The 136119-nt window shown below is 37.6% G+C and overlaps 3 protein-coding genes across 6 annotated transcripts; all 3 read right to left on the bottom strand.

The window, feature by feature from the left end:
- Positions 1–38371: 38371 nt before the first annotated feature.
- On the bottom strand, positions 38372–120208 carry LOC116266481 (lysine-specific demethylase JMJ17). 4 transcript variants are annotated; one of them, XM_031647734.2, is made up of 16 exons: positions 118807–120208; positions 95635–95692; positions 94647–94769; positions 94238–94295; positions 93982–94121; positions 87917–88075; positions 87743–87829; positions 87022–87219; positions 86350–86502; positions 85739–85930; positions 85574–85645; positions 63697–63792; positions 48084–48146; positions 47855–47950; positions 47505–47710; positions 38372–39272 (listed from the first exon to the last, which is right to left on the bottom strand). In XM_031647734.2, exons 1-16 carry the CDS (start codon positions 120126–120128, stop codon positions 39002–39004), a joined length of 3294 nt encoding a protein of 1097 aa, XP_031503594.1. In that variant the 5' UTR covers positions 120129–120208; the 3' UTR covers positions 38372–39001. The 4 variants fall into 4 exon arrangements, with proteins under 4 accessions (XP_031503594.1, XP_031503596.1, XP_031503595.1 ...); XM_031647736.2 differs by having other exon boundaries at positions 47505–47707; XM_031647735.2 differs by having other exon boundaries at positions 93985–94121.
- LOC126410646 (uncharacterized) lies at positions 66491–69147 on the bottom strand. Its single transcript, XM_050081019.1, has 5 exons — positions 69118–69147; positions 68160–69031; positions 67175–67904; positions 66869–67073; positions 66491–66782 (listed from the first exon to the last, which is right to left on the bottom strand). Exons 2-5 carry the CDS (start codon positions 69024–69026, stop codon positions 66509–66511), a joined length of 2076 nt encoding a protein of 691 aa, XP_049936976.1. The 5' UTR covers positions 69027–69031; positions 69118–69147; the 3' UTR covers positions 66491–66508.
- Positions 106087–109126, bottom strand: LOC126410645 (uncharacterized). Its single transcript, XM_050081018.1, has 3 exons — positions 106999–109126; positions 106693–106897; positions 106087–106606 (listed from the first exon to the last, which is right to left on the bottom strand). The coding sequence occupies exons 1-3, from the start codon at positions 108848–108850 to the stop codon at positions 106333–106335; spliced, it is 2331 nt and encodes a 776-aa protein (XP_049936975.1). The 5' UTR covers positions 108851–109126; the 3' UTR covers positions 106087–106332.
- Positions 120209–136119: the final 15911 nt, after the last annotated feature.

Raw genomic sequence — 136119 nt, 5'->3', positions numbered from 1 at the left:
ATACATTTTTATGATAGTGGGAAAAAATCAAAAAAGAAATGTTTGAAAAAAAGGCAAACAGATCGTTTTATGAAAGTCACCATTCTTTAGTCCTGTATCGTTTTTTTTTAAAGAGAAAAGAGAACATATAATATATCTATAGATGTATTAAATTAGATGCAACGGCCGAAGGAGATTTGATTTTGTGGATTTTTAATCTGGTTTCATCCCGAAATCATATCCAGATCCAAACCATACACGCAATAAACTTGGTTTGGATTTGGATTCGACTCAGAACTTGATCCAACTCCCCTGGGTGCGGTTTGGGTGCGCCTCATCATCGGGTGCGGTTTGGGTGCGCACCTGGAGCGCACCCGTACCCGCACCCGCAAAGCACCCGGTGCGGGTGCGAGCTCCTGGGAAACGCACCCAGGTGACATTGGCTAAGACTGAGAAATTGAATGGGACAAACTTCCATGCATGGAAACGTAGGATTATGTTGGCCTTGACTTTGGAGAGACTCATTTATGTGATTAACCAACCTTCTTCCACTTTAGGAGATAAACCTACAAATGAGGAAAGAAAAACATACGAGTCATTTACCACTTATGACCTAATGGCTAAAACCACTATGTTAACTTTCATGGAAAATGATCAAATCAGGGTATTTGAAGATTGTCCAATGGCTAAGGAAATGTTTGATACTATTTCTTCCAAATACAACACCACTACTGCGATGCACGTACAGTTACTGTTAGAATAATATAATTCCTATAGGATGAAAGAATCAGACAATGTAATGAACAATGTTAATAAGATGTTGGTCATGACTAAAGATTTAGCCGTAGTGAGGAATATTATATCTGACAACATGCAGATTAGCACAATCCTGAATAGTCTACCTCTTTCTTGGGATATGGTAGTTACTGCCTTGAGACTCTAATTTGATAATCTTACTTTAAAAAAGCTTCTTATACAACTAGTTTTACAACAACAACGTCTGGCTAAGAGAAAGAATGCAGAACTGATGACAGTCTAGGAAAAATATGCTAGTAGTCATGTGTTTGTAAGACCCAAACAATTTAAAAATCGAAACGATGGCAAGTTTAAGGGCAATTTTGTAGGTACTAAGAAATCTCAAGGAACTGTAGTGAAATGCTACAGATGCGAAAAACCTGGACATATCAGGAAGAACTGCAAGACAAATTTTCTGAATAAGAAAGATAACAATGGTCAGGACCACAACAACAAAAGGAAGCCGCAAGGGGGCTCTAACAAAGAAGTCATCTGTGTCGTGTCAAAATGTTTGTTTGCAGATGGAGATTTGACTGGCTGGTGGGTTGATTCAGGAGCTACTTGTCACATTGCAAAGACAACGGAAGGCGTGATTCACATGGAAGAACTGAGTCCTGGAACAAACAAGGTCTCTACATGAGAAACAACTCATATTGTGATGTCATGAGAATTGAGGCATATTGACTAAATGTTGGGGTACTAGTGTCGTACTCAATGAGGTTTTGTATGTCCCTTCCATGAGAAGGAATCTTGTGTCTGTTTCCGCACTGACTGGGAAATGTTTTTAAGTTCGGTTTATTTCAGGGAAAGTAACAGTGAGAAAACATGTAAGGTCCATGTTCCATAGAAAATTTGTAAAAGAACATGATATGTTCAAACTTAATGATATGAATGAAGCTTCCAGTTCTCCTTATTATAATTGTGTAATGAGTGTCAATGTAAACTTATGACATGAAAGATTAAGTCATATAAGCATAAAAAAGATGAAGACTCTAGCACAACAGAGTTTAATACCTGACATAAATACAAATGATTTTGCTAAATGCGAGTCGTGTGTATACAGAAAGATGGCAAGGAAATCGTTTCCATCTAAAGTAATTCAGGTAATTGAACTATTGAAAATAATCTATACTGATATATGTGGACCTTTTAGAGTTCAAACTCATAGTGGCAAGTTATACTTTATAACATTTATTGACGACTTCTCAAGATTTGGGTATATATACTTGATTAGACACAAGCCAGAAGCACTTGAAAAATTCAAGGAATACAAATATGAGAGAGACAACTTGGGAGGTATATTAAAGTTGTAAGGTCTGATCGAGGAAGAAAATACACATCTAATGAATTCTTCGAATATTGTAAAGACCTTGGTATTAATAGTTAAAAGACAATGTCTAGAACACTACAACAAAATGGTGTGGCTGAGAGGTGTAACAGAACCCTCTTGAACATGGTGAGATCCATGTTGGCAGGTGCACAATTACCAAAAGTTTTTTGGGGTGAAGCTGTGTTAACAACTATGTATACAATAAATCGAGTGCCCTGCAAAGCAGTCCCAACCGTTCCTTATGAGAGATAAACTGGTGTAAAACCAGATCGGAGATGGGGATCTGTAGCACACGTGAAAATTCTAGATCAAAAAATGGATAAACTAGATAACAGATATGTAAGATAAGATGTATATTTATTGGATATCCAAAAGGATCGAAGGGCTACAGATTGTATCATTCAACTATGTGACTTATAGAAAGCAGAGACGTAGAGTTCATAGAAGAACTCAATAACAAAATTTTTGATCTAGTTGAATATCGAAATGATACGTTGGATGATCTGATTTATTCAGAGGAACAGTCTGATAATGAACCGACTGGAGATCAGTTAGACAATGAACCAACTGAGCAGGAATCATTTGAGGAACAGTCAGGTAATGAACCGACTGAAGATCAGTTAGAAAATGAACCAACTGATCTGAGTACCTCGTTATCTCAGACGTTATTAGGTCATAAAAGACCTAGAACTCCTCCTTCATATTTAAATGATTATTATATATATCTGGCAGAGGAGCTATGCTATTCAGCAGATATTGATGAAATGTTTGACAATCTGACATATGACAAAGCCATAAGCTTGCATGAATCGTCGGATTGGATGAATGCTATGGATGAAAAAATTGAATCCATAGAGAAGAAGAAAGTCTGAGATTTAATAGATCTTCCTAATGATAGAAAACCCATTGGATGCAAATGAGTGCTAGAGAAGAAGTATAAAGCTGACAGATCAGTTGAGAAATTCAAAGTCAGACTGGTGGCGAAAGGTTTTTTCCAAAAGAAAGGAATTAACTACTCAGAAACCTATTCACTGGTTGCAAAGTTTGCGTCAATTCGAATAATTTTGGCTATCGCAGCATTCTATGACTTGAATATTTGTCAAATGGATGTGAAGACTATTTTTCTGAATTGTGAGTTGAAGGAAACCATATACATGACTCAACCACAAGGGTATGTCATCAAGGAAAAGGAAGACAAAGTGTACAAGCTGAATAAATCGTTGTACGGATTGAAACAATCACCTAGACAATGGTATTTTGCTTTTTACAAAGCAATTACAAAACTTGGGTTCGTTGCAAATCAACTAGACCACTGTGTATATGTCTGGAAAAGTGAGAGCCTTTTCTGTATCCTATCATTATATGTTGATGACATATTACTAACAGGAAATGATAACGACCTGATATTCAAAATGAAGACTTGGCTGAACAAAAACTTCCAAATGAAGGACTTGGGTGAAGCATCCCATATATTAGGAATAAAGATCAGTCGAGATAGAAACTCAAGAATCCCGAGTTTAAGCCAAGAACATTATATTGATTATATCTTAAAGAAATTCGTATGTTAGACTGCAAATCAATTGGGATTCCTATAGCTAAAGGAGCAAACTTTAGCAGGAGTGATTGTCCTAGTAAAGGACAACAAAAATTAAATGTTCCATATGCTCAAGATGTAGGCAGTCTGATGTATTTAATGCTTTGTACTAGACCAAACGTAAGCTTTCTTATCGGTCTGGTGAGTCGTTATCAAAGTAATCCTGGTTGACTTCACTAGCAAGTAGTCAAAAGGATTTTTTGGTACATCAAAAGAACGAAGAGTCTGAAATTGTCCTACCAAGCCGATGAACTAACTTTAGTTGGCTATTCCGATGCAAATTTTGCAGGATGCAAAGATGACAGTAAGTCTACTTCAGGGTATGTTTTCTTCTTTGGAGGTAGAGCGATAGCTTGGTCCTGTAAAAAACAGGGATGTGTTGCTCAGCACACTCAGGAAGCAGAGTATGTAGCTTGTAATGTTGCAACTACTTTTGCTGTCTGGATAAATCAGTTCTTGAAAGACTTGAAATTAGATCTTGCTCATGAACTAGTTCAACTGTACTGTGACAATCAGACAACGATATCTCTTATGAAGAATGAAGCTGTTAGCTCAAAGAGTAAACATATAATAGTGAAATACCATTATGTTCATGAAATGATCGAGAACAATGAAATCTCAATTGAATATTTGCCTACCAATGATATGGTGGCTGATCCATTAACTAAGGGAATATCTGAAGACTTGTTTTCAAAGCATGTAGCCCATATGGGGTTAAGATATATTTGAAAGGTTGCGAAGAAAAAACCAGTGAATGAAAAACCTCGCTGTAAATCCTGAACAAAGTTACGATGGAAAAACCGGTCATGGAAAATCATTGTGGAATATAACATTTCCCATAGGTGAATGTTGTTGAATATAACATTTCCCATAGGTGGATGTTGTTGATGAGAACCACACCTGCAAGTTGCAGTGCATTTTTGCAGTACTATCTCCCACTACCAAACCCGGTTGTCAATGAAATCTAGGAGACCAACACCCTCTGAAGCACAAGAGAACCAAATGTTACTTGTGACAGCTTGCAAGTCCCAATTGTTGAATTAATGGTGGTGCATGAGAATAATGTTGCAAATGGTGGACAAACAACTTATCAAAAATCTTATTGATGAGTCATAGATGCAGCCATATGAGTAGAGGTGCTTGTTGTCATCATTGAACCTGCCGCATTGCTGCCCTCTGAGCAAGAGAAGCAATCCTAGCTAGCAACGGTAATTAAATTCCTAGCGATTAACATAATGTTGTTATATGAGAAAAACAGTGTGATGGAGGATAAACATGTTGATAGAAATCGTCTACACAAGGTTGGGATGCTGTTGGATGAGTAGAGGTACTGAACTTTAATGCCGCTAAACCAGAGACCACCACCCTCTAGGGCAGAAGAGAACCAAATATTACTTGTGACAACTTGCAATTCCCAATTGTTGAATTAATGGTGGTGCATGAGAAATATGTTTGCAAATTGTGGACGAACAACCTATCACAAATCTTATTGATGAGTCATAGATGCAGTTATATGAGTAGAGATGCTTGTTGGCATCAATAAATCTACCGCATTGCTGCCTTTTGAGCAAGAGAAGCAATTCTAGCTAGCAACAAGTATCAATTTCCTAGAGATTAACATAATGTTGTTCTATGAAAAAATGGTCTGATGGTGGGGATAAATATGTTGCTATAAATCGTCTAGATGAAGTTGAGATGCAGTTGGATGAGTATAGGTGATCAACTTCCATAGGTGCCATGGTTGCCATCGATTGAGCAAAAGATAAAACCAGTTGAGGCTCTAACACAATTGGAAGACCAAAAGGCCTTTGAAGCTGGTAGAATGCAGCAAGCAGCCAGCCACCGAGCATGTGATGCACAGTCCAGATGATGTTGAGATGCAGTTGAAGTAGTATTGGTCCTCATTATCGCCCATGGCTAATAAGGTTCTTTTGGCAAGCATGAGATGCAGCCATATTAGCTGAGAAGAGTTGCACATCGTCTATAATGGCCAACATATCTCCAACCACAGAGTTTTAGGAGAAGGGCATGGCAAACACTACATGGATGGGAAGGATGGAGCCGCTACAAGGAGCATTTTTTTTATGAGAGAAAGTAAAGGATCATTCTGTGAAGACATTTTTGCAACAACAAAAATTCCATTCATCTATAGAACCTACAAAGAGAGCTTGAGAGCATATATATTTTAGATACGAGATCCAGGGTAAAAAAGGAAAAATGAACCTAAAAATAGAGGAAGATAAGAAGAATGAAAAGAACAATAGCATGGAAAAATATGTTATGTACAAATCTTGAGGAAAATTAGTGAAGAAGATTAAGAGGAAAATGGATATGATGAAGGTGGAAGATGTGAACATGGAGTTGGATGATGAGGACAATGATGAATTTGATGTTTTGGGTGAGAAAAAAAGGAAGAGCCATGACATCAGTAAAGGTCCTTGAAGAGGACAACAGCTGGTGCCTGATGGTGAGACATATAGACAACAAGAATTTTGACGGGGTATGAAACTGTTCTTAGTAGTAAATTGTATGTTTCTTGTGAGATGTTCTAGTATGCGTCTAATGTTGTGTTGTGTGCTCTAACATGTTAGTGGTATTAGAGTGGCATGTTGCTTGTAATGTTGTTGGTATTAGCATCAAGTAGTTGATGTTGCTAGAATGTTGCTCTTTTTCTTATTTACACAAGAAGCTCTTATCAGTGTGTAAATTATGTTTATGTAGCTACTAAAGTTTCTATTTTAGGAATTTAGATATGTTTACTAGCATAATACAATTCCTGGTGTTGTTTTTGGCACTAGCATATTTTTTTATCCTATTTACAAAAGTTATGTCACTTGTAGGTTGCTAATATAGTATCTAGCCTATGTTCTTGGAGTTTTGTTATTTTTTCCTGTTTATATAAAAATGTCTTATTAGTGGGCTACATATGTTTATTTTTGCTGCCAAAATTTCATTTGTAGGATCTTTATAATGGTCTTTCCTAACATGTTTTCTAGGTGAAAGTGCTTGTTGATCACTTTTGGGTTGTCAGCCTATAGTCCAACAATGATATTGGACTTGGAACTATTAAAATTCTAAAGAAAGTGCCTGAAGGACATGCATTTTGAGAGTGATTCTGGATAGAAAACCAATCCCTATGGATGCTCTCACATTGTTGTGCCCATACTAGAACTTAAATATCAACATGTCCATGTTCAATCACTTTGAACTGATAATCATGCTGGAGGATATGTGTTGTATCACTGTGCTAAAGTGTCATGGATTCTCAGTGGCTGCATTACGAGTATAATTCATATGCACAATACAAAAAATGTACTAAGAGTTTCATAGAAGATCTGGATGAAGGTTATAAAGTGCAATTCTATTGGCTGAATTAAGGTCAGTTTGTGAAGGAAATAACTCGAGTAATGATGTGCCATAATACCCCATGACAATCAGCCAACTAGGAGCCATGCACCTTGGCCTTGTTTCTTTTCAACCATTAGCTATTCAATGACATTTTTAGATGGGGGGATACATAAACAATATGTGCATTTCCTTGAACACCTTGATGCAATTGATAGTTTTGCTTGGCATTGAAGCTAGAAAATTATTTGGTTGAATATAAATGAGGGAAAAAGAATGCATGATATGAGCCAAACAAAGTTGGTAATTGAGCCAATAGATTGCTATCATATTCAATAATAGAAGCAAATAAATGAGAGATTGACAAGATATGATAAAATGTAGATTTTGAAGTAATTTACAAAAAAATTGAGTTGCCGAATGATAGAACTTGAAAAATCAATGTCACCTATGTAGTAAGGTTAAAACATGAGCTTATGGTGTAGTCGTGTTGAAGACTACATAAAGATGATAGAAGAAGACATTGATTTAAATGAGGAAGATGAATTGAAAAATTATTGTATTGATCAAAGAGTGTATGGAAGACACACATGCATTCATCATATGATGATACACATCCAGCACTTTCTAAAGTCACATGCATATATTTGAAAAAGGAGTATAGGACTCTAATTGAGTTTGGTTTGATCAATCATAATTATTTCATATAAGATATGTCAATCTACCTTAGCCAAGAGGCTTAGTACGAACATAAACTCCTTCATTTGGGAACTAAGGGTAAGGTTTATCCCATTTTTCTTGGACACTCATCGATATACCACAAGTTACCACTCATGGTACTAACGAGGAGGCTTTCCCTCCCAAGGTGTGGTTTAGTTGTAAGGCTTAGTCATGTGCTACCACCTAAGATTGAGCCCGACAATATGATGACCGAGACAAATAGGTGTGAGAAGCTTTTGAAATATGAGTAACCATGCAAAATCTATCGTCTCTAATGCAATATTGCCTAAGATGATGATTAAAATAAATAGAAGAGCAAACATTGTTTTCAATCAAGTCTTAAATTGGGGAGAGTTGTATTTGATCCTAGATCTAGGTGAGCATGATTGATTCTCCTCAATTACTCTTATATACGAAAGAACAAACATAACCATCAAGCAAGGTAATGAAATGCTGATAGGGTCAAGGGCAAATAAAGGAGACATGTTTTATCATTGGCCATATATGAGATGTTCAAATTAGTGAAAATGCATCAATGACAGTCATAACCAAACGATGACGGGTCTCATCTCGGTTGCGATATGTTTGCATCCCCAAAATTTTTTGGTTTTTGAAGTGCTCCAGAAAAATAAGGTTTCATTTTGAAATGAGAGAGAAAGGGACTCGCTTGTTAGTACGAGGATCGACCGTTCACGACGCTTTTACCAAGGGTAATCAATTCAAGGGTTATGCTTGTTTTTGATGATTTCATTTTTACTTAAACATTTTTTTATACTAAATGTCATACGATGTTTCAGAAAATATTGAAGATTTGATATTTCAAATTTTTGATAAAGTTTTGAAGAGAGTGAAAAACATTTTGGTTTGGAAAATCTTAAGTGAGAAATCTTTATAAGTATCATTTGGAAACCTTTTGGAAATCACTTTGGTGTTCTCTCAAAACTTTAAGTAGGTTTGAGGTTTTGCGGTTATTATCTAGTTAGAACTTCATCCCATCTTGCTTAAGTTCTTTTAAAGAGGTGCTTCTGATCATTCATGATGTTAAGTGAATGTGAATGTATGGATGCATTGATCCTACAAGTTTAGAAAGAAATCATTCATTCATACCATGACATTCATCTAAGAGCATTCCTACCACCACATACATCTAAGTTTCTCATTTTATAATTGTCATAGATATTTTTATGAAGAAAGAAAAGTGTTTAAAATGGAGTGGGGTTGTAGACCATCAAACATGAGTCCAATATGGATCATTACTTGAGTTTTGGCCTTAATGAAGTTGGCAAATAAAAAATTAAAACCTTAAATCATGGGAGAACAATATTTGAGAGAATGGAAAAATGAAAGACTTTAATACGAGAGGAATAGTGAGAAAGAGAGATGAGAGATTTTAAAAATCACAAAATCAAAGATTTAAAAGAGAGAGAGAGATATGTATTCATATATATATATATATATATATATATATATATATATATATATATATATATATATATATATATATATATATATATATATATAAAAGCTTGTGAAAAGGATGTTTAAATCAAATAGAAAGGAGAAAAGGGTTTTAAAAAGAGAGAGATTTTAGAATGGGATACATGTATATATATTCATATATACTTATACAAGATTTTGTAAAAAATGTGTTAAATCATAAAGAGAGAAGGACAAAGAGAAATACTTATGTACATGCATGCATATATAGCATGTATATATGTATACATCTTCATAAAAGTTGAAATCAAGAAATGATTTAAAAATATATGACTTTAATTTTTATGTAGGCTGGAGAAGAATTTGGGCTCATGCAAGAGTGTAAGCTAAGTCTCCAATGCCGCATTAGAGAAGACATTTGCTTTTGAAAATATTTTGAAAAACATGATTCGAAATATTTTATATGTGAACATAAAAGCGTTATTATTTTATTTGTCATAAGAGAATATATTTCTTCCACCATTGGGTATGGAAGAAAATAAAACACAGATGAAATGAAGAACAACGTGGGGTAACATTCATTAGGTCCCTAATCAGGTGTTTAAGAAATAAACTAAACGTGAGAATGACATGCAAAATGCATATTAACATGTACATATATGTGAAGGGCTTTCTCAGATTGAACAAGTCCCAACCCACAAGAATGAAGAGATCCCAACCCAAACACTCATTCTCGCCGTGCATTTGCTCATTAGTTAAGGAAAACTAATACATCATGTGTCATTTCGAGCATAAATGATGAATAAAACAATTTAACAAACATATTTTTGGAGTTAAATGAAGAAATAGAATTTGTTTCACCTTGCTCATACTCTCGGTGCACTCAAGATGTAGCTCTCGATTCCAGATAGGAAATAATTTGAGCTTTCTTGCACGGCCATGGGGATGTGGCAAGAGCAAATGAAAATAAAATGGGAGCTACATACCTTGAATATAGATTATATTATGAATGAAGCTCCAAAAGATGATCATAAGGCCGCCTTGAATGAAGCTTCAAAATGATGAAGATATCTCTTCAAGAGATTCCCTCATACTCCATTGGAAAATTTGAACTTGAAGAGGCTTGGTCCCAAGGTTGGAGAAGAAGATAAGAAGAAGAGAGAAATGGAGAGAAAAAACGTTAAAACTTCAAGTGTGAAAATACTAAAAGTTCTTCGAGAGTTAGCTCGTGCCTAAGAGGGAGAATTGTGAGAGTATTTATAGAGAGTTTCGGAGCCAAAGTTCAAAATTTGAATATTTTTGAATTTAATAAGATTTTCATGAAAATTTCAAGTATTCTTGGATAATTTTAATTTTTTAAAATAGGTTTTGACTAAGTAAATTGACCATTAGCCCTGCAAACACCCATTTGGGGCATGGGCAGGGCTAATGCCCACCCAAGATGGTCAAAACCATCCCCTAAGGGGTGGTTTAAGCTGAAAATGGGGCATGCACATGTAAGACCCCGACTCGACGCATTAGCGTGAGGCAGTGCATGACGTACTAACGCGGCGCGCATTTGTGCGACCACATGGCGCACGAGCACGCGACCGTCACATGATTGTTTTTTTTTTAATTTTTTTTAAAAATAAAATAAAATAAGATACAATAAAGCAAAAATAAAAAAAATTATTCACATAAAAAGAAAGCATAAAACCTATTTTTTTTTATAAAATTGATTTTTGTTTCAAATGGGGAGGCCGACTCCTTTTTTGAATTATTCTATACTTGTTTTAAATCCGGATTGGGTTCAATTGGTCGCCAGTGCATTATAATGAATGATTTAAGCTCAAAAACGTAATTTGGCAGAGAACGAAACATAAAACAAAGGAGAACTGGATTTTGGATTTTGACTATTGTTTTGGATCTGAGAACTGGATTTTGGATTTGAATCTCGCGTCTAAATTTGGGTTTTGAATTTAAATTTTGTGTTTGTGTTTGTGTTTGGACAAAAGTTTAGAAATTCTTTTTGGATCGAATGGTCATGAATTTGTTTTGGGTTTAGGATTGGGCTTGGGGTTTAAAAATTTAAATCCAAATAACTGAGAATTTCGTTTGGGTGAAAATAAAATACACCCCTTTTGAAAAAATTTGAGGTGATAACAATGAGGTCCAAACCCAGACCCAACTCCCACCCGCGTGAAAAGGAAGGCTCGACGCTGGGCTCTCCCTCTTCGTCTCTCTCACTGGTTTGAACTTGACGTAGAGGAACACGCGGCAGAAGAGGTGCAGCAGCGACAGAGGTGAAGGGCGGCAGAGTTGAGGTAAGCTCTCTTGATTTCTCTCTCTTCTATCTTCTCCTTCTTTCTCGCCCTCTATTGCATCTTTGTTCTCCTCCCTCTCGTCGTTCTTTGCACTTCTCCCTCTCTGTCCTGAGTCCTCTTGCCTTCATTGTCTTCCGTCATCCCTCGCCCTCTGCTCTCTCTCCTGCCAGCCTCCTCTCACCCCCACCGTTTCTCACTCTCGCATCTTTCTCTGCACTCTCCCTCAACCGAGCACTCTCAACCTCTTTCGCCCTTACTCCCTTATTCTCTATCGATCCCCCCTCTCACACTTTCGTCTATTTGTCTCTTACCCCTCCTGTATGCTGCCTCTCTTGCTCACACCCTCTCGTGTTCTCTCTCACTTTCAATCTCCCTCTCTCTTGCTTTTTCCCGTTCCCCCAAGATATGTTGCTCTTTTCTTGATTTTCTATCTCTACTTCCCTCTCGCATGCTCCCTCACTATCTCTGTGTACTCTCCCTCACTCTCGAACTTAGCCTCTCTACTCAGCTGAACCCTCTCCCTCACAAACGAGTGCTCCTTTTCTCTCGACAGATTTCTCTCTTGAACTCTCTCTTGCTCTTTCTTATGCTCATTGGGGCTGTTTTGGATTTGGTAGTTGGAGGAGTGCATCTTTCCCCTTATACCAGGGAATAGAAGATGTTGGAGGTGACAACAACATATAACCTTGATGGTTTGGGGATCAGTCAAGCATTTGGGGTGGCTGCCGAGGACACTACAATGGCTAACATGCTATAAGAGGGGTGAATACGGCTAAACAAGCCTAATTTTATTGGTTTTTTGCCCTATTGATGTATATAATTATCTCTTTAGCATGATGGGTTAATATTTAAAGCGGTTAGGGAGCATGTAAAAATTTTGATGATGTGGAGAAGGTTTAGTGAGCTAGAGTTGTCATCATCGAATTGACAAATGGAGAAACATGACTACCAAGATGATGCTTCAACTAAGAAAGGAAGTTGAGAAATATTATACTGATTGGTGGAATCGAGGTATTGGAGTTTAAATCAATCAGTCATAGCCTCGAAAAGATGAGAAAAACCTATTGAAGGGCTTTATGGGCCGATACTACTTGTCTGCATCCTCTTGAGACGATAACCTATGCCTCAATGGTCCTATTTCTTACCTATACAGATTTTAGAGCGAAATGAGTGGAAAACTTATTGCTCTGAATATTTTTGCAGGTGCATCAGGCATGTCGAGTATACCTTGGGTGACATGATTCGAAGTTCAAGGAGATTTTGAGTGTTTGCATGGGGCCAAACTTAGAGTGTGTGCATTTCAGGATCATTGGATTATGTTGTGTTTTGTCGATTGATGTGTGCTATAATGTGTTTATTGCCACATGAATGTATGTGTGTAGTTGACTGATTATGAGATTGGTTGATTGTCTTTAAACTACTATGTGGTAACATATTCCCGCTAGCAATTATAACTACTTATGACAAATTAGGCGGGGTATCAAGTCGAATATCTCCTCGACCTTGATTATGCATTAGTGAGCATCCTAGCATAATATTTGCAAATGACAACAACGAGTCAATCATGGATCAAGATCACTCTTCGTGGTTCAGCTAAGTTTTTGTATGATGTGATTGATGTGAATGCTGTAAGTTTTTTGTTTGCATTGTCATTGGGCAGTGATGCAATTGAATGAATTTGAAGGGTAGAAGTACCCATAACGTATGGGCTAGCAAAGAGTATTTATTGAATGTGTAACCCTCGTGCGGAGGCGTTTTGAGGTATCGGTGCACTCGTGAAGTAAACCAACCTCATGTGTTAGCCAGTCTTATTGTGAATATGTTTCTCATGATGATAAGTTAAGAAATAATAATTGATGAGAGACCAGTGGGTTATGAAAATATGTTTGGGATGTGTTTCGCCCTCGCCATTGGTCTCGCCCTCGCCATTGGTCTCGCCTGCTTGGAGCGCAGGTGATGCAAGGCCCTAGGATATCATTGTCATTTATCATTGTCATTTATTCTGGCTTCTAGGAAAGCTGTAGGCCCATTACCACACCTCTAAGTACATCTACTTCCTTGCATGCTTTTGAAGGACATACAATGGACAACCCTACTCTTTATCACATCACTGGGGGAGCTCCTTAGTACTTGACTTTAACACATCCTAACCTCTCCTTTGCGGTTAACCATACGTGTATGTTAGTATATGCATGGACCTATAGACCTTCATTGTCATGCTATCAAGCTGTTTGGTATGTGAAACCCTCGATTGATCACGATATGCTCATTTTGCCTTCCCAAAAAAACACATTATCTGCTTATTTTGATGTTGATTGGGCCGGTAACTCTGATGATCGCAAGTCTATTGGAGCTTATGCAGTCTTTCTTGGTCCTAACGTTCTCTCTTAGAGTTCTGGGAAACAAACATTATTGCTCGTTCGAGTACTGAAGCTGAGTACCAGGCAATTGCTATGCTACCGCCAAAGTCACCTAGCTTCTCTAATTAGTAATTACTTCAAGACCTTGCATTCCTTCTCCATCTCCTCCACTCATGTGGAGTGACAATCTTGGGCAACTTTCATGGCTATCAACCTTGTCATGCACAAAGGTCCAAACATGTTGAAATTGACGTTCACTTTGTTCATGATAAATTTTTACTAAGGATCTTATCATGTGGTACATTCCCACCAAACTCCAAACAGCTGACATTCTTACAAATCCCTTGGTTGTGGATCGTTTTAATTTTCTTAAACACAAGCTCAATGTTCTCAGTCACCCATTTAACTTGTGGGGGGATATTAGGACATATACTATGGAGAATCCACATCTGGAAGATCCCACACATCTTGGGCATTTGTTGGAGTCCAACCACCCTACCAAGACCACTCTACTACAAGAAGGACTATTGCCAATAACTACTTTAGAAGGAAAAAAAAACCAGCAGTTGGTTACCACAAGGATTGAATATAAAAATAGTCATGTATGCCTTTTTCTAGTGTGAATGAGAAACAATTTTTAGGGTGCATCTACCATGGATGTAGGTTTAATTTTATAGACCAAACCACATATTTGTCTAGTGCGATCTGAGAGTGAGTGTGAGTGAGTATTGAATGTTTTTTTCTCTGTTTTCACCAAGTTTGAATACTGCAAACCTATTTTGGGGGTGCCACTATTTATGGGATAATTAACTAAAGGATTATCGGAATTTAAGAATAAAATAGCTCAATGGAAGCTGACCTACTTTATTGTGTATGCTTCCATGTCCAGTAAAGCATAACATTAGTACCATTGGGACCTATTGGATGATGATTTGCAAGCTTCCAGGGAGTGTGGTTGTTAAGTTGGAGAAGTGTATGGTGTGGTTCCTATGGGGCATCTGTAGAAACCAAAGAGGGCTGCATTTAATATCTTGGAACGCTATATGTAAGCCTAGAGTGGAGGAAGGAATGGGCCTCCGACCTCTGCTGGAAACTAATCAATTTCTTTTGACCAGTCATATAGTTTGCACTTTCAACAAAGATTCATTCATAACCAAACGGCTATGACCAAGATATTTGGACCCTCTACTAAGACTATGGTTACTCAGGAAACCATGGCAAGGCTCAAGGTGTTGGTAGAGCTTGGCTGGGCATTAGTTGAGAACCATGAGAAATGGAAAGTTGGGAATGGATAGAACATCAAATTTTGGACTGATAAATGGTCAAACTGCATTCTTGTTAATGGTGCCTCTATAAGGAGACTTAACTGGTTGCCGTTTGAGAAAGAGTTAATCGCCTATGAAGTAGTATGCAGGTATAGCACTCAATTGTAGGAATCAGATCAGGTCATTAAGATGTGATATTTTGGGGAGAGAGAGAGAGCGAGAGAGAGATCACATGCAATGGTTATGTGGTTCAGCTCTTTTGGCCTATGTCCACAGTAAATGGCACCACCAATTCTCTTTTTCACTTTACATTTACGTACAAAATACATTGCCTTTATACTTGAGTTTTAGAAGGCAATACAAAGGGACATACTCAAGATAGCTTTAACATCTAATGAATTTCAACATTCTTTTCTTCAAAAGGTTTACATGATCTCCATTTCTCCCAAATAAGCAACAACCATGACTAATTAACGGTGCACCATATTGACGTTGCTACTCTAACACTCCCCCTCAAGTGGGTTGAACATAATGAAGCAACCCCACTTGCACATAGCTTGTTGCAATTTTGAATTGGCAATCCTTTCATTAAGGCATCAACAACTTGATCAATGATATTTATATGAGGAGTTATAATATCTCCAGATAAATTCTTCACCTTGATGTAATGACGGTCAATTTTAATGTGTTTGGCCCTTTCATGGAAAATGAGTTTTGCTGATATGTATCTAGCTGCCATATTATCATAGAGAAAATCCATTGGCCTTGGGATTTTAAATCCAAGTTCTTCAGTCAAGTTCATTGTCTATATGAGTTTCCTAGTTGTAGATGCCATCACACCATATTCTACTTGTAAACTGAATCTGGCCACAACCCTATATTTTTTGCTTTTCCAAGCAACAACGTTTTTTTTGCCAACAAACACAGTATCCAGTTGTGGACTTCCTATCATTTATGTCACCTATGCAGTCTACACCTGTAAAACCTACAACATCAATATGTCCGTTCATTTTATGCCAAATTACTTGTCATGGAATACCTTTAATTTATCTCAAGATGTGATCGGATGCTTTCATGTAAGATTCTCTCAAACTCTGCACATATTTTTTGATGACATTTACGACATAGAATATGTTTAGACGTGATGATAAGGCATATGAGCTTCCCCACAAGACGTTAAAATCATTATTTGTCAATCTTAGGTTCATTTCATATGCACCAAATTTATAATTCGGGTCCACAGGCATATCTACATGATGTGCATCAAACTTGCATGTCTCCTTTATAATTTTAAGTCCATATTTTCTCTATTAAGTCCATATTTTCTCTAACACATAAATATACATTTATGAGATTGTGCACTTTTGATGCTCGGAAAGTACTTTAATCTCCATAGATCATTAATGTCACAGAAATTTCCCAAGTATTTTTTTTAGACTCAAAATATTGTCTGAATCATTGTTAGTAACTACTATGTCGTCAACATAGATTAAGACTGTAGTATTCTTTTTTTCCCTCTTGATAAACAATGTATTTTCAGAATGATATTTTTGATATCTAATATTTTCTAAGGCAAAACTAAGCTTCTTATATCAGGCTCTTGGAGACTGTTTTAAGCCATATATGCTTTGTTAAGCTTGCAAACAAGACCTTTGTTTTCATCTGGATGTACTGGAGGAAAAAACATGTATATTTCATCTTCTAATTTTCCTTGTAGAAAGGTGTTTTCAATGTCTATGTAGACTCCAATTTAAGTTGCAGGTTGTGGAAAGCAAGATTCTCAATGTATTCATCTTTGGCACTTGGGCAAAGGTTTTGCCATAGTTGAGTCCTTTAGTTTGTGTAAATCCCTTAGTTACGAGCATTGTTTTATACCTTTTCTCCATCGCTTTTATACTTGACTTTATAATGCCATTTAGATCCAACTATATTGACTCCTCTAGGAGCTGCGACCACAGTCCAAGTATTGTTTTTGTTGAGAGCTTCAAGCTCTTCATTCATTGAGGCTCTCCAATTGGGGCTGTTTTTAGCCTCATGATATGTCTTGGGCTCATGGATCATGTCATGGCTATTAAAAAAGAGTGCATGATCATGTGATATCCGACTATGCCTGAAATAGTTGCTAGTCAGATAGGTAGAACAGGTCTCATAGTCAGCAAGACACCTTGGTGCATATCAAGTTCTTTTGGATCTCCGAGGCTCTTGTGTCTCAACCAACAGCTCATTTTCATTTTGGATTTCTAGCTAATATGTAATCCGCTCATCAACAATAGTGATAAATAAGTCACCATAATCATTTAAAATAAGCAATCTATGCTCTCTCTGACCCTCATTGCGGGTACTTTTATCGAAGAAAGGTTGATTTTCATAGAAATGAACTTCACAAGAAATAAAGGTTTTCTTAGTAGTTGGATTGGAGCATTCATGCCATTTACTTCTGAATGGTGCCCAACAAAAATACACTTACTTGACCAAGGACTCAATTTATCTCTCTTCAATTGGTGCCAAACATGAGCAACACACCCAAACACATGGAGATAGTCGAGTTTAGGTTGTGATCTAGTGAGAGCTTTGATTGGAATCCTGTAATTTAGTCACTTGCTTGGACTCCTATTAATCACAACATAAAATAGAAATGGCAAATTTCCAACATTTCTTAGGCACATTTGTTTGGAATAAAAGGCTACTAGCCACTGCCAGTAAATGTCAATTTTTCCTCTTTGACACACCATTTGTCGTGGTGTGTCAACACATGAAGTTTAGTGACCAATACAACACTCGGTAAGAAAAGTTTCAAAAGCCATGTTTTTATATTCAGTTCCATAATCAAATTAAAGACACTTGATTTTTGAGTTATATTGCACTTCAATCATTTTGTAAAAATTCTTAAAAGGAGACAAGACTTTGAATTTATTATTTATGAAATAAATCCAAGTGTTTTCAGAGGAATCATCAATGAATAAGGCATAATAATGATACCCATCTAAAGAGTTCAAGGGTGTTGGTCCCCAGATGTCTGAGTGTATAATATAAAACAAATTTTACTAGAGAAATAAGTTAAAAAAATCTAGGTCTAGGCACCTTTGCATCTTTGCAAATGTGCAAACATCACATCCATTGTCTTTAAAATAATATAGGGAATAAACAGCCTAATTTTCTGGTTGAAGGATGACGCATCCTGCAATGAATCAGGTCTCCATCATCCTTGGAGTGAAGAGACATAGTGTGACTTAGTGTGATTGACATAGTGTGATTGAGGAGACCATCACCAATCGTCACCCAAGTCTTCCAGACCTGAAAAATCACTTTAGTGGCAGAAAAAAAGACAAACACAATCTAATTCTTTTGTAATTTTAGTGATTGATAATAAGTTGAAAGTTAGATTGGGCAGGTATAAAACGTTACTACTGCAGCATTTTTCAAAGAAATAAGTAGACCATTTCTCTTTAATTGAGATTAGAGTCCCGTTGGCAGTGACAACAGGCCCCAGACTTGCATCATTGGGTTGGTGGGTTGACTTGTTGACCATATGATCTATGGCCCACGAATCTACCACCCATTGCATACTAGAATTAGTAATGGAAGTATAAGACGTACCTGAATTACTCTTATTGTCGGTGGTATTGACAGAGATATCTGCTACCTTTCGAGTATGGATCTCTTTTATCAACTAGGCAAGCTTCTTTAGATTTACCGAACCTTCAATGGAAGACACTTTGTTGGTCTGGTTGCTCTCCTTTTCATCCTTGATTAAAGCTCTTAGGCCAGTAGTTGGAGCTCCTTTCATGTTTACCATGGATAAACCGGCAACAATCCTTTATGTGTCCATTTCTTCTACAATGAGAACACCTTTTCCTGATATCTTCACGTTTAGACTTCACATTTTTACTATTGTAGGTACCTCAGGGAGAGTTGTTGGTGACGAATGTGATCTTCTCTTAAACATTTAAATCTGGACTGTTTTCATTGAGGGTTCCCATTGATTTTCTCTTAGACTCTTCTCTTATTAGAAGGGAGCAAACAAATCTAAGAGAATGCAGTTCATGAGCCATTAATATTTTGCTTATAATATGCTCATAATCATTCCCTAGGCCAGCCAGGATCTCAAATATACGTTCATTCTCTCTCATTTTTTATTTAGGTTGGTGGTGAGAGGAGCATGTATATCCATCTCATCCTACATTCCTTTAAAAGCTCCTAGATATTTGCTTTTGGGCGTCGATCCTTTTTGGAGGCTTCCATTCTTTTGGGCTAGTTGGTACATATGAGCAGCATTAAACTGCTCACTATAGAGCTCCTTGGCCGAGGTCCAAATCTCTTTAGCTGGTTCTAGAAATTGAAAACTAGAGAAGATTTGAGCTTCCATGGAATGTATTAGCCATGATGCAACTATATCATTCGTAGATGGACTCCACTCTTCATGCTTAGGATCATTCAAGGCAGGCTAATGGTACCATCAATATATCCGAACTTACATTTTCCACTCAAGAATCGAGTGACAGCTATAGACCAAACTAAATAATTGAATCCATCAAGCAAAGTGCTGATGATTTTCATATTAGGGTTCCCTTGTTCATGGACCACTATTTTGTGCATCGAACTACCTTTAGTTTGGATAGTGGTTTGAGATTCGTCGCCAGCCCTATTTTCACCGTTTTTCTCCACGATAGACAAAAGACATAAACCACTTGAATCAGCCACCTAAATGCAAGATGCCTGCTTTGATACCATGATATTTTGGGGAGAGAGAGAGAGAGAGAGAGAGAGAGAGAGATCACACAATGGTTATGTGGTTCAGCTCTCTTGGCCTACATCCACGGTAAATGGCATCACTGATTCTCTTATTCACTTAAAATTTAGGTACAAAATACATTACCTTTATACTTGAGATTTAGAAGGCAATATAAGGAGAGATACTCAAAATAGTTTTATGTCTGACGAGTTTCAATGTTAAGGTAACAGTACACCATGTTGACGTTGGTGCTCTAACATAATGTAAAAGGGGTTCAAATTCATATGTGAGATCATCCCTCACAGCCCAGAAAGCAAGTTAACTGCTTCAAAAGTAGAGAGATTTGGAGTGCAGTCAGATGCAAAGGTTAGAGATCTCATATGTATAAGAAAATCTGGAAAAGACAAGTCTGCCGGAGATCATCTCATTTTTTGTTAGTAGCACACCAAGGTAGGCTCCTCACCCTTGACTGAATCCAGAAGTGGGCAGTACATCTAACTGTTCTAATAGATGCTCTCTATGTTATGGAGAAGGAATAGAATCACCATGTCATAATTGGGTGTGATGTTGTACAAGAAGTGTGACCTTGCTTGTAAAGAAATCTGGGAGGAAGCATGTTCCCTGCTAAGTCACACGGGTGTGACAACTATGGTGGCGCACCCGCACCCGCATCGGTGGGTGCTGGTGCAGCCTGACAAGGTGACAAATGAGTTTTGGCTATTCTAAAAAAAGGATTTGGAGGAGTTTTCATTGATACATCGATTCAAGGTAACCTTGATGAAAGTTTATGTATATATATATATATATATATATATATATATATATATATATATATATATATATATATATATATATATATATATATATATATATATATATATGCTCATGTTCTCACTACACCTGCATCCTTTTTTTTTTTTGAAACTTGCCGCATCCCATACCAGCACCAACATCCGCACCCCGCACCCATGTGACATAGGTTCCCTGGGTTCAGCAGGAATTCCAGTTGTGGTGCAACTTAAGCAAGGTGAAGCCTGAATAGCTGCTGAGATGCTAGCTCAAATGCTTCCATATTGTATGTGGAGATCTTGATGGTATAGGGACAGAGTCATGGGCATATGCAAGAGGCTACAACTGATGGTGTCTGGAAAGTTGTTTAGCTATCTTGTATGGACTCTTTCAGTAGCTTACTATGGAAGGAGGAATGGTCCCTTCAAAACATGGCTAAGTTTAAACCCAATATAAATGAAAAGGTCATTTCCTACAAATTTTAACTTCCCACATAAAGAGTGTTTGCATCCCCAAAATTTTTGGTATTTGGTTTTTGAAATGCTCAAGAAAAATGAGTTTCGTATTGAAAATGAGAGAGAGGGACTTGCCCATTAGTACAAGGATCGACCGTTCCCTGTGTCTTTACCAGGGATAATCAATCCAAGGGCTATGTTTATTATTGATGCATTTTATTTTGGCTTAAACATCTCTTTCATTCTATATGCAGTGTAGAAAAATATTGAAAGTTTGATGTTTCAAGCTTTTGAAAAGATAGTTCTTGAAGAATCATTTGAGAGTGGAAAATATTGTGATTTGGAAAATCATGGATGAGAAAATATCATTTAAAGATCACTTTTGGAAATCATTTTGGTGTTCTCTTAATACTTTAAGTAGGTTTGAGATTTTGCTCTAATTCGGTTACTACTTAGTTAGAGCTCCATCTCATCTTGCTTAAGTTCTTTGGAGAAGTGTTTGTGATCATAAGTGATATTAAGTGAATGTGAATGCATGAATGCATTGATCCTATATGATTGAAAAGAAAAATCATTCATTCTTACTATAACATTCATCTAAAAGCATTCCTACCATAACATACATATAAGATTTTTGTTTTCATAATTATCGTATATAATAAGAAAAATTTTTCGAAAATAAATTAGGGTTGTAGACCATCAAGCATGAATCCAATATTGGGTCATTACTTGATTTTTTGTCTTAGTGAAGTCAATAAATAAAAAGATCATGAGAGGAAAATGTCAAAAGGAATGGAAAGATGAAATACTCTCATGAAAAGAAAGAGAGAGGGAAAGAGATAAAAAAAGATATGCATATACTCATGAAAAGAAAAGGAGAGGGAAAGAGATAGAAAAAGACATGCATATACGTGTACATACCATTGTATATACACATATATTAAATTTTAGAAGAAAAAAGGTATTGATTTGAAAAGGGAGATTTTAGAGGAAAAGAGATATATATATATATATATATATATATATATATATATATATATATATATATATATATATATATATATATATATACACACACACACATATATATATGTGTATGTATAAAAAAATTTGTAAGGGAAGATGTTTAACTTGAAGAGAGAAATAAAAGTTTCAAGAAAGAGAAAATAGAAAACATGTATATTCGCATTCATGTGTATATGAAAATTTGTAAAATATAATGTGGAAACATAGAGAAAGAAAGATGAAGAGAATCATCATGTACACAAATATGTATATAACATGTATATATGTATGTGTCTTCATGAGATTAGAAATCAAGAAATTACTTAAAATAACCAACTTCAAGTTTGATGTAGGTCGGAGGGGAGCTTGGACTCATGCAAGATCGTAAACTAAGTCTTCAAAGCCACATGAAGAAGGGTTCTTTCGAAAATATTTTGGAAAACATGATTTCAAATACTTTTTTATATATGAATGTAAAACATAGTTACTTCGTTTGTTACAAGGAAAAATGTTTCTTTCACCGTTAGATATGGAAGAAAATTGAACCACATGATAAGGTGCTCATTAGGGTTCATAGTTGGATGATTAGAAAGGAAACTAATGCAAAATGATGTGAAAATGCATATTAACATGTACATATTCGTGAGGGTTTTCTCTAGGTTGAACAAGTCTCAACCTAAAAAATTAGCATAAGAATAAGGAGAAAATCTCAAACCACACTCTCATTCTCGCCGTGCATTCACATATAAATGGAAAATCAAACAACTATGCATGGATAACATCAAAGCAATATTCAAGAAAAGAGAGAGAGAGAACATGATTCAATCATAAAATGAAATATCATCTCATCTTCTCATGCTTCCGGTGCACTCGAGCATAACTTCTTAACTCTAAAATAGAGATTGAGAACTATCTCATATGGCCATGGGGAGATGAAGAGGAGAGAAAATAAGGGGTATTTTTGATAACTTAGATGGCTACTTGAAATAGTATAAGCATTCCAAGATGATTCGCCTATCTCCATGTTTTGCATCCATTCTTCCAAAGCTCTGTCCTTCGCTATACTTATGTTGGGTACATCCACTGAATCAATTGACCTAGGGAGCATTGGTTGCACCAACCTTTCGACTGGATCCTCAGCACGTATGGGCCAAAATTCCATTTGAGGCACTGATAAAGAGTAGATGAGATTTCTAAGGTCGTCTCAGAAGTAAGTTATATGATGGTGGTACATCCACCACATGGAATACAATGCAATAACTGGTATTTTCAATGATCACGTTCATGTCGATGGTACATTTGCTATTCCTACCTCGGTCATCGTATACGTAGATCTTGATACTATCGGAGTGATATTTGTCTGCACGAAATCCTAAAGCTTTGGCCGTGAGATCAGGACAAATATTTAAGCCACAACTTCTATCAATCAATACATGTGGCACAGTCATCCCATTGACTTGGACAATGATAGAGCATCTTCATAGTAATATCCCCATTTTGAGAGGTTCTTTTCTGAAAAGGTAATTGATTGGTCCTTAGAGGGTCGAACCCATTCCCTCAACCATACGCTCTTCAAAGGGGAGAACCTCATCTAAGTAGCGTGGATTTTCGTCTGAAGAGTCATCTAATGATTCATCATCACCGCCTCGTAGGATAAAAGTCTTTGAGATTATGGAAAGTTTTTTGGATGAGCTTTCTGTCTTGCCGTTCATCATAACAATAAAATCCAGAGGTTTCTTTCCTTGATTTGTCATCATGACTTTGTGTGAACTGCTTTCCATCATAAGGTCAGATGTACTCCTGTAGATGATATGGGAGTGGTGTGCCTATGGTGATCATGGCTACTACTGCCTTCCCATGATCAGAAAATTAATTTCTTAATACCTTAGGGATGCTATGATCACCAATCTTGAGATCCTTGTTGATGAAATCTTGGATAATGTTTTTGAGGACAAAACAATCCTCAGTGCCATGACCAGGGGTACGATGAAACTTACACAGTTTTTTTTTTTTAATTTCCTTCCATCATTTTCGGAGGCTCCGATACTTTTGGCAAGATGATAGTTCCTTTGGCATGGAGGTATTTCAGGATCTTCTCGCGAGACTGACTGAGAAGAGTAAATTTTTTGTCATAACCCTAACCTGGGTGTTTGTTTTTCCTTTCATCATTGCCTCTGGGAAACTGCGTGTGCTTCTTGTGACTGATTTCTTTGTCATGCTTCTAACTATTGCTGTTGTCCTTTCGAATGCTGGCATTAGCTATAAAGTCTGCAGGCAACTGTATCATTCCTCATTTCTTTCTATCTTCCTTGTACTTAAGAGCTATGGTTCCAACAAAATCGCCTTCCTCAATTCATTTCTCTATTGAATTTGCTTGTTCAATTAACTCGGCAAAAGTCTTGATCACGGCATTGCGGATGAAACTTTTTAAGGGCTGGAAAAAATTCTTCCTGATGAGTGACAAAGCTTGTGTTTCAGAAATGAACTCCTTCATCTTGTTGCATTGAATTCTCCATTTTTGGATGAATTCTCAAGCCTTTTTTCCTTGTTTCTGACAAAGACTGCAAAATGGTACTGAGGGTTGGAGCCATGGGAACATTTTGCTCAAATCTTTCAACAAACATGTATCAATTTGTCAAATTCCTTAGTTCGATTGGATTGACATTTTCTTTGTATCATTGTGCGGCGATGCCTTCAAGACTTCTTGGAAAATAGCAAAACAAAGTTTTGTTATTTGTTCGAATTTTGTAGTGATCATTGAAGAAGATTGAAAGATGAACGTGTGGGCACGTGGTTCCATCATATCTGACGAACTCCTTGGGCAAGCCTTTCACGTTTTCGTCCCATTCAATACCAAGGTAGTAATCCTCACATGAGTATAAGCGTTTTTCTTTTTTCCTAAGTTCAAAATTGTTCATTCTTTTCTCCATTTCATCCTGCGTTTAGTCGGACTTTCATCATCACTTGATTCGACTAATTCTGGCTTTGTCTTTTTCTTCTTGCCCTTGATCTCCTTTACTTTCTTTGCATAGCTCTCACTATTCGAGCTACTGATGGGGATGTACTTCTTTGTCTTTTTGCCTTTTTTGGTAGGCTTTCTCTTTTTTTTTGTGTTTCTTTTCCGAACTTCCAATGGTGATTGGGTTAGGTGAGCTGCTTTCCTCTGTAATTTCTTTTCCCTTCTTACTTCTCTTTGTTGTCTTTTTCTTCTTGAGAGAAAGCAGTTTAAGTTTTTCCTCCTTACTGGTTGCTGAATCTGAACCCAGATGATCTTCGTCTCGATCTGTAGGAGACGATTTGTTGTTTTTCTTCTTTCTCATCTGCTTGGTAGCTTTTTCAATTTCTGATTCTGGCATAAACGTTAGAGCCTTTTGTTCTTCTTGTTCCCTTAGGAATCACTCCATGAACAATCAGAACATATGGTAACCTTCTGGCTCAATTGCTAGGAAGCCATGTGTTTCTGGCATATGCTCGGAAGATGAAGTCTCGTTCTGAGTAGCCTGCTTAGTTTATGATCTGGTCTCAACCGTTTTGTTGGCTTTCAAGTATTCACCTTGCGGGACAGGAAAATGAAGATTCATTGGAGGGAAATGATGATAAAATGAAGGTTCATGTTGCATTAAGAGTTTTTAAAAGTTACATCCAAAGAAAACACGCTAAAAAAGATAACAACAACTGAAGATGACTAAGGCTGCACACGAGCCGAACCGAGCCCGAGCTTGGCCAGCTCGAGCTTGACTCGGCTAAAATTACTCGAGCTCGAACTCGACTCGAGCTCGAGTCGAGCTTCTTATAGCAAGCTTGAGCACGACTCGGCTACACAAAGTCGAGCTCGAGCTCGACTCGATTAATCCATTTAACTCATTAACTTGTTACTCGTTTAGCTCATTTAGGCACTGACTCATTTAGCTTGTTTAGATGTTAACTTGTTCAGCTTAATAAGGCACTAACTCGTTTAGCTGCTCGTTTAGGCATTTAAATCCTTTAGATTGTTTAGGCAATTCACTTGTATCAATTAATGGAAATTAAATGAGAACTAATAGGTCTCCTTAATGAATCTGGTATATTTAGGACTCTGGCTATGGCAGTTTGAATGCTATCTCTGCCTTCTCTAAGAGATAATGCTGAAGCATGTCTTCTTCATCATCATCTACATATATAACAATGCTGTTAAAATTCACATATAGCTATAAAGTAGATAGACAGTCCAACAACAGGAAATTGAGTTGTAGGAGAAACAAGAAGTCCACCTTCAAAATCATCATCATTAAATTTAATATCTTCTTCTTCTTCTTCCTCCGAGTCTTCAGCAGATGCAGCTGCTTTCTATATTCAATCATAAATGTGGATCATATATTATCTAATTACAGCTAACTACTTGAAATTTTGAGCCCATTTGTCATGGAATCTTAGACTCGTTTGAGCAACAAAAGATTAGATTCAACAGATTTTCCAGCATTTATTGCTAATATTGACCGTTTTCTCAGTAAGCATAACTATAATTAGCAAAATGCAGAACAACAAAAATCCTAAATTTTCAGCAACGAAAAATGTCTATAGAGAAAAATACAGACAGAAATTCTCATGTCTTAACTAAAAATCGAGCAAGGACATAAACTAAGATTGGAATAAACCGTGATTACTGTCATTTAATCCAAAATTAATCGACTTTATTTAAGTTATTAAGACCAGAATTTTGATGTTCTAAAAGTTCTTTCTGATGTTAAACGCATTGTTGGAAAAAGTAAATAATTAAATGAATATATTTATGACTCATTAGTAATGTTTTTCTCTTGAATCTCAATGCAGAATCTGGAAGAGAAAAGCTCACCACGTTTATCCTCCATTATTGTCTTCTCATAATGGAGAACGTGACGGATCTTTTCAAGAGAAAATTAGAAACAGACTCTGATGGAAATTAAATGAGGAAGTTCACAATGGGTATCAATATCGTACATCTCATTCAAGAGACTCCCGGTCAAATAAGCCTACATATATTTTTTTCCCTTTTGGTCTTTAGAAAATGTAAAATGTTTAAATTTATGTAAAAAAAATCGAACATGTGAATGAAAAAAAAAATAGTGAAGCTAATGCTTGACATGATGATTGATGAGCATTATGTGTTGAAAAAGGACAGTTCTTTATATATAATATATCAGATCGTATTAAAACAATGCAAATTATATTTACATGATTACTGATGCGAGAAGAAGTCAACAAAATGAGTCCTTTGTGTTAAAACTTCCAAAGTACGACACAAAACAACTTGAGCAAGTGTTTCAGCACAATAAATCCAACCTTCTATATTTTGCAATCATGTGTTTGAGCACACACATCAGCATATATGTACGTAGGTGTGCATGCAGTACCAATACAAATATACAACAATGTGAACAAGAGAAACAAAAACAAAAATCAAGGCATTCAAAAATGTAGAACAGATTGAGAAGAGATTGAATATTTAAGTGAATATAGTGGCACTCCATGACTTGGGTGAAACAAAGATGATTCCACGAAAAATGAAACAGGAAAAGGAGCTCAGAGTGTAGCTGCAGAAATACCTGCGCAGTCTTCCTCTTCCTTTTTGCACTGAGGCCTTTTGATGGTGGTTGGTTTACAGCATTTTCCCTTTTTATTCAATGTAACCTGTTATAAGCTGCACATGCAGCCCAAAACCCTTAACTTGCTATCCTTAATCATCAGCCTTAATAAGCAGAATATTGTGATATGAAAAACATAATATTATGACATGAAAAACAGAATATTAAGCCTAGTACAGTTGTTAACTTGTTATCCTTAATCATCAGCCTTAATAAGCAGAATATTATGACATGAAAAACAGAATATTAAGTCTAGTAACAGTTGTTAACTTGTTATCCTTAATCGTCAGCTTTAATAAGCAGAATATTCTGGCATGAAAAACATGGGCTTAGAATGTTTAGCCTGATTTACTAGCCCCTATCTACAAGATATATATATATATATATATATATATATATATATAGATGCTAGATATGTAGTTCAATAGTGCACATCAAGCTAAACAGAAATCATTACCTGTCTTCGTCTGATAGTCTACCTTGTAAACTATCTGTTTGCTTGAATCCTCCTCAGCCTTCTTTCCTCTTTCTCGGCCTATAGAAAGTTTCAAATATAAACAAACTTCTTCTAAAGCATCAAAAAGAGAAAGTGTTGCTAACCTCACTCAATTGTTGCTTTGGCTTCCCTCTGGTAAGGGCAGCCTGCCTTGCAGTTTTGCAGACTTCATAAGGCTCGATAGATTCCTACAATATACAAGTATGGAAACTGATAATGTTATCAGCAAATGTCTAGCAGGTTTCAGCTTAGGTTTCACACAGGAGAAACATAGGAAATAGACATATATCTATCAACAACAAAGACGAAACAGTCATATTAATCTACCCATTTTCAAACTGTATATGCACCAGAGGTAAAGAGTAGCAGCGGGATGGGAGTAGAAACTAATGACATTCATAAATTCCATTAATATTGTTTCGGAAAGGACAAACAACTTTCTTGATTAAGAAGAACACATATCGAAGCAAAACCACATTGGTGACTAATTGACAACTACAACTTTCCGATAATCATGTAATATGTGAAATAATATCTAAATAACTACTATACATGCAATACGAAATCCAGAAATTACTTTTTGGTGTAGTCACACATACAAAACTAACGAACCCAACATGCAAGAATGTGCAATGCACAACAAGAAAGCTCAGCATAAAAACAAAAATAAAAAACCAGAACCGCTGAGATGTTTAGACATTTTCTTGCTGCTTGCCAAACAAACTCTCAGATAAAGAGAAAGAGACTCCGGAAAAGGGAGAGTATGCCCAGAAAATATGATTGATTTGCAAAACCTGAATAAATTAACTTGGAGAAAGGGTAGGGAGAAAGGTTAGGAAGAAGAGAGAGGGTAAGCGACCGAGGAGAGAACGTACCTGGTTCACGAGATGAATGGAGCTTGCTGGACTAAGAAGTTAGCCGGAGAGAAGCTGACAGCCTGGCTAAAGACCACGAACCGGTTTTGGCTTCCCTCTGGTAAAGGCAGCCTGCCTTGCAGTCTTGCGGACTTCTGAAGGCTTGATAGATTCCTACAATATACAAGCATGGAAACTGATAATGTTATCAATAAATGTCTAGCAGGTATCAGTTTAGGTTGCACACAGGAGAAACAGAGGAAATAGACATACATCTATCAATAGCAAAGACAAAACAGTCAAAACATGAAAGATCGTCATCAACAAATTGAGAAAAAAAAATCCAATTCTGCATATCACTAAGTCAGTGGCAAAGCCAGAATTATAACACAAAGATCACAACCCAGACCCTAGAGGAACAAGATGGATGAGAATCGCAAAAATACCAACTTTGTCAAAACCTTCACTCAAGAAAGGAACGACAACACTAAGAGAGAGAGAGAGAGTGGAAAAGTTACATACCACTGATAAGAAAAGATAGATGAGATGCCGGTGGGCTGTCGGCCGGATGCCGGATGCTACTGTGCTTGTGCAGGCCGTGCAGTGGTGAGCCAGTGAGGAGTGTAGAAGGGTGGTCGTCTGGTCGATGAAAGAGGGAAGACAGGAAGAGAGAGAGAGAGCAGACGGGAAGAGGGATAGTAGTTGGAAAGACAGAAGGCCGAAGGTGAAGGGTGGTCTCAGGTCTGGTCGTTGTGGTCGCTGGAAGAGGGAAGACAACAAGAGAGAGAGAGAGCAGACAGGAAGAAAGAGAGGCAGTAGGAAAGATGGAAGAGTGAAGACTAAATGCGGAGACGCCGAAGAGAAAAAAGTTTTTATCCTAAACCAGAGAACCGGTTATGCGAACCAGTTTATCCAATTCAATTGATTATATAACAAGTCGAGTCAAGTTCTTGCAACTCGAACTCGACTCGTTTATCGTTTCGAGTTTAATTTTCAACTCGAACTAAAGTATGTATGCATAACTTGACATTGTGCAGCCCTAAAGATGACACATCGAGTACAAGGTTGACAACACAAACTTTTAAGGAAGGATGGATGATAGTTGTTTGGCATCTCACCACTCGACATATTCCTTCTTTACCACTGGGCCTATGAACCAAGTGTATGATATTTATGCCTTCCATTCTTGTCGAGCTACTACAAATAATGCCGCCCATTGAGGAGAGCTGAGGTCGAATTTAGGAATGGCTCCGATTGGTGTATGCAAAGAAACCGTCTTCTACCTCTGTGAGAATTGTCTCATGCATCTATCAACACAATAATCAACTATGAAATAAGGGCCCAAGAGTGTGGTACACCCATGATGATGGCAAGTGTATCGAGGCAGGCCTTGACGACGATCACAATAGTCCCAAATGATCTCATCTTCATCCAATTGTTCGATCAAACGACAGTATTGTTATAAGATTGTTAATGCTCCATCAATGTTTATGAATAAACTAGCTTGGGGTCCCACGTGCTTGAGGAACCACAATTGCAAAACATATGTGCATCCATCTATGAAATCAGTATCTCCAATGGTAATGCAGGTGAGTCCTTGGTAAAGAAAAGCCAATGTTGTCATTGCTACTAACAAGTGTCGGGTCTATGCCCCCATATTCGAAAAAGTTGGGCAATACGAACATCTAAGAGGTCACTTCCATCGGTGAAAAGGGTTACTTCCACTGTGCAGGACATTATATAATGTTTAATTCTTCCTACGGCTTTTCGAGGTACAGTGGAAGGTTCAACATAGACTCCAAATTCTTCATACAAGTTTTTTAGGTTGATGCTTTGGCTCTTGTGGTTTTCTATTAAGGGCCAAGTTTTTCGTCTAGTAAACTGAGCTATAGGATCATTTGCATTAACCTTGGTCGGGTTCATGAAGAAATGTTTCTCTAATGGTTTATTTGGGTCATATGTTGGGGTGGGGAGATCTAGTATTTGAGCAAATTCATCTAATAACACTGTCATTTCTCCCCATGTAAACAAAAAAGAAGAGGTCCTTAAGTTCCATCGCTCGACAATTGCATGCACGAAATTTTCATCCACTGTTTGCATTCCTCCGGCTGCCACTGTCTCTAGCCCACATTCTTCAAAATAGGAAGGAAACATCCAAGAGAAGGTGGGATGCCAGGACCGATACCATTCAGGAGCCAAAGGTTTAGACTCAAGAGAGATGTAAGTAGACCGTTTGGGTCCTTCTCCAAAAAGAATGTGATCATAAGGGAACGTGACACCACGTCTGAAGGGTAGAGATTAGATTAGTGAAAAAGATTGACTAGGTTGACAAAGACATTATGGAGTAGAGGTATATAATGAAGTTGTAAAACATCACACAAGGTTTTATGCACATCCATATGTCATTTGAAATAATTTTGGATAAAATGGATATAGGGACTTAATTGAGATAATTTTGTTTCACAATAATCCAATGTCAAGTTATGCTTATATACTTTAGCTGAATGACTTAGTACTAGCATAGATTCTTTTTTAGGCAACTAAAGGTAGAGTTCATCAACTTCATCATGATCACTCGTCGATATACTACAAATTACCACTCATGGTACTAACAAGGGGGCTTTTCCGCCCAAAGTGTGGTCCAGTTGTAAGGCTTAGTCTTATGTTACCGTCAAGACCAGACCCGACAACATGATGACCGGGACTAATATGTATGAAAAATTTTGAAATATGAGAAATCATGCAAAATCAGTTGTCACTAATGCAATGTTGCCTAAGATGATGATTAAAATAAATAGAAGAACAAACATTGTTCTCAAACAACTCTTAAATTGAGGAAGATGTATTTGATACTAAATCTAAGTGAACATGATTGATCATCCTCAATTAGTCTTATATGCATGAAAGCGAGCATAATCACCAAGAAATGTAATGAAATGCTGATGAGATCAAGGCAAAAATAGGGGACATGCTTTATTATCGACAATATGTGAGATGTCCAAGTTTGTGGAAATGCATCAATTATAATCATAGCCAAACAATGACGGGTCCCATCACGGTCGTCATCTTTTCACATCTCCAAAATTTTTGGTATTTGGTTTTTGGAGTGCCCTACAAAAATGAGTTTTGTTTTGAAAATAAGAGAGAAAGGGACTCACCCGTCGGTACAAGGATCGACCGTTCTCGGTGCCTTTACCGGAGGTAATCAATCCAATGGCTATGTTTATTATTGATGTATTTCATTTTGACTTAAACATCTCTTCCATTCTATATGCAGTGTAGAAAAATATTGAAAGTTTGATGTTTCAAACTTTTGAAAATAAAGTTCTTGAAGAATCATTTGAGAATGGAAAATATTGTGATTTGAAAAATCGTGAATGAGAAAATATCATTTGAAGATCGCTTTTGGAAAACATTTTGGTGTTCTCTTAAGACTTTAAGTAGGTTTGAGATTTTGCACTAATTCGGTTACTACATAGTTAGAGCTCCATCTCATCTTGCTTAAGTTCTTTGGATAAGTGTTTGTGATCATAAGTGATATTAAGTAAATGTGAATGCATGAATGCATTGATCCTATATGATTAGAAAGGAAAATCATTCATTCTTACCATAACATTCATCTAAAAGCATTCCTACCATAACATTCATCTAATGTTTTCATAATTATCGTATATAAGAAGGGAAAATTTTTGAAAATAGATTGGAGTTATAGGCCATAAAATATGAATCCAATATTGGGTCATTACTTGATTTTTAATCTTAGTGAAGTCAGTAGATAAAACGATCATCAGAGGAAAATGTCAAAAGGAATGAAAAGGTGAAATACTTTCATAAAAAGAAAGAGAGAGGGAAAGACATAGAAAGAGATATGTATATACGTGTACATTCCATCATACATACACATATGAAATTTTAAAAGAAAAAGGGTATTGATTTGAAAAAAGAGATTTTAGAGGAAAAGATATATATATACACGCACACACACATATATATGTGTATGTATAAGAAAATTTGTAAGGAAAGATGTTTAATTTGAAAAGATAAATAAAAGATTTAAGAGAGAGAAAATATAACACATGTATATACACATTCATGTGTATATGAAAATTTGTAAAATAGAATGTGAGAACATATGAAGAGAAGGATGAAGAGAATCATCATGTGCACATATATGTATACAACATGTATATACATATGTGTCTTCATGAGATTAGAAATCAAGAAATGACTTAAAATAACCGACTTAAAGTTTCATGTAGGTCGGAGGGGAGCTTGGACTACTGCAAGAGCGTAAGCTAAGTCTCCAAAGCCACATTAAAAAGGGTTATTTCGAAAATATTTTGGAAAACATGATTTCAAATATTTTTTATATATGAACATAAAACATAGTTACTTCGTTTGTTACAAGGGAAAATGTTTCTTCCACCGTTGGATATGGAAGAAAATTGAACTACATGATAAGGTGCTCATTGGGGTTCATAATCAGATTATTAGAAAGGAAACTAATGCAAAATGACGTGAAAATGCATATTAACATGTACATATTTATGAGAGTTTTTTCAAGGTTGGACAAGTCTCAACCTAAAAAATTAGCATAAGAATAAGGAGAAAATCTCAAACCGCACTCTCATTCTTGCCGTGCATTCACATATAAATGGAAAATCAAACAACTATGCATGGATAACATCAAAGCAATATTCAAGAAAAGAGAGAGAGAACATGATTCAATTATAAAATGAATATTATCTCATTTTTTCATGCTTCCGGTGTACTCGAGCATAACTTATTGACTCTAAAATAGAGATTAAGAGCTATCTCATATGACCATGGGAAGATGAAGAAGAGAGAAAATAAGAAAACCAAGGCAAGGCTATATTGAAGAAAAGAGATAGTATGATTCAATCTTAAAATGAAATAATACTTCACCTTTTCATGCTTCCCGGTGTACCCGAACATAGCTTCTTGACTCTGAAGTAGATATTTGAGAGCTATCTCATATAACAATGGAGAGATGAAGAAAGAAAGAAACAATAAAAAGAATAGAGTGGGATGTTGATTACATACCTCTAATGAGAATGATTTTAAGGAAAAATAATCACCTTTGCTTCGAGTGATCCTAGATTCATCTTGAATAAGCCTCTAAGATGATGAAGAGGAGGCCCCCAAGAGATCTTTTGTGATCCCTTGAAGAGTTATAACTTGATGAAGCTTGCTACCAAAGTTAGAGAAGAAGAAGAATGAAAATGAAAGAAGAAGGAAATGAAGGAAGAGAGCTAAAAACTCAAAGTCCTCAAGTAAGAACGCACTAGAGCTACTCCAAGGGCTAGCTCATGCCTAAGAGGGAAGATAATGAAGGTTTTTATAAAGAGTTTTGGAGTCAAAACTCAAAATTCAATTTTTTTTTAATTTCATAACATTTTCATACGAATTTCAAATAATTTTGAATTATTTTCAATTTTTCTAAAAAGAAATAGGTTTTACCTAAGTATGATTTGCTATTAGGCCTGAAAATTCATTTTTGATGTGTAGGTAGGGCTAATGCCCACTTAAAATACTCAAAATGGCCCTCTAAAGGTCAATTTTTGATGAAAAAAATGGGGTTTCGGCAATGCATGCACGGTCGTGCTATCGCGCGTTGTGGGAGCGCAAAAACATACTTTTTTTTTAAAATTAATCTTAATAAAGAGTTGTTTGTAAAATAATAGAACTATTATTATTATTATCATTTCCTTTAAAAAAAAAGATTTCTTGTTACAAATGGGTGGTTGACTTCATTTTGAGCGGCTCTGAACTTGCTCCAAATCCTATTTTGGTTCAGTCGGTTGTCGATTCATTCTAGCATGCTTAAAAACGTGTTTTGACATGAGAATGATACCTTAAAACAAAAGGAGGGACTGTGCATGCGCGACACTCAAATTTTGTCGTTTCGAACTCGATTCGAATTTTGGGTTTGAAATGCTTGATTTGGATTTAAACTTGGGTTTTGGATATAATTTGGATCCAATAAATTGGGTTTTGTGTTTTGGTAAAAGAGGGTAACATTTTTGAAAAATTTGGGGAGATTACAAAGGAAGACCTCTCTATGGCTGTTTGTATGATGAAAGTGAGGAGAATGTAAGATGGGGAGTGATTGGGCCAGGTGGAAGGCAACATGCAAGAAAAGTGTACCTTTTAAACCAGTGGCTGGAGGAAGTTTAGTACCTGCAAGGGGGAAAGGGGGCATCACAAACAATGTCAACTGGAAGAGAAGACATTCAAGCACTATTCAAGAAGAAAGAAACCTATACGTGCAGTGGTGGGGTAATGCAGACAACATCAGCATATTGGTGGTGATTATTGCTAAACCAACTCCAGGGTTATTTAGTGAATGCAAATGGCAAACTAGACAGTGGGATGACGCTGGCTAATTTGAGCAGGAACGGACAGGAGGCCTTTGTCTTTTGCTGATGTGAAATGGTTTCATTAGTGGGCTTCTTGTACCATAGTTTGAGTTGCTATGGTTAACAACTTGTCTTTTATATAGTGCATTATATCCCCTTTTTGTTTCTTGTATGTATATGTCTACTTGTAGTAAAGGAAGGGACTCTACCTCCTAGCTTACTTCCTATTGGAACTACCGAGGATAATTTTGCCATCCACTTGATTCTCCTTGTCTCTGCCATCAAAAGCAACCTGAAATATCAACAAAAAGTCAACAAATACAGTGAAAATCACCCCATGCTCTCACCAGGCTTCCCTTGTCTCTAATTGATGTCAACTTTGTACTGAGCCGAGGGTCTAACAGCAGCAAATATGAGAGTGAGTTGTGTGCATCGACATGCATGACAATTTCATGCAATGCTTTTGATGTTACCGCATGGCATTAGAGGTTTCAAGATTCGATATTAGAATCATGCATAGGTGGGGCCCAAAAACATGTCTTTGCATCTCAGTTAGGCTGACGCACACATTCTACAACAATAGTGCATCCACATCCTCCATGACAACATTTTTTTCATTCAATAACTTTTGAGACTTGCTAGAGCTCTATATTTTCCACCAAGCGCCCAGATAGGCATCATCCTTGACTAGAGCGTAGGTGCGTGCATTCCTCTTGTTCGAAAGAGCAGTTGGGAGTAAACTTTGAACAGAAAACAGAAATTATCGTATCAAATAATATACACGATTCCATATACAACAATGTGTGCGATGTTGTGCGTCATGGGCGACAGTGTCACGTATTCCATGCAATCGCCTAAAACTCCATTGAAAACCCGTAATGTTGAATACTTGTGTTGCCTGGGAGATATAGTTTGCAAATGGTGCATGAGTCGCTGGACAAGACAATACCCAATCTGCGAATAGCACCCAAATGCACTCATCGTCCAAGTATCGTAGGGTTTGAGCGACTACGTGCAATGATTTAGGCAAGGGAAGCAGATGTTTCTTGTGGTGATAAACTTTAAGCATTAGTCCAATGGCGACGATGATGATCAAACAGATCTTCAGGGCTTCAGGAGGTGTCTGTGCTCTTCTTAGGTCAATGGGATCGTGCATGCATTTGCTGTCTCTCAGCTAAAACGATAATATGCTTGAACGGTATGAAAGAAGACCAATGTTGGGTAAACCCGCCATATATGAATGGAGGAGAGTTTCAAAATTTTCCTAAAGCACAATATTCTCTATCATTTTTCTGTGCATTCAAGACAGTGAGACAGTTTCGTCTTTCAAGCTTTGAGCTGGTTCATCAGCTGATTTGGTATCATTGCTGGCACATTAAAGACTGTGGGCAGTAGAGGCTTTTAAAGTATAAGCCGATTCGAAAGACAGTGGGGCAGTAACGACTTTTAAGGTACAAACCAATTTGTTGCTTGTTGATTTCGATTACATTGTCGAATCCCGAAACTTCCCGTCACCAATCATCTGTCCATTTGGATCATTGGGATGCATATGTGAGAGATCTGCATGGACGGATAATATTAGCTCTCTCTCTCTCCATATATATATATATATATATATATATAATTGAATGGTCACCCAACTCACCCATAAGGCATATTTGATCTATTATGATGAATGGTTAAAAGACAAATATATATGTAATAACCATTTTTATCATTTAATATTATTAGTTCAAACTTTTTTTTTTCTCATCCGTCTATTATGACAAATCAGATGATTCTCATGAGTGAGTTGAGTGACTCTACATAGCCAGTCACCTCTCTCTCTTATATATATATATATATATATATATATATATATATATATATATATATATATATATATATATAAAAGCTGAAATCTTCTGACCATCTTCAATTCCAACCAATTATGACACACCCAATGCATTATTCGGGGCAGTGTGCTGAGTGTCAAAGAATTTCTCCATCCAAACCCAAATGGGGAAATTTCCAAATCAATATATATATATATATATTGAAATCAACCAGCTGCCTCTACTTCTGAATAGTCATTTTTGTTCTTTTGTGTTGTTAGAAACCATTGCAAAAAAATACATTTTAAACGACGACTTGGTTGGCAATGATTTACAATGATGAAAGACACATTTTGTGACAGTTTTTAGCAGGTTAGGCTAATTTCAATTTTCACACACACACACATAATCATTTAACCATATAAATGGATAATATTCAAAGCTGTATTAAAAAAAAAAAACAAGAAAATTTGATAAGGACATTAACATTCTTTGCTTCACTGATGCACGGCGTCGTGGGGTTACTTTTTTCTTGAAAAGGAAGCCACATTTTTTCATGTGCTTGATAAAACGACACTTTATTTGAATTGTCAAAGAAAGTATTCTCAGTAAGCTGAGGAGAAAAAGTGTTAGATACAACTTTTTCTCAATGTTGTCATCCACTAGATTTTATTCCTTACTCTTTCACTCTTATAAATTTTTAATGCCATATGAAAGGATAAAAATGTCATTTTGTACTAGAAGCTAATAGTGAAAAAATTTGCAGCGAATATTTCCTGTTCGTCAAGTTAACAGAAATTCACTTGGACATTCAGTTTGACAGTCTCTATAGAAACCATAGCGCTTACTAAGAAAATCATTAAAAAAATATTTTTATTGAAATTGTGGGTCAAAGGTAGATCTAGTAATGAAAATTTCAATTTTTATTTTTGCATTTGCCAGTGAGGCTAGTTTTTTTAAGGACATGCTTACGAATATCCGAAGTTTGAACTTGAGAATCCTAACCCTATAAAAGAAAACAAAATAGTGCTCTCAAAATTGTACCAACCATGCTCGCTAATCACTTTTTTAGCAGAAGGTAATTTGTCTTCTACAAAAGAAAAGAGAGTACAGTATCATTTCATGCGCATTACATATAATTCAATTAACCCCATTATGAACACAATCATGGTACAAATGAGAAACGGGTCACAAAAGGTCTGAGTAAACAAAAGAAAATTTGAAAATGATGCAATACCATAGACTTGAGATTGCGGATCGTTTATGAGCAGAAGCAAATGAATTGAAGTGTTTATCATCTCTTTGCCAAGACACTAAAGTTGTGCCCGGTAGAGACCAATGTAGAGAAATAATGGTGGGTGCAGTTGAATGCACTTGACTTCGCTGGCCATTGATGACTTGCAGCTGTATACAGTATACACGGCCACACCAGAGCCCAATACTCGTGCAATATGAGTCTGTGACCTCCTTAACGAATCCATACGACTCAGCTTTCAGACTATGAGAGGCATAGAAGATCATGCCAATGGATAACCTGCTTTCATCCTCTCCATGTGTTGCCGCTAGTGAAGGGTGACAATTGCTGTCGTACGTCCAACAGGAAAAATGCACCAGAATTGGCTTCAGTGAAGGGATGCTTGACCTACATTGGATTTATTTTTTGTCCCAATCTGCACATCATTGGCAAACATGTTTCTCCTGCAGATCTTGCTAAAGATAAATTGGTAGAAAGAATCTGATTCATAGTTTTATTGCATATGCACAAACAAAGAGAGAGTTTCAAATTTTATTCGTCGCCTAGCTGTTCTTCTACAAAGCTTGCGATTTTTCCTCCACTGCTTATCCAGTTCACTACATGAAGTCGATGCCCCTATTTCACTAGAATCAGTCTTCAATGCCAATCTCAATTGCAAAGTCGATCGAGCTTTTCTAGGTCTTCGCCTCCCCTTCAACCGAACATGTAGCAGTGTGGGAGTAAGTTTGGTAGAATAACAAACATCATCTGCATGCTCCAATGCCCTGGCAAACTTATTGGGTAAATAACCAGAAAAAAAAAACCACAGAAAGGTCATAAAGATGACAGGTGTCCATTCAGTGCACAGATAATCAGTGGGTGCAGATGAACAGAACCACGAGGGTCCGCCAACAACATTGAACAGAAAAACAGAAAGAGGTTAAAGATAATAAAGACAAATACAGGAGGAAAAGATCCCTCCAAACCAGCTTTTGCCTTCTTCAACACATGAAGGTAATTGCACTAATGGATAAAAAACACAAATTTGAAATTACTAATGGAAATCAAACAGAACATTTTTCAAATTTTCTAGTAAGGATCGAAGGTATCAGAAGACCAGAGAAACTAAGTGTTTCTCAAAACTCAACTTACAGATCCTTTCCACTTGGAGGAAAGCAAACATATTTACCAACTTTGTACCTCATGGAGAGGCAAAACCTTGCTTTCAAATATGTTTCCCGCGAAAGAATTGCAAGTATCTTAGCCATACTAGAATGGAAATTTTGACTTATCAAGATGTCATGTTGCATGAAGAAATACCAAAATAAGAACCATCAATCACTTTCAAATTTAATTCGTTACGCATAAGAGGGCAACAACAAGGAGATATTTTGATGTAAAGAATTACTTTTTATTCAAGCAAAGTGAACTTCCCACATGTCGAATAGTATCCAAACGACCAACCCAAAACATGTTAACAAAGCTGTACTAACCTTATTTGCAGTTTCATCATCTTCAAGCAGCTTCAGAAACACAGCTGCAGCCTCCCATTGGCTGCTCCTTTAGAGAAACTATCGTAACTCACTAAAGGGCCTAATGCCCTAGTTTAAGGCTGTTAGAAGTATAGTAAAAGACTATCATGTCCTTTACTTATCCATGTTATAACAATTAGACCTTAAAACACAAGTTGGACACACAAGGGCTTTGACCAACTTAAGGGACTAAAGAAACCATATACTTTAACACTCCCCCTCAAACTTGGCAAGATTAAGAGATACCATTCCAAGTTTGTCAACAAGTATTCTGAATTTGGAAGGTGGCAAGCTTTTTGTAAATATGTCAACAACTTGGTCTTCACTCTTCAGTCTTTACATGTTCAAGAGATATTAATCCTTCTTCATATGCCCTCCTTGTAAAATGACAATCAATCTCAATATGTTTTGTTCTTTCATGAAATTCTGAATTTTTAGCAACGTGAATTGTACTCATATTATCACAAATCAATCTCGTTCAGTTGTGGACTGGAATTCCAACTTCTTCTAGAAGCCACCTTATCCAGATTATTTCAGCTGTAGCTTGAGCCATAGCTCTATATTTAGCTTCAATTGTAGACAATGCTACCTTTTGTTGCTTCTTACTTTTCCAAGAAACCATAGACTTGCCAAAGAAGATGCAAAATCTAATTGTAGAGAGTCAATCTCGAGTGAATCCTCCAAAATCAGCGTCACAATAAGCAACAAGTTCCTCATAAATGTGTAACTAGAAAAACATGCCATAATCTATTGTATCTCCTCATAAATGTGTAACTAGAAAAACATGCCATAATCTATTGTATCTCACACATATCTAACAATTCTTAATGCAGTTGCAAGATGTGTTGATCTAGGTGCATTCGTAAATTGAATTACCACATGAACTGCATGAGTTATGTCTGGTTTGGAGATAATAAGGTAAATCAAGCTTCCAACAAGTTGTCTATAAATCATAGGATCTTCTAATTCTTTTCCTTCAAGAGGCCTCAATTTAGCATTTGCTTCCATAGGAGTCCTTACCTTTTTCTTGTCATCACATAATCTACCTTTAGTAAAAAATTCAGTTCCATACTTGTGCTGAGAGTGGAAAAGACCTTCTTTTGAGTATGCCACTTCCAAACCCAGGAAATACTTCAAAAACCCAAGGTCCTTCATTTCAAACATTTTGTCAGTTTTCTTTTTGTTTCTTCAATAACATCAAGATTGTTCCTGGTGATGATCATATAATCAACATACAAAAGCAATAAGCATTCTCCTTTCTCTGTAGTGCATACAAATAGTGCCGGATCATGATAGCTTTGGTTAACTCAAATTTCTTTAACTGCTGTGCTAAACTTTTCAAACCATGCTTTTGGTGCTTGTTTCAGCCCATATAGTATTCTTTGCACACCTTGCCTTTTGGATAAGAAACCCCCTTGTGGAAGCTGAACATAGACTACTTCTTTTAAATCTCCATTCGAAAAGGCATTTTTCACATCAAGTTGCCAGAGATTCCAATGTTTTCCAGAGGCAACCGCAAGAAGAGTCCTAATAGTGGTCATATGGGCAACTGGTGCAAAAATCTCTTAGTAATCTATTCCAAATTGTCGATTATATCCTTTTGCAACCAATCTGGCCTGATAATGTTCTATTGATCCATCTGTTTTGGTCTTGATCTTAAAAACCCACTTACAGCCCACAACATTTTTTCCTTGAGGAAATTTCACCAAGACTCATGCCTTCATTCTTTTTAGAGCATTCGGTTCCTCACTCATAGCAAGCTGCCATTCCTCCTTAGATGCAGCTTCCTCATAGGTCTTGGGCTCATCATAAGAGTGAACTAAAGTAAGACAGGCACAATGTTTAGAAGAAAAAGAGTTGTAAGAAACAAAACAAGAAAGAGGAATCGAGACTTTGGAACTATGGCATACCTAAGTTCGTAAGGAGGCTGTGATAGGCACAGATGGAGAGGAATTGTCTCCCTGAGTTGTATATTTTGGATCTGCAGAAGGAATCATATCAGAATTGGCCACTTCTAGTTCACCTTCCAATGACTCCGACTGTTCTAGAATGGTACATGGATAACTCCTTTTTCCTTCCTTTAATACATTTGACTTGTATCCTTTTCTTTCACAGTATTGGAAAAATTATTTTCTTCTCTACTTTCAAGCGGCTTTCCTTCACTGCACTAATTTTTTTGAATGGATCTGTCATTAAGAAAGAAATCCATACAACTGTCCCTTGCATTTTCTTCTGTCTGAACAGAGTATGGTCCACATTCCTTTTCCAATTGGATCATAACACTTGTATCCTTTCTTGTCTTCTGAGATGCCCAAATAACAACATTTCACAGCTCTAGGTGAAAGTTCATCTCTCAATTGTTTTGGTATAAGTACAAAACAAGTACATCCAAACACCTTGATCATGTTGTAGTTTGGTTTCAACCCATATAACTTTTCATAGGGGGTCATTTTACTCAAAACATCAGATGGCATATTATTTATTGATATACATCCATGCATATTGCATCTGACCAAGATACCTTTGAAACATTGGTAGCAAAAAGAAGAGACCTCGTGGTTTCAAGTATGTGTCTGTTTTACCTTTCAACCACTTTGTTTTGTTCAGGATTGTAAGAACATGATTTATGGTGTAGTATGCCTTTCATTGTAACCTGTCTTTGAACATTTGACTAATATATTCTCCCCCTGAATCAAAACGCAGAATTTTGATTTTTGTTGAAAATTGAGTTTCAACAATAACATAAAATCTCTCAAATATATCAAAAAGTTCATTTCTATTTCTCATAAAGTATATCCAGGTAAATCAAGCACAATCATCTATAAAAGTTACAAAATAGGCTGACCCCCGCCCCCTTCCATGACAAAGTATGGGATGGACTCCAAACATCTAAATAAACTATATCAAATGGCCTTTCTAATTCAATCTCCCTATGACAAAAAGGTAAGGCATGGATCTTTGCTATTCTACGACTTTCACAATTTTTTACATCATCAAATACTACAACCTTAGATTCATCAAGAAGTTTCAAAATGTCTTTAATCTAGAAGACGAAACATGTCCCAATTTCTGGTGCCACAACATGGATTCATCATTCACTAACACATAGGCTCCACACTTTTCTCTCCTTATGTAGCTCATGTCTAGCTAGTCGAGGTAATATAAATCTCCTTTTTTATGGCAAATTCCAATCCTCCTCCCTAACAGCAGATCCTGCACAACACAATCCATAGGAGAAAAGACAACAGAACAATTTGCAATTTGACCAACAGAAATGAAATTTATAGTACGAGGCGGGACATGATAAACCTCATCAATATGTTACTTACTTGCAGGATAGGAATTGAGAATAATAGTACCAGATTTGGTCACAGACATTGAAGAGCCATTTGCAGTTTAGAATCCAGAACAAGAATGACAATCTGTTAAGATAGCCTCATTTTCTGTCATATGACAAGGCAACTAGAGTTTACACAAGATATACCTGCAAAAGAACCTCCTGACAGGGATATAGAGGAAGTAGAGGATGCCAATATGAGAAAGAAGTTTTTGAATACTTTCGATGATGTTGGCATGGGATTAATGATCCTTGACTCCAACCGATGCAGACTCCTTTAATTGCAGTCCCGTCACAAGTTTCCCATCTTTCTTTTCTTCATCTCTAGAAGTGCCAACAACATAAACTCCTTTCTTTTTCTTTAGAACCAAACTATATTTCATGTGCCCTGGTTCCTTGCAATAGTTACATAGAACCTATGTCACACGGGTACGCCTCTTAAGGAGGAGTACCCACACGGTATGGGTACGGTACCGGTACACCCGTGGGTGCGGCAGGGGTGCTGCGTTGACCGTACCAGGTACGGTCAACGCACCTAAGGTCATTTTCGACATTTTCTAGACTCTGTCAAAGTTGACCGAGTCCAATTCTGTCCGATTTTAATGTTAACATTTTTTTACATTTTCACGTTTTAAACCATTTTAACGTTTTTAACATTAAATATATCCATACCCTAAAACCCTTTTTCGTTTCGTTTCATCTTGTGCGTTTCTTCTTCTCTCACCGACGACCACTCACGGCGACCGGCGAAGAAAGGGGCGGAGACCGTCGACGGCAGACGATCTCTTCAGCCTCTGAGGTTCCGAACTCTCTCTTGGCCGGTCGGCCGACGGTGGGGCTGGTACACTCCCTTCCCCACTGGAACCGGCTCACCGAAGTCTCTCGTCCAGTTCGACCTCTTCTAACTTCGTGAACTTGTCCGCCCTTATCGGGATTCTAAACCTCTCATTCAATGTGTTCTCTCTCGCTCCCTATCTTTCTCTGTCTCTTAATCTAAATACAGTATGCGTATTTGTGTTTTATGCATTCGTTTTGAGCTACTTTGATTTCCCATTTGTGTTTGTCTGTTGCAGTTTAGTTTCTGATGAAAATCTAGTACATATATTTTAGTTTTATGCATTAGTTTAAGGTAGTTTGGTTTCCCGTTCATGTTTGTCCATTGCAGTTTAGTTTCTGATTAATAGCAATGTTTGATTTGTGTTTCTACTTAGTGTTTTTAGTTTGAGGATTGTTCGAGACTATGGTTTTGTTGTGGATTTCCCATTTGTTTGTGATTTCTCAGATTTATGTCTGGTTTTCTCATTTTGTTGGTGGTTTAAACTTGTGTGCTGCTTGGTTTTGTGCTTTTTTAGGAACCCATTAGCAGTCGTTTAAACTTCTGTCCTGCTTATTGTTATGTGTTTTTCTTGCGAGCAGTCGAATAGGGTCTGTATGCTATCAACATTGTTGCATTAGGTCTGTGGTTTTTTTTTCCCTTTTTTTTTTTCATTCACCAAAACTTGATTTTTCCTGTCTATCGTTTTGGTTTTATTTAGGATCGGGCAAGGAGCCAAGTATTTTTTTGGCAGTTCATTATATGTTTGCAATTTTTTGATATATATATGTGTGAATATATATATATATGTCCGCGTGTATATACGGGCCGTACCCCCGCACCCAAATTTTTTGAAAATGGTCCATGCCCGTACCTATGTGACATAGCATAGAACATTGTTCATATCTCTTCTCCTTTCAAAAAATTTTCTACTGCCTCCTTTTCCACCAAACTGTTTAGTCACTGAAAGAACTGACTCTTCTATACTCTTTCCTCCTAGAGACTTATTTTTAGTCTCTTCTGCCATAAGTTCTGAAATAAATTGAACTAAAGAAGGTAAGGTTTGACGATGAAGAATTCCACTTCTTACATTTCAAATTTAGATCTTAAAGCCACTAAAAAAATCTATGACATTATTGCTGGTCCCTTGCATCCGTTCCATCTTCCTACATTCTCAACACTGCTTACACTTTGCACATCTCATATTTGGAAGCATCATAACAAGATCGTCTGTCATTTGCTTAAATTCCACCAAAAAAGACTTGAATAGATTCATCTCCATGCCTCAAACTTTTCAAATCTTGGGCTAATTGGTATCTTCTTGCCTATTTGACTGAACATACACATCAATCTAAGTTATTCCCAAATATCTTAGGCATTTTCAAACATAATTATACTTACACATTCCAAACACTGCTTACACTTTGCACATCTCATATTTGGAAGCATCATAGCAAGGTCGTCTATCATTTGCTTATGTATAATGATTTTTGTTTATATTGAATACATTTTTCTTGATTTTGTTCTGATTTTCCGTTTATTTTTTTCGGATTTTTTATGATTTCCTTATTTTTTCTAATTTTTAATAGTTTTTTAAATTAAAGAAATTAATTTTACGATATGCTATGCTACGTATGAGATACGTCAATACCGTGTATAGGTAGGCCCAACCGATACGCGTTACGCAACACCTTTTACAACATTGATTTCATCATATTCAAGCAGCTCCAGATACACAGCTACAGCCAATGCCCTAGGCTCACTTAGAAGTACAGTAAAGACTATCATGTCCTTCACTTATACAGGTTATACCGATTAGACCTTAAAACATAAGTTGGACAGGTAAGGGCTTTGCAAAACATAAGTTGGACACGTAAGGGCTTTGCAAAACTGAAGGGACTAAAGAAACCATATACTTTAACACCACATATGATGAAAATGACTTGCACCATATGTACAGTGGTGTCGTTATACTCAAATCTTCTGACAATGCTCTGTAGTCTATACCCGTATCCATACCGACACCCATACCCTTACCCATGTGACATAGGTAGAGACTCCTACGGAAGGAAACTATAAAATTAAGACCTTTTGAAAGAAAATAATTACAAGATACTATGGTTCATAGACAACTTCTTGAGAGCTTGATTTACCTGATCATATCTAGACCTAATATAACATATTCAGTTCATGTAGCGAGTCAATTTATGAATGCACCTAGATCAACACATCTTCTTGTTAAGTTCAGAATTTTCAGTTATGTAAGAGATAAAATGGATTACATAATGTTCTACTCTTCATCAAATTTTTTGAGAACTTATTGCCTACTATGATGCTAACTATGGGGGATCAATTTGTGATAGACTTTCTACAATTAGATTCTGTGTGTTTTCTTCGGCAAGTGTATGATTCATTGGAAGAGTAAGAAGCAACAAAGTAGAATTATTTACAGCTGAAATTGAGTATGGAAGCTACAACTCAAACTAGAGTTGAAATAATTCGGAACAGGTGGCCACAAAAACAGGTTGGACTTCTAACTAACAACAAAATTAAATTGATTTGTGACCACATCAGTGCAATCGATATTGTTAAAAATCCAGAATTTCATGAAATGAAAAACATATTGAGATCGACTGTCATTTTACAAGAAGGCATATGAAGAAGGATTGACATCCCTTGTGCATATAAAGACTGAAGACCAAGCTGCTGATATATTTGCAAAAGGTTTATCACCATCCAAATCTAGAATGTTTGTTGACAAGCTTTGAATGATATCTCTTAATCAAGCCCAGTTTGAGAGGCAAGTTAAAATATATGGGTCCTAAAGTCTTTTAAGTTGGTCAAAGGTCATATTTGTTAGGTTTATTATAATCGGTCATAAGTACCCTACTGTTATAACTCGTAAGGGGCAATTTAGTCTTTTACTGCTTCAAGTGGACTTTAAACTAGGGTTTCGAGTCATTGACCCCTTCTTTTGGTAGTTATTGTTATTCTTATATTGTGGCCAAGGTATACTGCTGCTACTACACTAGCAGGTTGGAGACAATGAAGACTGGTCACTTTGATTTGTGTTCTTTGCTTGTCTCTAGCTTTGGGTTAGATATTTGAAATTTGTGTTGGGCATTATCAAAATTTTACTTCACTATGGCAGCAGACCGGAACTGTGGCAGAACTAAGTGCAGCTAGGTGACCTGATCCTAACATATGTCAATGAATGATAAAATTAGTGTCTATCAAATTCAGCAGAGAAGAGGCCATATGAAAGAATGACAACCAACATTGAAACTCCAGATAAAATGCTGCTGTCCTAAGGAAAATATAATGATTCATCTACCTTTCTTCATCAGGTGATAGAGAAGTACACATGAGATCCATCACTACTGGTTCACAGGCACGACAAAAAAATTTATCTGGTGGTGGCCCTTGTAGATTAATACAGTCAAAGTGATACCACTCATCACATTGATCACAAGCAATCATTGGTCTCTCATCATAAGGCTTTCGACAAATGCAATAAAGAATGCTGCTGGAATCGAGCTGCTGCAAGTGAGAAGTAAAGTCAATTGCAAAAACAGATGAAGATTTATTCTACCAGCAACAAAATGTTATGAGTACATTCTTTCGACAGAAACTCAATCCAAGAAACAGATGAATATAAATGCACAAGCAGAAAAGTGAAGTTACCGAGAGCTCCTTATCACAGTTAACGGGTAAATTTTCACCATCCTTTATAAGTTTGAGGACATCATCCCCTGCAACAGCACCAGAATCACAGGCAATCTGCATACAAGTTCAAAAAGATTGATATAACTCAAAAGATACATGAAATTGGCTCAGAATATGATTTTTTTCACGACATGCAGACTATGCAGATGAATATATTCTTGGCATGGTTAGTCCACTGCACACTTACAGTATCCGTTTCCTTTGGCATCTGCACAAAATGGTCTTCCAGAGATACATTTACTTCGAAATCCTAGAAGAATGCAACAACACATTACTTATTATTAATATGGTGACTATACAAAATACTGTTCATAGTACACAACTCAAAATAAGGAAGAGACAAACTGTTCAGCCTAAAATTGCATCACTTCACGGATTTAGTTTAGAGACAGCTTAAGAGCATACACATTAAAACTTTGACCCACTGTTGAACCTTTCCACATTATCAGCAAAAAATTGGGTATTTTAACTTACAGACAATTCAGAAGATCAGTTCATTTTGCCTAATGAGTTATGAGAAAATGATAACTGAAAAGCATTTTGCACCTATGTCACATCTATGAAGAATCCATGAAAAATCATGCATAACCCCAGATTTGAAAGCCCACAATTTGCCATGCAGATGTTTATTGTTAACCTAGGGTTGCACATTTTAAGACGCTGGGGAGAATGAATTTTAAGGCAGCCAATGACGTAGCAGTCTAGCACCTGAGGATAACACAGTAACATGTTCACCAGAATAGGGGTGCATCTCCCTCCGGATTTCATACAGATTCTATGTTTCTTCACATATACCAATCCCTTCTGTTATCTCAATCTTAATACTATTTTCAGTGTTTTTGTCTAATGTTTGCTTTAAGGGGCCATTCGATAACCTTGAAAAAGATTTCAAGGTGTACTGAGCATTTGTAGGAAAACAAGCCAGCTCTAGTGGGGCAAGACTGTTTTTCATGAACAATTTTACCTGCCATATGCAGGAAATATTTTCTGTTAAAATAATTTTCTGACATTGTCCCATTGAGGGTCAAATCTTGAAGATTTCAAACTACATGCATTTTCCCTCTTTTCTCCTTTAGACAGTGTTGTTGTGAGAGATAAAGAGAGAAAGAAACACAAAAAACTTATTGATGACTTGCCCTAACCCCTTGGGAGAATTAGGGTGGAAAACATAATTACATTGTAAACCAGGAAGTCATAGAAAATAATTAAAAAACTGTCAGGTTCTTTAATATTCAAAAACCTGCCTCATCGTCAACACTTCCCCTCAAGCTGGAGCATAAATATCTACCATGCTGAGCTTGTTACAACACTTTGAAAATTCACTAATTGCAATAGCTTTAGTAAGGATATCAACAGTTTGTTTTTTATAGACTACATGAGTTGTAAAGATCACTCCTCCTTGAACTAAATCACGAATGTAATGCCAGTTTACTTCATTGTGTTTAGTTCTTTCATGAAAGACCAGGTTGTTTGCAATATAGGTGGCTGCCCTGTTACCACAAAACATTGTCATAGGTAGTTGAACTGGAATGTCAAGGCTTTCACGCATGGATTTGACCCACGTCAATTCTGCTCTTGTTTGAGCCATGATCCTATATTTTGACTCAGCGCTAGACCGTGAGACCACATTCTGTTTCTTGCTCCTCTAAGATATAAGATTCCCTCCTACAAAAACACAAAACCCAGTAGTAGATTTTCTATCTTCAACAGATCCTGCGTAGTCTGTATCACTCTAGGCTTGGACATCTACGATTTTCCCTTTCTTAAATAGTAATCTTTACCAGGAGAAGGTTTAAGTATTTGAGCATCATCAAAGCAGCTTCCCAATGGATCTTCCTTGGTTTCTCCATAAACTGACTCAACTTTCTCATTGCAAAACTAATATCTGATCTTGTAACTGTAACATAAAAAAGCTTTCCAATTAAAGATCTATACGTCTTAGATTTTACAGGTTCTGACTCATCATGTAAGTGCAATCGTGCATTCATGGGAATGGTGGCAGGTTTTGCCTCCAACATTCCTGTTTCTTGCAATAAGTCCAAAATGTACTTCTTTAAGAGAGAACTATTCCTTCTTTACTACGAGCCACCTCTATCCCAAGAAAACATCTCAAGTGTCCAAGATCTTTTGTGACAAAGTACTTCTGAAGAACATTCTTGGTCTCAGATATACCTCGTTTATAGTTGCCGGTCAAGATAATATCATCAACATATATTGCCAAAATAACCATTCCCAATGCTCCCTTCTTAACAAACATTGAATGATCAAGAGGTGACCTCTGGAATCCACTCGGTGAGGCAATATCAGATAGTTTATGAAACCATGCATGGGGACTCTATTTCAGTCCGTATATGGCTTTCCGCAATTTCGCACACCTTCCCACACACCCCCTGAACCTCGAAGGCAGGTGATTGTTGCATATAAACTGTCTCCTCAAGATCGCCATATAAGAATGCATTTTTGACATCCAATTGATGCATCTGCCAGTCATAGTGAACTGCAAGAGAAATCAAGAGGCGAATGGTGCCTCACCGGGCAACTGGTGAGAAGGTGTCAAAGAAATCAATGCCATAGGTCTGAGTATACCCTTTTGCGACCAGCCGAGCTTTATAGCGTTCAAAGGTCCCATCTGCATGGTATTTGACAGTAAATACCTATTTGGAGCCAACAATATCACAACTAGAAGGAGGAACAACAAGGTCCCATGTGTGGCATTCCTGTAAAGTATGTATCTCCTCTTCCATAGCCTGGCACCAATTGGGGTCTAGTAATGCTTGTTGATGACATGTCGGAACAGTGTCAGTAGACATAACACGAATGAATTGTCGCACCTTGTCACTTACATAACCAAAAGTCACAAACTGTGAAATGGGATGGATGGTGCATTGACGTTTACCCTTCCGCAAGGCAATAGGGAGATCCTGCGAGTCAGAGATAACCAGAGGTGAGGAATCAGGTACACTTACCTTAGGAGAGGATGATGGAGGAGAGCCATGTGAGAGACCCTGTCGGCAAGAGTAGACTAAAGGAGGATCCAAAGAATGATTCCAAGGTGGTGATGACGGCCTCAGAATGGACATAAGCGGGAAAGGTGGTACTGGCAAAGGGCATTGAGGGAGACTCTTAGAGCAGGAGGTAGATGGGCATGGGAAATATGAACGAGATTCAAAGAATGTGACGTCCGCACTGACAGACTCTTTTTGGGTGATAGGGTCAAAGCACTTGTAGCCTCTTTGGTTCTTGGGATAACCAATGAAGATACATTTCAGGCTTGGGCAGCAAGTTTATCTCGCTTTGGTCCAAGGATATAAACAAAGCATATGCATCCAAAAACACGAGGTGGAGTTTGAAACAATGGACGATCAGGGTAAAGCATTTGAATTGGAATTTTGTTAAGTATAGATGAGGATGGTAAGCGATTAATAAGATAACACATAGTTAGGATCGCATCCCCCCAAAATAAGATGGTACATGGCTTTGTATCATGAGAGTACGAGCAACTTCCAACAAATGTTGGTGCTTTCTCTCTGCAACACCATTCTGTTGCGAGGTATGTGGACAGGTGAATTGAGGAACAATTCCATGTTTTGAGTAAAATTGTAAAAGATTGGATGATTTGAATTCCAGAGCATGTCAGTGCAAACAGACTTAACAGAAACTCCAAATTGAGTCTTTATTTCGATAATAAGATTTTGAAGGATACATATAGCTGCAGAACTCAAACATACTATGACGTGAAAGACTTAAGACTCAACGGAAAACTACTCCTAGTGTGCTTCCCAAGTTAACAGGCTTCGCACTGGAGTAACTCTGACATAGAAAGCTGAGGAAACAAGCAACGAAGCTTTAACACCCACTGAAGACTAGTAGGTTTGGATGGGACTGAGGTAGCATCTGCACTCACGGGCTCAGATAGAAAATAGACTCTCCCTCGTTCATGGCCTCCACCAATCATCCTCTCAGTCTGCAAGTCCTAAAACCAACACGAACCAGGATAAAAAATGACTCTACAGTTCAAATCATGGGTCAACTCTTTAATTGAGACAAGGTGAGTGGGAAAGCCAAGAGCAAACAACACGTTATTCACAATTAAACAATAAAAAATTTTCACACTGCCCCAACCGATAATAGGTGAGAATCGCCCATCTGCAAGCTTCACCTGTCTAGGTTGAGGAAAATGGTGAAGTACAGTGAATAAATTTGGTTGACTGCAAAAGCGTTTGGAGGCTCTAGAATCAATAATCCATGAGATACCTAGATTTTGGGTCTGCATAGTGATGGAAAAGGCAGAATTACCCACAATTGTAGAAGCCAAGGTGGAAGAGGAGACTTTCTGAGCCAGAAGTTGTTCATACTCAGATTTACCGATACTAACTGTGACCTTTTCTACATTTGATTCTGTATTGTTATCTTCAACATGTGAAGCCTTTGGGATATGAGCAGAACCCTTGACCTGTGATGACTCAGAGTCTCAATTCATTGGGTGACCATGTTTATTTCAGCATCTATCTTCTAGATGCCCAAGTCTTCCACAGAAAGTGCATTGAACTACCACATCCACCTCCTGACCCACGGCCACCTCTCCCTCTACTAAAGGCCTGTCCATAACTTCTTGAGATGGCTAAGGTCTGCCCATAGCCTCCTGAGACAGCTAATGGGTGCATCTGTTCAGGATGGAGAGAGAGTCACCGCCATACGACGACTTAGCCTACTATAGGTCTCAACAAGGTCTGGAATTTCAGCCCCAGTCAACATTTTGGGCTTTGGCAGCTACAAAATCAAGAGATACCACAGCTAAATATTTTGCTACCATGTGCTGCTCAAAGTGAGTTTTGTAGCATGACTGACAAAGGGGACGTAGCACTTTGAGTCTTTCATAGGCTGGTTTTACTGACGCAAAGTACTGGGCCAGATCTGAGTCACCTTGTTGGAGATTAAGAAGTTCTTCTTCAACCTGCAAAATTTTGCTCATATTCTTATCGCGAGAGTAAGTTTGCTTCAGAAATTCCCACATATGTTTGGCAGAAGTATAATATGCAATCGTAGGAGTGATGTGTGTCTGCACGCTATTTATAATCCATGACATAACAATATTGTTATCTTCCTCCCATGTCGAATATTTTCTTGACTTAGTTAAGGGTTCCTCCTCCTCAATAATATGTTTCTTTCAGTGTCCCTTAATGGACATCATAAATACACGGGATCAGATTTCATAGTTTGAGACGTCTAACTTCACAGTAGACCCAAATGAAAGAAGATTCCTTGATATTTTATATTCTCCTTGCATATCAATTGTAGTATCCCTCTACTCCATTGTATAGATCAAAACAAAATATCTGCACACTTTACGTAGACTGCAAATTGTGGAACTAGGAACAATATAAACATGTAGGCAGCCAAGTCAAGTGATAGATTTTAGCTTCCAAAATGTATTAACGTGCAGCAGGTTGAACACAAACAAAAAAATAGCAAACTATTTTCAGACGTAGACAGCAGGTAACTATTTTCAGATGCAGATAGCAGGCAGCAAACATGCACAGGTTTGACAGCATACTTCAACACGAACCTACCTGCTCCACTCAACTTCAATGATGCTGCCAAAAAAAAGGAAGGATTGAAACCTGCCTACTCCACTTGACTTCAACGATGCTGCCCTTCCATATGATTTCAAACCTGCCAATACGACATACCTTTAACTGTGAGGATCCACCAGGCACCACACGACCAAGCAAATCAAAATGCCCTAGCAGATCAGAAGTTCTCTCGCCTGAACTTTTTCAATGTCAGCAACTAAGCCAGATCTGATCTTGCAGCGAGTTCTGATCTGATGCACCACTCAGCGACGTGATCTGGCCTGAACTTCTTCAACGACAGCAATTAAGTCAGATCTGATACACCCCAACATTTAGATCTGAACGATGACATCAGATTTGGTTTTTCAGCAACTTAACGACTTCAACAACAACACAAGGGTGCTAATCACATTTCTACATGTTAAACGTGATTAGCCCTTTTCCACCAAACAATCTAATTGCTTCTTTTGTAAACAGCAGGAACTTTAGACGTGAAACCCTAGCATGGAGGAAGAGATGAGAAATGAGAGAAGGAGGGAAGTAGCGTGAAACCCTAGATGGCACAGTCGTAGGTCTGTGGGTCTGATACCATGTTATTGTGAGAGAAAGAGAGAGAAAGAAACACATAAAATCTTATTGATGACTTACCCTAACCCCTTACTTAAGGGAGAATTAGGGTACAAAACATAATTACATTGTAAACCAGAAAGTTATAGAAAATAATTAAAGAACTGTCAGGTTCTTTAATATTCAAAAACCTGCCTCATCGTCAACAGATAGAAAACTAGCTTACCTCTCTCATGCTATGTCACACAGGTAACAGTCAATGAGGATATATATTTCTTAGGTATTCGATGACAAGGTTTCTCTTTGGCCTTTCAACAAAGTTGTTTTTCTCAAGAAAGTCGCACAAAATTATTAAAAATGAGAAAAATTTCTAAAAATTAAGTAAAAATAAAATAAAATGAGAAACTAATAAGCTGTCACATGTGTGTGGGGTGCGGGTCCAACATTTTTCAGAAAAAGGCAGGTGGGGGTGTAGCAAGGATATATATATATATATATATATATACATACATATAGATAGTTTTGAGTTTTACACTTCATCATTCTTTTGTTCCATCAGTACCTTGATTATCTTCAATGCTTTCATCGAGATCATCACAAATATCATTAGAAAAAGGAAAAACAACATCAACTAAACCCATGTTAGCAGTGCATAAGTCATGCACCCTTTTTAAATTGAATTCTTTTGGGTCCATGTCACAATATTTAGAATGATCCACATTTGCATTTTATTATAATGTGAAAATCAAAAGCTGAAAATAGTAACTGCGAAGATATAATCAATGAATCTAATACAACATAAGAATGCTTGAGTCAACAAATTAACACAAAGACATCAAATATAGAATATCTATATTTTTCTTTTCTGAAGGAAGATGCAAATTGGAGTGCAGAAAACCAATTCCTCTGCATGGTTGCTAGGAGTTTATTGTTTTTAATATTGTATGTATGAGAATACATGCTCCAATTTCTTTTGCAATATGATGATGTAATTGTGATAGTAGACTATGACAGTAATTTCAGCATCAGCATTTTTTGATCCATAAATCTACCATCAATCAAAAGGATCTATATCTTCATCTTCTCTTACTACATTTGCATCTTCAGCATCAAATTTACCTATACAAAACCTTGAATATTCACAAGTGGCCTGTTTTCTGACATAAGAACCTATATAAAGTCTCTCCATGCACGATATTTTATTCCTAGATATCTCATGATCTTGATTTGGAGGGACACATCCAAGAGCTACTTCTAGCCACTTTTTAGTATAATGTATAAGATTTAAAGAATAGCTATGTTGTGTAGGGGAATATTGCTCTCATCCCATTTACAATTAATATTGAAAGTATGTGATAAAAAAACTCTTAATTATTGTTTTCTTCCCATGCTTAAAAACTACGGATTGAATTTCTTCAATCATACTATCCTACATTTAATAAACTTTATGAGACAAGCTTATCTTTATCAGCTTACCTCAACATCTACCAAATTGACTGCATAGAATCCAAAAAGTATGCAATTTTGTCTCACCATATATCATCCACAATAATGTTTTTCATTACTTGAACTTTAACCTCATTTTCAACATAATACAAGCGCCACGCTTTATTACCCACCATATGAACTAATGCATTTGTTGCAGCGGTGAAATAAGAAGGTTTGTCGTGAGATGTGGAGAGAGCGAGAGAGAGGGAGATAGAGAGAGAGGCAGCCGTATGGCTAACCCAAAACGTTGTTATTACGTTAACCCTAATCTCCCTTATAAAAGAGATTAGGGTAGAAAAGAGATTTACAAAATCAATCAATGAGAAACAACGAAAATATTAAAGAGGTCTTATAACTCTTTAATATTACGAAGAGCCTCCTAAAACATAAAACTTTTCTAATTCAACACTCCCCCTCAAGCTGGAGCATACATATTAAACATGCTCAGCTTGTCACAACATCTAGAGAAATCACCAATAGGAAGAGCTTTGGTGAAGATATCTGCAGCTTGATCTTTTGAAGGAACATGAATAGTGGCAATGGTTCCTGCATGAACGAGATCCCGAATGTAATGGCAATCTACTTCAATATGTTTAGTTCTTTCATGGAAAACTGGATTGTTTGCAATGTGTGTGGCTGCTTGATTATCACAATACATCTTCATGGGAAGTGGAATCGACACACTTAGGCTGGATAGCATAGATCTAGCCCAAGTCATTTCTGCTGCTGTTTGAGCCATAGCTCTGTATTCAGATTCTGCACTAGATCTTGACACCACACCTTGTTTTTTGCTTCTCCACGATATAAGATTGCCTCCCACAAATACACAAAATCCTGTGGTAGATTTTCTGTCCTCTACTGAGCCAGCATAGTCAGCATCACTATAGGCTTCCACTTCCAGAGTCTTGCATTTCGTGAACAAAAGGCCTTTGCCAGGAGACGATTTCAGATATTTAACCACCATCAAGGCAGCATCCCAATGAACTTTATTTGGTTTTTCCATAAATTGACTTAGTTTTCCCACTGCAAAACTAATGTCTGGTCTTGTCACAGTAACATAGAGTAGTTTTCCAATAAGGGATCTGTAAGATCGAGAATCCACTAATTCTGTTTGGTCATCATGAAGATGTATACGTGGATTCATAGGTAAATTAGCCGGTTTAGCTCCTAGCATCCCTGTGTCCTGCAATAAATCAAGAACATACTTCTGTTGAGAGAGAACAACACCCTCCCTATTGCGAGCAACTTCTATTCCCAAGAAGTATCGTAGAGGACCAAGATCTTTCGTCACAAAGTGTTTTTGAAGAAACAACTTTACATCAGAAATTTCTTGATCAGAGTCACCTGTCAGGATAATATCATCAACATAAACCACGAGAACGGTTATACCTCTGGAAGCCTTCTTGATAAACAAAGAATGATCAAGAGGAGATCTCACAAAGCCACACTTTGAGACTACCTCAGAAAACTTGTGAAACCATGCACGAGGACTCTGTTTGAGTCCATAAATAGCTTTCTTCAGCTTGCATACTTTGCCACACTCCCCCTGTCGTTCAAATCCCGGTGGTTGTTGCATACAGACAGTCTCATCGAGATCACCATACAAAAAGGCGTTTTTGACATCCAGTTGATACATGTGCCAGTCATGGTGGACAGTCACGGAAATGATAAGACGAATGGTTCCCAACCGAGCAACTGGAGAGAAGGTCTCAAAGAAATCCACACCGTAGGTCTGCGTGTAGCCCTTAGCAACCAACCGAGCTTTGTATCGTTCCATAGAACCATCAGAATTATATTTCACTGTGAATACCCACTTTGAGCAAACAATATCACAACGAGGAGGAGGATCAACAAGTTCCCAAGTGCCTCTCTGCACTAAGGCATCCATCTCATCTTGCATAGCCCGTCTCCATTGGGTGTCTAATAAAGCCTGTTGGTGACACGTAGGAACTGTATGAGCAGCCAGAGCTTGAATGAACTGTTGCATATTTTTACCAACACCATCAGTAGACACAAAATGAGATATAGGATGTAAAGTACATTGTCGCTTGCCTTTGCGAAGAGCAATAGGTAAGTCTTGACAGGGATCAGAATGAGTAGGGCTATGCACTTCAGATGTACTTACCTCCTGAGAAATGGTTGGCAAAGGATGATGAGAAGGGTCCTGTCGACGTGTGTAGACCAGCGGAGGATCACGAAACTTGGACACAACAGAAGAGGGAGATTCAAAAGGGAACGACTCCAAAGGAATAGGAGGAATAGGCAGTGGGTCTGGTGACCATGGCATCCCAGTAGATATAGGAGTGAGGCTATAATAAGGTTGAGACTCAAAGAATGTGACATCCGCACTGATATACTCTTTTTGAGTCAAGGGATCAAAACATTTGTAGCCTTTATGGTTTCTGGAGTAGCCAATGAAAATACATTTAATGGCTTGGGCCCCCAATTTGTCACGTGTGGGTCCAAGAATGTGAACAAAGCATGTGCAACCAAATACTTTGGGAGCTACTGGAAACAAGGGTCTTTGTGGGTGCACAAGTTTAATGGGGACCTGGTTATCAATTGAAGATGAGGGTAAACGATTGGTCAAGTAGCAAGCAGTAAGAATAGCATCTCCCCAAAAGTATGCAGGTAGATTAGTATGAAGCATAAGGGAACGAGCCACATTTAAAAGTTGGCGATGTTTTCGCTCAACTATTCCATTTTGTTGGGAGGTATGGGGACATGTAAACTGAGGAGAAATGCCATTATCTGAGTAAAACTTCATTAAGGTAGATGCCTTGAACTCAAGAGCATTATCAATGCGAATGTTTTTAACAAGAATACCAAACTGGGTCTTTATTTCAATAATAAGGTTTTTGAGAGTACATACGACTTCAGACCTTTCCTTCAAAAGGAATACCCAAGTGACTCGAGAATAATCATCTACAATAACAAGGAAATAACGAAATCTTGACCTACTAGCAACTCTGCTAGGACCCCACACATCAACATGAAGAAGATCAAATAGTCCACAACTAGACGGACTAAGACTCGATGAATAACTACTACGAGTGTGTTTGCCAAGTTGACAGGCTTCACACTGGAACGACTCTGGTAATGAAAGATGTGGAAGAAGATGACGGAGCTTGGAGACAGATGGATGACCAAGTCTGAGATGCCACTAGAAAGAGGAGGACAACGATGTGATCGATGATGCTGCAATACCCACGGGATCCGACAGGAAGTAGATGCCCCCTTTCTCATAGCCTCCACCAATCGTCTTCCCAGTTTGTAAGTCCTGAAATGAACATAAACCAGAGTCAAACGTAACACGACAATGTAAATCATTAATCAATTGTCCAACAGATAACAAATTTGTGGGAAACTTAGGAGCATATAACACATTTGGAATAGTCATAGACTGAGAAATCTTGATATCTCCATAACCCATAATAGGTGACCATCTACCATCTGCAAGTCTCACATGACGTATCTGAGGTAATGAGTGTAGCACAGTAAACATAGAAGGTTTACTACAAAAGTGCCTCGATGCCCCTGAATCAATAACCCAAGTAGTACCTATATCATATGAGATAGTGTCAACAGGCATAGCGCTGTCACTCATAACTGTGGAGGCCGACGGCTGAGTAGATCTGTGTGCTAGAAAGTCCTCATACTCTGACTTATTGATACTCACAGTCACTGTCTCAGGCTGAGAAGAAGATAAAGACCCATCTACCACTGATGACGCTGCTTGGGCCGATCCAATAGAAGACTGTAAAGAGTTAGTCCCCAGCTTCGATGTAACATTTCTTCCTAAGGGTGGCGCTGCGGTAGGACGACCATGTTTATCCCAACATCTGTCTTCCAAATGACCTATTTTCCCACAATAGGTGCACTGAAATCTCCCCCGACCTCCTCCTGACCCACGGCCCATGCCTCTTCCCCTAAATAAACCACGTCCACGACCTCCTGAGGCTGCCAGGGCAGAGGCATGGATATCACTAGAGGGTGAAGAGAGGGTCACAGCAAGACGACTGAGTCTATTGTAGGCTTCAGCTAGGTCAGGGATTTCTGCTCCAGTCAACATCTGAGCCTTTGCTACTGCATATTCAGAGGAGAGACCCTGTAGGAACTTCGCAACCATAGACTGTTCACCATGGGTCTTATAGCATGTTGGACATGGAGGACGTAATGCTTTAAGTCGTTCAGAGAACGACTTAAGGGAAGCGAAGTACTGAGCAAGACTTTGGTTACCCTGTTGCAGATTAAGTAGTTCCTCCTCTACCTGCAATATCTTGCTAACATTCTTGTCATTTGAGTAAGTTTGTTTCAAGAAATCCCACATTTGCTTGGCCGAGGTGTAGTATGCAATAGTTGATGCAATTTGAGGTTGCACACTATTCATGATCCATGACATGACAATATTATTATCTCCCTTCCATGAACCATATTTTCCATTATTTTCAACAGGTTCGTTTTCTTCTATAACATGCTCCTTCTGATGTCCAATCACAGACATCATAAACACACGAGACCAAATCTCATAGTTAGATCCATCTAACTTTACAGTAGAACCATAAGAAAATGGATTTCCTCCACTTTTAACCTCATGAGAAAAATCAGATCTATTAATTTCAGCCATTGCAAGTCTGCCCACAAATGATCACCCACCAAGCAAGCGGAAAAAAAATGTATATATAAATCAATAGCGACTGCAACTGATCAACAATAGCATAAGTCCAATCACCACACGGCAACGTTAGATGCAAACCACTATTCCACACGATAGACTGCTGTCCAACAGTCCCACAATAAATACGTTTCAGCAATACAAATAGAAGACTGCTGTCCAAGAACCCCACGATGGAGAAAAATCCAGAAATCCGACGCCAAAAAAAACCACACTGCTTGCAATGGCTTTAGCAACCAACAACGTATCTACTTGCATCTAACGTTGCTGTACCACAGTTTTATTTTCTACGAATCATGAATAGCAACGAAAGCATTCAACATAAACTATCGCAGACTCCCACCCAGCTGCAAAAAAATATATATATGTAGATACCCATAGCTGGAGTCTATTCACGCAGATTTCATAGCGTCAATAGACTCCTCCACATGGGTCAGCTGCTGGAAAACAGTCAGCTCAACCCAGTCGTGTCGTGTGTAGTAGGAGAAGGAGACGGAAGAGGGAGAAGGGAAGGAGACGGTGGAAGAGATAGCCTGAAGAGGAGAAGTCGACAGCCTGAAGAGGAGAAGTCGACAGCCTGATTCACGTCGCCAGCCTGATTTACGCCTCAGAAACGTCGACAACAGATTTTTTTTTTTGTTTCTCACGTCGCCAGCCTGATTCACGCCTGCTCTGATACCATGTTGCAGTGGTGAAATAAGAAGGTTTGTCGTGAGATGTGGAGAGAGCGAGAGAGAGGGAGATAGAGAGAGAGGCAGCCGTATGGCTAACCCAAAAAGTTGTTATTACGTTAACCCTAATCTCCCTTATAAAAGAGATTAGGGTAGAAAAGAGATTTACAAAATAAATCAATGAGAAACAACGAAAATATTAAAGAGGTCTTATAACTCTTTAATATTACGAAGAGCCTCCTAAAACATAAAACTTTTCTAATTCAACAGCATTCTTTACTCGTTGAAATCTTTTCAACATGACAATGATGGAAGCAAACTGCATCTCAACAACTTTTAACAATTCCAACCCAGAATAGCTACCAAAAAGAGTCAGTGCATGTTGGTCATTAATGTTGAAATTTCTAATATTCTTTGCATATTTTTCTATTTCTTGTGAAAATAGTTCACATGGTCGAGGATCTTCTTCACCACTTGGTGGATTGTATATGTCCGACAATGCTAAATATAAAGTATATGCAATACATAGAGTCCAGAAGACACGAGGTAAATCACTTTTCTAACTTACCAACACTCTTGCACATGGCAACATTATCTATAATGATCTGCGCTACCTTAGTAGAACCAACCTCTTACTTCTATGAATAATCACTTCAAATATTCAACATCTTTATATTCTCCAGATGTATCAACTGTCCTCAAAAACAATTATCTCAACATATGCTATGGCATTGCAATTAATTTGTGGATGCCTTTAAAATGTTTGTCCATCCATCAAAGGTAATTGATACACCAGCTATATTCCATTCAAACTTTTTCCTCTATAAACTTTGCTTGACATCATCCTTCTCATCCCTAAGAATTGATGTTCTTAGTGTTTCTAAACTTGGAGGCACAAATCTTGACAACAGTGCTCATGTTCCACTAGGAATAGTGCTTCATGTGTCGGCATCTCATGTATAGTTGAAGTTTATCTTTTTGGGTTTTTGTAAACTTGTACAAAGAAAATCCAAACAGGGTGTGGTGACTATTTTGTATACATGCATCCGTACATATTTTTTGTATATAATAAAAATGAGTGGCCCAATTTGTGGTTTAGACTTTATGTGATTTGGACAGTGTTGTCAACTCTTGTCAGATTACCAAAAGTTTGTGTCTGCTATGCATTTAAAGGAAAATATTTGAGTGAAAATTTAGGGTGTGACAGTGTTGGAATCAGAGTGAAAACCCATTTGAATGTCACGAACTGCCTGCTTGATCAGCTTTACCTGCCCACATACTTATAACATGACTCAACCATATTTTATGTTATTATACTTAATTGTTTTCCATTTCAGGAATATGTATCTACATTGACTTTGATGGAAATACTAAGTTCTATATTGTTGTTTTAGGAAATGTGGGGACCTAGTATGTGACTAGCTCTTCATGAGGCTGAGATGCAAAGGAAAGTGAGTTTCCAATAAATTCTTGTGACATCATCTCACCAGCATCGGAAAAATTACTACAAGCACCAACTATTGGTGAGTACTCTGACAATTTTGGAACCCTTCTATATGCAGGACTCTTTTTGAGTGTGATTACTCTAACCTATCCGGACCCAACTTACTAATCTACTCACATATCCTTACATCATATTTTTTCTGATCGCCCTTAGGCAACTATCGATACTCTCCTCTTTAGCTATCACCTTGTCCTCAAGGTGCCAATGTTGGGAATCGTTGTTAGCTTACTAGAATCTCCCACGTTGGTGTTGGTGTTGGTGTGTCATTGCTCAGCTCAATTAGCCACAGTGTGAGTGAATTTCCATGCCACTTCACAGCCCTCTGTCAGAGAATCCGAATTGGGAAGAGTTCATTGTTAGGTGTGAAAGGAAGGGCTGTAAGAGGAATTGCAGTGGAATGATCTTGGTAATGTTGCTTAATCATCAGACATAGAAAGCTGGTGAATGAGTCCTCAGGGAGTTCGATTTTATAAGTAACTACTTCGATATGGTTCAGAATTTGAAAGCGACCTGAATACTGTAGGGGGAGCTTATGTACCCTTGTTGATCGCTGTTGCACCTTGCCCGTTAGGAAATCTTTTAAGTAGGCCCAAACTCCTTCTTTATGTTCCTTGTAGCGTCTATGGATATAATATGGCTGAATAAAATCACATTACAAATAAAACACTAAGAACCTGCTAACAAGAGGGATCCTTGTCCTTTATATATAAATTCTCAAAAATAAATAATGAAATGGAACTAGCTGTTGGGGCTGCTCCCACTAGGAAAGCTAGCCAGTGGGATATCAGACAATAGCTAGTAACAACAAGACAATAAAAAAAACACACACACACAAAACAAAGGAAAACAAAAATAGAAACTTGTGTATAAGATACACATACATACATATATGTATATACACATACATACATACATACGTATATACATCCACACACACACATATATATACACACACACACACATATAAACCATATATATACCAATTACTGAGCAAATCTACAAATGCATAGAAATTGTGATATATGATAGGATATATATAGATATATACACAAGTACTTACATATAATCTAACAGCATAACCATCAATATTCATGCAAAGTCAGCACTGAGTTAACAGGGAAACAAACTTTAGCAGTGATACTTTCCATAAAGCAGTGTCTTACATGCATAAAAATAAGATTAGTTTATACTTAATTGCAAAAATAACTCCTAAAACTAAAGGCAAATTACGTCAATATAACATCATCATCAAACCCATCGTCCAGGAAAATAACTAGTGCCAAATATTAGCAATGGAACTCCCGAACATGAAATCCATCTACCTTGGCAGAAGAAATTTCTTTTCCTATAATATTGCTCTCTTCCACTTCAATAGGAGATGCTAAAACTTTGGCCAGTAGGCACTCTAGCTCTGCAATCTGGACAATAAACATAAACTTGAACAATCAGGTAAACGTTAGCAAATTTTGAAAATTCACTAGAAAGATATCATTTGGCTTGCGTAGAAACGATTGATATGAATGCCAAAACAAAGCAAGAACAAGAAGGAATATGAAATGAAGGAAAGAGGAAAGAAGTTTCATGCAGTGTCAAATGGATGCCTCATACCTGCACAAAATAGTTCATGAGTGGAAAAAAGGAACATAATGACGCAAAACACACACACACACACACACACACACACACACACATAGACACATGCATCTTATTGTACATAATTATGTATCTTTGTATAGGTTTATATATGTGTAGGCATATACTTTTGTGTATTTGGGTTATGTATCTTGTTGTTTAGAGAGGTAGGTAAGAAGGAGAAGAAGAGAACGTGAGGAAAAAAGAGAGAGTAGGTAGCAGTCCAGAATGTGCCGGCTGCTCCTTTGCCTTTAGACTAAATAATGACTAGGGTTATGTAACCCTTTGTCCAACAAAACTTTAAAATTCAAAAAGCTACCTAATACTAAAATCCCAAAATACAGAGAACTTCAAATCCCAAACAAGTACGATTCCTCAACACTCCTCCTCAAGCTGGAGCATAGGTGTCTATTGTTGACATATGTTGTATTTGGGTCACCTTTTCGGGTCTGGATCTGGACCTGATCCAGTGTGTTACTGATATGGCCCTACTTAGCCTATGTAAACCCTAATTTCAGTGTGTGAATGAAATTCTAAGAGAGAGAGTCTGGTTGCTAGTGGGCACCAGTCCTCTTCACCTGCGGTTTTTTCCCTCTTGTATAGGGGTTTTCTACGTTAAATCCGTCTTCGTTCACTGTTCTACTTGTTTTTACTGTTTCAACATGGTATCAGAGCCAAGTTGGTTCTGTTTTTTTCTATTGTGCTCGTGTTGGAAGAAGGATAGTGTCGTCACTGTTCAGTTTGGACGGAAAATCCCTTGTCACCATTTCAGTGGAGATCTTCTGTCACCGTGAAGTTCTGGTGAGGTTCTGCTCGCCGATTGCTGCACCTCTCTCCCTGCCGCTGTTCCTCGTGTGCGGCAGCTTCCTCTGTCCTTGCCGTGGAGTTCCTGTGTTCGTAGGGTTCTGGTTGTCGTCGCCTGTGGTCTCTGTCTGCCGTTGCCTGCTTCTATAGACTCGAGCGCCTGTGAGGTTCTGGTCGTCGTCGCCCAGTCCATCAACGCTGAGAGCTCTGTTTGCCTGTCGCCCGATGGTGCTCCTTCACTCGCCGCTGCCCTGCCTTTGTTTGGCTGTCGCTCGACAACTCCCAACACTGTCGCCCGATGGTGTCCTTCTCTCTATCGCTCGATGGTGCCCTCTTTGTCGCCGGTGCTCTGACATCGCCGCTCAGTCCACAGTGTCACTGCTTGCACCACTGCGTCTACTCTGCTGCTGCTCCCAGCTGTCTCAAGCGTAGATACAACAGTTTCCTTTTGTTCAGTGCCTCCCTGTGTCGCTTGTTCTGTTTTGACGTCAAGGTCCGCCCAACGTCATTGCCAACGTTCTTTTGTCCATCGCCTGGTCTGTCCAGTGCCGCTCCGTGCGCTGCTTGAGTCTTCTTCCTCACGACATCAGCTGGTCGCCTGCTGCCACCGTGTTTGCTACTGCGCTGAATCTTGGTCATGGCAGAATCGTCTTCTTCTACGGTCAATACAGACCAGGCTAACATTGGGGCCTCTAGAACTGAAAATATTCCAGTTCAAGTTACTACTATTCGTCTTACCAAAGAGAACTACCTTCAATGGTCTGCTGCTATCACCATGGGGATTGCAAGTCGAGGCCGAATTGCTTATATAAACAGGAGGAAGATTGAACCGGCTGAGACTAATGTTGCTTGAGACACATGGTTTCTTGAGGACAACCAAGTTAAAGACTTGCATTGTCAACTCTGTGCCCCCCCGAGATTTAACCCCTCATTCTTCGCAAGAGGACTGCGAGAGATATGTGGGTTATACTTGAGCAGATGTATGGCCAGAAGAAGAAAGATGTTCGAGTGTATCAGTAGATGAATGATGTCTATTCTCTATGGCAAGATGAACACTTTGTGGCAGATTTCTATGCAGCCTTGAAATCTAAGTGGGAGGAACTTGACTACTATTCAGATGACACTTGGGATTGTCCCCAAGATCAGGTGCGTCGTTTAGCCAAGGAATGGAAGAATAGGGTGTTCCTATTTTTAGCAGGGTTGAATGATGACTTTGAAGGTATAAGAAGTCAAATCCTTAATTCTGAAGAACTGCTTAGTATTGAAGATGTTTACTCCTGTGTAGAGGCCAATGTTATCACTGCCGTATCGTATCGTGTATCGATCGGGCCGACCTATACGCCGTATCGTAACGTATCATAAAATTAATTTTTTAATTTGTAAAAAATATTAAAAATTTATAAAAAATAGAAAAAAATCAGAAAAATTCTAAAAAAATCCGAAAAAACTAGTAAAAATCAGAAAAATTCAAGAAAAATGTATTTAAAGGAACATTCATCATTCATGTATATGAAGTATGACCTGTGAAGTATGCATATGAACAAAACATTCAAAAAACAAAATAACATACTAAACAACCTAAGAGTATTCAATTACATCACAATTCATAAGTTCAGAAGTCAAAACTCAGAACATATTGACATAGTTTTCAAAACTCAAAACAAAAAGCATCATCAATCGTCATTTGCATCATCATCTTCATTCTTCATCATCATCTTCATTTTCTTCATTAACTTCTTCTTCTAACCCCTCTGTTGCAAATGGAATGTCACCAACATTCCATTGCTCCCCCCCAGCCTCTCCTTCTTCAACAATCTCTGCTGCTCCTTCAACATTCAAAAAATCAAGATCGTCCTCATCAAGTATTGCAGCTGGTTCTTCTTCAACCCAAGAATCTAATATATCAAAATGGTCAATGAAGATAGGATCATATTGATTGTGATGCTTCCTCGTAGATGTTGTTTCTAGTTGCCTAACAAGAGAAAAAATTAACAAATTGTTAGAGATTAAAATATATATTAGAATTTGATATTCTTGTATAACAAAACAAATGTTTACCTTTGTCTCAACTTCATATTATAACGAACGTAAACAAGGTCATTCAACCTTTTATGTTCCAGCCTATTCCTCTTCTTACTATGGATGTGCTGAAATACACTCCAATTTCTTTCACATCCAGTTGCACTACATGTTTGACTGAGGATTCTAATTGCAAGCTTCCTTAATTCTGGGCAATCAGGCCCAAACCTTTCCCACCACAAATCTAATAACAGATGGAAAGTAAAAATGTTGTCAGAAATAAATATATGAGAAGGTAGAATAAAAGCTAAACAACAAAAAGTATAAAGTTTCTTTTTCTAATACCTGGACGCATAGTTGTCCTGCATCGAACTGCTGTGTCTCTCGCCATGGTACCAAAAGCCGTATCATATTTGTTGATCGACATATGGATAGCGTCTTGTTCTTTACTATCACTTACTAATACATCAATGCAATCCAACATGCCATACTCGACCTCTCTGTCCTTCTTAAAAGTGGGAAGAAATCTAATAGCAGGATTTAGGTAGTAGGCTGCTGCATGAAGTGGGCGATGAAGTTGTCCAGACCAACTTCCATCTATAATTTTCCATATAGGCATGTACAACTTCTTTTTTCCCTTCATATTATCTCTAATGGCCTCCTTGGCTCTATCCATAGACTCGTATAAATATCCAATAGAAGGTCTATCTTCACTATCAACTAATATGAGGACTTTCACTAGAGGTACACAAATCTTCAATAAGTGCACACATGATTCCCAAAAGTCAGCATCGAAGATGGTATCCACAACTGTCGTAGCCTTTCTTTTATAGGCATGTGGATATGCAGCCCAATCATCACTTGAAAACATTTGCCTGAGAGAAGATCTTTGCTTGACTATACCCTGCACAGTCAAAACATTTGTAGCAAACCATGTTTGTGCAGGTCGAATTAATTCAGCCCCATTTGTGAATTTCCTCATCAAATTCAAGACATAAGCATGATTGTAAATAAACTTCGTGATTTCTTGGCATCTATGAACTGTCAACTTCATATCATCTCTTTCACCAAGATCCTGAAGCATAAGATTTACACAGTGAGCAGCACATGGACTCCAATAAAATGTCCCATATCGTGCTGCTAACATTTCACCTACAGCTTTATAATTTGCTGCATTATCAGTGATCAATTGTACGACATTTTCAGGCCCAACTTCTTCTATAACTTTATCAAAAATCCCAAACAACACATCAGCAGTCTTAGGAGTATCAGACAAATCAACAGATTTTAAGAACATAGTACCAAGGGGGCAATATACAAAGAAGTTTACCAATGTTCTGTTCTTGATGTTTGTCCACCCATCTGCCATTACACTGCATCCTGTAGCTTTCCAGCTCAATTTTAGTTCATCACAATATGTCTTCACATCTCTAACTATATTGTTGAGAATTTTACCTCGCAATTTATGAAAAGAGGGCATTTTATACCCTCGCCCTACACTAGCAATCGCATCTGCTATAGGCTGATAATGATAAGAGTTTGCTCCATTGAAGGGAATGGATGCATCATAGAACCACCTTCCTATGGTTTCATCTGCTGCTTCAATAATATCCTTTGATTGCATGGCTATACGAATCTCAGGCTGAGCACCAGCAGCAGTATAATTGGGAAAAAAATTCTTGATCGAACCAGACATATTGCTCGACTTCATAGTAGGTACTCTACCACCACCAGTACGACCCTGACTTCTGCCACGTCCTCGTGAAACTGAACTTATACTTGCACCTCTTCTTTTTCTGGTTGCAGTTGCAGAAGAACCACCTCCATGCATGATGCCTTTCCCTTTAGTTGTTCCCAAACTGACACCAACATCTTCTTGTTCAAGTTGAACATCTTCACCTTCACTTTCTTCCCCTTCATGTGGGTCCCCATATCCTTCCTCCGCATCTTCCATGTCCTTTTCAATCCTACTTGCTTTCACTGCTTCAAGAAGCTGCTGACACTGGTGCTTTACATACGCTGGCAATGGGATCTCTTGGGAGCCATTGCAAGCAGCCACATCGCTGTGTGTACCAGCTATATGGTGTTTAAAGCGAGAAATCCCTCCTGATATGATTTGCTTACAATAATTGCACTTAACTCTTAATCTATCTTTGGGATTCACCCTTGTACACCACTGCCATGCAGGATCCGACATTATATCTTCACAAAACAAGTACAAACATACAAATAAATATAGGAAATAAGAGAAATGAACGATTCAACGGCAAAAATGAGTTATTTCTTACCTTCTTGGTGTTAAAAACCAAAAAACCCTCTTTCTCCAAGCTTCCCACCGTCCCAACACTCCCCACAACGAGAAATGAAGCTTCTTCACCGGCAAATCTTGATGCAATGGAGAAAATCTCTCCCTCCCACGTCTCTGGCAGCGTTGAGAAACAAGAAGAGAGAGAGAGAGGAGCATCGGTTTCAAAATAAGAAGCAAAAAGGGGCCCGACGGCCCCTTTTTTAATTTTACTCCCGTATCGTGCGATACGGGGGTGTATCGCACGTATCGTGCGATACGCCCACCGTATCGCACGATACGTGTGATCGTATTTAATAGGTGTAACGTATCGAAAACGTTGATACGGACGATACGTATCGTACGATATGCGTCCGTATCGTACGATACGGATAACATTGGTAGAGGCTGAAGAGCAAAGACGCCTTGTTATTGCTGGGAAAAAGGGGGATCACATCTCGTATAATGAGAGTCTGCCCTTGTTAGTCGTGGCCCTGTAGGAGTTGTCAAACCTCCTCGCAAGTGCACTCACTGCAAGAAGACTAGTCATACCATGGATTTTTGTTGGGACCTCCATTCAGAAAAGAAGAATAGTCGAGGGAAATCTTCTAGTGGGAAGAAATCTATTTTTGATGCTACCAACTCTAGTGGAGGGAAAGCCTCTATCTCTGCTGAACAGATTCATGAGCTTTGTTGCAAGAGAGAGAGAGGAGAAGAAGTCGAGAGAGAGAGAAAACTGTACGAACTATTCCATTAGGCTGCACTCTTCACACGTTAAATGAGAATTAGGGTAAAAAAAAGAAATTACAAAATCAGTCCAAGACTGAAACAACTATTAATAAAAGCTGTTAATACAACTTTTAAATATTCAAAAGACCACCTATTATAAATGTTATTCAACACTCCCCATCAAGCTGGAGTGTAGATGTTAATCATGCTCAGTTTGTCACAACATCTAGAGAACTCAGCAATAGGCAAGGCTTTAGTAAAGATATCAGCTGTTTGATCAGTGGAGATGATTCCTCCTTGAACCATATCACGAATATAATGACAATCTACTTCAATGTGCTTTGTCCTCTCATGAAATACAAGATTATTAGCAATGTAGGTGGCAGCTCTGTTATCACAAAACATTTTCATAGGTAAAAAAGTTGGAATACCAAGACTCTCAAGTGGGGATCTAGACCAAGACATTTCGGCAGCAGTTTGAGCCATCGCACGATATTCTGACTCCGCACTAGACCTAGAAATAACACTTCGTTTCTTAATTCTCCAGGAAATGAGATTTCCTCCCACAAACACACAAAACCCTATGGTAGACTTCCTGTCATCAATTGAGCCTGCATAATCTGCATCACTGTAAGCTTCAACATCAAGAGATGTACCTTTTTTGAAGAAAAGACCTTTGCTAGGGGAGGACTTCAAATATTTGACAATCAACATAGCTGCATCCCAATGTGATTGTTTTGGTTTTTCCATGAACTGGCTTAATTTTCCCACAGCAAAGCTAATATCTGGTCGAGTCACTGTCACATAAAGAAGCTTACCAATCAACGATCTGTAGGCTTGTGAAGCTACCTCTTTAGAGTCATCCTCATATAGATGTACCCGTGGATTCATAGGAAGAGTTGCTGGTTTAGCTCCTAGCATCCCTGTGTCTTGTAAAAGATCAAGAACATACTTCATTTGCGACAACACAACTCCTTCTTTGCTACGAGCAACTTCGATGCCAAGAAAATACCGTAGCTGACCAAGATCTTTGGTAACAACGTGTTTTTGCAAAAACTTCTTTGTTAGAGCTACCTCCTGCTCACATTCACCTGTCAAAACTGTTGTCGTGAGAGAAGAAAAAACGTAATTTCTATATTCAATCTCTTACCCTAACCCTTACTTAAGGGAGAATTAGGGTAAACAACATAATTACAATGAAAACCAGAAAGTTATCTAAAATTATTAAAGAGGGGTTAGGTTCTTTAATATTCAAAGTCTGCCTCATTGTCAACACTCCCCCTCAAGCTGGAGCATAGATATCTACCATGCTTAGCTTGCTACAACACTTTGAAAACTCACTAATTGCAAGAGTTTTAGTAAAGATATCAGCAGTTTGTTCCTCAGAGACCACATGAGTGGTAGAGATCACTCCTCTTTGAACTAAATCACGAATGCAATGACAGTCTACTTCAATGTGCTTAGTTCTTTCATTGAAGACTGGGTTGTTTGCAATATAGGTGGCTGCCCTGTTATCACAAAACATTGTCATAGGTAGTTGAACTGGAATGTCTAGGCTTTCGAGCATGGATTTAACCCATGTTAATTCTGCTGCTGTTTGGGCCATAGCCCTATATTCTGACTCTGCACTAGACCGTGAGACCACATTTTGTTTCTTGCTCCTCCAAGATATAAGATTTCCTCCTACAAAAATGCAAAACCCAGTAGTGGATTTTCTATCTTCAATAGATTCTGCGTAGTCTGCATCACTGTAGCCTTGGACATCTAATGTTTTCCCTTTCTTGAATAGTAGTCCTTTGCCAGGAGAAGATTTTAAGTATTTGAGTATCATCAATGCAGCTTCCCAATGAACCTTCCTTGGTTTCTCCATAAACTGACTCAGCTTTCCCACAACAAAGCTAATATCCGGTCTTCTAACTGTCACATAAAGAAGCTTTCCAATCAAAGATCTGTACGTCTTAGAATCTACATGCTCTGCCTGCTCATCATGTAAATGCAATCATGGATGCATGGGAATGGTGGCAGGTTTTGTCCCCAACATTTCTGTTTCTGGTAATAAGTCTAAAATGTATTTTCTTTGAGAGAGGACCATTCCTTCCTTACCACGAGCCACTTCTATCCCAAGAAAATATCTCAACTGTCCAAGGTCTTTTGTGACAAAATGCTTTTGAAGAAATGCTTTGGTCTCAGATATACCTTTTTATAGTTGCCCATCAATATAATATCCTCAACATATATTGCCAAGATAACCATTCCCAATCCCATTTCTTAACAAACACTGAATGATCAAGAGGTGACCTCTGGAATCCACTCTGTGAGACAATATCAGATAGTTTATAAAACCACGCACGGGGACTTTGTTTCAGTCCATATATGGCCTTTCTCAATTTGTACACCTTCCCCCACTCCCCCTGAATCTCGAAGCCAGGTGGTTGTTGCATATAAACTGTTTCCTCAAGATCGCCATACAAGAACACATTTTTAACATCTAATTGATGCATATGCCAGTCATAGTGAACTGCAAGAGAAATCAAGAGACGAATGGCCCCTAACAGAGCAACTGGTGAGAAGGTGTCAAAGAAATCAATACCATATGTCTGAGTATATCCTTTTGCAACCAGCCGAGCTTTATAGCATTCAAGGGTTCCATCTGCATGGTATTTTACAGTAAATACCCATTTAGAGCCCACAATATCACAACCTGAAGGTGGATCAACCAGGTCCCACGTGTGGCGTTCCTGTAAAGTATGTATTTCCTCTTCCATAGCCCGACGTCAATTAGGGTCTAGTAATGCTTGCTGATGACAAGTCGGAGTAGTATAAGTAGATAGAGCATGAATGAATTGTTGCACCTTGTCACTTACGTATGCAGAAGTCACGTACTGTGAAATGGGATGAATGGTGCACTGACGTTTACCCTTCCTCAAGGCAATAGGGAGATCCTGCGAGTCAGAGATAACCATAGGTGAGGAATTAGGTACACTTACCTCAGGAGAGGATGATGGAGGAGAGCCATGTGAGAGTCCCTGTCGACGAGGGTAGACTAAAGGAGGATTTGAAAAACGACTCCGGGTGGGAGATGGACTCGGAAGGGACATAAGTGGGAAAGGTGGGATTGGCAAAGGACATTGAGGGAGATTTTCAGAGCAAGAAGTAGGTGGTTGTGGGTAATATGAACGAGACTCAAAGAATGTGATGCCCGCACTGACATACTCTTTCTGGGTGAGGGGGTCAAAACATTTGTAGCCTCGTTGGTTTTTGGGATAACCAATGAAGATACATTTTTGGGCTTGGGCAGCAAGTTTATCTCGCTTTGGTCCAAGAATATGGACAAAGCATGTGCATCCAAATACACAAGGTGGAGTTTGAAATAATGGACGATCAGGATAAAACATTTGAATTGAAATTTTGTTACGTATAGATGAGGATGGCAGGCGATTAATGAGGTAACACGCAATTAATATTGCATCCCCCCAAAAATAAGATGGTACATGGCTCTGTATCATGAGTGTACGAGCAACTTCCAACAAATGTCTGTGCTTTCTCTCTACAACACCATTCTGTTGCGAGGTATGTGGACAAGTAAATTGAGGAACAATTCTATGGTTTGAGTAAAATTGTAAAAGGTTGGACGATTTGAATTCCAGAGCATTGTCACGAGAAAAATCATCCACTACTACCAGATAATACCAAAATTTAGACCGGCTAGCAGTACGGCTAGGCCCCCACACATCGACATGAAGTAAATCAAACAGACTATGATTTGCAGGACTTAGACTCGACGGAAAACTATTCCTAGTGTGTTTCCCAAGTTGACAGGCTTCACATTGGAGTGACTCTGAAAAGCTGAGGAAACAAGCAACAAAGTTTTGACACTGATGGATGCCCAAGTCTGAGATGCCACTGAAGGTAGGTAGGTTTGGATGGAAATGATGTAGCAGCTGTGTCCACGGCCTCAGACAGGAAGTAAACTCCCCCTCATTCATGGCCTCCACCAATCATTCTCCCAGTCTGCAAGTCTTGAAACCAACACGAACCAGGGTAAAAAATGACTCTACAATTCAAATCATGAGTCAGCCCTTTAACTGAGAGAAGGTGAGTACGAAAATCAGGAGCAAACAATACATTATTCACAGTTAAACATTCTGAAATTTTCACACTGCCCCAACCGACAATGGGAGAGAATCTCCCATCTGCAAGCTTCACCTGTCTAGGTTGAGGAAAATGGTGAAGCATAGTGAATAAATTTGGTTAACTGCAGAAGTGCTTGGAGGCTCCAAAATCAATAATCCATGACATACCTGGATCTTGGTTCTGCATAGTGGTGGAAAAAGCAGAATCACCCACAAGCGTAGACGCTAAGGTGGAAGAGGAGCCTTTCTGAGAAAAAAATTGTTCATACTCAGATTTGCTAATACTAACAGTGACATTCTCAGTAGTTGGTTCTGTAGTATCATCTTCAACATGTGAGGCTTTTGGGAAATGAGAAGAACCCTTGATTTGTGATGACTCAGAGCCTCGCATCATTGGCCGACCATGGCTATTCCAACATCTATCTTCTAGATGTCCAAGTCTTCCACAGAATGTGCACAGAAATCTACCACGTCCACCTCCTGGACCTCGACCACCTCTCCCTCTATAGAAGCCTTGTCCTCGAGTTCCTGAGATCAATGTTATCCGTATCGTACGATACGGATGCGTATCGTACGATACGTATCGTATAGGTCAAGAAAACCTATACGATACGCTGTTTAAAGACGATACGCGTCCGTATCGTACACGTATCGCACGATACGTGCGATACGGGGGCCGTATCGTACGATACGGGTTAAAACACAAAATTTTTTATTTTTTAAAGTTTAAACACTCCTCCCTCTCTCTCTTCTTATATTTAAAGACTCCAAGAGACGTAGGAGGGAGAGATTTTGCACATTTTCATCAAAAATAACCAAGGATTCATCGATTTGGAAAATATTATCGTTAAATCATGAAAGATGATAAGTTGATAACTATATGTTTTGAACTTATAAAATTGTGATGTAATATAAGTCCTAAAACTCAAAGTCCTAAGACTCTAAGTCTTAAGATTCTATAAAATTTTCAAGTTTAAAATTGTGATGGATGCTTATTATGTTATTTTGAATATCTAATTTCTAATTTTTGAATGCGTTGTTGACACACATGAATGTTCCTTATGTATGATGATCTTTTTCATATTTGAATATATTTTTCTTGATTTCTGATTTTTTGTTTATTTTTTCAGATTTTTAATACTTTTTCTCTATTTTTTCTGATTTTTAAATATTTTTTAAAATTAAAAAATTAATTTTACGCTATGCTACGTTTACGATACGTTACGATACAGCGTATAGGTCAGCCCGACCGATACGCGATACGCTACGCCTTTTATAACATTGCCTGAGATGGCTAAGGCCTGCCCACGGCCTCTTGGAACAACTAATGCTGAAGAGGGTGCATCAGCTGAGGATGGAGTAAGTGTCACCGCCAGACGACTAAGCCTATTATAGGCTTCAGCAAGGTCTGGAATTTCGACCCCAGTCAACATTTGGGTTTTTGCCACTGCAAACTCAGGATATAACCCAGCTAAAAATTTGGCCACCATGTGCTGCTCAAAGTGAGTTTTGTAGCATGATTGACAAGGGTGACGTAGAGCTTTTAGTCTCCCATAGGCTGATTTGACTGACGCAAAGTATTGGGCCAGATCTGAATCACCTTGTTGCAGCTTGAGAAGATCTTCTTCAACCTGTAAAATTTTGCTCATATTCTTATCATGGGAGTAAGTTTGCTTCAGAAATTCCCACATCTGTTTGGCAGAGGTATAATATACAATTGTAGGAGTGATGTGTGCCTGCACGCTATTCATAATCCACTCCATAACAATATTGTTATCTTCCTCCCATGTAGAATATTTTTCAGACGTAGTTAGAGGTTCCTCTTCTTCAATAACATGTTTTTTTCTGTGCCCCTTAACAGACATCATAAAGACCCGAGACCAAATTTCATAATTTGTGCCATCCAACTTCACCGTCGACCCAAATGAAAGAAGACTCCCAGAACTTTTATGGTCTCTTTGCATATCAGTAATAGTATTTCTCTGCTCCATATTTAAGATCAAAACAGAATATATAAACTCACTTTATATGGACAGAAAATGATATGTGCGTGCAGGCAAGGAAGAAAAAATCACAGAATTTCCCTTGGTTCCCTAGATGTTATTAACATAGACAGCAGTCACCCTTTCCACACGACCCTTAACTGACAAAAGAGATTTTGCTGACAAGGGAGTCTTTCTTTCTTAAACAAATTTTTAGTGCATGGTGCCTTACATGTTTCTCATCTTCCCTTGAATCTTTTGTCTGTCGGCAAGATTACAAAGGACTTGAATTGTGAACTCATATTCTCTGCAAATCATTGTGTTTTGCAGGGTTTGGTGACAGGGAAAAGGATTGGGATTGGTTTGGTGTTTGAAGGCTTATATCGACTTCCCATCCATGTGGCCACAGCGTTTATGACAGCAGTTAGCAGGACAGAGAAGAAGAGAGAAGATTGTCTTCAGTTATTTTTGGAGTTTTGAAACAATTATTTCTTGATTTATGTTCTAGTTTGGACATATCTATGATATCTTGTGATGTATGTCAGTTTGCTAAACACGTTAGGGTTTCATACCCTATTTCCAACAGTCGCACTAATGAAATTTTTTCCTTGATCCATTCTGATGTGTGGGGGCCTTCGAAAATTCATACCCGTTGTGGTTTTCAGTATTTTATAACCTTCATAGATGATTACTCAATGAGTACCTTTGTTTACCTGTTGAAAGATTGTAGCGAAGTACCACATGTCATAGAGACCTTCATTCTTCTTGTAGAGACCCAATATGGTGGTTCTGTTAAGAATTTTCGGTCTGAAAATGCTCGTGAGTATGTGTGTCAAGCTGTTGAGGATTTCCTTCAAAAAAGGGAGATTGTTCATGAGACATCTTGCAGTTGTACCCCTCCTCAAAATGGGGTCGTTGAGAGGAAAAATCGTCAGCTGCTTAATGTTACCAAGGCCCTCTTGTTTCAAAGGAATCTTCTAAAACATTATTGGAGAGATGTTGTTTTCACTAGTGCATATTTGATTAACCGTATGCCTAGTCGTGTGCTAAATGGGTGGACCCTCCACTCTATGCTTCAAGGGAATCATACACCCTTTCATCTCCCTCCTCGTGTCTTTGGATGTGTTTGCTTTATTCATGATCACAATCCTAATGTTAAAAAACTCGATCCAAGGTCGATTAAGGGAATATTTGTTGGGTATTTTCCTACTCAAAAGGGGTATAAGTGTTTTGATCCTACAACTGGTCGTGTTTATGTTACCAAGGATGTCACCTTCTTCGAACATGTCTCTTATTTTGGTAAGAATCCTCTTCAGGGAGAGAAGTCTATGTCAGAAGAAAAGTATTATCCAAGTCAGGAAATCCAATTTACAGATTTTTTAGAGTACAAGCGGGAAGAGAGTCCTCCGGTTGTAGATGTGCTTGAACATGAGAGGAATGAAGGGTGTTCCACTGGGACGGAAGAGGGAAGCAAGGCTGTAAGGCGGAGCGAATCCGAAAACTTTCTTGAAAGGTTAGGACTAATGACAATTGTATATCATTAGTACTTTGGAAGGTCACGAGATTTGCAAAGCCCACAAAGCACTCGCAAAGAATGCAAGTGTATATGTGTATGCCCCCAGGATATGAGAAACCGGGAAAATGCTGCAAACTGAAGAAAGCTTTATATGGGCTCAAGCAATCTCCCCGAACATGGTTTGAACGTCTTACATTAGTGATGAGACAAGATGACTACAATCAAGGAAACAAAGATCATACTCTGTTTGTAAAAAGGAAGGATGATAAGGTTACTCTTTTGTTAGTCTATGTTGATGATATGATTGTTACAAGTGATGATGAAGATAAAATAACAAGATTAAAGGGTTTACTGGCTACCGAATTTGATCTCAAGGACCTTGGCAAACTGAGATATTTTCTGGGTATTGAAATTGCTAGGTCAGGTACGACCCTTGTGCTGAATCAAATGAAGTATACATTGGATTTACTGAAGGAGACAAGAAAACTAGGGTGTAGACCGGCTTCTACTCCTCTGGATGCTGGGCACAAACTCAGTATTAAGGATGGTGAACCTCTTTGTGAAGAGGCTAAGGGGAGGTATCAACGTCTGGTTGGAAGATTGATCTACCTCACTCTGACTAGACCTGATATCACCTTTGCTGTTAATGTGATAGTCAGTTCATGCATGCACCTACGGATGCTCACTTGAAGGTTGTCGACAGAATCTTATGTTACTTGAAGAGGAATTCTGGTAAGGGGCTTCTATATGTGAAGCAAGGGTCTATTGAGATTGAAGGGTACTTGGATGCAGACTGGGAAGACTGTGTTGATACTAGAAGATCTACTTCAGGGTACTGCGTCTACTTGGGGGGGATTTCTTGTTGTTTGGAGGAGAAAAAGACAAGATGTTTGTTCCCGCTCAAGTGCAGAGGCTGAATATAGGCCTGTTTCTATGGAAGTGTCAGAATTACAGTAGTTGATATTGTTGGCTGATATTGAAATAGAGACTGAAGGACCTATGAAGATGTACTGTGATAACAAGTCTGCAATCAATCTGGCCAACAATCCTGTGTTATATGACCGAACAAAACATGTCGAGATTGACCGCCACTTCATCCGGGAGAGGATTGATGCCAAAGAGTTGATTCTACCATATATGAAGTATGAAGACCAAACTGCTGATGTTCTGACTAGCCTTACCTTTGACTCAGTTTGAGAGAAATGGACGGCGGTTGCTGCATATAAACTACTTCAGATAAATCCCCATACAGAAAGACATTTTAATATCGAGTTGGTACATGTTCCATCATAATAAACTGCAATAGATATAATGAGTCATATAGTACCCATACGTGCCACAGGAGAGAAAGTTTCAAAGAAGTCAATACCATATGTCTGAGTGTACCCTTTTGCTACCTAGCATGCATTGTAGCGCTCAACGGTACCATCTGAGTTATACTTGATAGTGAATAACCATTTCGAGCCGACAATATCTGCCCCAGAAGGAGGTTCAACAAGAACCCAAGTGTGGCGAGATATTAGAGAATCCATCTCCTCCTTCATTGCTTGGCACTACTTAGAGTCCAAAATAGCTTGTTCATGTGAAATAGGAATGGATGTAGGCATGTAGCTGACAATGCATCAATAAATTTGCACATATGATCTCCCAAATGAGCTGTATTAACAAATTTAGAAAGAGGATGAATTGTGCATTGTCTGATCCCTTTACGCAGTGCAATAGGTAGATCATCAGGAAGAGAAGCATCAAGGGAACACTCAGACATGTTATGTAATTCAGAACTACTTACCTCCCAAGAGCAAGAGGGTGCAGGGTCATTAGATGATGGATTCCTTCTTGAATATGTGAGAGGAGAATCTTTAAACCGTGGAATAGAAGGATTGGAACAGGTGGGTGATGATGAAAAAGAAAGGGACTCAAGTGAAATAGGAGGAATTGGAAGTGGAACAGAAGGGGCATCTCGGACTTTGGATAGGAAAGACTTGCAGGAAAGAATGGAGACGACTCGAGAAAGGTTACATCGGCACTGACAAACTCCCAATTAGATATAGGATCTAGGCATCGATACCCTTTTTGATTTCTAGAGTATCTTACAAATACACATTTATTGGCTTGCACAGCTAGTTTATCTCGATTAGGTCCAAGTTTATGTACAAAGCATGTGCATCCAAATATATGTGGAGGTAAAGAGAACAAAGTCATGTTTGGGTAGAGAATTTGAATTGAAATCTTATTGTCTATGGAAGAGGATGACATTCTATTTATTAGTAACATGCGGTCAAAATTGCATCTCCCTAAAATTTGGAAGGCATATGTTAATGAATCATGACGGTGCGGGCTACATCCAACAAATGGCGATATTTTATTTCAACTACACCATTTTGTTGAGATGTGTGAGGGCAGGTAAAATGTGACACAATACTATGAGATTTATAAAATTCAAGTAGAAAAGTAGATTTAAACTCGAGAGCATTGTCAGTGCGAACAATCTTGACACAAGAATTAAATTGAGTTTTTATTTCCAATATAAAAGATTTTAAGATACAAGGAGCTTCAGTTCTGTCTTTCATCAAAAACACCCAAGTGACACGAGAGAAATCGTCAACAATGGACAGATAATAACAAAACGACAACCGACTTGAAACCCGACCAGACCCCCAAACATCAACATGAACTAAATCAAAAAGATTTTGGCTAGACTGACTTGACTCGATGGAAAGAAAGTACGACTATGCCTGCCCAGTTGACAAGCTTCACACTCGATAGAAGTTGTGGAAGAAATCTGAGGACATAGCAACCGAAGTTTAGGGAAAGATAGATGACCCAATCTGAGATGCCATTGGAAAGCACTTGAAGATGAATCAACTAAGAATGACGCCTCCTTATCAGATGTATCCAAGAAGTAGATTTCATCTCTCTCATGGCCTCCACCAATCTTCCTCCCAGTCGACAGATCCTGAAATACACAAGTACCCGGGTCAAAAATAACTTGGCAATTCATCTCTTTAGTTAGTTTGCTTCAGATAACAAATTCTTTGAGAATTCAGGAGTATATAGCACATCATGAACATGCAAAGATGGAGAGAGATAAGTATCTTCATTCCCTTCTACCAGAGAAAGCCATCCATTTGCCAATCGAACATGCTGAGGGGAATTAAATTTGTACAGGTTTGAAATACTAGTATCTCCACAAAATTGTTTAGATGCTTCAAAATCAATTATCCAACAACCATTAGAAGTTCTACCTGCAGAATATGTTGAATTGGTGATAGTTGTAGATGCCGATGAGGTAGAAGGTGTAGTATTTGATCGATGTTCCATAATTAAATCAAGTTCAGCCAGACTTAAATTAAGAGATGTAGCATCTACTGAAGCAGCAGTAGCATTCGCCATAGGAACTATACTGATAGACTGTGTATTTGGAGTAGAATTAGATGAAAATGTCACAGTCGAAGATGCGGGTGAGTTAGGTTTACCACTTTGTTCCAGCACCTATCCTCTAAGTGGCCAAGACGACCACAATATGTGCATTGAAGTCTTCTACGTCCTCTGGGACCCGGCCTCTTCCTCTACCACGAGAAGAGTATAGTCCACTTCTTCCTCCTCCAAATGAAGCAAGGGCAGATGACAGTGAGTTGTTTGAGGATGGAGGAAGAGTAACAGCCAATCTATTTAGCCTATTGAAGGCCTCATCAATATCAGGAAAATCAAAACCTATAAGCATTTGAGCCTTGGTTGTAGAATAATCAGAAGATAGTCCAACAAGAAATTTAACAATAATCATTTGCTCCATGTGAGATTTGAGACAATGCTTACAGGGTGGTTTTAAGGAGTTCATCTTTTCATAAGTGAACTTCAACTTAGTAAAGTATTCAGTTAAATCCATGTCACCTTGCTGCATTTGTAACAATTCTTGCTGAACCTGTAAAATTTTGTGGCCGGAGAGAATTCCACATATCTTTGGCTTATTATAATAACAAAGCCCTATTGCAATGTGGGGCTGAGTGCTATTCATAAGTCAAACACTGATTATGTTGTTTTCTTCCTCCCACCGTGCGTATTTACCAATCTTTTCAACTGGTTCATCTTCTTCCAATATATATTTCATCCCATATCCAACGACTGCCAACATGAAGGTTCTAGCCCATACATCATAGTTGGCTCCATCAAATTTGATAGTAGATCCAAAAGAAAATGGATTTGAGAAAACTTTGTACTCAACACTAGCCTCTGCTTGTTGATTTTCATATTCAGTTCTATCATGTTGTATAGATTTATTGGCAGTCATGCTAGAACCTTGAAAATAGGAGAATATAAAAGCCCAGGGCAGACTGAATAATGACTAACATGCACAGATTTACTGCAGCCAGATTTGAACACAAGCCTACGGCAGACTGAATATAGACTAACATGCACTGATTTACTACAGCCAGATTTCAACACAAACTTGCCTGCTCCAGTCAACTTCGATGATGATTTAACTGTGAGAATCAACCAGGTACCCCACGGCCAAGCAGATCAGAATATCTCTGGTTTGAATTTCTTCAACGGCATCAACTGAGTCAGATCTGATATACTATGACATTCAGATCTGAACGACAACAACAGCTTGCCAACAACATCAACTGAGTCAGATCTGATACACTGCAACATTCAGATATGAACCAATGTTGTAAAAAGCGTATCGTAAGGCGTATCGGTCGGGCTTTAAGATACGCCGTATCGTTACGTATCGTAACCGTATCGTAAATTTTTTAAAAAAAAATAATAAATCAGAAAAAATTTAAAAAAAATCAAAAAATTCGTAAAAAATCAGAAAAAATTAAAAATAATAAATTCTTCATAGAAAACATGGTTTAGTCTTTTAGATAATGATAGACTTATTATTTTGCTAAATGCTATAAACTTACGCGTTCACGGTTCATCATTCATACTTCATAGACATCAAAATTCACAACAATATCATTCTTTTTCATCTTTATCTTCATGGTTTAAAAAAAAACCATTTCCTCTCAATGGGAATCAGCCACCCATGCACAAATCCATGGTTTAATAGATGATTTCACGGTGACAATCGATGATTTCACAATGGAAATCGATGATTTCACAATGCAAATCAATGGTTTCCCTCTAAAACGGTACAATCTATAGATTAGAAATGAGGAAGGGGTGGGTTTTTATAAGAAAAACTTGAAAAAATGGGGTTCAAGTCTCCTTTTTAGAAATCAGCCCGTATCGTACGATACGGGCCGTATCGCACCGTATCGTACGATACAGGTACGATACACCCCCATTTGCGATACAGGGGGTGTATCGTATCGTATTTTGCAAACGATACGATACGTATCGTACGATACGGCCCCGTATCGTACAATACGTACAACACTGATATGAACGACGACAACAACTTGTCAACGGCATCAGATTTGGTTCTTCAGCAACATCACGAGTTCGACAGCAACATAAGGGTGCAAATCACGTCTCTACATGTTGAACGTGATTAGCTCCTTTCCACCAAACAATCTGATTGTTTCTTTTGTAAGCAGCAGAAACTTGAGACGTGTAACCTTAGCTTGAATGAAGAGCGGAGAAACCCTAGATGGCACAACCCTAGGTTCAGTGCTCTGATACCATGTTGTTTAGAGAGGTAGGTAAGAAGGAGAAGAAGAGAACGTGAGGAAGAAAGAGAGAGCAGGTAGCAGTCCAGAATGTGTCGACTGCTCCTTTTCCTTTACACTAAATAATGATTAAGGTTATGTTTAACCCTTTACATAAACAGTCCAACAAAACTTTAAAATTCATAAAGCTACCTAATACTAAAATCCCAAAATACAGAGAACATCAAATCCCAAACAAGTACGTTTCCTCAACATAACTTTTGTTGGTGTTCTTTTATTTTTGATAAAATCCTTTTACATTTTTGTTCTAGCCATTGGCCAGTCCCAACCAGATTTACCAAGAGGATGCTAAAATTGTGATTTTTTTATTAATCAATATGGCTCATGATTAATTAACTACACCATAAAGCTTACAGCTTGGATAATCATTTCTAGCCACCTTTCATGATGTAGAGAATCAACTAATAAGACACTTTTTGTATAATCATTCAGAAATGAACTAAAAAGTCATATTCATCATGAACCAATAAGACAACAGGTATGTTCAAGAATTTGCTAATTATAATATTGTACTAACAAGTATGATCAAGTATAACGTGTAAAGTAAGACAACAAGTATGAACCACTATAAAGGATAAACCAATGCCTTTAATCAATATACTTAACAAAAGGTCAGTGTTTAGATTGTAGCTTGGCCAGCAAGAGAAAAAGTCCCTAGGCCAGCCAGCCAGAAAAAGACTCCGACCTCTCCTTCTGGGTCTCTTGTGAAGTTAACACATCTTTTTCACCCTTCATGCTTTAATGTCATTGATCCATAATCTTCTTTCATAAATTATTCATTCTGTTTGGATATACTTAGAACTTAAAGCTTTTTATGAAACAAGTGAATAATAATATGTGGCTATCAAGCAACATCCTTGAATGAGTAAGAATGCAAATTCACAATAAAAAAAAGTCAATGATAATCATGTCATAAAGGAGATGGAGGGGCTGGAGCCCGAATCCGTCCCTGAAAATCACAGAAGGACAACGTCCCTACTCTCGGATCACTTACGCTGATCTGACTCCACGTTCCATAAAAACCAACTGTGGCATTTTGCTGATGAGTTTACTAGATATTGCAGGATCTACTTCTTCAAAAATAAATACAAGGATTTTGAATATTTCAAGATTTGGAACTCTTAGCAACAATCCTGAAGCAGAATATTTATCAAAGGAATTAAAAAGTGGTTAGAAGTACCAGGAAATTTTAAAGATTGTGTCTCAAAAAAATCGTTTTTCCAAAGTTCCAAAAAAAAACATGAGTAGAAACCACTAAAAATGTATAGATACAAAACATGCTCCAATAAAACCTAGAAAAGTTTAATTTTTTTTACTACATTATTTTATTGATTGAAGTGATGCAAATTACATTGAATTTAGTATTTTCCTGGCCAAAACCAAACAGGTTTCTCTTATGAACCCTTTTCCTCTAGAATTAGAGCTTAGTTTCTTGCTATTAATTTCTATTTTGAACTCATTATATAAAATGAAGCTAAGGACTTCAGTAAATGGGTAGAAGAAGCGGAAGAAGACCAAATATCCTCAAGAAAGCAATAGCATGGGAAAGACAAGATCCATCAAAAATAAAAAGTGATGAAACATTCAAAAGATACAAGGCTAGACTTGTTGCAAAAGAGTCTTTGCAAGAACATAGGACTGTTTATGAAGAAACTTTGACACCTATGTATAGGATAACTACCATTAGAACCCTTGTCATTATTGTCTTGGTTAAAGGACACAATGTACATCAAATAGATGTTAAATTTTAAAGCATTCCCACAGACATTGGTGATATTTTCGAATATTGTGATAATATCACCAAAAACAAGTGAAGCAGAAAAGAAGTGAGAATGTATTGTGAGTTGCAATATTTTGAAAATATTTCCAAATGATAATATCTGATATTTTTGCGAGATTTTAAAAAACCATTTTTAATATGTTTTAACCCTGGTCGCTTTTGACATTTTAATAACTATTTGTCGATTTTATCAGTCTTTTAGGAATGCCAACAAAAAGCTAAAAAACTACCAACTAGATGCACCCACAAGTAGACACAAACATAGGGTTCTCACAGGCTCTCATATTTCAAAATCCCTACATGGTTTATTGGAAATGAAAAACTCAGAAGCATATTCACTATAAAAAGAAATACAGAAGATATAACAATCTTTTTAACAAGCGAAAAGGAGCTAAGCATGTGACACATTTTCATCTCTGCTATTGCAACATTTAATGGGTTCCCAAGCATTTGCTTGCATAGCTGAACTTCTAAGGATTAGCGATAAACAAAGTGAAGGAACATCATGGCCCATTTCTTACATCTACCAAGAGAAAACTACCAAACAAAGGACAGGTGCAGGGCAGAGGACTGTTCAATGAACATTGGCCAAATATAACATGGATTCAAACAAAGTAATTTGAAACTAGTTTGGTCTGTTACCATAGTATGAGGATCTGCGGCCAGAGCAGCTACAATTTCATCTCTTAAAGTTTTTGCATCTTCTGCATAACCCTAACAAAAAGGAAACAGAAGAGTGACGACAGGCTTAGTTTCAAAAAGGAAACTAAGCAACATCAGCGAATAAAAAGAATGTAGGTTTTACACCTTCAATTTGTGGTAACTAGGCTCATTACATGGCAGAGGATCCAAATCCAGCAAGTCCTCAACATGTTTCAATGGAACTTTTTCTGCAGAGCAATCATGAAGAGGCACACAATTTTCAACTTTACCAAGACAAGTCCTCAAACTTTGCGACCAGCTTCTAGCATGAAGCAGGCTCTTCACCATGTCTCTTACCTACATATATACAAGCAACTATCAAGACCCAGATACTACCAACAAATTCCTCAACAACTCAATGCATTCTAAAGCTAAGGACAGCAGTCCAAGGCTCCAAATGCCATTTTCTCATGAATTAGATGACAAGGCACTTACAGACTATAAGGAATTTATGAAATAAAAAATATGGATGGAAATTGATGCTAATATTGTTGAATATATCAGATGGGTGGAGCTACCAAACAAACATCTAAGAATTAATTTGAAGCCACGAGGAACTAACTAAGAATTTGATTTCCAATACTTAAGAAAAGGAAAAAGTACAATTCATTCTACAAACTACAAGAATCATGGTTCTTAAGACTGCATGCTATATAACAGAAAAAGAAAAAATTTTGGAATTAAGGAATGAAGGTACCAAAAAATGGAAACCTTACTGGGTCAACTTCATGGCCAGACCATAAGAATTGTTCGGCTTCACTTAGTGCTCTCTCAGCAGCAGCCTCTGAAAATGGATTACTGTGAATACTAAGAGCCACAGTTAGCCAGTCTTTAGCCAGCTGTGAGAAATAAGCATTGTGACCCTTTATCTGCATATCAGAAGAAAAAGGAAAGTTTATGGACCAATTAATATATAGAAGTCCAGCATTAACCATAAACCATGCTAAATAACAAATATATACATTGTCACATCTCATACACACACGCACATACATGCACATATATCCAAACATTCTTGAACTGGATATGGCAGAAAAAATAACTATAACACAAGGAGGAACAAGACCAGAATACACACAATAGTTTACATATACATAGTGTTGACATGATATGTATGTTTGGGTCCAGGTCTGGACCCTATCCGACCCGTTGTCTTGTTGTATTCTATTTAAGTATCATGTAACCCTAAATTTTTCAGTTAATGAAAATTAAGCGAGATAGAGAGACCGTTTGCACAGCCCAGATAAGGAGTATTTATCGCAGAAGATCCAAAAATTACTGAAATATAAGGACTATTTATTGCAGAAGATCCAAAAAGTAGTGAAATATCTATAACATTCTGAATGCAATAGAAAAACATCTATCCATTCCACTAACTCAAGAAGTACCTTTTTCATTAACCTGGAGGTATCCTCGTATGTGAAACTATCACAAGATATCTTGTTTTTTTGGTGCGGCTCGGAATCTAAACAACATGCAATCCCAAGCTCCTTTCCCATAGAAAGAAAATCATTAAGCTCTGCAAGAGTGTAGCGGTAGAGAAGACAACGTTTATTCGGACTACACTCACAAAGCTGATCAAAATGCTGCATGAAGAGCACAAATAATGATTATTTCCTTGTAACTTGAGACTTGTAGGGCATATTGTGACGAATAGAAGAGAACCATGTCGAAAATATTACAAGAGAATCAGGAGATGAATCTAATCTACAAAACCCAAATGATTTTCTTATAGGTTAACTGACCGAACAATTAATGTGACAACAAAGAACCATGATTGTCCCGCTAACTCAAGAGGCTAAATCGGAAACTAAATGCAGTGACATAAGAAACCAAATAAGTCTAAAACTCATGCAGATCATTTTCGAGCCTTCCTATACTTCAAACATGAACACATTGATTAAGGATTCAATTGCCAGCTAGATGATTTGTCAAATGGTGTAAATAACAATAATAATACTATTTTAGAGTAAGATGCAAATGAAAGAGCAGAACTGCATAAAAATTTGAGCTCAAAATTGAACACAAGTTGAATGACAAGAAATAAGCAACCCAAAGAATTAATAGTTGTCAAATACTTCACTTGGAGAATTAGCTTATTCTACATACCTCTAGACAAACAAAAGCACATGGAGAACAGCCACAGACAACAGCTGAAATAAACAAATATTGCTGACATATGATGCATGATGGGTTCTGCAAAAAAGACAGAGCAAGTATGAAAGAGTTACATGTTGAAAATATAAAGCAGGGTTACTTATCTGGAAGCTGGGAAAAGTCAACCTCTTCAGTGCCAACAAATTCAGGCTGATTTCTTGCACACATAGGGCTTGACTTAACCAGACCTTTTTTCCACAACGCCTCTCTGTTGGACTTTTCTTTTACAAATATACGGAGCATTTCTTCCTTCAAGTATGGAGCAGTTTTCTTTGAGTAATTATTCTAGAAAATTCAATAGAAGGACAAACAATAAGCTGCAAGTACTTGTGAAACTATGCTACTTAGACCAGGAAATGCGAAAAACATAATGCAAATATCAGTGAACGGCCAGAAATAATCAAGAAGATCCTCATTCTTATTTTCACAACATCAAGTTTATAGCAGTATCAGCATATGCTACCTTGTATAGTCTATCTTGTAAAGCTTGTTTCCAAGGCTATGGTATACATACATATGTATGTTTTGTGTGCTCGTGTGTGTGATAAGTGCAAATGTGCATGGATATATATAACACTACAGCCATTATACAATTCCATTTCAAATATTTTGACAAAATGACAAATACAGTAACTTGAGCCAATACAGATGTGCTGTTTTGCTTTGAGAAACATGTACCCCTGTGGTGTGAATGTGTGTATTGAGGTATATATACACATGCACACACACACACACACACATAAACACATACATACATACATACATATTTATACACACACAGTCACACACACACACACACACACATAACATGGCTACTCAGTGCACGCACCCCATTCATTTGCACAGGGGCATGTGCAATGTGGCCACCTGCCCCATTTATGAATAACTAGGCTTCATCCGAACTTCCTCTTCAACAATCAAAATTGGTGTTATTGAAAACGCAAAGGTTTCTGTTATGCCGAATGGAGGGTTAAACCCTAGATTAGCCAGAGGTCAATTGTTGCCAGGCAAACTGCCAACAAGCAAATTGTTGGTGCAAATGGTATTTAACAATTCTGGGCGGAATGCAGATGATGATGGAGATCTAGAGATTTGAATGATTCAGGGAAAACCCAGAATCTTGGTCCCAAGAGAAGATGCAAACAGAATGAAGATGTTGTTCCGCTGGAAGATGATCGGATACTTTATAGGAGATGCAAGATTAAAGAGCATGGATTTTAGCTTCACTGTTAGCAACCTTAGATCGGTGTGAAAAGAGATCAAGAACCCAAGATTCTCATTCTTGGGCAAGGGTATCTTTATGGTTAGGGTCGAGACAGAAGACAAACTGAGGATTGCCTTGACGAAGGGGGGGGGGGCTAGAGAACCGGAGGCAGAGTTCCAATAATGAGAAGATGGTTTCCAGGACGCTCACTTAAGATTGAGGCTAACCTGCGAGTCCCCCTATGGATCCGTATTTCTGGAATCACAAAATTTTCAGTAGTGTTATTGATGCTCTTGGAGGGGATCTGGTGGTCAGTTGTTGTTCACACCCGAAATCTAAACTAGCTGGGTTTTGCTAGACTCTGTATTGAGGGAATTTTGATCCACGATCAGAAGTAGAGGTGGAAGAAGATGGAGTGGTCAAAACGATAGAAGTTTCACATGAATCGAAAGTATTAATCCCAATGTTGAGAGGCTACCCACTTAACGGAAAATTATGCATTCTTGAAATCGTGTTGAAGCTTTAGATGCATCCCAGCAAGATCGTGGCATTTGGTCTGAGGTCAAGGTTTCCAAAAGATAACCAAAGAAAGAACCTAAAGGAGGGGGTTGTTCTAAAGGTAATTTTGAAAAAGGAGGGTCCTCTAAAATGGGTGCAGACATAACTCAAAGAAATAACAGATTTAAGTTCTGGGAGAAGTGGATGGAGATGACATGCCGATCCCACCTGAGGAGCAAATGGTGATTGAATCTCCCACTAACACGAATGAAGTTGGTAATCTTGTTGATGATAAAAAAGAGGACTGTGACATGGAGCAACTGAACGAAGATGATTGTGCAACGAAGATGCATCCTCTTCTTCAAATCTGAAGGAGGTGGTGAAATCTCATGTTCCAGCAGGTACGCAGCCTATTTCGGAAATTTTAGCTCACCTTAAAAAACAATTTAGTAATGAGAATTTCATGAGAATATTATGAATATGGTTGTGAATGACGAGGAGAAATTGCATCTGGTTTTTCACGAGAGACAAATAATCAGGAAAATGAGGGTCAGGCGAAGGGCGCATCCTTACTCCAAGAGTAGAGATGAGCTGGCCTGGAATCACCACTTTACAGATAGAGCATGAAAAAAAAATCAGGGAACTGGCAAGCTATGTGAGAATCAGAAGGAAAAAGAAAGGTAACCCTTTAGGGGATATTACCAATTCAAATGTTCATGATGACTCGCCTGATAGAGGGAAATTTGAAACTCACGAAGAATAGGAAGCTGCAGGATGTATGGAGAGCGGTGGTATCCTAAATGATTTACAGCAGATTGATTGCCAATTGAGTATTACTACAAATGAAGTAATGCTTGATAGGTTAGCTGATATAGAAGTAATTCTGCTTCCTTCCTTTGGTAAGTGATTTCATGGTTAAGATCATGGCTTGGAACATTCGGGGCCTGGTGAGGAAGGCTGACTGAATAGAGCAGGATTTGATGTTGAAAATGTATGTCCCTGATCTATTTTTTGTATTTGATTCAATGTTATCTCCTCACAAACTTGATCAATGGTGTACCCTGAATAAGAACTGTGCTCAGATTTCTAATATCTCAGCTCAATTATCAGATGATCGAATTGTATGTGGATGGCACCCTGCAGTGGTTTCTGTTAAAGTAGACTGTGTGACTCAGTTCTGGATTCAAGTATCTTGTGAAATGAAGGTTACTGGATTTCAATTTGCTGCAATTGGTGTATACCAACATAATTTCTGGTTTCTAGGGCATCAGAAGAGCTTCTTTTGATGAGATAAGAGATCAGATTTGACATCTAAAGGTACCAATTGCTCTGGTGAGAGACTTCAACTGCATGAGAGGTGCCTGTAATAAATCAGGCAAACCTCCAAACAACATCTCCTGCTGGGATTTTAGCAGGTTTATTAATGATGCAGACAATTCCTTTACCAAGTGTAATAACCAATGGGGTGACAGAACAATTGAATGCAAAATCGACTGGATGCTAGTCAGTTGTGACTGGTGTCAGGATCAGAATTAGGGACTTGAATTAAAAATTAAAAATTCTTCCCGAATAGCTTCAGATCATAATATTTTAATCCACAATGCAGTGGCTAGATATGTTATTCCCATGAGAAAGGATTATTCAGACATTTTTCATACTGGGGATTGAGAGCAAGGTGTGATAAGGTGATAAAGAAGAGTTGGTCTGTGTACACCAGAGGCTGCCCAATGACAAAGCTACTACAGAAGTTAGAGATTACAAGAAAAATTTATTTAGATGGAATAAGCTCCATTTTGGAGCTATTGGGCAAAGAGGTTCATCTATTCGAGATCAGCTTGAACTGCAGCAAAAGCATAACAGGTGTTCGACTATTGCTGATCATCAATTGGAATGGATTTTAAGGGATGAACTGAACAAAGCTATTCTTGAGGAAGAAAGCTTTCGGCATAAAAAATGTAGAGTGAAATGGCTCAGCTTGGGAGGAAAAAATCAGGGGATTGAATATAGAAAAAATCAGGAGAAAAATTTCAGTGCATGCAGGGAGTCTTTCATTGAATTTTTTGCCGATGACAGTTATGAAGAGCATATTCTAGATAATCTCGTTGCGGGCCCTGCAATTACTGAATAGGAAAATGAGTTTCAGAACTGCCCCAGCCAGTGACAATGAAGTGCATAGTGCAGTCTTTGGAATGAAGTCTGATAAGGCCCTTGGCCCAGATGGATTTTCTGTTTACAAGAAAAATTGGTCGTTGGTGGGAACTGATGTGGTTAGTGCAGTGTAGAGTGCAGACTTGTCAAAAGTAATAATAAATCTCATTTCATGTTAATTCCAAAGAGGCAAGGAGCAATTGATGCAACTCATTTCCGTCCAATAGCTTTGTGTAATGTAATATACAAAGTGATTACAAAGATTCAAGTTAGCCGAATGAAGCACATAATTGCCAGACTAGTCGGTTTTCATCAAGGTGCTTTTGCAGTGAACAGATTTATGCAAGATCAACTTTTGTTAGTGCATGAAGAACAAAGAAAACAACACTAGAAACATACCCCCTTGCAACAATCGCTGTCAATGGGTATTCTATGTATGAAAGTGCAACCTGCAATCCTTCACCGACTTTCTCCATTGAACCATCACACAGAAAGGGGGAATGCAAGCTTCAAGAAGATGCTGAAGACGTATTTTTTTTTCTTCGTGCTCCTTGTGCCTTGTGTTTTGGCATGTTACCTTGATTATCATCAAGGTGGGTCCATACATCTGTGTCTCATGTCCTGACATTGAACATTGCCCAGAACATGGCATCACCTAGCCTAAGTCACACGGGTGTTTTAAAATGCACCCAGAACCTGTGTCGACACAATGCGGGTGCGGGTGCAGACATAGCTGCAGGTCGGACATGCACCCAAGCCGCACCTGATTTGTTACTTTTTTTTCTATATTTTTTCTCACCCTTTTTTCCCTTTTCATCTCCCTTCTTTTGTTTCCCTCACATTTTTCCCTTCCCCCTCTTCTTTCTCAAACTTTCAGCTTTCTCCCTCTCTTTTTAAAAAGAAAGACACCCAAAGGTGCCACAGTCGTCCTTTCTAAAGGACGACCAGTCTGCTGTCCTTCAGAAAGGACGACTAGACTATGTATATTTAAAAGAAAAACTTTATTTTTATTTCCTCACTCTTTCTTTTTCAAACTTTCAGCTTTCTCTTTCTCTTTAAAAACAGCAAAAGACTGCCGTTCAAAAGGCTCAGTAGCCAGTCTGCTGTCCTTCGACCAGAGAGATTACACTTAAAAATATATATATATATTATATTCAATTTTAAATTTTAAAATTAACTGCCCTTAAGATGCCTGTCCTTTAAAAAAACAGCCAGACGATCTATATTTTAAAAGAGATTTATTTTATTCAATTTAAAATTTTAAAAATAAATTACATTCTATTTTTGTGTGCCCTTAAAATGCACCCAATACTAACATTTAATTTAAAATGTACCCAGCAAGCAAAATGACCTTTAGAAAAACACTTAATTTTCAGTAGAAAAACATAAACATATAGCATTATTATTATTATTATTATTATTATTATTATTATTATTATTATAATATAGCCGCACCCCCGCACCCAAATTTTCTGAGATGTGCTGCACCTATGTGACATAGCACCTAGCAACTGAGTGAAGAAATCAATCCAGTCCCAATCAACTTTTCAATTGAAGTTGGATACAAAATGAAAACGTCTAATACATAATTAGATAGAGACAAACATGTCACTCAAGCTGCTTTCTTTCCTTAGTCAACAAAAGATTATATCATTCCAAACACTTTCTTATATTCTTAGGAATGAGACATGAATGGCAAGATGAAATACCAAGAATTCACAGTAGCTGCAAAGGTAAATAATTTAAAAAATGAAGAATCTAAACAATAAGCACCTCAAGACCATTAATAAAACAAATGTAGTTCTGAAAGAAAACCCGCCCATTTTAGAGTAGTAACACAGAAAAACTGAAATAGACCACCGACAGCATCATCATACCACAATCTAGCAGAAAAGCTTATGGAAATAATCAGCACTGTAAGCGTGGAATGCAGCAGCTTAACACCTAGACAGCCACAATGACGGAAAAGAAATATCCTAAAGGTTTTGCATGGACTCAATTTTACATTATTGAATTCTAAGTATTTAAGGCACAAAGCATTAAAGGCTAAGCTGACTCCTAAAAGCAACAGAAGTAAGACCTAATGTGAACTCAGTCATCATCACAGTTAACACGGTATAGAAGAATAAACTGTCAGCACCAAGCTTGAAGGTCATTCACTCTTCCAAGTGAATAAAAAAAATCACAGTTCAAACACATAAAAACCCCTTCAAGAAAACACAAAGCCTATTTTTCAGGATTATATGAACAAGCTTGTATGTGCCAAATTAGCCAACTTGGTAAAAGCATAAAATGAAACAGCAAAATTAATGTTTAGGTATATTTTGGGCTAAAACAATACCACCTTTGCAGCTACATAGACAAGCTCTTCATGAGATAAAACAGCAGTTTTATGATATAAACGATATAATTCAGCTCCAATACCACCATGAGGTAGCCAGTCAGCAGGAGCAAAGTTGACTGCCTCAGCACAATTCAAACCTAAAACCACAGAAGGTAAAGAGGAAAGTATCATATTGCCAAACCATATTTATTAAAAGAAACCATGACATTACAATCAAGACGAAGGCTATTTGTTCTAAACACTCTAGCCCTACCACAGTTAAATCCAGCATGAAATGCCTTGGGGAAGGTGATGACAAAATTCCCAGGTTCCTGCATCAAATACACAAATTGGGATGTCAAATTTTTCATACCATGGCATACAAGAAAGGAACTTATCAACGTGCAGCACTGTGACATGCAATTTTAGAATATTCATCCCTCTGACTAGGAAAAATCAGACAAACATGAAGATAGCAAATTTCAGAGACCAAAATACGCTGCACAATGCACACAGAAGATTCTGGCATACTTTAAGATGCAAAAAGGAAACAAGACGATCAGATACAATTTTAATCAACACGTCCTACACTCCATTGTTGAGCTTTCCAGTAAAGAGAGTAAAAGAATGAAGCAGCACCAATTCATGATGGTGTTACAGCACTTCACGTATTGTAATCATACCTGCACTAGCTTATACACATTTACACCATTTTCTTGCAAGACAGATGGATTTAGCATTGTAACAAGTTGAAATAGTAAGTCTGGCTGAGCTTCAAACAGGTCAGGAAGCACCTTTCGCATAACCTGCATAACAAAAACAGCATGACTTGCAATGGCACATCAACAAGACACATAAATCAAATCTTCCAAAAATTCAATTACAACCAATTGTGCAAAGACAAAAGGCACTTGAGCACCATGACACAAATGAAAAAGAACAAAGCCAGAATAAATCTCATGTCAATTAAGTTCCTGTGTAACTATGAACAATGTCACAAATACTGTTCTGAGATTTTTGTCGGGTATTTTTCGGCAAAAGTTGTTCTTCTCGGGAAAATCACGCGAAAAACTCGGAAAGCTTTAAAAATGAAAAATTTCAAAAAATTATGTAAAAATAAAATAATTAAAAAACTAATAAGAAAACAATAAAACTAGATAAAAGCGATAAAAAGAATTTTAATGATGATAACAATGATGAAAAAAATAATTTAGTTAAATTTGAAAACATGATGACATTAACGTTAAAAAAGAGAAAAATGAAATAACCAGAAAAAATGTGAAATAACGTGATAAATATAATTTCCCTTTCTGTTTTCAAAGTATAACAATTTTTTTGCATTGTTTTCATTATTCTTGTTTTTCTCCTTAATATCGCGATATTTTCGAAAATATCATGATATTTGCCATGAACTAACTGTCTGAAACTTAGAACATAAACTTGACACTGGAACAAGATATAGAATTATGTATTGGAGCAGAAATGCTCATCCACGATGCCAATACAAAAATGCACAAACGTGCTTGCATGTATGTTTGCTTGCATCATGTGTGTGAATGTGCACACACACACATGTATGCAAGCACCATAGACGTGAATGTGTATCTTTATATGTGGCACAACACAAACATACACCAAAATGTCAGAAATTATATAGATTTTGCAGGTGACCTTCTCAAAGGCATGTGCTTCACTACCAGGAACACTGTACCAACACTTTGGGTCGCCCCTGAAACATCAAAAATATAAAAGTGCTGGTGAACATGGCCGTCATGGAAGTTACTAATCAAATGAAAAGAGCTACTAATAGAAAAATACACTCCACAGTCCACATAAAAGTTGAAGAGGAGTGAGCATACATATTCCTACAAGTGACCAGCTAGCATCCTGCGGAAATCCAACAGAATGGAAACAGAAAATGTAACAAAATCATGAAATATTTCAAGGTGAAGGGAAGTGAATGACAGTAAATTTTGCTGATCACAGAAAGTGGAAGCTATAGTATTAGCTGAGAAAGAAATCAAACTAATCGTCCTAAGCATCTGAACCACCATATTATATTATAAAGCTAGTTCAAATGATAAAGAAGATAAAAGAGAGGTACGTGGCTGACAAAAGTTTCAGCCAATGTTATTCTTAATGTATCCACAAGAATAATTCATGCATTTGTAGCTGCATCGTTTAAGGGTTACTGACCAATCAATTTCATGTACATCTTGCATTGCCTAATGGCATAAGATAATGTGATTAAATATAAGAAGCTTTATCACTTAGAGCTTTTTTCTCTATACAGTAATTCCTAAACCTCTAAGGTTGTGTTTGATGCCCTAGATCTTGGATCCAAGGGTTGATTTTGAATCTTCCGATCTTAGATCCGAGGTTTTCAAAATCAGACCATTAAAATGCCATGTTTGATGCCTTTTTCATTTTATTGGCTTTCATTTTCATTTCATCGGTTTTCTCTCTCTCTTTATATATATATATATATATATATATATATATATATATATATATATATATATATATATATATATATATAGATGAGCTTCAGGGCATCTGACCAGCCTGGCGGTCAAGGGCATCTGATGGCCAGACAACCGACAAATCTCTGGTGGGTGACGTCTGTGTATGTGTGTGTGCATGTTGTAAATCAGGCCACCAACTAAACAAAGTAATACTCAAAAGACCTCAAACAAGAGGAGAATAAAACATATATTGATCTCAACAAATAATACAAAAGGTGGCTAAAAAGCCATAACTAAACAATAGGAGAGTTGCCCTATTTATAGAGGAGAGGACCAAACAAGACAAATGCTTCAAGAAATTCACCCTTGAAGCTTCCACCAACTAAACAAAGTAATACTCAAAAGACCTCAAACAAGAGGAGAATAAAACATATATTGATCTCAACAAATAATACAAAAGGTGGCTAAAAAGCCATAACTAAACAATAGGAGAGTTGCCCTATTTACAGAGGAGAGGGCCAAAAGGAAGAAGGAGGAGGCAGTCCCAACGGCTAGAAATCTAGCCGTTGGGACTACTCTCCATCTAGATAAAAGAGAAAAAGGAGAGGGATAAAAGGGAAAAACAGAAAATACAGCAAGAGAAAAAATACATAAAGAAAGTAAAAATTACATAACTGTCCTAAGTACCCAAAATATACGATATTGTTAGAATGTATGTATTCCTATATATATATATATATATATATCTATGTGCATGTACATTACATATATTAGTGTGCTAATATATGTCTTACATAGATAGATATGTGTATATTTTAGGGTACCTAGGTCATACTTGTAATTTTTCATTTTCTTTTATGTATTTTTCTATTTCCTTTTTACACCTTTATTTTTAGTTAAGAGAGGAAATAGCTGTTGGGCCTCTCTCCAACGGCTAGAATTCTAGCCGTTGGAAATGGCCCAACAGCCATTTCCTCTCCTCCTCTCTTCTTCCCTTGTATTATAAATAAGGGACTGTTGTCCCCTTTTAATGTAATGGCTTGTTAAGCCACATCTTGTAGTTTTTGCCTTGTTTGGCTGAAGATCAATATATTTTCTTTATCCTCTTGTTAGAGGACTCTTGTGTATTGCCTTGTTGAGCTAGTGAGAGATTCAAGAGTGATATTCTTGAAGTATTTGCCTAATTTGGGCCTGATTTACAGATATATATATATACATATATATATATTAGATGACTAATATATGTAATATATATATATATATATATATATATATTAGGATACATACATTCTAACACCCCCCCTCAAACTTACGGTGTGATAACCAAAAGTTTGCTTAGGAGAAATTGAAACCTGGCAGCAGCAAGAGCCTTAGTGAAGAAATCGCCTAGTTGATATTCAGATGGAACATAGGAAAGATCAATGTTTTTCTGAAGAAACTCTTCACGAACATAATGGCAATCCATCTCTGTATGTTTTGTCCTTTCATGAAATGTGTGGTTGCTAGCAATATAAATGACACTCTTGTTGTCACAACAAAGTTTGACAGGATCCACAAGATGAATGCCCATATCTTTCAATAAACTTTTGAGCCACACAATCTCTATTGTCGTAGATGTCATGGCTCGATATTCAGCTTCAGTTGATGATAGAGACACCTTGTTCTGTTTCTTGCATCACCAAGAAATTAACGAATCACTTAAAAACACACAAAAACCAGTGGTGGAGTGCCTATTATTGGGATCTCCACCCCAATCAGCATCAGTATAAGCAACTAGTTCTAATATAAAAGAGGAAGATAAAAAAAGTCCTTTGTTGATTGTGTTTTTCACATAACACACAATCTGCATAGCCGCACCATGTGCACTGAGGTGGGTCTTTGTTGAAATTGACTTATAACATGAACGGCATGAGCAATATCTGGTCTGGTGATGGAGATATAAGAGAGGGCACCAACAACTTGTCGAAAAGGAGTAGGATTCTCTAAAATCTCTCTATCATCGATCTTCATTTTTACTCCTAGTGTTTTCTCCCTTGAGCAAAGGTTGAAAGGCTTCAATAAAGTTAGGTTGAAGAGCACTTATGAGTTGATCGAGTTGAAAGGTGTTTGCTTCTTTCCTTTCTTCTTGGATGGGAGCCGCCACATTACTTCTCTTGTCATAAATTCTTAGTTTTGGACATTTGGGTTTTGTATGTCCTTCTTCTTGGCAATGATAACAAATAATTCTTCTTCTTGCTCCTTCGTTTGTTCGGTTGAAGTGTGGAGGCCTATAAGTTCTCGTATGAGCACCGGGTCTTGAGGTAGCAAGAACGCTTTCATTCTTTTTTTTAGAAAAATTAAGTCTATTCTCTTTCATTTGAAGCTCCGCTATGGCCTCATTCATAAATGGCACTTTATGTCTATGAAGCAAAGAAGTTTTGACCCCATCATATTCCGATCTAAGACCAAGAATGAATTTATAAAAAAAATTTCTTTGATTTTTTTTTTCTCTTACTACAATGTCTCTTGAATCATACCATTCGGGTTTAAATAAAGCAAGTTCATCCCATAATTGTTTTATTTTCCCAACATACTCCTTAATAGACTTATCCCCTTGTTGGAGACTTGCAATCTTCATTTGAAGATTGCACATGTAGGCCACATTCTTCATAGTATGGGTTTTCTTGAGGAATTCCCAAGCTTCATGAGCAAAATTATGCTTTGCTATTTGATCCATGGTTGTAGTATCGACACAAGCAATAATCCATGTAATTATTTTGTAGTGTCCTATCTTCCATTCTTCCCATTTTTTCGCATATTCATTCACAACCTTATCCTTTTCAACTCAATCTAGTTCATAGGCTTTTCCATCTATGGTTTTGGTTAGGACTAATTGTGGTTCATTTTTTGACCCATCAACAAGTCCCCATAAACCTTTACTTCTAATGAAATGTTCTACAGTTTTTGCCCATGAAACATAATTTGATGAAGTAAGTTTAGGGAGAGGAGTAGAAGAAATTCTCTCATCCATGATGTGTACCTTGTATGGATGAAGTTGAGGTAGCCACAAGGATAGTGCCAAAACAGCTCTCAATGTTGGGGAAAAATCCATGAAGCAAGAAGGCAGCTCCAAATATATAAAGAAGCTTGCTGCCATGTAAGGAAGATACCAATAGAAAAACAGTCACAACTTTAGCAGCCATGGAAGCTTCATAAGATGTGCACAATCCCGTCACGAAGATCACTTTGAAGCCTCAAGAAGTAATTGCCAAGAACCAGCAAAAAGAGAAAAACAGCACCTTCTTGAGTCAAATCACGGCCAGCAATATATCAAACACTTGGAGTGCTTCACAGCTTCAAAGGAAGAGTATGGACTGAATCTTCAAACTTTAAAAGACAGCAAGACGAAGAGCCAAAACGAGGCTCTGATACCATGTAAATCAGGCCCAAACAAGACAAATGCTTCAAGAAATTCACCCTTGAAGCTTCCACCAACTAAAGAAAGTAATACTCAAAAGACCTCAAACAAGAGGAGAATAAAACATATATTGATCTCAACGAAGAATACAAAAGGTGGCTAAAAAGCCATAACTAAACAATAGGAGAGTTGCCCTATTTATAGAGGAGAGGGCCAAAAGGAAGAAGGAGGAGGCAGTCCCAACGGCTAGAAATCTAGCCATTGGGACTAGTCTCCATCTAGATAAAAGAGAAAAAGGAGAGGATAAAAAGGGAAAAACAGAAAATACAGCAAGAGAAAAAATACATAAAGAAAGTAAAAATTACATAAGTGTCCTAAATAACCAAAATATATGATAATATATATATATATATAAAACATACATTAGATGACTAATATATGTAATATACATACATATAGATATATAGATATATATATATATATATGTATATGTATATATATATATATATAGATTGGGATACATACATTCTAACAAGTGTGTGTGAGAGAGAGAGAGCTGGAAAAAAGAGGCTTCAATCCCTCTTATTCTAGCCAGAAAGGAGGGCATCCATGCCCTCTTGCCAGCCTTCCAGCCAGAATAAGAGGGATTCAAACCCTCGGCCCTCATTTTCTTTTTCCAGCAAGCCTTTTGCCGGAAGGTCACAGAAGAGAGAGAGAGAGAGAGAGATGATAGCAGAGGGAGGTGGGCAGGGGTTATGGCACATTCTTCCTACCATGACCTCTCCTGTAGAGCTGAGATCAGCTAGAGAGGTAAGACCCTCCGCACCACCCCACCCCCCTGACCTGAAATCCATGGATTTCATGCCCTTCATGGATCTGAAATCCATGGATTTCAAAATCGGCATTTGTCAACACCATTGGAATCTCTCAGGTAGATCCAAGGTTGGATCTGAGATCCACAACTATCAAATGTGCTCTAATGGTTTATGTTGTTTGTCATAACAAGAGAGGAATCATATAGTTGACATAAAAATTGCAAGTAACACATAAAAATTGTGGTCTTAAATTTCTCCTTGAAAATTGGAAAGCTTTAAATTGAGATTCTTGGTCGCAAATGTGAATATTCAACCAAAAATAATTAGCAAGCAAATCACCATTGCACGTCTTCAACCTATGACCATCATAAATGTACTCTAGGGGGTATTATAGTAATACCTAATCTCAGCATTATCTATATCGTACGATACAACTCGTCTGGGTGAAGAAAACCCAAATGGTACGAGCTCAATATGTGATATGCCTGCATACCGTGCCCATATCAGGTGCATCGTACGATACAGGGAGGTGTATCGTACGTATCCCCATATCATACGATACACGTTAAAGTTTTTAAAAGGAGCCCAAGGCCCCGTTTTGCATGTTCTTTTAAAACTGTGACCCTCTCCCCCTCTCTCTAAACTTCTCTAAAAGTTGTGAGGGAGAAATTTTTCTGGTTTCTCCATAAAATCACTCATTTGGGGAAGAAACCATCGATTTGGGCCTAAAGATTTGCTTGTGTAAATGGTGGGAGCTTGATTCTTGCTTGAAGAAAGAAGGCTTCCAACATTTTAGGGCTATTAACACAAAAGAGGTATAAAATTTCTCATTACCGTTGATTTCTCTTGTTTTTTATGGCTACCCGCTTCCAACTACTGTAGGTTTTAAATTTTTGTTTCTTGTTTTGTGAAGATATGACGGATCTTGCATGGGAATGGTGTGAAAGGGTGAATCTAAATAACAGGTTAAAGATTAACTGTAATTTTTGTGAGCAAATCATATCAGGAGGGATATCTCATTTTAAACATCGTATAGTTGGGACACACAACAATGTGGCTGAATGTGATGGTTCCATAGAAAAGCCGGTGCCCCTATTTGTTAGACATCAATGTATGGAAATGCTTAATGCAGCTAAAGCTATTACAATTGAGAAAGAAATGAATGATGCTGAGGTAGAATACGGGGATTCCATTGAACTTGAAAAGGAAGGAAGCAAAGATTAAAACATTGAACTTGAAGAAGATGATGTTGGTGCCAGCTTGGTAGCAAGTAAAAGGAAAGGTGTCATGCACAAAGGCAGTTGTTCAAGTTATGGTAAAAGGAGAAGAGGTAGTGCAATTACAAGTTCAAGAGGACATGGTATGAGTCAAAGTGACAGTCGTAGTGGTGGAACCCTACAGTACTTACTGGAACGTTGAGTGCTGCAGGTGTAGTGGTTTGATCCACATATCATACGATACATGTTAATGCATGGCTGTACGAAGGTTCGATCCACAATTTTTTTCCATCTTATACTGCTGCAGATGCTCAGCCTGAAATTCGTACAGCCATGTATTCAAAAGACATTGTGCAGCAAGTAGATGATACATTAGATAGGTGGTTTTATTATGCATTTGTTCATTTTAATGCAAATAATTGTTTTCACTTTCAAGCTATAGAAGATGCCATTGCTAATGTGGGCCGAAGGTACAAAATGTCCTCTTATCATAAATTGCAAGGTAAAATTCTTAACAATGTAGTTAGAGATCTTAAAAAAAGTTGTGATGATTTGAAAATGACCTGAAAACGAACATGATGTACTGTGACGGTAGATGGCTGCACAGACAAAAGGAATATTTCCCTTTAGGCACAGTGTTCTTGTATATCGCCCTTTAGGTACAGTGTTCTTGAAATCCATTGACATGTTTGATACTCCAAAGACTTCTGAAGCTTTATTAACAGTTTTTAATGAAGTTGTCCAAAGCAGTTGGGCCTGAAAACGTTGTGCAATTTATTATAGACAATGCAGCAAATTACAAACATGCAGGTGAGATGTTAGAAACATAATATGGGACATTCTATCGGAGTCTATGTACTGCTCATTGCTTAAATTTAATTTTTCAAGAACTTGGTGAAAGAAATGATTTGAAGTTCTCAGTTCAACAATGCCAAGTGTTGAAACATATTAGATGGGTCTTGAGACCGGGTCTGGATCCATACCCGATCCATCGTGTAGCTCTTGTTGGGCCTTACTTAAAGATTGTAACCCTCATTTTGAGAATGTTAATGAAATCTTAAGAGAGAGAGAGTCTGGCGGCTAGTGGGCACCAACTCCTCCTCATCCATGGTTTTTTCCCTCTTGTTGAGGGTTTTTCCACGTTACATCGTGTTCCTCGTTTTTCTTTTCACAATCCGACGTCGCCTACCTTTGCTCCCCCCGACGTCGCCTGACGTTCCCGTGCCCTCTATTGCTGTCCAGGCCGACGCTATTCTTGTCTGCTCCGTCTGATGCCACTCCCTGCTCCGCCTGACGCTACTCAGTCCTGTCTGCTCCGCCTATCTGCTCCGTCCGACTTGCCACCGACGCCAGGCATCGCCTTCCAAGTCTGTCGTGCCCCTTGCTGCCGCCGGTGACTCTTTGTTGTCGCCCGGTGCCCCTCTGTCTCCACACCGCCCAACGGTTCCTATTCGTTCGATACCCAGCGTCTGCTGTGTGGGTCAAGCAACTGTCTCCTGCTGTGTTGTTTGTATCGTCCAGCGTCGCCGTCCTGTGACGTCGAGTGTTACAGCCCCTAAGACTCTTGTTGGGCTTTGGTACTATTTCCCTTGGCATTGTTATCAGCTTTGATTTGGGTGTTTTATCGACGTGATGGCAGATTCCCGTATGGGAGAGTGGATCATCGACAGTGGCGCTACTCACCACATGACCGGCGATCCTAAAGTCTTTCATGGGTATAAGCTTTCATCAGGAAAGGAACGTGTTTCTCTTGCTGATGGTTCATCTATCTCTGTGGCTGGGAAAGGGAGTCTCCCACTTTTGAACAAGTTCTTAGTCCACAATGCTCTACATGTTCCCCATTTTCCCTTGAACCTCTTGTCAGTTAGCCAGATCACGAAAGAGTTGAATTGCGAACTTATTTTTTCTGTTGATCGCTGTGTTATGCAAGACTTGGTGACAGGGAAGAGGATTGGGATTGGTCTGCCTTCTGACGGGCTATATCGTTTACCTATGCGTACTGCTCAGGCTCTCATGACGGCAGTCAGTCAAGCAACGAAGAACAGAGAGGACTCCCTTCAGTTGATTCTACGTTGGCATGAGCGACTTGGACACCTGCCTTTTGGACTTCTTAGACAATTGTTTCCTGATTTATGTTTCAGGTTAGATATGACTATGGTGTCCTGTGATGTCTGTCACCTGGCCAAACATGTTAGGGCTTCATACCCTTTGTCTAGCCATCGGTCTAATGAGGTATTTGCTATGATTCATTCTGATGTGTGGGGGCCTTCAGGGATTCCTTCTTATCATGGTTTTCAGTATTTTATCACCTTTATAGATGATTGTTCTCGTAACAGTGGAAACTCAATATGGAGCATCTGTTAAGACCTTTCGATCTGACAATGCTCGTCTGTTGATAGCTTCTTTTGAAGAAAGGGAATTGTTCATGAGACTTCCTGTAGTTATACTCCTCCTCAAAATGGAGTTGCTGAACGAAAGAATCGTCAGTTATTGAATATGACTCGAGCTCTTCTTTTTCAACGTCATGTTCCAAAAAGGTATTGGGGGGATGCTGTGTTGACCAGTGCGTATCTTATAAACTGTTTGCCTAGTCGTGTGTTGAATGGGCAGACGCCTCACTCTATGTTACCGGGGAGTCGTGAACCTTTTTCTCTTCCACCAAGAGTCTTTGGTTGTGTTTGCTTTATTCACAATCATAGTCCTTACATTAAAAAGCTTGATCCAAGGTCTATTAAGGGCATATTTCTAGGTTATTCTCCCACTCAAAAAGGGTATAAGTGTCGGGACCCTTCCACTGGTCATGCCTATGTTACCAAAGATGTCACTTTCCTTGAACATGCTTCCTATTTTGGTGAGAATCCTCTTCAGGAGGAGAATTCTATGTCAAAGGAAGAGTATTCTCTGAGTCAGGAAATTCAGTTTACAGATTTTTTGGACTACAGGCGTGAATCTGTTGGTCCTTCTATTGAGGTGCTTGAACAAGAGAAAAATGGAGAGTGTTCTACTGGGGCAGAAGAGGAATGCAATCGTCTGTTTGGGCAAATTTACTCTAGGCGAAGAGTCTGTACAGATGAGATGACAGGTGGTGAGAATTCTACTCCCAATCCAATTAGTCCTTCCCTGGATGACCCAAGTCGTGCTCAGAAGCAGCCTGTTGAAGAAGAGATTCAGACTGTTGCTGCAAGTGAAGAGCTTCCTATCGCCCTGCGAAAGGGTGTCTGGTCATGTACTCAACATCCTATTGGTAACTTTGTTTCATATTCTAGACTGAGCAAAGACTACAAATGTTTTGTATCTTCTCTTTCTTTGGCTATGATTCACAAGAATGTTGCTGAGGCTCAGAGTGATCCCAAGTGGACTTATGCAATGCAAGAAGAGATGGAAGCCCTGAGAAGAAACATGACATGGGAAGTTGTAAAGATTCCTGAGGCGACTCACTTGGTTGGATCTAAGTGGGTCTACACCATCAAGTACAACCAGATGGAAATATTGAAAGATACAAAGCTCGTCTTGTGGCCAAGGGGTTTAGTCAGAAATATGGGATTGATTACTTGGAGACATTTGCTCCTGTTGCGAAGATGAAGACTGTCAGAGTCATTATCTCCTTAGCTGTGATGAAGGAGTGGAAGATGTACCAACTTGATGTCAAGAACGCTTTTTTCTCAGTGGAGACCTTGAAGAGGAAGTATATATGTGTATCCCTCCAGGATATGAGGAACGTGGAAAATGTTGCAAGCTAAGTAAAGCTTTATATGGGCTCAAGCAATCTCCTCGAGCATGATTTGAACGACTTAGACTTGTCATGAGACAATGTGGATACCATCAAGGGAATGGAGATCATACACTCTTTGTGAAGAGAAATGAGAAAAATGTTACTATTTTGTTGGTATATGTTGATGATATGATTGTCACAGGTGATGATGAAGATGGAATAATTAAGTTAAAGAAACTGTTGTCGATCGAGTTTGATCTCAAGGACCTTGGTAAGTTGAAATATTTCCTTGGCATTGAAATTGCTAGGTCCAATGTTATCACTGCCGTATCGTATCGTGTATCGGTCGGGCCGACCTATACGCCGTATCGTAACGTATCGTAAATGTATCGTAACGTATCGTAAAATTAATTTTTTCATTTGTAAAAAATATTAAAAATTTATAAAAAATAGAAAAAAATCAGAAAAATTCTAAAAAAATCCGAAAAAACTAGTAAAAATCAGAAAAATTCAAGAAAAATGTATTTAAAGGAACATTCATCATTCATGTATATGAAGTATGACCTGTGAGCTATGCATATGAACAAGACATTCCAAAATAAGAAATCAAACATTCAAAAAACAAAATAACATACTAAACAACCTAAGAGTATTCAATTACATCACAATTCATAAGTTCAGAAGTCAAAACTCAGAACATATTGACATAGTTTTCAAAACTCAAAACAAAAAGCATCGTCAATCGTCATTTGCATCATCATCTTCATTCTTCATCATCATCTTCATTTTCTTCATTAACTTCTTCTTCTAACCCCTCTGTTGCAAATGGAATGTCACCAACATTCCATTGCTCCCCCCCAGCCTCTCCTTCTTCAACAATCTCTGCTGCTCCTTCAACATTCAAAAAATCAAGATCGTCCTCATCAAGTATTGCAGCTGGTTCTTCTTCAACCCAAGAATCTAATATATCAAAATGGTCAATGAAGATAGGATCATATTGATTGTGATGCTTCCTCGTAGATGTTGTTTCTAGTTGCCTAACAAGAGAAAAAATTAACAAATTGTTAGAGATTAAAATATATATTAGAATTTGATATTCTTGTATAACAAAACAAATGTTTACCTTTGTCTCAACTTCATATTATAACGAACGTAAACAAGGTCATTCAACCTTTTATGTTCCAGCCTATTCCTCTTCTTACTATGGATGTGCTGAAATACACTCCAATTTCTTTCACATCCAGTTGCACTACATGTTTGACTGAGGATTCTAATTGCAAGCTTCCTTAATTCTGGGCAATCAGGCCCAAACCTTTCCCACCACAAATCTAATAACAGATGGAAAGTAAAAATGTTGTCAGAAATAAATATATGAGAAGGTAGAATAAAAGCTAAACAACAAAAAGTATAAAGTTTCTTTTTCTAATACCTGGACGCATAGTTGTCCTGCATCGAACTGCTGTGTCTCTCGCCATGGTACCAGAAGCTGTATCATATTTGTTGATCGACATATGGATAGCGTCTTGTTCTTTACTATCACTTACTAATACATCAATGCAATCCAACATGCCATACTCGACCTCTCTGTCCTTCTTAAAAGTGGGAAGATATCTAATAGCAGGATTTAGGTAGTAGGCTGCTGCATGAAGTAGGCGATGAAGTTGTCCAGACCACCTTTCATCTATAATCTTCCATATAGGCATGTACAACTTCTTTTTTCCCTTCATATTATCTCTAATGGCCTCCTTGGCTCTATCCATAGACTCGTATAAATATCCAATAGAAGGTCTATCTTCACTATCAACTAATCTGAGGACTTTCACTAGAGGTACACAAATCTTCAATAAGTGCACACATGATTCCCAAAAGTCAACATCGAAGATGGTATCCACAACTGTCGTAGCCTTTCTTTTATAGGCATGTGGATATGCAGCCCAATCATCACTTGAAAACATCTGCCTGAGAGAAGATCTTTGCTTGACTATACCCTGCACAGTCAAAACATTTGTAGCAAACCGTGTTTGTGCAGGTCGAATCAATTCAACCCCATTTGTGAATTTCCTCATCAAATTCAAGACATAAGCATGATTGTAAATAAACTTCGTGATTTCTTGGCATCTGTGAACTGTCAACTTCATATCATCCCTTTCACCAAGATCCTGAAGCATAAGATTTACACAGTGAGCAGCACATGGACTCCAATAAAATGTCCCATATCGTGCTGCTAACATTTCATCTGCAGCTTTATAATTTGCTGCATTATCAGTGATAAATTGTACGACATTTTCAGGCCCAACTTCTTCTATAACTTTATCAAAAATCTCAAACAACACATCAGCAGTCTTCGGAGTATCAGACGAATCAACAGATTTTAAGAACATAGTACCAAGAGGGCAATATACAAGGAAGTTTACCAATGTTCTGTTCTTGATGTCTGTCCACCCATCTGCCATTACACTGCATCCTGTAGCTTTCCAACTCAATTTTAGTTCATCACAATATGTCTTCACATCTCTAACTATATTGTTGAGAATTTTACCTCGCAATTTATGAAAAGAGGGCATTTTATACCCTCGCCCTACACAAGCAATCGCATATGCTATAGGCTGATAATGATAAGAGTTTGCTGCATTGAAGGGAATGGATGCATCATAGAACCACCTTCCTATGGTTTCATCTGCTGCTTCAATAATATCCTTTGATTGCATGGCTATACGAATCTCAGGCTGAGCACCAGTAGCAGTATAATTGGGAAAAAAATTCTTGATCGAACCAGACATATTGCACGACTTCATAGTAGGTACTCTACCACCACCAGTACGACCCTGACTTCTGCCACGTCCTCGTGAAACTGAACTTATACTTGCACCTCTTCTTTTTCTGGTTGCAGTTGCAGAAGAACCACCTCCATGCATGATGCCTTTCCCTTTAGTTGTTCCCAAACTGACACCAACATTTTCTTGTTCAAGTTGAACATCTTCACCTTCACTTTCTTCTCCTTCATGTGGGTCCCCATATCCTTCCTCCGCATCTTCCATGTCCTTTTCAATCCTACTTGCTTTCACTGCATCAAGAAGCTGCTGACACTGGTGCTTTACATACGCTGGCAATGGGATCACTTGGGAGCCATTGCAAGCAGCCACATCGCTGTGTGTACCAGCTATATGGTGTTTAAAGCGAGAAATCCCTCCTGATATGATTTGCTTACAATAATTGCACTTAACTCTTAATCTATCTTTGGGATTCACCCTTGTACACCACTGCCATGCAGGATCTGACATTATATCTTCACAAAACAAGTAAAAACATACAAATAAATGTAGGAAATAAGAGAAATGAACGATTCAACGGCAAAAATGAGTTATTTCTTACCTTCTTGGTGTTAAAAACCAAAAAACCCTCTTTCTCCAAGCTTCCCACCGTCCCAAGACTCCCCACAACGAGAAATGAAGCTTCTTCACCGGCAAATCTTGATGCAATGGAGAAAATCTCTCCCTCCCACGTCTCTCGCAGCGTTGAGAAACAAGAAGAGAGAGAGAGAGGAGCGTCGGTTTGAGAATAAGAAGCAAAAAGGGGCCCGACGGCCCCTTTTTTAATTTTACTCCCGTATCGTGCGATACGCGTACGATACGTACGCGTATCGTATTTATTAAGTGTATCGTATCGAAAACTATGATACGGACGATACGTATCGTACGATACGCGTCCGTATCGTACGATACGGATAACATTGGCTAGGTCTGGGACTAGCCTCGTGCTAAATCAACGGAAGTATACTCTAGATTTGTTAAAGGAGACCGGGAAACTGGGGTGTAGACCAGCATCTACTCCTCTAGATGCTGGTCATAAGCTAAGTCTTAGAGATGGGGAGCCTCTCTGTGAAGAGGCCAAAAGAAAATATCAATGTCTTGTAGGGAAGTTGATTTATCTTACTCTCACTAGACCTGATATTACCTTTGTTGTGAATGTGATGAGTCAGTTCATGCATGCTCCCACGGATGCCCACTTGAAGGCTGTTGACAGGATCTTGTGCTACTTGAAGAGAAATCCTGGCAAAGGTCTTTTGTATGTCAAGCAAGACACTCTCGGGATTGAAGGTTATTCAGATGCAGACTAGGCAGGCTGTATTGACACTAGGAGGTCCACTTCTGGCTATTGTATTTATTTGGGAGGGAATCTCATAGTGTGGAGAAGTAAAAGGCAAGATGTTTGTTCTCGTTCCAGTGCTGAAGCAGAATACAGAGCAGTGGCTATGGGATTTTCAGAGCTTTTGTGGCTAAAAGTATTGTTGATTGATATTGGTATAAAGGTTGAAGAACCAATGAAGATGTATTGCGATAACAAGTCTGCAATCAACTTGGCCAACAACCCTTTGCTTCATGACCGAACAAAGCATGTTGAGATTGACCGGCATTTCATTCGAGAGAGAATTGATGCTAAAGAACTTGTACAGTTGTACTTCCTTACATGTGATCTGAAGACCAAACAGCTGATGTTCTGACGAAAGCTCTATCTTCGACTTCGTTCGAGAAAAATATATCCAAGTTGGGCATGTTTGATATGTATGCCCAATTTGAGGGAGAGTGTTGAAACATATTAGATGGGTCTCGGGACCGGGTCTGGATCCATACCCGATCCATCGTGTAGCTCTTGTTGGGCCTTACTTAAAGATTGTAACCCTCATTTTGAGAATGTTAATGAAATCTTAAGAGAGAGAGAGTCTGGCGGCTAGTGGGCACCAGCTCCTCCTCATCTATGGTTTTTTCCCTCTTGTTGAGGGTTTTTCCACGTTACATCGTGTTCCTTGTTTTTCTTTTCACAGTGTTCGTGTTTCTACACCAAGAAATCACTAAGTACATTTACAATCATGTTTATGTTTTGAATTAAAAGGAAAAAATTCACAAATGGGGCAGAATTGATTTGACCTGCACAAACAAGGTTTGCCACAAATGTTTTGATTGTGCAGGGTATGGTAAAGTAGAAAAGTCCTCTAAGGTAGATGTTTTCAAGTAATAATTCGGCTGCATATCCACAAGCCTATAAAATGCAAGCTACTGCAATTGTGGATATTATATCCAGTAATGAATTTTAGGAATCATGCACAATGTCGTTGAAGATTTGTATACCTCTATTGAAAGTCCTTAGATTGGTTGATAGTGCACAAAGACCTTTTATAGGATATTTGTATGAGGCTATGGACAAAGTGAAGGAGAACAGTAGAGATAATCTAAAGGGAAAAAAGAAGTTGTATATGCCTATACAAAAGAGTATAGATCAAAGGTGGTCTGAATAACTTTGTCGCCACTTCATGCAGCAACCTACTACCTAAATCCTTCTATTAGATAACTTCCTACTTTTAAAAATGATAGAGAGATCGAGTATGGCATATTGGACTGCATTGATGTATTAGCCAATGATCATACAAAATGAGATGTTATCCATTCAAAGATCTACCAAGTACGATACTTGTTTTGGTATCATGGAGAGAGATACTACAGTTCAATGTAGAACATCCTTGCGTCCTGGTATTCGAAACATGAACTTTATGTCATTAGTAGTTGCTTTTTGAGTTTTTGTTTGTTATTTAAATTTGTTTGGTGTTTTACTCTTCCATAGCATTACTTTTCATTTTGTTGTTTAGATATGTAGTGGACTAGGTTTGGGCTTGAATGCTCACATCTAAAGAAGTTGGCAATTAGAATCCCCAACCAAACATGCATTGCCACTAGATGTGAAAGAAATTACAGTGTATTTGAACAAATTCACACTCGGGAAAGAAATAGGCTGGAACGTAAAAGGTTGAATGACCTTGTTTTTGTCAAATACAATATGAAATTGAGAGAAAGGCAAATTCAACATATTTTTTATGCATTTTAAGCTTTTATAATTGGTTAAGTGTTTTCTCTTGTAAAACTTTGTAGGAAATTAGATGGAACATCAATGGGGAGGCATGATCATACTCAATTTGATCCTATCAGCTTAGATATTTTAGATGTATTGGATTCTTAGGTTGAACCTAAAGAAGAACCCATGATTGATGAGGATGATCTTGATTTTTTTTTAATAACCTTGAAGGAGTTGAAGAGTTTGTTGAAGGAGAGCCATGGAATGTGGATATTGATATTCCATTTGAAGGCATTGGAGCAATTCTTGAAGACAATAATAAGGAAGATGAAGACGAAAATGAAGATGAAGATGATGATTTGGTTAATACGTTGATCGCTGATAATCATGTGAATTTGTGATGACTGATAATTGATTATAACTGATATGTGATGAATTGTGTGATGAGTTTTTTTCTATGAAATATATTTTTCTTGAATTTTTCTGATTTTTTTGCTTTCCTATTTTTAGAGTTTTTTGTAGTAAAAAATTAAGTTTATGATCATTACGGTACATTTACAATATGTTACAAGACGGCATATAGGTCGACCCAACTGATATGCGATACGATACGCCAATCACAACATCACCTAAACTACAATACCACGACATTGTTATCAAATAATCAGTTACCTTCTGTTGTTACAATAAATGATAAAAGCAAATTCATCCATAGCCAAGAACGTCTATAAAGCAATCCACATGAATTCTTAGTATCCACCACACTATTAAGCTTGCAAAACTTTTACGACAGAGACTGTCATTATTTTAAATAGCTAGTAAACTAATGGATATTTTTCGACATTATGAAACTCCTTACAACAATTCTTTACCCTTCTAAACATTTTAAGATTTTGAAACTAAGTTCTTAGAATTTTTCTTATTTATATCTTTTGAGTAAAACGAAGCAATTTCTTAGATCTGCCAAACAAAACCCCATTGGCCACTCAGGGTGAACAAAGCTTCTTTCATCTTTCAATCAATTGGTCTCTCAGTGTATAACAAAGCTTCTTGCACCTGCCAACAAAATGAATCAGTATTATAATTGATTCCATCTGTCAACCAAACATCCAGTTGGTCTATTGTGTTTTCCTTTGATTCTCCATAAAGCATCATTGTGAAAAGTTCAGATGGCATCATTGCCAGTTACACAGCAAACTTATGGAGAACACTAATCGCATGGCAACAATCTCTGCCTCAAAGGATAATTCTTTCCGTATATATTACTGATTACATCAGTCATGATTTGGTCGGCCAGCCATCACAATTCACATTTCATTTTATATACCCATTTCAACAAGTTTAGTCATTTGGTGTTTGTATTACACGTCACTTCCATAAGCATGACGGTAGTGTGTCTGACACTTCTTACACACTGACACTCCTTGGACAGTTACTGGTTGTGCATTCTTTTTTTTCTTTAGTTGACAGAAAGGAAGAACTCTTTTCAGATTAGTCAAAACAAAAAACAAAATTGTGCTGCCCAGCAATGCTCTTTATCATTAGATAATAAATGGAAGAAGGAAGAGTAGACCAATGCCAAAAAATGTATAACCACTTTGGATGAGTCCAAATAATGTAACGTAAAAAAATCCAAAATTCCAAATTTATTTTTTAATATTAAAATTCAAAAATTTAAAAGTTAAAAAATATGAATAAGAGAACAATTGGAAAAATGAGGATAAATTTCTCTCCATGAAAAAGATGAATTCCATAAACATATCAAGGTAACACGTATTATGCTACCTACAACGTGCACAATTTCATTAGAAACAATAAAAACTGAACTTATAGTCTTAATACTTAAATGGGCATCAAGATAAGTTTTTGTTATGACTTAATCTTTGGAGTCTGGTAAGCAACGTAATGGTTATAAAGTTTGAAATCATTTTATTTGTGAGAACAAACATAGGCACTTACAAGAAAATCCATGAACTCTACTCTTATTGCAAAAGATCATCTCTGAATTTTATTCTTTTACTTTAAATTTGTTAGAATACCATGCATGTCAAACACAACATATATTCAGCCTTAAGAAACGTATGTCACTTTATGTCAAAAAAATATTGATGTCTTTCATCCTTTCAAGTTGTAATATAAGTGTCACACACCTTATCAGACACTAGCAATGATACAGAAGGTGTCACAAGTTGCACCGAATATCAACAGTGAGCATTGAATGTAGAGAGAAAGTTGTCAGAATTGTTTGGATTGAAGTTTAAAAGATCAATCTCCCAGTTAGCAAAGAGCACATGGTTTTGGATATATTCACTAATAATATATATGAACATAGAGAGCTTACCAATTGGCACTCCATACAGTATTTACATGCTTCTTTCAAGTTGTCTCACTTTTCTCTATGTGATGACAAGAAACACGTGTTTAGATCCATGGCTTTTTATATCAGTTCTCTCCCTTCAATCACTATAAAAAATTTGGAACTCTTAGTTCCACAAAATTTCTAACAACTTCAGGCACCTCAAATTCTTGCTTCCAGAAGAATATCCACATTGTGAGAAGTCACCCACAAACATATGTAGTATGTGTCCAAATAACTGATTCGGCAGCGCAAGGTGCCTAAACAAATGAGAATGGCTATAGCTTTCTATTCCAGAAAATGTATGAAGGTAAACAAACACTTGCTTACAACCAAAAAGAAAAAGAAAGATTGTTCATTAAATTAGACATAACCAAGGATAAGCACTTGCCTCAAGACTCAAGACAAGTACTTCAATGAAGATCTCAAATATTGACATATTTATTCAACTACATGGAGACATATAGTAGTTATCGACCTCTCATTGGAAAGTGAGCAGCATTTACATGCCCTGCCGGCAAATGCAATCCACATTCAACAATCTTCTAAGTAAGACAGTGAAGAATGAAAAGGAGGCCTCTTATATTCTCTGGGTTACCAGGAAGAAGATCAAGTTTATTATGAAAACAGGATCAAAAAAGAAACTTTGCTGAGTTGCACTTGCCAAGTTTTCAAACCAATAAAGCTGCAACTCCACATTATCAGCAACATAATGATGCTGAACATGGCATTTATATATTCCGGAATGTTATAAGATATCTCAGTTTTATAGTATATTCTAGCACTGTTCTGCCTTTTTCTCCATGAAGTTATGACACCATTTCTTCCATGTACTTAAGACACCATATTTTCCAAATGAAAATTTTCTGAAGGTGAGAATGGGATTATGTCTACATTGACACATACAAATAAACACACAAAACACATGAGGCGGTGCCTGGGCTATAAATTGTGGGCTAGACTAAAACATGTGAAGGACATACGATTAATTAACAGATAAAAATGAAAACTTATACAGTTGATAGATGTGTTAGCAAGGCATTTACCAGAAGTTGACTAGACAATACTGTAACAGATACAAAAATTATGAAACAAAGATTCATCGAATTCATGCCCGAAGTATGCAATTACAGATACTGATAACACATATAGCTTGTTAAAAGATTCCTAGTATTCTCATTTCATGTGATGAGAAAGTATTTTTCACCAAAGAAAATTCATTGTCCAACTTTTCTAAAACGACAGCATTGAACAAGCAATTAGACTTTTCAAAGAGATTGATAAGAAAATCTTAAAAGTAGCCTTTCTAAGCATAGTCACAAACATTTGTTATGGGTTTTAAATGGTTCGCAGGTATAATGTGGGAAAGTTGTTTTATTGGGAAAACCTTTTAAAAAGTTTTAAAAAAAAACTCCTAAAAATAAAATGCAAAATAAAAGATGCAGTAATAGTAAATGTGAAAAAAAAATATCAAAAAACACGAAAAAAAAATGTGCTTTTGTCGTGCTTATTGGAGCTTTTATGTTTTCTTGTCTTTTTCAGGAAGACGGGTCTTTTGCAGTTTTATGTAGCTGACCTGTTTTTGAAGTATAAAACAGGTTCTTTTCAAAAAAAGTGGGGTATCTGCGACTATGTTTCCACGTAATGATGTTCACACAAGCCTTTAACAGACAAATTCAAGATGACCCTATAAGGAAGTTGAGAAGAATAAAAAAGTTCCAGCATTTCTAAATGTCGATGGCTACTATCATTTACATTTTTTTTTGTCTTCAATTGTTAGATGAGTAAAATCCAATTATCTAATGCAAGGCCAGCAATTTTTCCCTGGTAACCTGGGAAGCTTTTGCTGTTGATTATCTATAGAAGATGGCCCAGGTTTACTACAGTGTCATGGCAAGCAGAATACTATCTGAATCAAGTCTGAATATATTGGTAGGAGGATGCAAACAAGTCAAAGTCATTTCATAGTGCAGGTGCTACTATCCAATTTTAAAAGCATATAACACATTCACAAATTGTATACACATACTCAACCACAAAATATAGTAATTTGTCAAAATGTCGAAACTAGTGCGTCGACTGTCCAAGTACAATGGATTATGTCCTAAGTAGATGTAACACCCCAAAAATTTAGTCCTGTATTGAAGATTGTGAGGGATCTTCAGGGGCTTATAAAGGGGGTTATTAAATAAATGGTTGTCTTGGTTCCTAGCGTTTTGGGGTGTTGAAGCCGAAAATGCTAAGGGGTGGGTTGGGATCCGCCGAACCAAGTACCGAGCCTAGAAGTGGGTTGGGTTGTTACAGTGGTATCAGAGTTGGTTCAACACTCGCACCTGGGGTCCCACACGCGCGGACGCGTGTTCCTTAAAGGGGATGGATTGTAACACCCCAAAAATAGTCTCATATTGAAGATTGTGAGAGATCTTCAAAGGCTTATAAAGGAGGTTACTAAATAGATGGTTATCCTGGTTCCTAGTCTTTTTGGGTGTTGGAGCCAAAAATGCTAGGGGGGGGGTTGGGATCCACCGAACCAAGGGTCCGAGCTTAAAAGTGGGTTGGGTTGTTACAGTAGGAATTCTGCTTTCAAGTACAATTATGAGGAATCTTCTCATGATAACTTTGAGGTAGAAGAAAGAGTGACAAAATAAATTGTTCTAAATTATTAAGATAGGGATATGGCAGTGCAGCAACATACATACATATATATATATATATATATATATATATATATATATATATATATATAGGAAATGTCTTTTCTCACGTCAAACCCCAGCCGAGCAAAACGCTCAGCTGGTTTGGGCCGTACACATAGACGGCCCACATTTTTTTATTAAAAAATGAAAAAAAAAAAATCCAGCATTGGAGGGGGAGGCGACATCTCCTCCGCCTGTTTGAGAAGGGGGAGGCTACGGCCTCCTCCCCTTTCGTTTTTTTCTTTTTCTTTTTATGTTCTTAAAAAAAAAAAGGCCTCCCCGGCCTCCATTTCTTTTAAACATGAATAAAGAGAAAGGGAGTCTGGCTGCTTTCCCCTCACTGCTGGTGGCCTGCTGCCGCCTTGCCGTCGCAGGCAGGTCCGCTGGCCACAGCAAGGTGGCAAGCTGCCTGCGGCGAAGGGGTAGGCAACCGACCACCCCTTCTCATTGATGGAGATGGAAGCATCACCTCCCCACCCGACGCTTGATGAAACGTCGAACATCCTTTTTTCCTTTTTTTTTTTAAAGCAAAAATGTGGGCTGTCCATCCACGTGGACGGCCCACACCAGCTGAGTATACATGCTCGGCTGGAAGTTGCACGTGTGGCTACTCATGCTTATTGTTAGATTATGCATATCTTACACATTATATAAATTTGAATGCCAATTACAAACTATTTGGTTATTTTATTTAGAGAACTGTTTCTTCATTACATATTTTATCTATATAATTGTCACTTAACTCATCGCCAAATATGATTTTATGAGTTTTATAAATTATATGGTCATTTTAACTATACTGGTGCCTAGTACATACTTGTTATAGTCTTTATTATTTGGTTATGAGGCTTACATTTTAACACCTCGATATGTATGCCTCACTTCACAAAAAAGCTCAGCACTTTGTGGTGTTTCAATCCCTTTAACAACATGGTCATCACTAACTCACAATAAGCTGTCACGGATTTCCATGAAACTTAAATCTAGTTTCAGCTGGCAATTTTTTGCAAAAGAAAGTTACATAGATGGTGCTGGCCTGTTTAATCTTGGCTTCAAATTCAGGATGGAGAAGACAAAAGAACTTTCATATTTATAAAGAAAATCAAATGAATAAGGACTTTGAATAGCATGTTGTTGTAGTATCAATTATTGGGACGAGAGTTGCTAACATTTGTATTGAAGTCATACTGTTTTGTGAAATGATAAGGCAAATCAAGCCAGGTCTGCCAATGTAAATCACCCTGGATTATCACTTCCAATATAACCTTTCACTTTTCAAAGATAACTTTTTAATTAAAAAATTAAGCCTTTTGATCTCACAAGATAACCTTTTACTCAAAAAGGTTCAACTGTTCAAGTTAATGTGATAATTTGTGTGATCTAACTTTTTAAATATGATGATAAACTTGATTTAGTAGGAAATACATATATTCAGTCATCTGTTTCTTGGGTTTAGATGTGTTTTTGAGTCCTAAAAAGTAAGCAGGTCTCATGACACCAAAATTTTGATAATAAAAAATACAAAATTTCTATAGTAGTGATAAACACATTTGTGCCATTCAAACTAGGCTAAAAATATATTTAAGCATGTAACTCGAGCTGTCTGGTTTGTCCCTGACCTAAGTTGTGTAGAATACATCTATTCCTATATGTACATGCATAGAGAAGGCCGATACACCCAGAATCAACCCATGCAAGCCAATTATGCCAATTTACTCAGCACATCTACCAAATATTTCTCGGTAATTTGTTGTCCCTGACATTGTTTTGAAGAGAAGTTGATAGCATGATAGAATGATGTTGTCATACGAACAGTAACAATTTTGATGGTTGATTGGGATCCTAAAAGAGTCCTTTTTGCTTATTCTCCTAAACGTTCTTCTCAGCTGCTACTCTTTATCAACTACAACCACATTCTTGCTGAAACTCTGTTTCACTGATTTCCAAAGACATACAAACTGATGGTTCTCAAAATGTACCTAGAGTTTTGTATTTTCAAATTTGGGATGCAGCATGCCAGCATACAGCTAAAACAATAGATAATATACCTAAGCAATAGTTGAAATTCATGCTGATTATATGCAGTCACGTAGTTATATATGGAACAGATTACTGGCCACGTTAGCCAAAAGTGAAATGACGATGGACATCATCTTCCCAAAGAGAGCATTCAGATATAAAGGCACCTTCAACTAACATCATACAAGGAAAACCACGTTATCTCAATCCACTGTCTTTACAACGCATTAGCGGGTTGTGTTAGATTCGTTTATGCACCATATACGTTGTAAAAAAGTGAGCAAGACGAGGCAAAGAAGAAAAAGGAGTAAAAAAAAGCTACCAGTGCAAATAATTCATTGAATAGAAGCAATGATCCTCAACATGCCAACAGAAGGATGAGAACAGCATCCCTACATAGAGCCAAGGCACTGTAACGCCCGTTATGCTATCGCGAACAGCTCTAAGCATCGACCCTTTTAACTTTGGCAAGTTATTGAGATTCCATGGACTTTCAGAGTACGCTTTCCATTCATCCCTTTTCGCCGATGGAGGCACAGAATCTCCGGCCCGCGGAAAGCCGCTCCCATACAACGAAGTATCCAAATCATTTCCATATATGACCTGAACTTCACCCGCTAGACCTTCCAATATCTCCCAGTACCGCTTCTCTACCTGTGGGTGCGTCGGGCTAGTTGATCCAAACCATTTCCTCTTCACTCGTTCCGCCCGCCGCCTGAATGCATCTAACGTGTATTTCTCTCCGGGAACGAAACCGAAGCTGTCCTTGTCGGAGTTGACGCACTCTAAGCAATACCAATTTCCTGCCGGAACACATTCTAACGGCGGAGACAGGCAATAGAGGTGCCATCCTCGGTCGCATCGATCACACAGAAGCATCACTTCGCCATGAAGCCCGCTACCACACTGCTCGCAGATTTGATCCGCAGAGCCTTGTCCATCCGGTTCCCTGATTCCTACTTCCGTATCATCCTCGCCATCTGACGCACGCTTCCGCTTCTTCGTCCCATCCGAAGTACCGCCAGCGTATTTTTCCTTCCTGGATTTCCGCGCACCTGTGCGCCATTTCCTGACCTTCTCACCGCCGCGGCTCAAGGAACGCCGGTACCTCTCGTAATCAAGCAAATGCTCGCGGTACGATTGGCTCAGCACGTGCATCGAGCACGGCGATACCTTCGCCACGGGAAACACGATCCGGAGGACATCCGCCCACTTCTTCTCGTGAACGACCCTGTCATATCCGCCATATCTCTTTACTGCGTTGTAGAGCCTGCATAGGTCGAGATCCTTATCGCGGAAGACCAGCCGGGGCCTCCGCCTGTTGCCACCATGCTCCTCCAGGAACCTGCCATACTCCAGCTCGAACGTGTCGGGGTCGCAGGCTGCGGGGCGAGCCTGGAGGTGGTGGATGGCCTGGGACTTGGTGGGGAAGGCGAAGGAGGAGGTTTCGATGGCGAACGGCGGCTTCCAGCTGGCTGGTGGGACGATGCGGCAGATGCCGAACGGCTCAGCCTCGGGCCTGATCCGGTCGATGTACTGGAGAGGGTTCTGGAATTCATCCTCGTTAGGGTAGAAGGCCGGGGCAGCGGGGAGGTTCAGGCAAAGAGAGGCGGCGTTTGCCCTCCTCGGCCTCGATCTTCTCATGATGAACGGGTGGTCACAGAGAGGACGCCACGGGATGGAGAAGCTCAAAAGTCTTGTCCTCGACCTCGTGAAGGGAAGATGAAAAATGTCCAGGAGACCAAAGTTCCTCCCTCTAAAAAGTCATTTTCTTTATTAATTGTAATAATTTGATTTTTATGTACTTCGCACAAATCTCTCTCTCTCTCTCTCTCTCTCTCTCTCTAATTTCTTGGTCAGTTTTAAACGAAAATTAACTATATATATATATATATATATATATAAATCTCTCTCTGTCTCTATCATATAATTTTGTTATTAATTGTAATAAATAAAGTCTTATTTTTCCATTTTTAGGAGGACAATAAGATTACAAAAGGAAAGATATATAAGAATAATATATGAAATCATAAGTTAACAATACATGCAATTCTAAGTGAAGATTAGAAAAGAGCGAAATACATAAGAAAAATAAGGAGATCAATTAAAGTAACGAAGGCAACATGAAATTGGTCATCAAGTGTTCTAGTTAGAAACATAACAGCATAGTGAAGAATAATTAATATAATATGGTACGGGATAGACCCGATTTCACTTCTTAATGTACTTTTGGGGCTAATAATTTCCATGCAAAACTAAGGTTTGCATCTTCCATCTTAAAAAATGTCACAAAATTGATGAGTTCTCGCATATGATTTCGGCTGAGAGGATGTAAGTTATCAACTTATCATGTTTCTCAATGATGAATGAGTTGTTTATTCTATTGATATTAACATTTCAATTTACTTTATTGCTTCGATGGCTTTGAACGATTTGTTTGATTCTGAATAAGTGACCTTCAGTACCATTGAATGAAAATGAAATTCATCCATCAAACGACTTGCTCGGACTGGCCTAATAAGTTATTGGGCTGACCTGATGCCCAATTTTTGGGCCCAGGCCCGAGAAGGGTACCCAGTACCCGGCCTGGTGCCCAAACTCATCGAGCATTCTCCCTTGGCATAAATCTAGATGATGAGACGCTAGGAGGAGACTTCCATCTATGCCTTCATGAATACATGCGCGATGAAGAAATTAGAAATATGAGGGTATGTTGGTCAATTTAATAGAGATTCATTGCTTTCCATCCAAATCTCTCCATTTTTGAAAGGATTGCAAATGAACTCATGTTTATTTTTCTTTCCCTCCTCTTCTTTTCCAATCCTATCCAAACACACCTTTTAAATATTCCTTTCCTTTTCTAAGTATTCTCTCTTTCATTTCCCTCCATCCAAACACCCTCATCTCCGTCCTTGCCTTTTTTTTTCCATCTCTTTCCATCCATCCAGACTAGCTGTAAGTATGAAACCTATGGACAATTCCACTCCCAATCAAAACCACCTAGTTATGTCAAATATTGAAGGATGATTCTGCCCCCAACCATTTGAATTTGAATGATCGCACATTCAAATAATGGCCTCTTTCTTCATATTCATTTTCTATTGCTTGCTTGAAGCTTTTTTCCTTGTAACCATCAATAGTGAGAGGAACATACCATCAACACAGTTAAAGAAGAGCTTCTAGTGAATGCTATAAAGAAGTGTTTTAGGCAAATTCTGTGAGAAAGTTTTTGACGAATCATCGCAACCTTTTATTGAGTTCCTTGTTCTATGTAACCATCAACAGACGATCACCAGAGAAGAAGAGCTTCTAGTGAATGCTGTAAAGAAAAGTTTCGGAAAGAATTTAGTGGAGAAGAGTTTTTGACGAATGTTGTTGAAACGTTTTTGTTGGTAAGTTGGTGAGATATTTCTGTCGTATGCTCACGTATATTCTCGATCAAGTGGACCATGGTTTCAGCATGAAGATTAAGAAGATGATGAACGAACCCAATTGATCAAAAGGAAGAACAATCCTCTAAAACCAAAGCCACCAAAGAAGGAAAATGTTGGCACCATTGACAAATACAATAGTTGCACCTTTGATGTTATGTAACAAACAACTAATGCCTGCCAAGTACTATCAACTGTATCCAAAAGTCATGGGTCTGTTGTTGACGACCAACACAGCCTCAACCAGGCAAGCAGTAAGTGTCCTGGGAGACGAAGATAATGTTGCTAGACATATTGTTATTGAGGCTCAAAAACAACTTTTGGATGTTCTTTATTACCATGAGGACAAGGCTCATTGCCAAATCAAACTGTGACATGCATTGGTGGTCCGTGCAGCATTTGTTATACGTACGGGTTGCAAATGTAGTGTGGACTCAAAACACATTATTTGACCCAAGTACTTATAGTAATAAACTTCATGGATGCTGAAGTTCCCCACCCATTGCCCATGGCTCGCCTGTCTTTTTTGTTGGTTTGTACGTTTGCACCTTATCTTTACTGTTCATCACCAACAAGGTCTTTTCATCTATTTTTTAATTGCCATGTGGCCTATACAATTGATAATGTGGTTGTATGATAGAGTCGTCCAACCAGGTCTTGTCATATGGGAAACATCATTAAATATGAAACTTTGTACATGATGGTTCATGCCCACAAATTATGCAAAATATTCATATGTGAGTGTTGATCTTTATTTTGGTATTGAAGACTAGAACATCATTGAAACAATTGTAGTGTAGTTTGTGAATGAGTGTTTGCCTAGAATATGTTTGTTACAGATCCATCCTCATTCAATTGAAGGGCATTATAATAGCTAATTCTGCTCGACTTCTTTAATAGACAGTCTATATGAGCATGTATTTCACCACCATTTTTGGCACTCTCTGTCATTCATTAAAGGTGTTTTTTTAGGCTATGACATGAAGTGTACATTTTCACATCCACCATCCAACTCACTATTGTAGTTGTATGTCTGCATTAGAGTGATACCGGCATCAAACACTAACTCTAATTATTGCATGTGCATGTGTTACCATTTAATGAGACCTCAACATTGGGTTGGGGGTGGGGTGGATTGGAAGAGTTTCCAAGGGGTGGCTGCCATTAGCAATGAAAGTTCTAACATAAAATTTGTCATTTGATATTCGGCAAGATATAACATGTCTTTGGCCCTACTATACTTTAATATACATTCTTTTGAACATACACATGTTTTTCTTACAATAATCTAAATATATTTCTTTTAGGCTTGTCTTTGTAATGCTAAACCTATGAATGAGTGCACAGTTATTGCATAATATAAATGCATCTTCATTGTTACGAACTTCATTCTCACTTGTGGACCATAAAACTCATCATTGTGTTATTATTGTAGGAATACATCTATTGGAACACTCTTCTAAAGGTCATGCTCATCAGGAAGATCTTCGCACATGTGCTTGCCATTATTAAGATCTTTGTGTGCATTAAACTCACCTATATGTTTTTTGTGCATGTACTGATCCACTAAAGCACATTTTCTCTGGTTCATGCACATCGATATCATCTTGTCATGCATAAGAATGTTCACCATTGTTCTTCTTATGCTTGTACATAAATACGAAAACATTTTCATTTTCTCCATACGCATCAGACATATAGCTCTCCTATTAGAACTTATGTTCGACCACAAATGTGTCACTTGCAGCTTTTCTATCCACCATGTGATTTGTGACATTATTATCATTGTCAACATTTGCAATTGCATTTTCATGTCATAATTTAGCTAGACGTCATATATCCTATCAATAATAACAATGTCCACATAAGATGCAATAACTTTTCCATGAACACTAGCATTTCTATGTTGAAGCTGCAACAACAAAAAATGTAATTTGATATCAAGTCGCTCAATATGCTTCAAGCAGAGCCACTTCATGCATTAAGAGAAAATTGATAGTGTTTATTTTACAATGGTAACAATGACAACAGTTTTTGATATAACATGCCTTGTGATGCTTTCACTTACAATTACTAAGTAAGCTTAAACAGTGTAATGATAATAAAATTACAATAAACATGCATTTGATATTTAATAATACAGTAGATACGATCTATTTTAACGGGGTACAACATTATACACATATAGGATAATGACAAAAAAGCCTATAAATGAAAACATTTTTGCATGTTGCTTGAGTTTAATATGACAAAGAGGATTACAAACACACTCAATATGTTAGATGTTACAACCTATTGTGCTTTCTATTGGATGCAGTCATGACCAATTAACATATGCTTTGGTTAACTTTGAGAGGATCCCCTCAACTATCTACACTCCCTAAAACATGTATTAAGTGATGTAAATTCTCCCTGTCATGCATAGAGTGAATAACTTTTTATCCAATTGTCTTTAGTACCTTGCATCATTGTATAAGGAAGTGTGTTGTATAAGCAGATGGTTAAATGCTTTAATGGCAACGAAGTCAATTTCATTTCTCTTGATTGAATGGAGAGAGTAAAGTTACCATTTTTATTATAGGAACATATTCAAAGTGCATTTTTGTTACAAAAATAAGTGAATGGATTTTCTAGAATGTTTGTTTCTTATTAGCCACATCATCACTTGAACTTAAGGGCACTTATGGAATGTTGTCTTCTTATGTTAAATGACATTTGCAGAATGCCACCTTGTTATTTGTTGGCATCACCTCATTCAAATTCAGTTAAATCCACATTATAAAAACCATTCAAATAAGTCAATATTTCTATGATAAGTCCAACCTTTCTCACTACACTCAAGTCTCATGGTGGAAACTTGATTTTCTTCAATAAAACATGTTAAAACACTTGAAAATGCAGCCAAATATAGCATTTCTATATTGTTTACCTAAGATTTTAGCCACATGCAAATTGAGTGATTTTCCCCAAAAAACACCATGTAGTTGAATGTAGATGCTCAAAAGCTACAAAATCCTTTCTATCAGCTTAGTTCTCTGGCCATATGTTTGGTTTTGCTGTTCAACACACTTTTTCAAGGAAAAAATTTGGTCACATATCTATTATGTATAAAATCTCTCCCCCAGTGGTCCAAGACATCTATGGCCTTACTAAAAAGCTAGAAGCAATAAAGACACCTTAGACATTCTCTGTAGCAAACAATGATTTGGATATCAAAGGCCTCTTTGGTCAAAATTTGTTTGGCGTTTAAGTCTCTCACAGACTAGGTTTTGTAATCTCAGTTAGTAAGTTGACTCTAGTCGGACTAGTGATGAGTCATCTTTCTCTAGCCTAGGGCTTTTTGAGCCTAAGCTGGGGTGCAAACTATACTAGTAGCATCCCAAGTATTTTTTTTTCTTTTCTTTCTTTGTTTTGATGTCATAGCATTCATGTGCAAAATTTCTTGGAATGCATATGCTCCTAAAGTTTGAAATGGAATTGATTTTAGAAAGCTGAACCAAAGGGCATCAGTCAAAATATACCCAAAATGCCATTATCATCATTGAGTCATAACATGCAACCTATGCCTATATGATGCATGCATTTTAGAAATTGAGTTCAAACATGAGATTAAATTTGAAATGAATGTTAGAGTCCTAATAGAAAGTTGATTATGGATAACAAACTTGGAACACATATTCTAAACTGATTTGGAACATGGTTTAGAAAACGGGGTTTTGAAAAATGGCAATGGAAGACAAGTTGAAAATGACAATTGAACTCAAGTTCAAAACTTGAATTTTGGAAATGATATTGATAGAATACGTTGGAAGGCATGAGCTTACTTGAAATAGTATTCTAGAAGATGTCAAAACATTCAACCTTCCCAAGATGGAAATCTCCTGATAACAACGTGGATGGTTCTGAACCTACATGAGTATCTAAGAGGATATTGCACGTGTGATGACATTTGTATATCACTAACATATGAAGAAATTGAAGATTATAGGGTGTATATGCATGAGAAAGCATTCTACACAATTATAATGTGAAAACAAACTATGTGTCATCCAATGTAGTCTATAACAATAATGTAGCAAAACAAGAAAATTGAACGTGTACAATACATGATTACTTGATGACATGGGAAAGTCATAAGTTCCCCTTTGTTACACATTCATTTACCTCAAAGAAGTATTAGAAAGCTACATGTATGCATCGATTCATGGTACTAAGTAACGTAGCATAACATTATGCAACATGATGCAAAAGAACCACGAGATGTTATTAACTTATCATGGTTTGCAAGTAGACTGTAAAGGACACCCTCCTTACACATTATGAGTTCCTAAACGAGTGTTATCATGCCATGATCATGCATAAAAACTACTAATATAGGTAAATGAAGTGACTAGAGCTAGACTTATTATGGGTTCAACTAAAACGAAACATAACGTATTGGTCATCTTGGCTACATAACTCACCAAATGCTTTAGTACCACATGAAACTCAATGGGACCTAATTATGCATGTTGGGAATGCTCACCTTAAGGATGACATGCAAAATTCCAACCTAGAACAAAAAGGAGAAACAGGATGATGCACGAAGACCTTGTTCCAAAATGTAAAATAGCAACATCTAGGATTGGGAAATGACTTAGGATTTAGAAGAAATGCACCTAATTGTGACTCCCCAAATTTCACTGAAATTTTTTAACAAAAACTTAAGAATGATTGACTGTTTTGGCTGTCCAATTTCCTTGTAACCATCAAAACATATCAAATCATTTTTGCTGTCCAATTTCATTATCTACAGAGCATATATGTACCAAAAATATTTAAGCAAAAGAGCCATGACAGCCCAATTACATTTTATTTCAAACCCAAAATCCAAAAGACCAAAAGCAACTAAATAAACAAAAGCGATGACCCGCTAGCACACACAAAAACAACCCTCGTTGGTAAGATGTTAGCTATGCCCTCCAATCTGCCTGCTGCTTGGGGTTATTGGGATGTGAAAACAAAAAATAACAATAAAAGGCCGACTGCTCCCAATATGACAAATAATCAGCCAAATTATAAGCCTCTGAGGGTATGTGTATTAAGCTATATTTCATAACATTGCACTATCCAGCACAATGAAACCTTTTTTTCAGAGAAGTATACCATACTAGAAACTTCATATAACATAACCTACATTCCAAAACTTGGATAAATTTCACTATGATGATATAGTTTCATGTGATTGTATGCGATGAAGCACCTGATCTATTGTCATTTATTTGAGTGATCATATCATTCACAATACATTCAGTTGCAATAGAAATGATCAATCACCCATCAAACCTTTTAATTACCTAGTTAGGACAGTAGTGTATCACAAAATCACTAAAGGGTTCAATGTAACTACTCTTTAAGTCAAAACCCCAAGATGTGGTTAACTACATTTTAGCTTTATGGCTCTAAATTGTTAATATAAGCACTCTTGTCAATCTTTTATCTGTCCACATTACAATCTTTTCAGAATTCCACTTTCCAAGTTCTAGTTACCGGGGGTACAAATACATGCACATCCACAGCATGGGCAACCTCATGGAGAAGAGGAACCCCATTATAGCCCGAAACATTAGGATCCATAATCACTGCAATATCAAAACAACCTACTAAGAACTCATTTACAAATAAATTTGCTCAGCTTTCCTTAGGACACCTGGATTATGAAGGCATGCCCAACAAGCAGGCTAGCTAGTAGAACAAATTGGTCACACCCACACAGAGAACCCCACCAACTGGCCAACATACATGTAATATTTTATTAATTTTAGGTGTTGGGAAGAAGCATTCAAATATTTACTAAGTCATTATATTGACATCACATTCCAAAAGCCCCCTATACTATTAGTTCCAAATCACACTCACAATAGCTCGAAAAGTCAGTTCTTATCAATTAGGAGCCTGTAGTTGCCAATGGAGACATTATCGAACCTCTATTTGCTTTGACATAAAGATAGTATCCCGTTAACCAATCGTTTGGGTGACTAATTCTATTTACAAACTCAAACATCCATTTTCGCTGAATTTTAGACTTAGAAAGTGATCCAAGATTATTGTATGTACGCTAAGAGATCGTTTGAATGCAGCAGGATAGCATGGAATAGACAAACACGTTCCATTTTCATGCAGCCGACACAAACAGTGGACATATAAGACGTGGAACGAACAAATGAGCGGTATAAAAGGCCAGCCCATTCGGAACCCGTTTCGTGATGTTCTATGATTAACCACAGGACATGGATGCAAACCACAGGAAATGGACGTTGAAAGTCGAACCTTTGGCTTAGATTCTCTTGTAGTCTCTCCCTCTCTCCCCCACAGTCTAAAACAAGATTTCATATCCAAACTAGACCAAAACATACTTTCATAAAACTATATTCAAATACCTAGTGTGGACCAATTTGATCCAAATACGATCCTTGGATCCAATTTAGATCCGATCCAAATGAAGGATAAAAAATAAAGATCCACACCCTTGTCTGAATCCAAATCCTCAATCTAGATCCAACTTCATGTTTCTAGATCAATCCAGATCCAAATATGAGATCCAGACCCAAATATGAGATCCAGATTCCAATCTGAGATTCAAATCCAAATCTGCAATTCTCGAACCATTCTAAGCTTTTGGTCATGATCCATTTCTAGATCCATTTTAAGATATAAGTCCATATTCAAGATCCATATCTTGAATCCACTTTCGGACCCAAAATTTTAAATTTGGTTTGGCCCAGTATTTGGACATGGTTTCAGATCCAAATCCAAGTCACAGCTTCTTCTCAAGCCCTTTGATTTCTTATTCAAAATTTCAAAAATACCCTTAAAATTTGCAAGATATCCTTGAATTTTCCCAAAATGCTATTGATTTTTTTGAAATATGATTTATCTATTCAAAAATAACCTCATTTGTTTCAAATATTACCAAAATGCTATTTTCCTCTGTCTATGTGGTCCACCCTATGGCCACAATTGGTGCGGCCAGGCCTAAGCAGGCCATGGACTAACCAGCCAAGTTAGGCCTCCGGCTGACCAAAACAGGTCAGAGGGTGGCCTTTTAAAGCCTGTGACTTGGTCTGGCCAGGGTTAAGCGGGCCTGGGGACAGCCTAAGCCTGGGCATTGGGCTGGTCCAGCCCGATAATGAGTCGGGCCCGGGTTAGCCCGACATCCTAAACTCAAGCCCGGGCCCGGTCCAATTCGAAAAACCTGAGTTCAAGCCCGGTCCGATTAAATTTAAAAATATATTTTTTAATAAAAAATTATATTAATATAATTAATCATAATAAAATATTATTAGTATATATAAAATTAATAAAAATTTAAGAAACTCATTATGGGGCCGACTCGGGTTAACCCAATAAATTTATCAGGCCGACCCAATTTCCTTTTTTTCAGGCCCGAGTCAGGCCGGGTACCGAGTACTCGGTGGCGGCCCGGCCCCATGCTCAGGCTTAGGACAGCCTGCTTCTGGCATAGTCAACCCCTTGTCAACTCTATTTTTGGACATATTTGAACTTATTAGTGTAATGAAGCTATTTTAAGCTAAAAATGACTAGATAATAGATAATTGTACTTAGAAAAAACGATAATGCACTTGGGCCTCTTCCATTTATAAATTGAGGGCCTTCCATTTATAAATACCTCTCAGTTTCTCTCTTCTAACACATCAACAACCCCTTTGAGACCTCTTTCTCCTCCTCTAACCTTATTCCTCTCTGCTTTCAACTTCTATCTCTCCCTTTTCGTCACGTCCACATTTTCAACCTTGAAGTTATTTTTCTTCTTCAATTTCCATCATTGAGGGGCGCAAGAGGAGCACATGAAAGTTGCTTGGAGACTTTCTTCAACTCCTTAGACTCCTTACTTGGTGACCTTATTTTCTCGTGGAAGTGAATAAGTCATCTCTTCTCTAATTATACCATCATAAGATATGTAGATCTCTTCTAATTTAAGCTTTTTCTTTTTTATTTCTCTCTCCCTCTATGCGAAGCAAATGAAGGTCTAAAGATCTGTCTGGAGCTGAAGATCCTAAAGTTCTAGGAGCAAAACCAAGGCAATTATGACTTTCTAATCTCTCTTTCTCTAACAGTTTAATATGGCTCTACCTTTGTTTTTAGTCTTTTTTTCCTCTCCTCTTAAACCTTCTTCTTTTTTTTTTCTTTCTCTCTCACTTCTCTCTTTTCATCTCTCTTTCTCTCTTGTACCTCTTTCTGTCTCTTCATTTCTCTTTTTCTCTCTCTTTCTCTCTCTTCACTTCTCTCTATATTTTGGTCTCTTTTTTCTTTCTTTCTATTTCTCTCACTCTTTTTAGTTTCTTTTCCCTCTTTTTAATTTCTCTCTCTTATATTTTTTTATTTTTTCATTTTTAATTTCTCTCTTTTTTTTTGCTCTCAAAATTTCTCTTTTATTAATCTATCTCTCACTCTTTCTTCAATTTCTCTTCTTTATGTATCTTTTTCTTTGTCTGTCCCTATTTAACTCTCTCATATATCTTGTCTCTATTTCCTTCGTATCTCTTTCTCTCTTCTCTCTCTCTCTTTCTTCTTAATCTTTCTCTCTCTTCTCTCTTCTCTCTTAATCTTCTCTCTTCTCTCTTCCTCTCTCTCTCTCTCTCTCTCTCTCTCTCTCTCTCTCTTCTTCGTCTCAATCTCTCTTTCTCTCTCTTTTTCTCCTTCTCTTTCCCTCCTTCTCATCATACTTTTCTTCCTTCTTCTCTTAGTTTATTTCATGACATGAAAATTACAATGGTGAAAACTTTGGACATGATATTTTTGATTGCTATTATTTTTGAGGTTGGGACAGTCCAACCTGGGAATATGTACATGTTAACTTTGCATGAACATGTTAGTTTCAATTTTTAAAATACAAAACTATCTCTAGCCTTTTCCACTTCTTGATTCATTTCTAGTTTTTCCATGTCTAACTAAAACTTAACACACCTTTGAGATGAGAGTTTATTCCTCAATATGGATCGAGATCAAACTTTGAATAATTTGTATGTCTTCCAACATTTTTTATCCATTTCTTATAGACATGTATGAGCATGCATAACCACACACACCATCACATCATAAAAAACGAATGAAATGGTGGATGCACCTTCATTGAATATTACAGAAGCCAAGACCAAACTTATTTAGATGGTAATCAAAATCAGGTAAAGTCTTAATCCTTTATTATAATTAAAGGGAAACAACCTTATCAAATCAAGATGTTTTTTCATCTTTTCAAAATATTTGATCTTGAAAGTGAAGCTTTTTTCAAATATTTGTAATATTGAAAACATTTTTTTTGGGCCTTGTGGTGAATACGAACTATGGTCTATCTCTATAATTTAAGATGTTATGTTCTAAAAGAAAGCTTGAAAATCTTACTTTTACAAAGCATGACAAGTTGAAACCATGATTTGCAAAACAGGAAATTTACAAATATGTTTTCCAATCATATTTTCTCAAATAAGTTGAAAATTTTGATTTTTAAAAGTATTTTCAAGTACAAATCCTCTTTTACACTTGTGTTATAAGGACAAAATTAGAAGAACTCAAATGATACCCATCTATTGATTTCTCGAAACACTACTATGCATGCATAGAGACCCCAGAAGTAGGAGTTTTAGACATGAAGTAATGGTCTCTGATATTTGATATTGGATCTAGAATTAGAATTTGGTCCACCTGACCCCGTCCTAGAAGTCGGAATTGGATCTGGGTCAAGCACTCTTGTCTCATCCGGGTTTAGGATGCTAGGTTGGAGTTCAGGATTTAAATCAGCAGTTTGATTTGATGCAGGTCTAGGAAGTTGAATCTGGGTTAGCAGTCTGATTTGATCCAAATGTAGGACATTGTTAATAGTCTAATCCATAAAGCTATTGGATTTGGACATGAGATTTCAATTTGGAATTTTATTGGACCTTATTAGAGCAATTTTTTTGGACTTTGCATGAACTTAATGCCAAACTAAAGTTTTACAAGACAAAATCTGTTTTGAGATAAACAGAAAAAAGAAGAGAAAGAGAAGAACAAAAAGAAAAAGATATTCTAAGATGGATTTGGGATTGTGGATGTGGCGGGTTGGGCATAGGTTAGAGAGCAACAAACATCATTCCCACATAAAATCCCCGACTCATTAAAGAAGAATTGAGAATAAGAAAGGCAGTTTTAGAGATATTTTAAAAGGGATCATCATCTCTACACACCTCAGGAGACTTTTTTAAAGTCAAAGAAGGGGAAAATATTCAACAATGAGGTTTTCCAATCGCTGGTTTTGTAAATTGATTTAGGTTATTTAAAACGAGATATATTTGAAATTTGACCTTAGTCAATCTAGATCCAAATTAAGGATCCATAAGCAGATATGTGGTTAAAAGGTAGACATATTTTGAAAAGTTAAAATGCTTAATGATACAGTCGGTTACTGCCCTACTTTTTAGAAAGCCTTTCGAAATCAATTGTTTAAGGGAATCTTTCTTCACAAGATTTCAAAGGACAAGTGGATGTATTTTGAAGAAACTTTCTTTAAAAGAAAAAGTATTTAAACAAATAATAGTTTTAAAAGGAGATGCTTTAAAGAAGTTCCTCAAACTTGACGAGTGCCACTAACAACAAAAAGGGTTATTAGCCACAGTGAAAATTGTGGCCAAAGAAACCCAAAAATGGTTGTCAATTAAAGTAACCGTGGCAATAGCCCTTGTGTTGACCTTTTATCATGTTTTCATTGTGGCTATAGCATCTACCGGCCATACTTTACCTAGACTACTAGCCATGGAAAAAATGTAATGCACTAGAGCATACTGTGGAAAACGTTAATATTTCTGATATTTTTTGCAGTGGAGAGTATCATACAAAATCTCAGTTGAGAATGCAAATGAACCAAGACCAAAATAAGTTATCATTGATTAAGGAGAAAGGGAAGGGGGAAACCAGGAAACAAAGAAGAAGGCACCCAAGTCACCTGAACAAAATCAGCATGTGAAATGATGGTGAAGACTCCCTTATTGGTTCCAAGAGCTTGACTACAATGTTAAGCCCGACATTAGCCGCTTGCTTGGGCATCAAATACATGTCCTTTGCGTCCAAATTGAAGGCCTTCAGCTGCTAGTAAGGACAATCAATTCATGGCACATCAAGACAAGATATACATGTAGTATAATATTTTCTATTCAACTAGTTCTAAATGTAACGAATGTAGAAATCACATATGATGTAAAAAACAGCTCGCCCATCTTTGTCAGATAACCTAATCTTCTCATATAGATAAGTAATCTGCAGCAAATGGGCAGATTACTAGATAAATTAGGCTTATTTTATTAATGTTCAACTCTACTGATGCTTACATTAATGATTAAAGAGGGATCCTGACCTCATGGAGTATGAGATTCTTCTTTGCCTTGGTCATCGCCAAGCACAAACATGAAGCAAGCAGCTATAAGTTTCTCCACTTCAGCTACAACCAAATGGAAAAACAACAGAAAAATAAAAGTTTAGCAAACAACACAAGGGACCAATCTCTTTCCAATAAGAACAGACAATCTGAGAATTTCCTACCTTAAAATAAACATACTGAAAAACTAGAAATAAAACAAGCTACAGGGTATTATTTTCCAAGAACTACTAACCCACACATACTCAGGGTATCAAAATCTCTCCATCGTGGCATCTGGAAGACGTTAAATAGTGGCGTAGCCACATTGTGGCTGGTGTGGGCAGTTGCCCACACCAGCCACTTAAAAGTTTTTTATTTTAAAATAGAAATCTTAAATATTTATTCTTGTATATATATATATATATATATATATATATATATATATATATATATATATATATATATATATATATATATATATATATATATATATATATATATATATATATATATAAAGTGCCCCTCCATATTTGAGTTTGTTTAAACAGGTGCCCCTCCAGCCAAATTTTCTAGCTCCGCCACTAACGTTAATAGTAGGAAAAACCATCCAGAATCTATAAGGCTACTGATTTAACTCCCTCTATATACAACTAAGAAATAACTAATCTCCCGTAGCAACTCAAAGAGAGCCACAACCTTCCTCCATCAAAACTTGGAAACACACATCCAAGCAGACTTCTACAGAACAACTGCATATTGGAAAATGTCAGTAAACCAATCAGCTACATTTTAAATTGGTTTGGAAAACTTTGCAAATTAAGTTTAGCTACTTACACAAACTCCAAGCTTCCTACCAGAATTACCCATTTCACTCTCAAAAGTTCCACAAGAGTTCATTGAAGTATTCCAGAAAATATATCCTCTATCTCTTGATTTTCTTCACATCCTAAGCATAAAGGACATATAATCTTGAGATTTTCACATAAACTATATACGGATCCACATCCAATGACATAAAACTTCCCGTTTTCTTCGTAAACTGACACTAACTTTCCATCACTAAACAACAACTGTCTTAAAGTCTTCAAGTGACATTTTTATACAACTCTCTGGGTCTCATCCAGCTCACATGTGCTAGTTGGGAAAATATCAGCACGAATCAGATTTTTTTTGAGGAATGTATTGAGAGGGAATTTGATTTGGTTCGATAATATGTGGTTGGTAAACAAGGATCAGATTTTGATTAAGTGTTTGACGTTTATTTAGACTAAATTAATATTAACCAGTATGCAATTCATCATATCTATTGGGGGATGGACAGAGTGTTGTACACGAGATGGGATACTGACTCGCCGAATTGGACATGATTTGATGGTTTTGGATATGGTCATACTGGTTCGGCCACTATATCAACTACTCGTCATTAATTCATCAGATTTAGGGACAGATACAATCAATTCAATGCCGGCACAGCCTATTCAGTGCCAATTCAGTCTATTTATGATCAATTTTGTTGATTCGACCAATTCAGCCATTGGTTTGTCTATTGGTGACCAATTTGGCCATTTTTCATGTCGATTTGATTGATCTGAGCATTGATTTAGATGAAATAGGGCTGATTCAGTTGAATTGGGTGTTGATACAAGCCATATAGGAATTAATCCATCCATTCTTATCAAACATAGAGAGAGAGCCTCCAATTTGACAAAAGAGAGAGAGAGAGAGAGTCTGAGACAGTGAGACTGCTGGAAGTCTGACATATGAACTGAGAAACGAGGAGACACCGACCAGAATCAGCACATGAAAGTCTAGATTTACCTTTTTAATTTGGTTTCACAATAGTGTTTGGAAAATCATTTCAAAACAAAATTTTTAAATGCCTTCCAAAGATACACAATTGTTAACTCCCTAAATTTTTCAATCTCAGTTGATGGATATAATTTCAAAATCTTACAAAAGAATTTCATAAAAAAATTGTGAAAAGTTAACTTCAATTTCAAAGCCAATTTCAAATCTAAACACAACTTAGGTCAAATCATGAATTTAACTCATAGTACAAATCCCAAGGTAGGATTACGAGTCCAAATCCTAATCCAGTACTCAAAACTGGATCCAAATTAGGGTTTCAAATCCAAATTTGATTGCAATGGTTATTTGGAATCCCTATCCATTTATAAAATTCAAATCTGGATTTAAATAAAAAAATTGGATCCAATTTAGGATCCAAATTGCCAGGTGGGCCCCACCTAGCTCTCATGATCTTGGGCCCACCCAAGGCCACACACCTCATTCCCTTTCAAAATTCCTACTTTAATTTAAAATCAATTACGATTAATGAAAGTAGATGCGATCATAATTAAATTCATAGGAAATGAGAGATATTTATATATCTCTTCCATTAATTAAAAAAAGATTCTCTAATTGAAGAAAAGAGTCTAGTTCCATGGAAGCCTTGATGGCTTCTAACTAACTTAAACCAAGTAGGTTCATCTTAAGTGGGCCCAAAAGTGGCATCACACCCTCACTAAGCTCAGTCAACAAGAGCTTAGCCTAGTCAAACCTAGTCCGATCCAGCTAGTAGGCAGGGATAGACCTTGAATAGATCAGGTCTACTTCGACTAAACCTAATTAAAGTGAAAATTTAAAATTGAGCTCAATTAAGTGCTTCCTAAACTCAAAATTCAACGAATTTACTCAAACCAAGTCAACATCAGCTCACAAAATGAGCTTTGTTTGGTCAATTGGTCAAATTTGACCAAATTTGGACAGTTTTATCCTTTCAGATCAAATTAAATTCATATAATCCACATTTGAT

This window comes from Nymphaea colorata, chromosome 12, assembly GCF_008831285.2.
Source record: "Nymphaea colorata isolate Beijing-Zhang1983 chromosome 12, ASM883128v2, whole genome shotgun sequence".
NCBI lineage: Eukaryota > Viridiplantae > Streptophyta > Magnoliopsida > Nymphaeales > Nymphaeaceae > Nymphaea > Nymphaea colorata.
The sequence above is the reverse complement of the archived record's forward strand: the minus strand, read 5'-3'. Positions and strand labels throughout refer to the sequence as shown.

Excerpts from the sequence above, each read along its gene's own strand:
- LOC126410646 (XM_050081019.1), bottom strand. The coding sequence starts at position 69,026 with ATGTCGGATCCTGCATGGCAGTGGTGTACAAGGGTGAATCCCAAAGAT. Across the intron at positions 67,905-68,159 it reads ACATCAAGAACAGAACATTG|GATCTTGGTGAAAGAGATGA; the intron begins GTAAACTTCTTT and ends CTTATGCTTCAG. Across the intron at positions 66,783-66,868 it reads AATATGAAGTTGAGACAAAG|GCAACTAGAAACAACATCTA; the intron begins GTAAACATTTGT and ends TTCTCTTGTTAG.
- LOC126410645 (XM_050081018.1), bottom strand. The coding sequence starts at position 108,850 with ATGTCAGATCCTGCATGGCAGTGGTGTACAAGGGTGAATCCCAAAGAT. Across the intron at positions 106,898-106,998 it reads CAGGACAACTATGCGTCCAG|ATTTGTGGTGGGAAAGGTTT; the intron begins GTATTAGAAAAA and ends ATCTGTTATTAG. Across the intron at positions 106,607-106,692 it reads AATATGAAGTTGAGACAAAG|GCAACTAGAAACAACATCTA; the intron begins GTAAACATTTGT and ends TTCTCTTGTTAG.
- LOC116266481 (XM_031647734.2), bottom strand. The coding sequence starts at position 120,128 with ATGAGAAGATCGAGGCCGAGGAGGGCAAACGCCGCCTCTCTTTGCCTG. Across the intron at positions 87,830-87,916 it reads AATTTGTTGGCACTGAAGAG|AACCCATCATGCATCATATG; the intron begins GTTGACTTTTCC and ends TCTTTTTTGCAG. Across the intron at positions 39,273-47,504 it reads CTATCACCTGATGAAGAAAG|GGCATTGGAGCATGCAGATG; the intron begins GTAGATGAATCA and ends TAAGTTTGCCAG.